This window comes from Suncus etruscus, chromosome 6 (genome assembly GCF_024139225.1).
Source record: "Suncus etruscus isolate mSunEtr1 chromosome 6, mSunEtr1.pri.cur, whole genome shotgun sequence".
NCBI lineage: Eukaryota > Metazoa > Chordata > Mammalia > Eulipotyphla > Soricidae > Suncus > Suncus etruscus.
In genome coordinates this window covers 95,775,772-95,890,034 of record NC_064853.1, presented here as the reverse complement: position 1 = coordinate 95,890,034, position 114,263 = coordinate 95,775,772, and the positions used below count along the sequence as shown (strand labels likewise).

General features: G+C 41.6%; 2 protein-coding genes and 2 non-coding genes across 4 annotated transcripts; 1 reads left to right on the top strand and 3 right to left on the bottom strand.

Moving 5' to 3' along the window:
- Positions 1 to 2,328: 2,328 nt before the first annotated feature.
- On the bottom strand, positions 2,329 to 54,920 carry SENP2 (SUMO specific peptidase 2). The gene is made up of 17 exons (XM_049775864.1): positions 54,652 to 54,920; positions 51,414 to 51,469; positions 45,531 to 45,673; positions 45,079 to 45,145; positions 43,813 to 43,903; positions 40,691 to 40,859; positions 37,235 to 37,338; positions 34,130 to 34,224; positions 32,275 to 32,326; positions 26,111 to 26,174; positions 25,074 to 25,250; positions 22,320 to 22,451; positions 16,752 to 16,955; positions 15,911 to 15,990; positions 8,760 to 8,844; positions 7,471 to 7,566; positions 2,329 to 3,593 (listed from the first exon to the last, which is right to left on the bottom strand). Exons 1-17 carry the CDS (start codon positions 54,750 to 54,752, stop codon positions 3,531 to 3,533), a joined length of 1,779 nt encoding a protein of 592 aa, XP_049631821.1. The 5' UTR covers positions 54,753 to 54,920; the 3' UTR covers positions 2,329 to 3,530.
- LOC126012994 (U6 spliceosomal RNA) lies at positions 10,291 to 10,397 on the bottom strand. Its single transcript, XR_007497333.1, has one exon. It is a non-coding gene; the product is annotated as a U6 spliceosomal RNA (small nuclear RNA).
- Positions 54,921 to 81,857: 26,937 nt separating the features above from the next.
- Positions 81,858 to 112,737, top strand: LIPH (lipase H). Its single transcript, XM_049775605.1, has 10 exons — positions 81,858 to 81,939; positions 86,624 to 86,991; positions 87,811 to 87,919; positions 94,567 to 94,668; positions 98,877 to 98,966; positions 99,990 to 100,157; positions 100,987 to 101,082; positions 104,303 to 104,414; positions 110,638 to 110,811; positions 112,602 to 112,737. Exons 1-10 carry the CDS (start codon positions 81,858 to 81,860, stop codon positions 112,735 to 112,737), a joined length of 1,437 nt encoding a protein of 478 aa, XP_049631562.1.
- On the bottom strand, positions 90,227 to 90,333 carry LOC126012955 (U6 spliceosomal RNA). Its single transcript, XR_007497296.1, has one exon. It is a non-coding gene; the product is annotated as a U6 spliceosomal RNA (small nuclear RNA).
- Positions 112,738 to 114,263: the final 1,526 nt, after the last annotated feature.

Below are 114,263 nucleotides of genomic sequence, written 5' to 3'. Positions count from 1 at the left end.
CCAGATATAGTATTGTGGAGGCCTTGCAAGTGGTGAGTGCAGGTTTGATCTTCAGCAACCCATATGGTTCCCTGAGCATCACCAAAAGTAATTTCTGAATGCAGAGAGCCAGGAGTAATCCCTGAGCACAGCTCACATACGCACGCGCACACACACACACACACACACACACACACACACACACACACACACACACCCTGAGCACAACTGACACACACTTACACACACATGCACACCCCTACATGACACACCTGAGCACAGCTGACACACACACATACACACACACACCCCTACATGACCTCCCATTCCATATGAAAAAACACATGATCAAAATTAGCCACATTTTAGTAACTATTAAAAGGCATTGATGACTGTAGATTTATTTTTGGGTCACACCCGGTGGCGCTCAGGGGTTACTCCTGGTTCTGTGCTCAGAAATCGCTCCTGGCAGGCTCAGGGTGACCACCATCCATCTGAATCAGCTGTGTGCAAGGCAAACACCCTACCGCTGAGCTATCTCTCCAGCCTCCAAGATTTCTTTACATTTTTAAGTGGGTTGACTTACTAATTAAAAAAAAAACAAAACAGGGGCTGGGAAGATGGTGCTATAGGTAAATTGTCTGCCTTGTTAAGTGCTAGCGTAGGACGGACATCGGTTTGATCCCCTGGCGTCCCATATGTTCCCCCCAAGCCAGGGGCGATTTCTGAGCGCATAGCCAGGAGTAACCCCTGAGCATCAAATGGGTGTGGCCCAAAAACCAAAAACAAACAAACAAAAAAAAACCACTAAAAAACAAACAACACTGAAATAAAGTTGTCAGTATATTTAAGGGTACATGATATTTTTGTGTAATTCTTGTGTCAATAATCACAGAATATGTGTGTACCTGCCACCATATAAAACACATTTTATGATGAATTGCAATAATAAATGTGAAAGTCACCGAGTTAGAGATGAATTTATTGGTAAATAAATTAAACACTCAATTCAATATATCCTTCCCTGTATATATTAGGCAAAAATAGAAAAATCATCAAAGCAGTACAGCCAGTTTGATCTCTAATTGACAAACAAATTAAGTACCAATGGCTTCTTTGAAATATTGGGTGCTTAGAAATTTTCTCCAAGAAATTCTTAGAAAAAGATATGGTTCCCAACTCGTTCCCCAAAGCCAATTGAAAGACTAGCTAATACATAACTTTAAGTATTGAAGACGAAGGTTTCATCTCTTATTTTTCCTCCACTTACATTGTGGTCCCAGAACCAGCACCTTAGTGCTGCAAACCCATGACTATCACTAGGCACTCCCCAGTCTCTGAGGAAGCGAAGATCAGAAGTTCCATCTACTTAGGTTAACCGAGGTAGAACACTGATTGGGCTCTGCAGAACAGTTTCTGTAGGCCCCAAGTCTGTTTCTCTCCCACCCAAATTCTGGCTCAAAGGTGCAAAGATACTTTTATATCTATGTTAAAAAAGATCTTTACCAATCTCAGGAGAGATTGTCCAGCAAAAAAGTTCTCTTCCTTTTCAACATGCTACATATAATTTTTAAAACATCTCACATTGGTTTTAATATATTAAGAATTTGCCCCTGATATAAACCAATAGCTGTATTAATGTCCTAACAGTTTTTATTTTCATAAAACTTTAAATATAAAAATTCTGAACAAGTGTCTCCACTCCATGGGAGACACACAGAGCTGGGGTGCAGGGGCCACACTATCTTCACACCCCCATCAGCAAAGAGGAGGCCGCACATCACCCTCTCCAGAACGCTTTTACTGGGACTGATTTCATCCCAACCGGGAAGATTGTTATGAGTTACTCAAAAGAGCAGAGACTCAAGGGAAGCTCAGAGTAAACCTGCTCAGCAGTCCTCAAAAGACTCAGGGGCAATACATACATAGCATCATTCGTTCGGGTGAAGAACTGTCATTCCTCACAGGACTTACCCACGTGGAACACATGTTCATGTACCCCGTTTTCAAATGGAAACCTGTGAGTGCCAAGTGGGCAACAGGCAGCTTCTCATCAGCACTGAAGCGTGAGCACTGGGCAGGCCCTTCAAGCAGGCACAGCTTGAATTTCAAAGCACATCTCAGCTGGTACCTGTCCCAGGACTTAGACACATCTCAGGAAAACTGGCTACACAGTGTCCCCTCATCACCTGCAGCCTGGCCTCCCCACCCTGGGCAGGCGCAAAGCCAACTCAGAGCTAACAATGCCGAGGGCTGTGCCTTTCTCCTTTGGCTCTTTCATTTATCAAGACAAATTTAAGGGAAAGAAGGAAAAGTGTTCGAAATCATTTCAGCATATACTTGTTCAGGTTCTGAGACACAACCTTTTATTACATTGGAAAAACAACACGAGGCACTAGATCTTGCAAAATAGGTGCTGACCAACTTTATAAACTTTTCAAAATTAAAAATGCATAACCATATCTGTAAGGTTTTCAATGAACAACCAAAAACAAAGTTAAATACAAACTTTCATATGCAAAATAGATTATTGTACAACTGGCAACTCAGAGCCAAGTATTAAATTTTCTTCCATAACTTGCTGTGGGGCAGCATGGGGGAAGGAGGGTAAAAGTCTAATGAATAAAAAACTTAATTTCAGCTTTATATATATATATATATTATTTAAAAAAAAAACTCTGAGAAAAAAATAGCTTTAAACTGAATAGTATCTTTTGAAATAAAACAGCTCAGACCAAGGGTCACAATTTTGAGTTTATACTCAAATCAGATCTGGATGTCAATGAAGATTCAGATTTTACAGTTACTTTAGATCCAGTTGCAAGAGTAGCCACATCACCAGGAAGTCTCTCTTTGATGACCGTGATACTCTTCCGAAGCTGCTCGGCTGGCCAGAACTTGTTGGTCATGATTATGCTTTGGCTGGACCTGGTGCCAATCCGGCTGTGTGAGACTCTTCTAAAAGGCAAGCCTCCGAAAACCAGAAAATGAGCTTCAAGTTGGTGGTTGCTGCTCCAGCATGAGAGGAGGTAAAGGAATATACTTCTTCCCCAGACACATTTCCCCTCCTGATCTTCGGCAGACTCTGGCAGTTTGATGAACATTCTTTTTTAGAAATAAATAGTTCAAACAAGATATTTAGAGTTAACAGTGAAAGAAAGAGCAGCAGAAAATAGCCACTGCCCATGATGTTTTGCAAATGGGTGAGCAGATAAATATACGTGAACAAACACACAAAAAAGAAATCACAGAATTAATCCTGCATTTCCCACATTCACAGAAAAAAATCTAAAAAAAAAAGTATTAATTAGCGTTTGTTCTTGTGTGGGCAGAACAGTCCAAGGCTCCGAGCAGACATAGCCTGAAGAACAGGGTTGTAAGCAGCCCTCGTGCACGTGTGAGGTGCAGTGAGAGGCCATCATGCACTTGACAGCTCAGTACCTGGGAGAACAGAGGTGAAGCGGGGACTTCTTTACCCACAATGCATGAGGTATATGGAAACATCTGTCCATGAAAGAACCACCAGCAGTTCGAGGGACCAGAGGATATTCTCACAGCAACTGTTGGTGAAGGATTTCCCACACCATCTTCTTCCGGAAGAGAGGCATCTGGTGCTGCAAGGAACCCAGACAACACAAACGTCACACAGGAAACGTGCATGCACTGTTACCCCCACAAGGTGTCACTGTAAGGACAGTAACTACCCTCTCTTTGGTGTGAGCCTTGACCTTCTAACATCATCATATACACTTAGAATCCTCTCAAAAAGAGGTCCAAGTTTTATCACTACAGGGATCAGAAGCAGGATGCAGGATTATATGATGTTAGAGTCCAACAAGTTCATTATGGAAACATGCATCCAAAATGGAAATATTTAAGTAGCGGCATAAAGGAATTTTCAACTTTGTTTATTTTCAAAGCACATTAAAACAAACATTTTGCTTATTAAAATGAAAGCAAAGGGGGCCGGGCGGTGGCGCTAAAGGTAAGGTGCCTGCCTTGCCTGCGCTAGCCTTGGACGGACCGCGGTTCAATCCCCCGGTGTCCCATATGGTCCCCCAAGCCAGGAGCGACTTCTGAGCATATAGCCAGGAGTAACCCCTGAGCGTTACCGGGTGTGGCCCAAAAAAAACCAAAAAAAAAAAAAAAAAACGAAAGCAAGCTCTAAATGGAAAAATTCACAAATCTCATTTCTACCAAATGTACATTGATCAGGTGAAAACTTCTCTTCAAATCTCATGTCATTCAAAGAACAAATAACTCCTTATTTAGAAGTATCAAAGAATGAGATATTTTGCTTAATATGTTACATTACTTGGACTGATACTACATAGGCCAATTCTCAAAACATCAACAAATTCTCATAGCAGCAACAAATCCCAAATTACTCATAATTCAACTAGTCATTCTACAGATAGAATCAGTAAATTCCTTGGGGTCTCCTGGTGTCTCATAAATAGTTGGATAAACCACTCTACTAGTGATTTTCCTATATGCAGAGAGAATAATTCTTAACACATAATTTGCAAACTATTTTAAATAGTTCAAAATGTAGGTTAAAAAAAACCCAACAAACCACTCTTCCACACACACATTCATTCATTTTGTTTTTTTTCAGCCACACTTAAGTGTTCAGGCCTTACCCCTGGCTCTGCATTTAGGCTTCACTCCTACAGAGGCTCAGGGCACCACTTGTGATGCCACGGATTGAACCCAGGTTAGTAGCACAATGCAAGCGCCCTATCCACTGTATTGTCGCTGTGGCCCCTGTACATTCAAGCTTAATGAAACTACTAAACTGTAATCAATAAATGCTTTTAGGCTAAAAAGCTACTGAGCATGGGATACCTAGCTACTTCTGTTTGCTCAAAAGTGTAGAATGGAGTCATTAGACCTATATTCAGTTAAAAACAGTTTGGTAGAACCAGAATTATAGTACAGTCTTGCATGCAATCAAGCCAGGTTGGCTCCCTGGCACCTCATTTGATCCCTGGAGTCTGTCAGGAATAATCCTTGAATACAGAGCCAGGAGTAACCCATGAGTATCCATGAGTGTGCACCCTCTCCAACCCACCCCCAAAACACTACAAAAACAAAACAAAACAAAACAAAAAAAAACCAGCTTGGTAGAAAACTTCTATCCAAATGATACTTTAAGAAATAAATGTCTTGGGGCTAGAGCAATGGTACAGCAGGTATACTGTTTGCCTTATACTCAGCCAACCCACATGGTTCAATCCCCAGCATTCCAAATGGTTCCCAGGCACTGCCAGAATAGTACCGTAATTCCTGAGTTCAGAGCCAATACTAGCTCCCAAGTATTACTGGGTGTGGTCCAAAAATCAAAATAAAAAAAATGTCTTGGTGAATATTATGCTGAGTGAAATGAGCAAGAGAAAAAGACATAGAATGAATGCACTCATTTGCAAAATAAAAAAGAAGTATGAGAATACTACCAAAAATAATAGAAATGTGCAGGGGGAGGGGGAGTGCAGTTAGAACAGAGAAGGGACCACTATGGTAAATGATTACTCAGGACAGGAACTGCGTGACGAAAAGAGGCAAAGTAATACACATGGTGCACTTTCAGTAATAGTACTATAAACCAAAGCCTAAAGGAAAAAAGGGGAGAGGGAAGAAGGCAGAGAGGGGAGGGAGAGGAAAAGTATCTGCTATAGAGGGAAGTTGGGGTGGGAGGAAATTGGGGAAACTGGTGGCAGGAAATGAGCACTGGTGAAAGGATGGGTGTTGAAACACTGTATGAAACTCAACCATTAAAAACTCTTGGGGGCCGGCAAGGTGGCACTAGAGTAAGGTGTCTGCCTTGCAAGCGCTAGCCAAGGAAGAACCGCAGTTCGATCCCCCAGTGTCCCATATGGTCCCCCCAAGCCAGGGGCTCAGTAACCCCTGAGCATCAAACGGATGTGGGGGAAAAAAAAACCAAAAAACCAAAAACAAAACTTTCTTTTGGTTTTTGGGTCACACCCAGTGACACTCAGGGGGTTCTCCTGGCTATGCACTCAGAAATCGCTCCTGGCTTGAGGGACCATTTGGGACACTGAGGGATCGAATGGCGGTCCTTCCTAGGTTAACATGTGCAAGGCAAATGCTCTACCACTTGTGCCACGGCTCTGGCCCGCAAAATTTTTAACTCAATCTCATGGTGATTCAATTAAAAAAAATTTCTAAAAAAGGGCCCAGAGGGCCCGGAGATATAGCACAGCAGTGTTTGCCTTGCAAGCAGCCAATCCAGGACCAAAGGTGGTTGGTTCGAATCCCGGTGTCCCATATGGTCCCCCGTGCCTGCCAGGAGCTATTTCTGAGCAGACAGCCAGGAGTAACCCCTGAGCCCGGGTGTGGCCCAAAAAAACAAACAAACAAACAAAAAAAGGGACCGGAGTGGTAGCAAAGTGGTAGGGCATTTGCCTTACACGTAGCTGACCCAGGATAGACGTGGGTTTGATCCCAGGTATCTCATATGGTCCCGGAGTGAGGAGAGATTTCTAAGTGCACAGCCAGGAGTAACCCCTGAGCACTGTTGAGTGTGGACCCCCCAAAAAACAACAACAACAAAAATTTCTAAAATGAAAAAGATGTCTTTGGGGGGGGGCCACACCCAGCAATACTCAGGAGTTACTCCCAGCTCTACACTCAAGAATGATTCCTGGTGGTGCTTGAGGGACCGTATGGGGTGCCAAGGAAGGAACCTGGGGTGGCTACAGATAAGGCAAATACTCACTATAGCCCCAGGAAAAGTTGTCTTGTACTCAATTGTAAAAAGGTTGAGAATTCACTATTACAAATGAAAATTCTCACGAGCTCACAATATACCTGAATTTCCATTCAAATGCAGTAAGGAAAAACAAAACTAAACAAGCAGAAGAGAAAAACAGCATTGCTAGTGACAGAACATCATAGGTCTGTGGCTTATAGTCTCATAAGACCTGGATTCTCCCCTCTTACATCCTCCTTTTCTGATAAAAAGTTCAGTGAACCAAGAACTAAGGAGCCAGTACAGGGGATTGTAAAATAAAAACGTGGGTCTCATCTTACAGGGGTAAAAGATGCTTGGCTTGCATGCAGCAGACCCAGCTTGATCCCCCGAGAACTGCCAGGATTGATCCCTGAACAGAGGTTGAAGTAAGCCATGAGCACAGTCAGTGGTCCCAAAACAAAATAAATCAAAATCCGGTGAACCAGGGAACACTAGCAATCAGAGATATGAAAATCATCTCACTGTTAACCAAATACAAACACAAGCATTTCAAGCAGATGCAATGATGAAAGTTGAAGTCAGCGAGAAAAAAGCTATGACCAAGATTTAGCAGTAACAAAATGACAAACTGCAACTGTTAAAGTGCTGGGAATCCATGTGACACTGGGAATTAGACCCACATGTCAGGCCTGCATTCCAGATCTCTGAACCATCTCCCTGGCCCTTAAAGTTTCTCTTGTTCAGTTACAACTGAGAAGGCGAGGTTTTCCACTCACCTGAGTGAATGTGATCGGTTTGTCCCTAGAGACATAATCTGCATATTTACAAGTAAACATTCCACAGTCACTTCCATTCAACTGTTGGGGAATCTCCTAAAATAATAAACATATAATTAAATGAGGCGAGGGATATAATTTCATTAATACAAACCATGAATAAGGTTAAAAATTAAATCTGGCTTTACACAGACATATCCAGAAACACAAGCAGTTTTTATGTGGTATATTATCCTAATCATGGCATAAAGAAAAAAAAAAGAAAGAAAAAGAAAAGGTTCTTTCTCTCATCCAAATACACCAAATGGAAAGGCTGAAAAGGAAAAGCAGTCTCAAAATGCTCTGCCTCAGCAGAAGTGAATACCTGGCCTAAGGCCATTTTAACCTCATTCCAATTAGTCAGATTTCTGAGTAAGAAAAGGAGTCACATCCAGTGGTACGTATGGGTTACTCCTGGCTCTGTGCTCAGAAATCACTCCTGGCAGCCTCATTGGATTATATTGGATGCCAGGATTGGAACGTGGGTTGACCACAGGTAAGGCAAAGTCTGACTCACTGTGCTATCGCTCCAGCCCCTTTCCTATTCTTCATGTCCTAGTTCCCTCTTCTTCCTATTAGAAAAAAAATTTCCTATTTCTACTTGCTATATGGGATACTACATAGGTTTGATTCACTGGATAAAGTCAACTCAAGATTCATCCAGATGAATGTTGTTTTCTTAACCTTAGGCTAAGAAATTACAATTAAATGTATAGGAAACATTTATACATTTAAAAAGAACTAAATGGCTAAAGCAGAAATCTATCCATTGATCTAAGTCTCTCACCCAAAATGGATTGGGGTCTTTATTTTTCTAATCTTTGTGTGTTTTGAGGGGCCATACCCAGCGGTATGCAGGGTTTACTCCTGGTTCTACATTTAGGACTTATTCCTGGTGGTGCTTGGGACCATACGGGATATTGAGGGATCAAACCTGGGTTGGCCTCATGCAAGGCAAGGATCCTACCATACCTCTGGCCTATTTTTCTAATCTTATGAGAGACATGCTACCATAGTCACATTGACAATTTAACAAGAAGATAAAGGCTATGCTGGTTAAATAGATTTCTAATGATTTAAAAGTAAAAAGTAAAAAAACAAACAAACAAAAAAAAACATTCCTAAGATGGGCACTCAGGAGAATGGCTGCTCACAACTCATCGAGTGAAAGATGGAAGGTAAGTAGAGTGCCAGCAAAACTAGCTACCAGAAAGCCCACAATGATTCAGATCTCCATGCTAAGCACTCACATGTGGTTTCATACTATAGTGCGTCCACTCCAGAAGATTCAGATCAGTATTTCTTTTGGTCTTACTTTCATCCCGTAAATACTGACTATAAAAACAAAGAAGGAATATACTGATGATTCATATAAAAACAGACATTTGATGATAAACTTTGTAATGTGCTGGTTTGGTTTTTAGGGTTTTTATTGTGGTTTGTATTTTATTTGGGGACACATCTAGAGATGCTCAGGGGTTGATTACTTTTGGCTCTAAACTAGGAATCCTTGCAGTGGTGTTCAGAGAACCATACAGGATGCTGTGCTGGCTGCCTCCAAGGCAAATGCCCCACATGCTCTCCTATTGCTCCTACCCATTTATAGGGCCTTTTAAAATTGCTATTTCTTGGGCCAGAGCAATCATACGTTTTCAATCAAGCATTTTCCTTGCACAGCTGACCTGGGTTCAAATCATAGTTCCCCAAGCCTGCCAGTAATAATTTCTGAGCATAGAGCCAGAAGTAACCCCTGAGCACCAGTAGGTGTGACCCCAAAACCAAAAATAAATGAAATTATTATTTCTGAGATACCATATAAAAAAGTTGCTGCACCATAAAGTGTCCATAACCTCTACCAATTGTCCCTATGTTACCTCTGGTCTGATCTTCATTTCTCTCCCTACTTCCTCTTACTGCTTAGAACAAGCAATATCAAACTTGGTAATATTTGAACAAGTATTCCACTCACAAATCTATCCCCAACCTTGCTTTAAAAAAAAAAAAAACTATGACTTGAATTGGACAAACTAGTTTGCCTGGAGCCTAGAGTCAGTCCTGTGCCAGGAAACTTCAGGGGTAGGGTCTCCATGTATTTAGACCATAATTTGTCTTTCCATGTCCCTTATGTTTTGGTGGGCCTATGCAAACAAATGCCACTTTAATATCGTTTTTTACTATGTTCTCTTGACTCCAATCCTTAAGAAAAACAACCCATTAAAACTTTTGAGGTTAACTTAAACTAGTAAGCATGTGCATGGAACTAGATAAATGTACTTTGCCCTCAATGTTTAAAGAGTTACATAAGTCTAATATCTTTAGATTATATGGTGTGCTGCTAAGAAACAATATGTACTACAACTGGGGATTTGAGGGACAAAGTAATTGTATTGTACATGGGTTCAGTTTTGTTTTTCTTAATGTTCTTTGGCTGAAAGTTCAAGGCTGGGATATCATCGATGGAACTACTGAGAATCCTGTTTATGGGTGATTGGGCTTCCACTGTAACTTTACCCTGTCCTCTTTCTTTGCATCTTTGTTGTCATAATTAAAATAATAAAAAAAATAATAAAAAAAAAAATGGGGGCCGGGCAGTGGCGCTAAAGGTAAGGTGCCTGCCTTGCCAGCGCTAGCCTTGGACGGACCGCGGTTCGATCCCCCGGTGTCCCATATGGTCCCCCAAGCCAGGAGCAACTTCTGAGCGCATAGCCAGGAGTAACCCCTGAGCGTTACCGGGTGTGGCCCAAAAACCAAAAAAAAAAAAAAAAAGAACTGATTTTTTTTTCTTATATGGAATGCTTCACAAATTTGCGTGTCATCCTTGCGCAGGGGCCATGCTAATCTTCTCTGTATCGTTCCAATTTTAGTATATGTGCTGCTGAATTGAGCACAAGTGAACTGATTTTGACTTCTACATTTAATATTTCTTTAAGCAGGATGCAAAACTTTCTGGCACTGCCAAACAAACAAACAAAGCAAAACTCCATTAGTAACTATTCCAGAATGACTTCTAATTTGAGTGTTTTCTCTATGCCTTTTTTTTTTCTTCTTGTTTTTGGACCACACTTGTGATGTTCAACAATTTTTCCTGCGCCCATAGAGATAGCACAGCGGCATTTGCCTTGCAAGCAGCCGATTCAGGACCAAAGGTGGTTGATTCAAATCCCGGTGCCCCATATGGTCCCCCGTGCCTGCCAGGAGCTATTTCTGAGCAGACAGTCAGGAGTAACTCCTGAGCACTACCGGGTGTGGCCCAAAAACAAAAACAAAAACAAAAACAAAAAAAAAGAAGAAGAATTTTTCCTAGCTCTACACTCAGGAATTCATCCTGGCAGGGTTTGAGGGACCATAAGGAATGATGGGAATTGAACCCAGGTCAAGCTCATGCAGGCAAACATAGACTATCACTTCAGCCTCTTCTCTAGACTACTCCTTGAATACAACATTTAAAATCATATACTTTATTCTATTTTTAAAAATATGTTATACTTGCTTTTTCTCAAAACTATATTAATAAACGCAACAGGCCTGGATACTAAAACAACAAACAATAAAGCACACACACAAAAAAACCTTATTGTCATAAAAATTCCAAACAGGCGAACTGTTCTTTTTGTTTTTGGGGCAGACCAGTTACACTCCAGGTTAATTCCTGGCTCTATGCTTAGGGATCACTCCTGGCAGGTTTAGGGAGTCATGAGATGCCAGATATCGAACCCAGTTAAGAACACGGGAAAAACTAAAAGGAAAATAGTCTGGTCTAGAGGAACAGCACAGGGTCACAGAGTGCTGCCCCCTGCCAGTGTGTGGTCCAAAGTTCACATTCTTGGTGCTTCATACATGCTGCATGTGACCCTATTATCTGTGATTCCTAGTGCCACAAGAGCTTTTTGTTTCTGCCACAGATTAGGTGTGTGTACACACCACAAAAAGGCCTGTAACCCTGGCTAGTACTGGAGCAGCAAAATCATGAGCACGCCACACCATACCACAGCCAGAAAAGTTCGGCTTCTGGTGTGTGTGTGGTGGGGAGTGGGTGGGATGGGAAGTAGGGAGATACAGAGGCCACTGTTAGCATAGCAGTGACTATGGCCCAACTCAAGCAAGCAAGCCCCAGCAAGCACATGTCTGGGGCACAAGGAAAGGAGAGCCAGTCTTGGTGAGAACCAGGTCCAGAGTGCAAACATCATGACCTGGGTACCACCCAATAAGCACCAGAACAGTGTGCGAGCCCTGTTCTTCAACAACAGCAATACCTCAAAGAAGGGGAGAACAAGTAGACAGGCAATTAAAAAAAATTAATAAAATAAAAAAAATTTTTTAAAGGAAATAGCTACATTATAAACAATTTGGTATATCTGGAGTAAATTTTTTTATTTATTTTTTTATTTTTGGGTCACATCCGGCAGCGCTCAGGGGTTACTCCTGGCTCTACACTCAGAAATTGCTCCTGGCAGGCTCAGGGGACCATATGGGATGCTGGAATTTGAACCACCGACCTTCTGCATGCAAGGCAAATGCCTTACCTCCACGCTATCTCTCCGGCTTCTGGAGTAAATTTTTTTTGTTGTTGTTTTGTTTTGGGGCCACACCCTACAGCACTCAAGGGTTACTCCTGGCTCTATGCTCAGAAATCTGCTCCTGGCAGGCTTGGAGGACCATGTGGGATGCCAAGATTCGAACCACCATCCTTCTGCATGCAAGGTAAACACACTACCTCCATGCTATCTCCCTGGTCCCATGGAGTAAATGTTTTTTTAGTTTCTCTTACTCGAAATAAACATTCATAAATTTGAAAGCATCTTTTTTTTGGATGGGGGGGGGGCACACCTAGTGACGCTTAGGGATTACTCCTGGTTATGTACTCAGAAATCGCTCCTGGCTTGGGGGACGACATGGGACACCTGGGGATGGAACTGCAGTAGTCATCTTAAGTCAGCTGCATGCAAGGCAAACACTCTACTGCTGTGCCACCGCTTATCTTAAAGACACCATTGCCTATTTTGTTGTTCATTTGTTTTGTGTGGGACCTCTCCAGGAATACTGGGGCCCACCAGGAATATGCCTGGTGATAAGTCATAATGGGGATCAAAGCAAGAGGCCTATGGATGGTTAAGTGTAATTTTATTCATTTCAGCTATTTCCTAAGACAATATTGAAAAAGAGAGAATTTAGGGGCCGGGAAGGTGGCGCTAGAGGTAAGGTGTCTGCCTTGCAAGCGCTAGCGTAGGACGGACCGCAGTTCGATCCCCCGGCGTCCCATATGGTCACCCCAAGCCAGGGGCAATTTCTGAGCACATAGCCAGGAGTAACCCCTGAGCATCAAACGGGTGAGGCCCAAAAACCAAAAACCAAAAAAAAAAAAAGAAAAAGAGAGAATTTGAACTAATGTTAATAAATTCTCCATGTCCGAGTTCCTACAAGGTATTTTTACTAAAATTATCCAAGTAATGCTCCAAGTAATCCAAGTAACACTAAAAATGGAATCCTGGGGCCAGAGCAACAGATCAGTCAGGTAGGGTATTTACCTTGCACACATCTGATCCAGATCCAATTACTAGCACTCCATATGGTCTCCAGAACCATAGAGGTGTGACCCCTGGGCACAGAGCCAAGAACAAGCCCCAAGTATCACCAAATGTGGCCCAAAATACAAATAGTCATTATTCTTATCCCTCTCTTTTCCTTGTTTTCCTTTTAGACATAATTTGCAATACTGTTAACTGAGAGGCATCATGTATATCACTTTTTTAAATTATTTTAATGCATATCACTTTATCTCCTTTCACCACCCAGTTCTTTTCCAGAGTGATCATTTCAAACAAGCATTGTCACTGTGATTCCTTCTCTGTCCTAACAGTACTCCCCTGCTATTTGTAGTAAGCTTCCTACCATGGACCAGTTCTCTTGGCCCTCCTATCTCTATTGTGTTGGGATATTAATGTCATGTTATCTTTTTATTTATATCCCACAAATGAGAGCTATCATTTTGTCTATCTCTCTCTCCCTCTGACTCATTCTGATCAGCATAATATTCTCCATATCCGTACATGTATAAGTAAATTTCATGACTGCATTTTCCCAACAGCTGTGTAGTATTCCATTATATAGAAGTGCCATAAAAACTGATGCTATTCAAAATTTTTCTTAAAAAAACTATTAGCAGGGCCGGGCGGTGGCGCTAAAGGTAAGGTGCCTGCCTTGTCTGCGCTAGCCTTGGACGGACCGCGGTTCAATTCCCCGGTGTCCCATATGGTCCCCTAAGCCAGGAGCAACTTCTGAGCGCATAGCCAGGAGTAACCCCTGAGCGTTACTGGGTGTGACCCAAAAACAAAAACAAAAACAAACAAACAAAAAAAACTATTAGTATCTTCAACCCCCTAATCACTTCAATGCTATGCCTTTAATCCTAATGTATGTAAAATCATGGAGTTGCTACCTCAAAGACCTAAGATGATCCTTCCTATGAAGTGAGATTCATTCTTCAGTTACCCTGAGAAGGCAGAGGACATTGTACTACACATTGTATAATGGAAACCTAAAAAGATGCTGTGTATGATGGCTTGTAACGCTGCTGTAAAAGCATCAAGAAGTATTAGTGCATTATATGTTGCAGTTAAGTAAGTCCAACATTCTGAATTGCAAATTTGCATTCTGGACCGCAAATTAACTAGTCTCAATAACTGGTCTGTAAGAAAAACTAATACTGTCTTTAAAAGTTCACTAAAATATGGGGTCAGAGCGATAACGCGGTGGTAGGGTGTTTGTCTTGCACATGGCTGACTCAGGAGGGACCTCGGTTCGATCCCCGGTGTCTTATATGGTCCCCCAAGCTAGGAGCGATTTCTGAGTGCATAGGCAGGAGTAACCCCTGAGCATCACTGGGTGTGACCTAAAAAGCAAATAAGTAAATAAATAAAGTTCATTAAAATTTTAATTATCTTTGGGGTCAGAGCAATGATACAGTGTGTAAGGCACTTGCCTTGCACAAGGATATTGTAATTATTGAAACTCAATGATTTGGTCAGAAGTAATAGGGTTGTATGCAGAGATTTAAGAAACTGAAGATCAAACTCAGGTGAAAACCACTGGTCTAATAAAACTTTTCAAATATCACTTTATACATGCATGTACTTGTACTCTATCACTGAGCAGGATTTCTGGCAATCAAAAATAAAGTGATTTTTGGTAGGGTGCGTAGAAGACAGCTTTGAGGACGGGCATGTGTCTTGCATGTGCATAGCCTTGGGTTCAATCTCTAGCATCTCATGGGTTCAATCCCCAGCACTGACAAATATCGCTCTGGAGGCCCCAAGCTTTGTGGAGCCTGAGCAGAACTGAACCTGGCTGGCCAAGTGCCACCAGAAGTGGCCTCTAGATTTCCTGACTCCTACCCTACATTAGCAGGTTTCCCTAAAATTGCTTTTTAAAACAATGATTTTAGTGGCCAGAGTGGTAGGAGAGTGGGCAGGAAGTTTGCCTTGCAGGAACCCAGGTTTGAGTCCCAGAATCCTATACAGTAATTAATCCCCCAGCACCACAGGATATGACACAAAAACAAAAACAAAAACAAAACAATTATTTATAACATCAGACAAGTAAGTGTAATAAATAACAGCTGTGTAATAAATAAACAGTAACCTATCCCACCATATTCAAGGTAACGATGATCTACAATGGTTTGCCATTACTAGTAATACCCTGTCATGAGCCCGAACAACTTAGGACTTCCCCCAATTTTTGTATATTGTCTTTACTTCTTTTTAATTTTTTGGTAACTACTGGAACATTTTTTTGGGGGGGTCACACCCGGCAGCACTCAGGGGTTACTCCTGGCTCCACTCTCTGAAATCGCTTCTGGCAGGCTCGGGGGACCATATGGGATGCCGGGATTCGAACCAATGACCTTCTGCTTGAAAGGCAAACGCCTTACCTCCATGCTATCTCTCTGGCCCCACTACTGAAACATCTTAACATTATAAGATATCAGAGTAAAATATAAGAATTAAGAGAGATAATAACTTCCCAATTCTTGAGAGCATTCAGAATATTAGTCCTAAAGAAAACAAATTCAAAACAGAGGACTTCTTATTTTACACTATAATAGATGACAGTTGGGTTTTTTTTGTTTTATTGGGTCACACCGGCAGCGCTCAGGGTTTAATTCTGGTTCTATGCTTAGAAATTGCTCCTGGCAGGCTCGGGGGACTATATGGGATGCCAGGATTCAAACCACTATCCTTTTGATGCAAGGCAAATGCCCTACCTCCATGCTATCTCTCTGGCCCCAACAGTTGTTTTATAATTCTACTAAAAACCTTCTTAGTCGCAGTCATATAGGATACCACAGTCATATAGGCTTTTATTGTTATAGATTATAAAAATGTTTTCAGCCTTTACTTACAGGAGAATCTCACAGATCCTGTGGCCCTTTTGTCCCATTGAATCCAGATATTTAAGACACTTTTTTCTTAGGTCTATCACCTATAATGGAAAAATGTAACATCCAGAAACAACCATAACAGGTATGAGAATTTTATTTCTAAAGATAATCTTTAAAAAGTATAAAGGTTTCTAAGATACATGTTTAACAAAATATGCATTTCAGTTTCATTTCTAGAAAACTTTATAACATTCTGTTATAAAAAAAAAATGCCTAGAAATTTATTTACCAAAACATTAATGGCTATGGGATTTTTTTGCTTTTATTCCATATACATCTATTTATTTTGTTGGTTTCTTTGCTTGTTTAGGGCCATATCCGGCATTACTCAGAGCTTATTCTTGGTTCTATGCTCAGGGATAACTCCTGATGAGCTCAGGGGACCATAAGGGGTGCCAGGGATCAAACGCAGGTCAGTCGCATGCAAAGGAAGCACCCTACATACTGTACTATCTCTCTGATTCAATATATGTCCTACTCCTCTATGATAAACTTGCACCATTATATAGACATAAATAAATTAATAACTTGTAAACTGAAACTTTCTGTGAAAAATCTTCTAGCTTTCTGAGTAGTTAAAATGAAGAACCAAGAAGTTACTCTGCAGAGTATACCTTTCACATATACCAGTAGACTTTAAACAGAAACAGTAACCCTTCACTAAATAATATGTTCAAACCAGCACATACCACCGGTGGCTCACACGTGGATATGGTTTAATTAACACAAATTGCAGCACCAGCATGTACTTTAACTATGAAAACGGTCATACAAACTTCAACAAGTAAATCTCGCAACTCACCACTAGGCTCCAATGTACCTTTCGATGAATAGGCACTAAGATAAGTTCCTGTTCAAAGAGATTGACCCCTTTGGTCCATCTTTTTACTGCTTGGTAACCACCAGACTTTAATTTAGGGTAGAAAAAAGTACTGAAAGCATGAAGTGCTGGATAGTCTTGTTTTTTGTTTCTTTCCACTAGAAGATTCATATAAAAATTGATGACCTGGAATACCAACAAAACAAAACATTACAGTATGAAAGTACTTAATTGAAATCAAATTTCAACCTGGCTGAATTAGATGTAATATGCTTATTTAGGAAAGTGAAGGTACTAAATAGGGAACAAAAGTTCCTGAGCCTGAAGATACAGTAGAGCAAGGTAAGGTAAGCTCTGCACACAGCTGATTCAGGTTCTATCTATGGACCCAGCCCAGTCAGGAGTGATCCCTAAGCAGAGTCAGGAGTAAGCACTGAGCATAGCTGAGTGTAGCCCCAAAACAACAAAAAATAAAAGCCAAAAAGGAATAGTGTTTAGTAAATAAAAAAAATATAGGAGCCGGAGAGAGAGCATGGAGGTAGAGCGTTTGCCTTGCAAGCAGAAGGAAGGTGGTTCGAATCCCGGCATCCCATGTGGTTCCATGAGCCTGCCAGGAGCAATTTCTGAGCAAAGAGCCAGGAGTGACCCGAGAGCTGATGGGTGTGACCCAAAAACCAAAAAAAAAAAAAAAATACCAGTGTAGGACTGGAGAAATAATTCAAGGTTAGGTGTTGCAAGTCAGCCCCTGAAGAGGTTGACTAATGGAGGGATGGAGGATGAGGCCTTTCTCCTCCAGCTTGGACCACACACCTGTTACCCTGTTCAGTGAGCAGTTCTGAGGTGAAAGCAGCAGGAAGAAAGCCAACAGGCAGTCAGACTTCCGAAGAAAACAGCTTTTTATTCCGTGAAGAGGCCGAAGCCAAAAGGCCTAAGACTAGGCCCCAGGAAACAAGCCCCTCACCTTCCACAGACCCTTGCTTTTATCCCCCAGAATCAGGTACCACCCAATGGTGGGAGCAGAATCAGTACCACCCTAGGGTGGGAGCAGAATGCTAGGGTAGGGCACAATCACCGATCAGGGTAGGGTCAGTAACATAATAATCCCATTAAAATGTTTACATACACAACAGTTAGGCACATGCATGAATCCCAGGCACCATTTTCAGCCATCCACCCATCACTGCCTTCCACCCACCCAGCACTGCCACGAGTCAATCTTGAGCCCTAAGTCAGCCGACTGGCTCCAATACCAACTCCTCCTAAATAACCAGTGCAAATTGGTGAGATTAGCAAGGAACACAATTGTATTTGAGGCCTGAGTAAGAAAATCAAGGGAGGGGCCAGGGCGATAACGCAGTGGTAGGGCGTTTGCCTTTCATGTGGCTGACCAAGGACGGACCTGGGTTCAATCCTCGGCGTCCCATATGGTCCCCAAAAGCCAGAGTGATTTCTGAGTGCATAGCCAGGAGTAAACCCTGGGCATCACCAGGTAGATGTGGCCAAAATAAAAGAAAGGAAAACCAAGAGAAAAGAACTCAAGGAAAGTCTACATACATGGGTCTCAAGCTCAATTTACCTGGGGGCCGCAGGAGGCAAAATCGGGGTGATCCTTGAGTGCATAGTCAGTAGTAAGCCTTGAACATTGGGGGGTGTGACCCAAACAACTAAAACAAAACAATATGTAAAAATACAAAATGAGAAGATGGAGCCATAGTACAGTGGGTAGGATGTTTGCCTGTACATGGCTGACCTGGGTATGATGCCCAGCATCCCATATGGTGCCTGAGCCTGCCAGGAATAGTCTCTGAATGCAGAAACAGGATTAATCCCTGAGAACTGCTGAGTGTTTTTGGCCCAAAAACCAGGGACTGGAGAGATAGCACAGCAGTAGGGCATTTGCCTTGCACACAGCTGGTTCAGGACAGACAGTGCTTCAAATCCCGGCATCCCATATGGTCCTGCGAGCCTGCCAGGATGATTTCTGAGTGCAGAGCCAGGAGGAACCCCTGAACACTGCCGGTGTAACCAAAACAAAACAAAACAAAACAATAAAAAAGAATATAAAATGACAAGTTAACTAGCTATCATGCTCATGAAATTTAAAAAAAGATGTGTATACATATACACATATGTATATATGTATACGTGTACCTATTATAAATATGTATATTTATAACTTTATTATATATTACACCCATTTGACGCTCAGGGGTTACTCCTGGCTATGCGCTCAGAAATCGCCCCTGGCTTGGGGGACCATATGGGACACCGGGGGATCGAACCGCGGTCCGTCCTACGCTAGCGCTTGCAAGGCAGACACCTTACCTCTAGCGCCACCTTCCCAGCCCCCAAAGGCCTTCTTAACCAGGCCTAGTGGGGGTGCAGGACTTGGGTAACCCCAGCACCCCTCTACTGCCTTGCTCCAGATCTCCAGGGCTTCCCCGGGCCACATGCCTGGGCAAGCCGGTGAGTTGGGCCCCTTGGTGGAGCTTGAAGGTACCCTAGGCTTTCCCCCATTATCCATTCAGCTCCTTAGGGAGGGTCCGGGTGGGGCTCTGAACTTCGGGCCTCCCAGTTTCTTGAAGTTACTGGTAATCTCTGTCCAGTCTATATTTTCAAAATCGCGTGGGGGCTATCGCCCCCATGTGCACTAGAAACATTAATAGTACTCACTATCATTGAATTATGTTTTTATGTATGCAGAATGTCCATTTTGTACTCTGCCCTTTTGCATACCCCTTCATAAGATCATATTTCTCTTTAACTTCCTTAACTCCTATCATCATTACTCCTCATTTACCCTTTCTAACTTAAGTACTGTAGAGTCCTAAGTCACAGACCAAAGTGGTGCCCTGGAGTTAACACCCACCCAACTATTTTAAAAGGCATAAAAAGGACACATATCTTTTCAACATTATATGGGTGTTTTCTTTGACGGCTATAAACTTTTGCTGAATATTTTCTTATACAGTGACGGTCCCCCCCACAATGTTTTTTATCTTCTCTTTGTGAACTGCTCAATATGGAATTTGGTGTGAAAGAATCCCTCAGTTTAATGCTTATGTTTGAACCTAGTCATGGGTATTGTTGGAAATGTTCTTACGCCCCCATATATCTGATAGCACCACGTGGCTTTATTTCTTGTTTGCTTAAGCACACTAAAATGGGAAAATACTATACATACCAATAAGTTCTTATCTAATAGAGATGGGAACACACAAATCTTGTAGTGCAATGAGACCTTACACCCTGAACATTGACATAAAGACCTGGCACAGGCCTCAGAAGAATGGGCATTCTACATTCACCCCTGATCTACAGAAGACATTTACAAAACATCCAAGGTTGTATATAACATCACCTGGAGGCATTCCTCTACCAGGGAAGACCCTACAGCTGCTCTGACATCTATCTACTCAAAAGAGACTTCCCTTAACACTGAGAAGACTTAACAAGAACAATGACCTGCTTACTCGACAGGGCTGCTGTATTGCCCCTTAAATGTGAGGTTTGTCTATAACATCACCTAGAAGCAATCCTCTACCATGGAAGACCCTACCACTGCTCAGACATTGTCCTGCTCAAAAGAGACTTCCCTTAACACTGAGAAGACTTAACAACAACAATCTGCTTACAGGACAGGGCTTCCTGCATTGCCCTTTCATGGTGAGGTGAAACGAGAAGACTCTCCACATCATGACTTCAATGTAGGATATGCAGATTCCAGAATCTTTAATACAGAAACATGATACCAACAACAGAGACTGTGTGAAAAGTGTGTTGGCACTACGGACAATGTCTTGGATCGGACGATAACTTGCCTGAAACCGAGAGCTGATCTTATGCCAGGAAACTTCAGGGGTAGGATCTCTTTGTATTTAGGCCAAGGTTATTCCTTTCCATGCCTCTCATATTTTGGTGGGCCTATGCAAACAACAATTGCCACTCTAACACCGTCTTTACTGTGCTCCTTTGACTCTAATCCTTAAAACACACCCACTTAAAATTTGAGGTTAACTTAAGCTAATATGCATGTCATGGAAATATAAAAAATACTATGCCTCTAATGTTTAAGGAGTTACGTAAGTTTTATGGCTTTAGATTGCCTTGTGTGCTGTTAAGAAATATTATAATGTGCTACAATCTGGGGACTTGAGGGACAAAGTAATTGCACATGGATTCTGTTTTATTTATCTTAACGTTCTTTGGCTGAAAGTTCAAAGTTAAGATATCAGCAAGGGGACTTCTGAGAATTATGTTATGGGTGATTGTCCTTCCACTGTAACTTTACCTTGTCCTCTTTCTTTGCAACTTTTGTTCTCATAACTCAAAATAAAAAAAATTAAAAAAAAAAAAAAGGCAGTAAGCAATCAGAAATAACTACTTTTTTTTTTTTTTTTTTTTGTGGTTTTTGGGTCACACCCAGCAGTGCTCAGGGGATACTCCTGGCTCCGTGCTAAGAAATTGCTCCTGGCAGGCACGGGGGACCATATGGGACGCCAGGATTAGAACTGATGACCTTCTGCATGAAAGGCAAACATCTTACCTCCATGCTATCTCTCCGGCCCCAATAACTACTTTTTTTAACTGAAACCCACCTACAATCATGTATGTAATCATGTGCTTAAATAAAGAAAAAATAAAGGTGTTTTTAAAGGTGTTGTCTAAAATCACTCCTCCCAAAACAAAATGAAAAACCCACAAACCGGGGCTGGAGAGATAGCATGGAGGTAAGGTGTTTGCCTTGCATACAGAAGGATGGTGGTTCAAATCTCAGCATCCCATATGGTCCCCTGAGCTGCTAGGAGCGATCTCTGAGAGCAGAGCAGTGCTTCTCAATTATTTTCTGTCATGCCCCCCTAGGAAGAAGAAAACATTTTTCGCGCCCCCCACACGACTGTAAATAATACCATTATTAAAAACAAAAACTTTAACCTGCAAAACAAAAATACATAAAATAATTTAAGCTGATTTTTTTTTTCTTGGTTTTTGGGTCACACCCAGCAGCGCTCAGGGGTTACTCCTGGCTCTATGCTCAGAAATGCACAGGGGACCCTAAGGATGCCGGGATTTGAACCACCGTCTTTCTGTATGAAAGGCAAACGCCTTACCTCCATGATAACTCTTTGGCACCTGAGCTGATTTTTTTAATCAGAGGTGATGTCTGGATTAAGGCTACAATGAACACGTTTTAAAGCGGGGTTTGAAGCAGGACATAGAAACTCTCAGCTCCAGAGACATACAGAGACATAAACACGGGGCTTAACTTGTTATGACAGTGTTTGCCGAGGTCAAATGCGCCCCTCCTTTATGGAGCATTGTGCCCCACCTGGGGGCCCCACTATTTGAGAAGCACTGGCGTAGAGCCAGGAGTAACGCCTGAGCGCTGCCGGGTGTGATCCAACCACCCCCCCAAAAAAGAAAAACCCACAAACCTAAAAGCTGCTTTACCAAACCCTTGTAACTGGTAGAAATCACAAATCACTTTGGTTATATATTATAAATGATTAAGCATAATGATAGTGAAAGGGAGAAAAAAAGCCAACTTACTTCATCATTGAGCCAGTGATAGTTCTTCAAGGTCTGGATATCTCCTCTAGTGATTCGCAGTTTGAAAGCACTACTTAGAATCTCATCCTTAGGACCATGACCTAGTGCAATACTGATTTCCTTTTCCATGTCCTAGATCAAAGTTCAAAGGATGTTAAATACAAAGCCATACAGAGCGATAATAAGATATTTGCCTCACATGCACCCACCTAGATTCAATCCATGGCACCTCATATGGTCATTTGAGCCCACTATGAGTGACTCCTGAATGCACAGCCAGGGGGTAAGCACTGAGCATCACTGGGTATGTTCCCCCATAAAAAAGATTTTGAGCATGTTAACTCAGAGAACTTAGGTTACATACTCAAAGTCATAATTATTTGAAACCAAGAATAACTACCCCTTTTGCAACTCCTAAAAAATATTTTCCTTCATCCCATATTTACCTTCTAAACTTTTATTTAAAAATATCAAAAGGAGGGAGGCAGAGAAATAGTATAGGGGCCATAACAATAGTATAGCAGTAGGGCATTTGCCTTGCACAGCTAACCCAGGATGGATCTGAGTTCAATCCCCAGAGTCCCATATGGTCCCCTGAGCCAAGAGTGATTTCTGAGCCCATAGCCAGGAGTACCCCTGAGCGTAACCGGGTGTGGCTCAAAAACCAAAAACCAAAAACCAAAAAAAAAGAAAGAAAGAAATAGTATAGAACTTGGTTGACCATGCATGTGGTTGATACAAGTTCAATTCCCACATTCCATACAGTTCCCCAACCCCACCAGGAGTGGAGGGCCAGAAATAACCTGAGTACAACCAGGTGTAGCCCCCCCCCCCAAAATAAAATCGAGGGAGAAACTAGAGAGATGGTACAAACCCTTGACTTGCATACAGTCTACCTGGGTTCAAACCCCAGCATCTCATATGGTTCATCAAAGCATTGCCAGCAGTGACTCCTGAGCACAGAGTCAACAGTATCTCTTGACCATCACTAAGTATGATTCCGGCCCTCACACAAAAAAAAAAATCCCCAAAAAGCAAAGGACCAGAGCGACAGCACAGAAGGTAGAGCTTTGCCTTGCATATAGCCAACCCAGGTTCAATCCCCAAATGGTTCTCCATGCACCGCCAGCAATGACCTCTGAGTGGGGAGCCAGGTGTGGTCCAAACGGTTTTTGAATTAAGAAATAAATAAAAGGGCCAGAGAGATAGGATAGTACGTAAAGCATTGCCTGAGACCAAATCAGATTTGATCCCCAGCACCAATTGGAGTCCTGAGCACAAAACCAGAAGCAAACCCTGGGTATGGATCAAAAGTTTAAAAAAAAGGTAATAAAATCATAAAATCAGAATACATGGGCCCAGAGAGATAGCACAGTGGCATTTGCCTTGCAAGCAGCCGATCCAGGACCAAAGGTGGTTGGTTCAAATCCTGGTGTGCCATATGGTCCCCCGTGCCTGCCAGGAGCTATTTCTGAGCAGACAGCCAGGAGTAACCCCTGAGCAATGCCGGGTGTGGCCCAAAAACAAAAAACAAAAAAAAAAAAATCAGAATACATAAGTGACCATACTATTTGACATAAGAGGGGAAAAGCAGACACTAAAAATAAGTTATCAGTTAGCAATTGATCCCCTTATTGAAGAAATTCAAACATAATGCCAAAGGAATTTATAGACTGACTAAAAAATCAGAAAGAAATTTTTTCATTCAAGTATTTTAAAGACAGCCCTCTGTTCAAATGCAAAAAACTTTTACTGTTTTGAGAAGCTCTCTCTACATCCCCATACCTAATATGAAACAAATACTACAGATATCTATGGATAAAAAAATAACAAAGGAGAAGGTGTCAAGATGTGGACTCACTTTAAAATGAGAATTTGAAAATTTACATTTATTTCCTGTTTTCTCTAAGATTTTTACTATTCCCTTTAAAGAATTGTTTTCTATTCTCTCAGAGAAAAGTAAAACCTTAAACTTTTTTGTTGTTGTTGTTGTTTTTCGTTTTTGGGTCAGAGCTGGCAGCGCCCAGGGGTTACTCCTGGCTCTATGCTCAGAAATCGCTCCTGGCAGGCTCAGGGGACCATATGGGAAGCCGGGATTCGAACCACCGACCTTCTGCATGCAAAGCAAACACCTTACCTCCATGCTATTTCTCTGGCCCCCTAAACATTTTTAAGGACAATCAGCAGGTTATTTTAGCAAGTGACAATCACTTAAAAATCAAGTCCATTTATAATATTACATTCATATGTATAACTCTAAATATTTGAAATCAGAAATAGAATCCATAAAGAATTCATTCTATTCCAACAAATGTGATGATTCTGTCAGATCACCTTTGCTGAACGTTGATCTGAGACTTTAGGTCACTTTCACTGATCAAGGTCGTCAGTACCTGAATAATGCCTGAACCTGATTTGTTTTGTTTTGTTTTGGGGTTTTGTTTTGTTTTGTTTTGTTTTGGGGTCAGATCCAGCAGCACTCAGGGGTTACTCCTGGCTCTAGGCTCAGAAATTGCACCTGGCAGGCACGGGGAACCATATGGGATGCAGGGATTCGAATCACTGTCCTTCTGCATGCAAGGCAAACTCCCTACCTCCATGCTATCTCTCTTCGGCCCCCTGAGCCTGATTTCTTTCATTCATTCATCTCTAGTCTTCAGAAACTCCTCCAAACAAAGCATTCAGTCAAACCTTGAATAACTGAGGTTATTTAAAAAGCCTGCCTCTTATTTTAATCAACACAAGAAATAATACCTCTGTAAGTTCAAGAAGATCATCCGTCCTTTTATCCCTTTCTTTGCCTGAGCAAAGTTTTTCTTTTGTCTCAAGTATTGATAATTTTCTCCTAAGTAAGCCATTGCTTCCACCACCCAGACGAAGTCGGGCTGACACTTCTTCAGATAAATCAGGTTCTAGCTGGTGTCCCCTCCTCTAATCAAAAAAGATTCTATAGTCAATTAATATGTTTCACACTTATACATGTATATATACATATATATATATATATATATAAAACACATGAAATATATAACAATGCTATTATCCTGAAAGAAAAGAGAGTAAGTAAAAATGTTGAAGTAGGGTGGCTGGAGAGACAGCACAGTGGTAGGGTGTTAAGACCTGCATGCAGCTGACTGAGGACAGATGGTGGTTTGAATCCCAGCATCCCATATGGTCCCCCAAGCCTGCCAGGAGCGATTTCTAAGCACAGAGCCAGGAATAACCCCTGAGAGCTGCTGGGTGTGACCCAAAAACAAAAAACAAAAACAAAATGATTAGATTTAGCATATCTGTATCTGCAAAAAAGAAGGAAAATGTTCAAGACTCAAAGGATACCTTCATTACAAGCCATGAAACAAAATACTCTAGTTTTCTCTAGACAGCAATTATTAAATTATTAAAAATAATAAAATTAAAAATAAAAGAAAATAATAAAAGTTTTCACAAACTTTCTTTTATGGAACAAGGTGCTTGCCTTTCATGCCTCCAACTTTGCTAAAATCCTACCAGCACCCAGGTACTACAAGGGTTCATTTCTGAGCATAGAATATGGTGCCCCAAGGATTACTGGATTTAGCCCCCAAAACTAACCTCACCCTCCAAAAATAAATGTATAAAAATCCAACAACTCAAAGAAGAAGCTAAAGTTGTGTTATCTTCAGTTGTGTGATTTTTTTCCAAAGGAAAATAGTAAAAATCAGAAAACTCAGAATATTTATCATCATTTTATTTTTCATGAGCACCCAATTTTAGTGTTAGAAGAGTTAAAAAGATTCAACATTTCTACTTACACTCTCATTTTCTAGTCTGATTCCAATAGTCTTCTCTGCATCTGAAATTTTTCCCTTTGAATACCTAAGAAGTAAAAACAAATTACAGACTGGTTAATTTTAACCTGACAAGTTAAAGAAGTTTTAGGTATGAAATTTAATATCTATATACAAGAAAATTAACTTGGCATGAAAACTCTAGCTTTTGAAACTGTGGATTGTGACCTCATTTGGAGTCATAAAACTGAACATTTAAAAATCTAATAATGGTACAAGTTTTTGAATATGACATCCCACAGCTGCCACAACAAAAAAGTTCAGCTTCACAACTATCTTGAGTTGTGTTTAGCAGAGATATAAGCTAAACCAATGAACTGCAAGGGAATACCCACCAATCTCCAAGCTGAAAATTCCAAGACATGATGGGTCGAGTCCCTGCCCTGACAACTGATCCACACTCCACAGTTGTTACCATGCCAGAGACCTAACTTTACTGCTTCCCAACTATCTCTGCAGACACCATGGCAAAAAACTCCCAGCTATACCAGTCTTAGGAATAAAAACTCTGGGGTCATCTCAGAGTTGGAAGGGCAGTCTTGCCCCTCCCATCCCGCAGTGCCAGAAACTACACCCACATCCCACAGTGCTGTCATGTTAAAGGCCCCACTTCATGAATAATCTTGGAAAAAAATGAAAATAAAGCTGATGAAACTTATGGATACACAAATCTCCAGGCTTAAAAACTGGGGTACCTTTAGGATTGGGTAATCCCTGCCATTTTATAACCCTAGAAATTGCAGCCATGCTCTACTGCTTCCTATAAATGGCTCTTCACTGCTTCCTAACTAATCTCCACAGATAAAAAGCCTACTTAAGGGGCCGGAGAGATAGCATGGAGGTAAGGCGTTTGCCTTTCATGCAGGAGGTCATCAGTTCGAATCCCGGCGCCCCATATGGTCCTCTGTGCCTGCCAGGAGCAATTTCTGAGCGTGGAGCCAGAAATAACCCCTGAACACTGCCGGGTGTGACCCAAAAACAACAACAACAACAAAAAAAGCCTACTTAACTCCCAAGTACACAGAGCCTGGAGCTCCTAGAACCCAGTAGTTTAGAAAGTAGCAAAGAAGCCAACTAAACTCAATAAGGAAAAATAGTAACACAGAACAAGCAATGAACAGCTCAGTAAATCCTCAGACATTTAATGACTGCATTGTGAGATATAACAATTTTCTTTTTATTATTTCTTTTTTATATTTTTTAAATTGTCTTTATTTAAATACCATGATTACAAATATGATTATAGTTGTATGATTAGTCATGAAAAGAACACCCCCCTTCACCAGTGCAGCATTCCCACCACCAATTTCCCAGATCTCCCTACTCCCCACCCCACCCACACCTGTACTCAAGACAGGCTTTCTACTTCCCTCATTCATTCACATTGTTATGATAGTTTTCAGTGTAGTTATTTCTCTAACTGCACTCATCACTTTAAATGGTGAGCTTCATGTCATGAGCTGCACCTACCAGCCCTCATCTCTCTTGTCTCTGAGATACTGTTAAAAATGTCTTTCATTTTTCTTAAAACCCATAGATGAGTGAAACCATTCTGCGTTTTCTCTCTCCCTCTGACTTACTTCACTCAACATAATAGATTCCATGTACATCCATGTATAGGAAAATTTCATGACTTCATCTCTCCTGACGGCTGCATAGTATTCTATTGTGTATATGTACCACAGTTTCTTTAGCCACTCATCTGTTGAAGGGCATCTTGGTTTCCAAAGTCTAGCTATTGTAAATAGTGCTGCAATGAATATAGGTGTGAGGAAGGGATTTTTGTATTGAATTTTTGTGTTTCTTGGGTATATTCCTAGGAGTGGTATAGCTGGATCGTATGGGAGCTCAATTTCCAGTTTGTGGAGGAATCTCCATATGGCTTTCCATAAAGGTTGGACTAGACGGCATTCCCACCAGCAGTGAAAGAGTTCCTTTCTCTCCACATCCTCCCAGCACTGCTTGTTTTCCTTCTTTATTATGTGTGCCAATCTCAGTGACGTGAGGTGGTACCTCATAGTAGTTTTGATTTGCATCTCCCTGACGATTACTGATGTTGAGCATCTTTTCATGTGCCTTTTGGCCATTTGCATTTCTTCTTTTACAAAGTGTCTGTTCATTTCTTCTCCCCATTTTTTGACGGGGTTAGATGTTTTTTTCTTGTATAGTTCTGTCAGTAACTTGTATACTTTGGATATTAGTCCTTTATCTGATGAGTACTGGATGAATAATTTCTTCCACTCAGTGGGTGACTTTTGTATTCTGGGCACTATCTCCTTTGAGATGCAGAAGCTTCTCAGCTTAATATAGTCCCATCTGTTTATCTCTTCTTCCACTTGTCTGGAAAGTGCTGTTTCCTCCTTAAAGATGCCTTTAGTCTCAATGTCCTGGAGTGTTTTACCTACATGTTGTTCTATATACCTTATAGTTTCAGGTCTGATATCAAGGTCTTTAATCCATTTGGATTTTACCTTCATACAAGGTGTTAGCTGGGGGTCTGAGTTCGCTTTTTTGCAAGTGGCTAACCAGTTGTGCCAAAACCACTTGCTGAACAGGCTTTCTTTTTTTTTTTTTTTTTTTTTTTTTGGTTTTTGGGTCACACCCGGCAGTGCTCAGGGGTTACTCCTGGCTGTCTGCTCAGAAATAGCTCCTGGCAGGCACAGGGGACCACATGGGACACTGGGATTCAAACCAACCACCTTTGGTCCTGGATCGGCTGCTTGCAAGGCAAACACCGCTGTGCTATCTCTCCGGGCCCTGAATAGGCTTTCTTTGCTCCATTTAGGATTTCTTGCTCCTTTATCAAAAACTAGGTGGTTAGGGGCCGGAGAGATAGCATGGAGGTAAGGCGTTTGCCTCTCATGCAGGAGGTCATCGGTTCGAATCCCGGCGTCCCATATATGGTCCTCCCGTGCCTGCCAGGAGCAATTTCTGAGCCTGGAGCCAGGAATAACCCCTGAGCACTGCCGGGTGTGACCCAAAAACCACACAAAAAAAAAAAAAAAAAAAACTAGGTGGTTATATGTCTGAGGAACATTCTCTGAGTACTCACGCCTATTCCATTGATCTGAGGGTCTGTCTTTATTCCAATACCATGCTGTTTTTATAACTATTGCTTTGTAATAAGCTTAAAATTGGGGAAAGTAATGCCTCCCATATTCCTTTTCCCAAGGAGTGCTTTAGCTATTCAAGGGTGTTTATTGTTCCAAATGAATTTCAGAAGTGTTTGATCCACTTCTTTGAAGAATGTCATGGGTATCTTTAGAGAAATCGCGTTAAATCTGTACAATGCTTTTGGAAGTATTGCCATTTTAATGATGTTGATCCTGCCAATCCATGAGCAGGGTATGTGTTTCCATTTCCGCGTGTCCTCTCTTATTTCTTGGAGCAGTGTTTTATAGTTTTCTTTGTATAGATCCTTCACATCTTTAGTCAGGTTGACTCCAAGATATTTGAGTTTGTGGAGATATAACAATTTTCACAAACTTTCTTTTATAAAATAATTTTGATAAATCTATTATGTTGTTGTAATAAGCAATATAAAATTATTTCGTGACTGCTATGAGAGCAGGCTTGGGGGGGCGTGTTCTAGAGACAATGGTGAAGAGAAAATGACAATAGTGTTGGAATACTGAATGCCCAAAACGGCTGTATTATGAATAACTCTGTAAATCATGGTGTTCAAAGAAAGTTTTAAAGTTTCTGAACACACAAGGCCAAACACATACATAAAATCAAATGCATAATCAAGCTGAGGTGTTTCTGGCAGTATGCTCCTATGCTGCATTCTCAAGTTAAAGGGTATCACATTTAAGAAGTCATAGTTTAAGCCCTATTCTAAACCAGAGATCATCAACATTTTGATAGTATCAGAGAGTAAATATGTTCAGCACAGACCAGAGAGATAGTTTAGTAGGTAAAGCACTTGACTTGCACACAGCTGACCTGGATTCAATTCTCAGCACTACACACATACAAGCTCCTGAGTATAGAACCAAGAGAAATCCCTGAGCATTGCCAGGTATGGCACACCTCTTCCTAAATAAATAAGAATACAAAAAGTTAGGCTCCACTTATTTTGGGTTCTTTTTTTTTTTTGGAGGGAGGGCACACACACCCAGCTCAGGGTGCTCAGGGGTTATTTCACTCCGCTATTAGTACCCTTATGGATTGGGTTTTTTCCCCCCAAACTTAAATTTTTTTTTTTAGTTTAAAAGTAGTCGGGCAGGGGCCGGAGAGATAGCATGGAGGTAGGACGTTTGACTTGCATGCAGACGGATGGTGGTTCAAATCCCAGCATCCTATATTTTCCCCCCGAGCCAGGAGTGATTTTTGAATACATAGCCAGGAGTAACCCCTGAGTGTCACTGATGTGACCGAAAAGCAAAAATAAAAACAAACAGAAAAGTAGTAGGACAATATGAGAATGAAAAAGTATGGTTGTGGGCCCAGAGAGCACAGCGGCGTTTGCCTTGCAAGCAGCCGATCCAGGACCAAAGGTGGTTGGTTCGAATCCTGGTGTCCCATATGGTCCTGTCCCTCCCCCCCACCCCCACCCCATGCCTGCCAGGAGCTATTTCTGAGCAGACAGCCAGGAGTAACCCCTGAGCACCGCCAGGTGTGACCCAAAAACCAAAAAAAAAAAAAAAAGAAAGAAAAAGTATGGTTGTGAACCAATGAAGCTTTGCTTACAAAAAGAGGCTCATGGGCTATATTTTACCAAACTCTACTATAAAGAAGCTTTCATCCAAAATCTTAAGGACATAAACTGATATTCTAGAGATGCTGATCACTAGAGATGCCTCTCCCATCTGCACACCTATCAAAGCAGCACCAGCATCTATCTCTCAAGCCTTTTGGCCATCAGAGAAAGGGTTTTCACCCCAGCTAGGTTAGGCATTTAACATGCAAGAGCTCTCTACGTAACTTTCAATGCTGATTAGCTATCATAGTAAAAAGAAAATACATAATTCTTTGGACATATTCATAAATGTATCTTATAAAGTTAAAATAAACAAATCAAGAGAAAAACCTAAGATCTAAAGGAAGATACTGATAGCAAGACAATAGTAATAGGAGACTTTAACACTCTCTTTCACTGCTGAATAAAGCAACTAGGAAAAATAACTCACAAGGAAACACTGGCCTTAAAGGAAAAAAATGGAAGATATGGGCCTAGCAGACTTGCATAGGGTTCTTCATTCTAAAAAGATATGGACACATTCTTCTCCAGTGCACATGGGACATTCTTCAAGATACATCACATGCTGGGTCACAAAACATATCTCCATAAAATCAAGAAGACAGAAATTGTATCAACTGGGGTCAGAGTGATAGTAGAGCAGGTAAGGGCATTTATTTACCTTGCATATAGCCAACATCAATCCTCAGCATCCCATATGGTCCCCCAGCCACACAGGAGTGATTCCTGAGCACAGAGCCAGGAGTAACCCCTCAATATTGCTGGCTGTGCCCCCCACAACAAAAACAAAAAGAATGAAAAAAAAAAGAAAAAAAAACTGCTTTAACTATTCTTTCAGACTATGATGCTCTGAAAATAGAAGTAATCACAACCGAAATAAGGGGGACTCAAACACTTGGAAATTAAAAAACATTAAAGTACTTTCTGTATTAAAATAAAGATTGTTAAAATACAAAATCCCGGGGCCAGAGAGATAGCATGGAGGTAGTGCATTTGCCTTGCATACAGAAGGATAGTGGTTTGAATCCGGGCAAACCATATGGTCCCGAGCCTGCCAGAAGCTATTTCTGAGCATAGAGCCAGGAGTAACTCCTGAGCGCAGCCTGGTGTGACCCAAAAACCAAAACCAAAACAAAACAAAACAAAAACAAAATCCCTGGTGGGGTGAGAAAATAAAATAAAGATACATAGTATATACATACAAGCAAAAGCAACAGATCTAGAGAGTTGATCTACAGAACTGATCTTATCTGTAGAGAAGAGAGGTGGGAAATTCGTGGGGACAAGGTGGAAGGAAGTGAGTATCTGGTGGTGGGTATGGTTTTGGAAATGATGTATGTATAAGATCATCATTTAACAGTTTTGTAAATCACTGTACTTCAATAAAAATAGTAAAGAAAAATGTAGAATTAACAGAACTAAATACCTCTTCTCACTTCTCACTGAATAGACAGGTCCCCTTGTTTCAATAACTCTATCTGTGGAAATGATAATGAAATAGTTTTATTAATCAATCACATAACTAGAATTTCAACTTACAGTTGTCAAGATATTCATTTATAGATTTGCTAAATAAATTCCAAAAATACAATGGGGCCGGCGCAGTGGCGCTAGAGGTAAGGTGTCTGCCTTGCCAGCGCTAGCCAAGGACGGACCGTGGTTCGATCCCCCACGGTCCAATCCCCCAGCGTCCCCATATGGTCCCCCAAGCCAGGAGCAACCTCTGAACACATAGCCAGGAGCAACCCCTGAGCGTCACAGGATGTGGCCCAAAAACCAAAAAAAAAAAAAAAAAAAGATACCTTCGATATAAATCAAGCTGCTCAAAAATGTGAAATGGGATATAACGCAGGTGCATGAAGCCCTAGTTCAGTCCATGACACCACACAAATTAACGTTAAATAGAATGGATAGGTCTATTCCACTGTAACATCACTCACATTCCACATGGAGTGTGCAATTTCCCTTCTTTTACTTCCTGAGGCTCTCTCCTTTCTCTAAAAAAGCCCATGTTCTCTCTAACTCATTACATTTTCTTCTCTCCTATTTCAATAGAATATCTTTACTTCAATTTAGATAATTAATAAATAAGACCAGAGAGATAGTAGAGCACATAAAGCACTTGCCTTACATGAACCCAACCTGGGATCAAACCCAATACCCACATGGTCTCCTGAGTCCCATCAAGAGTAATTCCTGGGCCCGGAGAGATAGCACAGTGGCGTTTGCCTTGCAAGCAGCCAATCCAGGACCAAAGGTGGTTGGTTCGAATCCCGGTGTCCCATATGGTCCCCCGTGCCTGCCAGGAGCTATTTCTGAGCAGACAACCAGGAGTAATCCCTGAGCACCACCGTGTGTGACCCAAAAAAAAACAAAAACAAAACAAAACAAAACAAAAAAAGAGAGTAATTCCTAAACACAAAGCCAAAAGTCAACCCTGAACATAGCCAGACAAAATAAGTAAAATCTATTGTAAAATTGTTTCTTATTATTTGATAAAATACTACTTTATATGATTTAGTAGTAGCTAATATAGAAAGAAAAAAATTAATATATTGGGCCTGGAGAGATAGCACAGAGGTGGAGCGTTTGCCTTACATGTAGAAGGAGAGTAGTTTGAATCCCAGCATCCCATATGGTCCCTGTGCCTGCCAGGAGCAATTTTTGAGCATAGAGCCAGGAGTAACCCCTGAGCACTGCCAGGTGTGGCCCAAAAACCAAAAAAGAAAAAAAAAATTAATATAAAGAAATTTATTTGAGACTTTAAAATATTGGCTTAAAATATTATTTTTGGGGGCCAGGAAGGTGGCGCTAGAGGTAAGGTGGCTACCTTGCAAGCGCTAGCGCAGGACAGACCATGGTTCGATCCCCCGGCATCCCATATGGTCCCCCCAAGCCAGGGGCGATTTCTGAGCACATAGCCAGGAGTAACCCCTGAGCGTCAAACAGGTGTGGCCCAAAAAACAAAAAAAAAAAAAAAATTTTTGGTTTAAAAAAATTAGCATTAACAGTAGGGAGCTTGCCTTGCATGCAGCCAAACAGGGTTCAATACCTAATACCCCATATTGTCTCCCAAACACTGTCAGGAGTGATCCCTGAGCACAGAGCCAACACATAAAAGGACATTTTATGAATATGCATCCGAAAACAGCAACTTCACTAAACCAGTCAATCCCCTTGGGTAAAAAATAGTCATATCACTCCTTACAAGAGTCATTTTTCAATTTCATATGCAAATTAATTATCATCATATTAAGATAGAACTAAATCTGGAAACTCACATTGTTTTGGAACAAACTGTGTTGTTTTGAATCCATGACTTGGCTCGTCCCCCAAGCCTTTGGTCTTTAAAGTGTCCATCTGACTTCTTGGAGAACTTAAGAGATAGAAAAAGTAAAAATTATGATACAAAAAATATCTTCTATTTATGTAAATATCCATTGCATTTGTGCGGTTACTCTGGACTGGAGATGTAATGCAGCTGGAAGGGTGCTTGCCTTGCACTCAGCTGATCAGGATTTAATCCCCAGCATCCCATAGAGTCCCCAAGCCTTCCAGGGTGATTTCTGAGTATACACGCAGGAGTAAGCCCTGAGTACAGGTGGGAATGGCCCCTCCCCCAAAAATACTTTTTCAGTGTAATAAAACTCAAATTAAAAGATGAAAATGTGGGCCCAGAGAGATAGTACAACGGCGTTTGCCTTGCAAGCAGCCAATCCAGGACATAAGGTGGTTGGTTCGAATCCCGGTGTCCCATATGGTCCCCCGTGCCTGCCAGGAGCTATTTCTGAGCAGACAGCCAGGAGTAACCCCTGAGCACCGCTGGGTGTGGCCCAAAACCCGCCCCCCCCCCCAAAAAAAAAAGATAAAAATGTTAAACTACAAACTGAAATGGATGCAGTGGCTTTCAGTACACCACTGTCTTGCATGTATTACATGCTGAGTTCAATCCCTGGCACATGCTCACATACACAGAATAAAAGGCTTAAGATTTACAACTTCCAATAATGGCTAGTCAAAAAAAAAAAATTGGGGGGTTAGAAGAGAGCTCATAGGTTGGAGCAGATTCCTAGCAGGCACAGTGCCCCCAAGTTTGATCCTTGGTACTATATGGCCTCACTATATCACCAGGCAGGCACAAACAAAGTAAATGAGCAAAAAATGAACACTGTAACAACTAAAATATGAGAATTTACTTCATAAAAGTTCCAGACAAATACAATTTTCAACAAGCTAGAGAACATTTGAGTTTTTTGGGTTTTATTGGTTTTTTTTTTTTTTTTTTTTTTTTTTTGGTTTTTCGGGCCACACCAATTTGATGCTCAGGGGTTACTCCTGGCTAAGTGCTCAGAAATTGCCTCTGGCTGGGAGGACCATATGGGATGCCAGGGGATCGAACCGTGGGTCTTCCTTGGCTAGCGCTTGCAAGGCAGACACCTTACCTCCAGCGCCACCTCACCGGCCCCAACATTTGAGTTTTTAACTTTAACTTATTGTTGCAATATATACAGGTTCCCCTTTGAGTATTCTCAACCACTTTAGTCCTGAGCTCTGAAGTTTTTGTCAGTTTTTATATTTTTTCTTTTTTTTTTTTTTTTGTCAGTTTTTCACTGGCAAGAATAAGATCAGGCATTAGCTCACCACATTCCCACTACCCCGTCTATTTGCTCACAGAATTAAGAGTAAGAAGAGAACTTCTTATGATCTGTAGTGACTTTGATCTTGTCTCTAACATGTACCTACTAAGATGCCACAGGGAGAAATGTACAATACAGGAGAAAGTGTGGTAGAAGAGAAGGGAGAAAGAGGAAGGGAGGCAAAGATGAAGAGGAGGAAAGGAGATTAGAGACAGAGCAAACTAGCAGATGAAAAATGTGTGCTCAGGAGGTTGGAAAATACCTCTGCTTCCAAAACCTAACCACAACTGTGTTTTCACTTCCCTGTATCAGATTTTCAAGTAAGAATTCACATAAACAAAACAATCTAGAGGTACCAGAAAATTCCACTTTGTAAAACTAATGTTCTCAGAGATGTAAACCAAGCTATGAAAGATCATGGGTACACTAGCCCAAGAAGCAGAAAGCTGGCTATCTCGGGAGGAGAGAGTAGGCCTACCCCTTACCCTGTTGAAGCCATAACTGCTGCCTCCATCACCCAGAATCACCGTTTTCCCAATGACCATGAATGGCCCTGCCTCATCATCCCTCTATGATTCTCTTTCGGTACACCAATCAGACTAAATTTCAGGTACGTCAGTTTGGGGGCAGTTTTTTTGGACTGAGTGTGGGTACCTTCCCCACTGTATCTTTCTTCTTGAAAGAGTCCTGGCAGTTGTGTGCACATCCTAAAAGTTGCAGCATCAGTAACAGTGCTTTGAATTTCTGGACAACTTCATTGTTTGATGCTGTCATTCCTAAAAGAACATCCCAATTTAACAGAATATACAGCTAATAGCAAGAGCTTACTAATCCTCTGCTGCTCTATTAATGACTTCATTGGAGATTCAATAATTTTCACAAATGTGCTTGCTATTGTATTTTTTCTTTCCTTTTTTAATATTTTTTTCAAGGGGCCGGAGAGATGGTGCTAGAGGTAAGGTGTCTGCCTTGCAAGCGCTAGCCAAGGAAAGACCACGGTTCGATCCCCCAGCATCCCATATGGTCCCCCCAAGCCAGGGGCAATTTCTGAGCGCTAGCCAGGAGTAACCCCTGAGCATCAAACGGGTGTGGCCACAAACAAACAATATGGTCTCCTCAAACACCTTTTTTAACTTTTTTTCAATAACTGCTTTCACTTATCTGGAAACAAATGTATTATGGTCAACTATGTCAACTATGTGGTGCATTTTCTTTAAATAAAGTAAAAAAATTCCAATCCGGGCCCGGAGAGATAGCACGGCAGCATATGCCTTGCAAGTAGCCAATCCAGGACCAAAGGTGGTTGGTTCGAATCCCGGTGTCCCATATGGTTCCCCCATGCCTGCCAGGAGCTATTTCTGAGCAGACAGCCAGGAGTAACCCTTGAGCACCGCCGGGTGCGGCCCAAAAACCAAAAAAAAAAAAAAAAAAAAAAAAAAAAATTCTAATCCCTAAATTGACCTGTTAGGATGAATAATTTCATTTGTTCTCTTAATATAAAAATAATCTTTTATACTTCAATACTTGATATTTTTCACATGTAAAACTGACATTGAAACCATAATAAACATTAAAAAAATGTGGTCATCAGAACAAAAAAACACTGCTCTCTATACAGTTCATTTTCTTGATGTTAATCTTTTTCAATAAAGTCCTTTTCACCAACTTCTCCAAAAATAAGGAAAAGGCTCTCTAAAATATTATTTATCATCCCACTGTCTTACTATTTCTCTTACTACTCATTTTTACCTATGATGAGTTGAAGTTACAGGAGGAGCAGAGCTTCCATGGCTGACTCCTTTTAGTCGCTCCAGTAACTTTTGGTACTTCTCTCTCTCCTCTTTTTGAAAACCCTAAATAAAAGAAAGCACTGTAAGCCTAAATTAAACCATAACCTAGGATTAACACTTAGATGTGGTTTACTTGCCAGCAGAAATTTTTAAGAATTTCTTTGAAGGGGCTGGAGAGAGAGCATGGAGTTAAGGCGTTTGCCTTGCATGCAGAAGGACAGTGGTTTGAATCCTGGCATCCCATATGGTCCCCCAAGCCTGCCAGAAGCGATTTCTAAGTGTAGAGCCAAGAGTAACCCCTGAGGTGTGACCAGGTGCTGTCAGGTGTGACCCAAAAATAAAAAAAAAATTAAAAAGAATTTCTTTGGAAGAAAAATGTAAAAGTTGGCCTCTTGAAAAATTACATCAACAATCTAAAGCTATGCAGGGCTAGTCTCTTTACACATGTCATTCCACTCACCCCAGGTTATCTTCTAGGCTTTGACAGCATCTGAGTTTTTGACAAGGAAACTCATATATCCCAAAGCTCAGCAGAAATAATCCACTTTATTTACTTATATTAAAATTGTATTATAAAGGGGCCGGAGAGATAGCATGGAGGTAAGGCATTTGCCTTTCATACAGAAGTCATCAGTTCTAATCCCAGCATCCCATATGGTCTCCTGAGCCTGCCAGGAGCGATTTCTGAACGTGAAGCCAGGAGTAACCCCTGAGCACTGCCGGGTGTGACCCAAAAACAAAAAAAAAAAAAAAATTTGTATTATAAAGAAATAAGAATTTTACTGAAGCAGATTAATATTTATATTGGTAATTTATCATTACATTAAACTATAATATTGTAAGTTAACACTATGTTAAAATTCAATACTTTCGGGGCCGGCGTGGTGGCAATAGAGGTAAGGTGCCTGCCTTGCCTGCACTAGCCTAGGACGGACCTAAGTTCGATCCCCCGGCGTTCCATATGGTTCCCCAAGCCAGGCGTGATTTCTGAGCTCATAGCCAGAAGTAACCCCTGAGTGTCACTGGGTGTGGCCCAAAAACAAACAAACAAAAAAATTCAATACTTTCAGCTTCTAAAAAGCTTCTAAATTCAATACTTTCAGCTGGTTTCACCAGCGTCTTCCAAATGATGTTCTATGACCAAATGTAATAAACGCTTTTTCTGCTTGTTTCTTGCAATATCTCATGCTGCCGACCTTGCCTTGCCTTCTTAGACAGTAAATTCCTGTGATTTCTTCAGTATACTCGTTCCACTGCAAAGTACTTCGTCTTCTGCCTGTACTTAAATACCAAAGGTTCTGCCCCTTATCTTGTTGCAGCCTACATTTCTTCCCTGGAAATTACATTTCTTGATTTAAACAATCCTAAAATACAAAAGATTTGGGAACCCTGACTTTTCATAACTTCCATCACTTAGTGCCAAGAGAGTCTACTGGACAGGTTTTCTGATATGTTTCACAGGCACTTTCAACCAAGTTCAAAACAGAAGCCAAAGTTCAAAATGGAAGCCAACATTTTCCCTAAATACACACAGATCTTGGTTAGTGCCATGTATTAGCCAAGGCTAAAACCTGGGACACAGGTTTTTCCTTTCAACTTTATATCATAATTACCTAATAAATATGGACTTACTGTGCTTTCTAGTACTTCGAAAATAGATGCAGAACCCACATCACTTGCTCTGACCAATCTCTGTTCTTACATCTAAGAAGTGTTGGAGCCTTTTTTTCAGGGGGGGTGTTTAGGGGCATACCTGATGGAGCTCAGGGTTTACTCCTGGAAGGCTCAGGGGCTCAGGGGATGATATAGGATACCGGGGATTGAACCTGGGTCAGCCATGTGCAAGGTGTGCTGTCACTCTGGTCCCAAGAAGTGTTGAAGTGTCCTTTAACACTTTTCTTTCCAAGTCTGAAAGCCATTCCTCTCCCACCCTATTTTAGTTTGCTGACTACAAATCATCACACATAAGTGCCCATAAAACATGAGCCATATTCTATTCAATTTGATACTGTTGACAGCTAGCACAGAACCTCAGATGCAAATAAATATTTCTAACCAAAGGAGCTCAGAAAGCCCTCAGACAAATTACAACCACTAGTCCTAGGGAATGCCAGATATAGAATAAGTTAACATCTCTTGGAATATGTGACAATATTTAAAATGAAGTGAAGGTGAGCTGGAGCAATAGCACAGTGGTAGGGCATGGGCATTTGTCTTGCATGCAGCCAACCCCAGACGGACCTCAGTTCGATTCCCGGTATCCCATAAGGTCCTCCTTAACTGCCAGGAGTGATTTCTGAGCGCAGAGCCAGGAGTAACCCTAGTGCTGCCGGGTGTGACCCAAAAATAAAATAAACAAACTGAAGGACTGGAGAGATAGTACAGTGGGAAGAGCATCTGTCTTGCACAGTCGACCCAGGCTAAATCTCAGCACTTCTTATTCTTATGGTCTCTGAAACTGTCTCTCCCTGCTAAGAGTCATCCCAGAGCCTAGAGCTAAGAGTAAGCCCTGAGCACTGCTGAGTGTGGCACCTCCCCCAAATTCAAAAAGGAAGTGAAGACTATTGATAAAGCCATATGCCAAGTACCCTGAAAAGTGAAGGAAAAATCAGACATACACACCTTCATTTCCTTTTACTTCTCTTTCACTTACTCATAGATATTGCAGCTAGTGAAAGGTAACAAGTTAAACAAATACAGGCATTGAAAAAAATTCTGTTTTGTCCCTTATAGTGAAAATACATTTGAAAGCTGAATTATATGTACAGACTACCTCTAAAATACAAAACAAGAATACATTATTTACTTGCTAAAAATCAGAATGGTGGGGACCAAGTACAGAAGATTAGAAGATTTATAGGCACTATCTGCCCTTTTGTATCATTTTGTTTTGGGCCCACTCAATGGTGCGTACGGCTATTTTCTGGCTCTATGCTTAGGAATCACTTCTCATTGGATTGGGAGGACCATAGGGGGTATTGGGGATCAAAGTTGGATACGGAGCTTGCCTTGCTTGTGCCTGACCCAGGTATATGCAAGGCAAGTGTCCTACTCACTGTATTATCTCTCCAGCCCCTTTTGTATTTTGAATTGTGTATTATAGTTAAGATATTAGTAATTCAAACATTCCCTAATGGTGAAAAATAGGAAAGTGGTTAATGTGCATGCAAGGCATACAATTCTCAGCACCACATGTCCCACGAGTATTACCAGATGCAGCACCTGGAGGGCCCCAAATGCTGCTAGAGTGACATAGCCAACACTGTAGGGCACAAGCAGCCTGTCATCCTCAGGCCCTTGCACTGAACTGCCAGCTGGCTGGCCAATCCCTGGCAGATTCCCTAGATATCCTGAGTACTGAGTGAAAAACTTTCCTCCAAAAAATCTGTAAAAAGATCCCTCTCAAAGGGCTTACCTCTTCCACAGTACAGTGGGGACGGCGCTGACCCTTGCCACTGTCTTCAGAGACAATCTCTGTTACCACCTGCTCCTGAGATCTCCCCATAAAGGAACTCTCTGGATTGCCTTTGCTATGGCGACGACCACCAGGTCTTCTACTGTAACCTTCTGAATTCAAAGTAAAACTGAGAGAGAAGAAAGAGAAAAAACAAATCATCAGCCAATGTTTCAATCCTTGAATGTTTTTTTTTTGTTTTGTTTTTGTTTTGGGGTCACACACGGCAGAGCTCAGGGGTTACTCCTGGCTCTATGCTCAGAAATCACTCCTGGCAGGCTCAGGGGACCATATGGGATACCAGGATTCGAACCACCGACCTTCTGCATGCAAGGCAAACGCCCTACCTCCATGCTATCTCTCCGGCCCCCAATACTGGAATGTAAGCCTCCAGGTTATCCTGTGTGTAAAGTACCCTAGGTTAAGCTGGCTGCTGGCCAATAAGACACCTAACAACTATTCAAGTTAGAACTATCTCCAGGTGGCATCCTAGGTATCTGCTCTGAAATGTCTGTTTTCCAACACCAGGGCTGCCACATGAAAGCTTCTGCCTTCTTCATGTTCAATTTTCCAAACTCAATTCTAATTGAGCTTCCCCATTACACCTGCCTTCTCTGGTTTCAGACTTCTCCTTCTGTCACTGGGTACCATGAGAATGAATTCTTGGCATGACTATTAGTTTAAAGTCTACATGCCACACTAAATCCTGAATTCCACAAAGATAAAACGTGCTTTTACCAATATGATCCTCATAGGCTGTGGGCCACAAAGGAACTCAGTTAAGAAATGTGAGTCCTAAATAAATAAATGTTAAGCATTGGAGGGATGAGATTCCTGTCTTGTACCTGCTTCCCATTACAGACTCTGCCACTATCCAAGAATAAAGCAAACTGGCATTAGACTTCTCTTTGTGTGATTCTAGAAAGCAATTTATATAACATTTTTACCAAAAATGTATGTAACTTAAAAACAAATCATGAGTAAACATCAAAACTGAGGTATTCTATAAGAGAAATGCCTTATATTCTAAGATAATATAGGCCATTGAAATCAACGGAAGGCTGGAGAGTGATTCTAGAATATTCCTTTTTTTTGTTTTTTGTTTTTTTGTTTTTTGTTTTGTTTTTGTTTTTGGGTCACACCAGCAGTGTTCAGGGGTTACTCCTGGCGCTACACTCAGAAATCGCTCCTGGTAGGCTCAGGGGACCATATGGGATGCCGGGATTCGAATCACCGACCTTCTGCATGCAAGGCAAACACCTTACCTCCATGCTATCTCTCTGACCCCTATTCTAGAATTCTATTCTTGAATATAGGGGTCCAGAGAGATAGCACAGCAGTGTTTGCCTTGCAAGCAGCCGATCCAGGACCAAAGGTGGTTGGTTCAAATCCTGGTGTCCCATACGGTCCCCCGTGCCTGCCAGGAGCTATTTCTGAGCAGTCAGCCAGGAGTAACCCCTGAGCACAGCCGGGTGTGGCCCAAAAACCAAAACAAAACAAAACAAAACAAAAAAAACTTGAATATAGGGGCCAGAGAGATAGTACAGCAGTAGGGCCTTTGCCTTGCATGCGTTCGACCCAGGACCTGGGTTCGATTCCTGGCATCCCGAACCTGCCAGGAGTGATTTCTGAGCACATAACCAGGAGTAACCTGAGTGCCATCAGGTGTGGCCCCCAAAAAAACCACAAAAAAGAACTTTAATATAATATCTGATTCTATATAACATATATATAACATAATATTTTGCACTGAACGAGGAAGAAAACTTCAAGAAACTTAAATAAGATTTTATGTACAAGTATTCTACCAAGTTAAATTTTCTGATTAAGGTAATCTATAATTATGTAGCTGAACCATTCTTAAGAAATAAACAAGGGAGATAGCTCAAGTGCTAGAGCAAATGCCTACCCTGTACAAAGCCCCATTTTTGTTTTTTGTTTTTTTTTTTTGTTTTTCGGATCACACCCGGCAGCGCTCAGAAATTGCTCCTGGCAAGCTTGGGGGACCATATGGGATGCCGAAATTCGAACCACCATCCTTCTGTGTCTAAGGCAAACGCCCCATCATTGTGCTATCTCTCCGGCCCCCAAAGCCCCATTTTTAATCCCCAGTCATGCATGGCTCTGTGCATGCCTAGATTTGGAGTTCAAGTGCAGGCAGTGTGGCCCCAAAACTAAACTAAGATGAAATAAAAATAGAATAAAAATGATCGCTGAGCAGAGCTGGAATTAGTCATAATACTGCCAGGTGTGACCCCCAAAATCAACCAACAAGCAAGTGGAGGGGCTGAAGATGTGTCAATGCCAGAGTGCAAGTCTTTCACATGCCAGTCCTAGGTTAATCCCAGCTGGGTATGGCCCCCCAAGCATGACTAAATGTAGATCCTTTACTAAAAGAAACCAAACAAAAACAAACCAAAAGAATGTTTAAATAGGAGTCAAAGAGATAGTATAGGAGGAGGTAAAGCACTTGCCTCACCCACTGCCAAACTCCTTGGCACCTTGTATAGTCCCCAAGCACCACCAGAAATAATCCCTAAACACAGAGTTAAGAGTAAGCCCTGAGAACAGTTTTTACGGTATGCCTCAAGACTCTGAAGAATATGGTTGCTATAGAAAAAGAAAAAGGGGGAGGGAGGAATGGGCAGAGATGGTCATTCTGATCAACGGTCAGTCTGATGGCACTGGCAGTCAGGTGATGAGTACAGTGATTCTGATATATCCGTACATATGAAACTGTGTTCCCAAAATATAATACTATTGTTAGCAGGTGATATAGTACAGAGGATAGAGAGCATGCCTTGTAAACAGCAGACCTAGCTTCAATCCCCAGCATCCCATAGGATGCACCAAGCCATCAAGAATGATTCCTGAGTGCAGATCCAGAAATAACTCCTGAGTATCGTCTGATGTGGTCCCAGAACAAAACCAAAAGTCCAAACCAAAAAATATATATACTATTGTAAAGCAAAGGTAAATAAATTAATTGTAATTACATAACAAAATTGTGAGACAACCTAGCAACAATGATTCCTAATAAAGTGTAAGTTTCCATTTACAGAAAGGCAGAATTGAACACTTACCCAACTGAAGGTAGAACTCTTCGAGGCTGATCTCGGGTTACTGTCACTCTGATCTTTGGATAGTCACTGATTCCATTAGGAGATTTATTACCTATTTTTAAAATACATTTGTATTTATAAAACAAACAAAAAAATCCAAAAGCATCGGTGAATAGTTGCATTAGATAAAATTTGTGAGCAGTCTAAATTAAGTATCTTATTTCTTTCAAATTCTATTTATAAGAAGTGATCCAGTACATCCTTTGTACAATTTAAAAGAAAAGCAACAGCACTTAGTTGGTTTTATGCCAAAAAAGCAATACTGATTCCCACTAAAGGTTTTCGAGTTTCACATGTGGAGACCAACAAGAAGCAGGAACTCAATGATCACAAACTGATTTAATTAGATTTCTTTTTTTTTTTTTTTTTTTTTTTTTTTTTTTTTTGTGGTTTTTGGGTCACACCCGGCAGTGCTCAGGGGATATTCCTGGCTCCATGCTCAGAAATTGCTCCTGGCAGGCACGGGGGACCATATGGGACGCCGGGATTCGAACTGATGACCTTCTGCATGAAAGGCAAACGCCTTACCTCCATGCTATCTCTCCGGCCCCTAATTAGATTTCTTATTTCCGAGAAAATTCAAGTTTTGGGGGCGTCTGAGTGATAGTACAATGGGTAGGGTGCTTGTCTTGATACAGCTAACCTGGGTTATTCCAGCATCTAGGGTATCGCAAGTCCACCAGAAATAAAGAGTAACCCCTGAGCATCGCCCAGTGTGGCCGCAAAACCAAAAAAAGAAAAACACAGATTTGGGGAGAACTGAATGTGGGGTAGCAGTGTGCAAGACAAACAGCCTACTGCTGTGCTATCGCTCTAGCTCCTCAGGAGATAGTTTTTTTTTTTTTTTTTTTTTTTTTTTTGGTTTTTGGGCCACACCCGGTGACGCTCAGGGGTTACTCCTGGCTATGCGCTCAGAAGTCGCTCCTGGCTTGGGGGACCATATGGGACGCCGGGGGATCGAACCGCGGTCCGTCTCCTAGGCTAGCGCAGGTAAGGCAGGCACCTTACCTCCAGCGCCACCGCCCGGCCCCAGGAGATAGTTTTAATGACTGAATCATGATCTAATTTTATAAAGACAATCAGAAAACAACAGTAATTTCAAAGGCAATGCTACAGATAAGCTAACTGCTTTTTAAAATAGGAAGAATTAAGAATGTTTTAATTCTTAGTCTCTAGACTTAAAAGGGAAAGAAGCAAGAGGAAGCAGAAATATTTTGACCACCTCACCCAATTTCAACATGTTGTTCCCAGGTCCAGAACCTGTCAGTTCACAAGATGAAGAGTTTGAAAAAACCTTAAAAATAAACAGAATCACCTCTGTAGCATCTAAATTTTAGAATTTAAATACATCTTTAATACTTACAAAAAATCACTATTGGTGATTAGTTCACTTGAAGAGATATTATCATTAAGACCAATGGTTTAATTGTGAAGAACTACAAGATGATGTTTAAAATAACAATTCCAGTTTATTCCCACATATATTAAAAAGTGTAGAATCACAATTAGCTCTTTATAAATATATTTAAAACATAATTTTGTAAACTTTAATAAAGACATGAACATTCCTGGGAAGAAATCATGCTATACATTAATTCTTCAAAAAAGAGAATATAGGACTTCTGAGATTTCACTTTTGTGATTAAGTATAAATCACAGTAGCTGCAGTGATGACCTACGCCACTGACCTCTCCTGAAGGGGCCACATTCCTTGTTCCATTACAAGTAGAAGTCACCATAGGCTTTGTGGTCAGCTGAAGTGGGATTCCAAATAAGCTGGCAGCATTGTAAAGACTGCTTTTCACTTGTTGAATAAGGCAATCTAGAAAGTATAACACAGACTATATATAAACTATATATGTACATACAGAGTAAGAAACTTCCAGCATAGAGAAGGTTCATTCTTATTAGAAGTCCCATTTTCAATCATTGTGATAAAAAGCTATCTGTAAAAACAATTTTCTCCTACATAAACAATTAGAATTCCAGGCTTGCAGTTTTTGGTTTTTAGTAAAATATCTGGAATGATATAAAAACATGAAGCCACGACTTAAACAAATCACATATCTGGTTCACAAAAAATATGTTCCTAGCATATCAAGCTGTAAGCAATGGGTTTTCCAGAACACAAAATCGAGGGGGGGGGGGGGGAAACAAGAGGAAAGAGAGGTATGAAGACCCAGAAGAATGTAACCATTGAGCAGAATCCTAGCTGAAGCAAGCTCATTTTATTCATCATTTTATTCACTTCTTTGTCCCTAATTCCAAACAGGTTAACAATAAAACAACTATATACTAAGTGTCCATTAATATCTTGGTCAGGGTAGAAATTGGTTAGTATAAGAAATGTAGCACTGGGCCCGGAGAGATAGTACAGCGGCGTTTGCCTTGCAAACAGCCGATCCAGGACCAAAGGTGGTTGGTTCGAATCCCGGTGTCCCATATGGTCCCCGGTGCCTGCCAGGAGCTATTTCTGAGCAGACAGCCAGGAGTAACCCCTGAGCACCCCGGGCCCACTTAACTGTGATAAAAACAAGATTAACCCTTCACTGAGAAAATGCTTTGGGAGATCTCACTCACCCAGCCTGGCATCAAAATAGAGACAAAGTAAAAAGAGGTGAGGGAACTAATTTCAATATTTTCCTCACTTCCTCCTTTAATCACACTACTTCTTTTTTACTTCTTCCACTGCTGATTCGTTTTCTACTCTTTCCTAGTTCCTAATTAGATTATTTCAAAAAACTAACTTATAAGTAAGAGAATCACTAAGTCACATTCTACTATAAAGTAAAACAGGACAAAAATGAAAATAATGGCTTTTAAGCAACAACCATTCCACGTATGTTTTCCAGAAGAACAAGGGAACTTGAATAAAAAGAAAGTGACAACTAAGTGAAGCAAAATCCACATTAAAGCCATTTGTTTTGTTTTTGTTTGTTTTGTTTTGTTTTTGATTTTGGGGTCACATCTGGTAGCGCACAGGGGTTACTCCTGACTCCTGACTCTCTGCTCAGAAATCGCTCCTGGCAGGGTCAGGAGACCATATGGGATGCTGGGATTCGAACCACCATCCTTCTCCGTCTAAGGCAAAAGCCTTACTGCTGTGCTATCTCTCCAGCCCCTCACATTAGAGCCATTTGTAAGCAGAGAAGAGTAAAAATACCAAAGTTGGAAAGTGTTTTGTTACTTGTTTCACTAATTATAGAGAATTCCAAATTATCCCTCTAACAATGTTGAATACTATCACTTACAACCTTCTGTGTTTCTTAAATGGGAGAAAAAGAGTTGTATAAAATGGTGCTTAATGCAGATTGTCATTTCACCAACCCCAGATAAGAGCATGACATAATTTAATGGTAGTTAAATAAGTTTAGTAATTGATGCTATAATAAAGTATACTTATTTTCTTAAAAATCTTTTAAGTATCTGAATATACCTCAAGATTTCAATTAAAAGGAGCCAGAGGGGGCCGGAGAGATAGCACAGCGGTAAGACGTTTGCCTTAGAAGCAGAAGGATGGTGGTTCAAATCCCGGCATCCCATATGGTCCCCCCAAGCCTGCCAGGAGCAATTTCTGAGCATAGAGCCAGGAGTAACCCCTGAGCGCTGCTAGGTGTGATCCAAAAACCAAAAAAAAAAAAAAAAAAAAAAAGAGGTAAAAGGAGCCAGAGTGATAGCACAGCAAATAGATAGGGCATTTGCCTTGCACATGACCAAACCGGATTCGATCCCCAGCGTCCCATATGGTCCCCCGAGCCTACCAGGAGTGATTTCTAAGTGCAGAGCCAGGAATAACCCCTGAGCACTGCCACCAGGTATGGCCCAGAAACAAAACAAAAATAGCATCAAAAGATCTCACCGACTTAAAAAAGAACAACCCTCCTTCCCATTTGCCTCATTTGTAAAGTGGGGATATCACCTAAAACATCACCCAAAATTAGACTATAGAGAGATCTTTTAATGATCATGAACGAGTCTATGATTTTAGGTCTTCTGTTTCTTCTTTCACCCTTCTCTTTCCCCAGTCAAAAGCAACAGAGATATAAATATATATAGTGGCCAGAAGCTACATGTAATTAAGTAAGTCTAAATATAAGTAAAATAAAATGTCATTCCTTAATCACACTGACCGTTTTAAGTCCTCAACAGCCATCATCACAAAGTGCTACTAGAAAGCACCACCAAAGTCATTTAGATACATGGCAAATAAGGATTAGTTTTGTAACCTACTGCTGTCCCCTTTGTTTACATGCTTTTCATACTTTCTATTCAGAAAAGTTATAATATACTTTTTTTTGGGGGGAAGGGGGAGATAACACCCAGCAATGCTCAGGGGTTATTCCTGGCTCCACGCTCAGAAATCGCTCCTGGCAGGCACGGGGGACTATATGGGATGCCGGGATTTGAACCAATGACCTTCTGCATGAAAGGCAAATGCCTTACCTCCATGCTATCTCTCTGGCCCCATTATAATATACTTTTCATAGAAATATTAACTTAACACAGCAGTGTGTAATAGACTCTAATACAGATAACCGTATTTAAGGAATCTTCTGTAATACCACCAAAGGTTAGTATGTGAACTATATAGTCATTTATGTAATTTTTCTATATAAAATCACTTTTCCTAAATAAGTATACTTAAAAGTACTTTTCTAAGTAAAAATGTAACTTTCCTTATAAATACAGTATGTGCTAGCTAGAATTGTTTCAAAAAGAGATGTTAACATATTAAACATGCATTAAAGCCATATTAGAATTAAAATCAAGACTTTCTACTTGAAGTAACTAATACATTTAAAATAATTAAAAATGGCTACAGGGGCCAGAGAGATAGCATAGCGGTAGGGCACTTGCATTGCAAGCGGCCAACCCAGGACCCATGTTGGTTCGAATCCCAACATCCCATATGGTCCCTGTGCCTACCAGGAGTGATTTCTGAGCACAGAGCCAGGAATAACCCCTGAGTGCCACTGGGGGTGACCCAAAAACCAAAAACCAAAAAAATAAAAATAAAAATAAAATTTAAAAAAAGGCTATGAATGGAGCTCAGCTGAAAAGCACATACTCTGCATATATGAAGCACCGAGTTCAATTTCTAGACCCTAATTAAAAAGCAAAACTGAAAAATAAGTTTTGAGTATGTAAGAATTCAAATGTTACTTAAATGTTCTGAATACTTTAACTCTCCTAAAATCATTTCCTGAATTGGCACCTATCCTATGCTTTGGGAAATACTATCCAAATCAGAGGTCTCAAACTCGTGGCCTGCAGGCCATTTGCAGCCCTCCATACAACATTTTGTGGCCTGCCCTAGAGGAATCTTTTGTTTGGTTTTGTTTTAGTTGTTTGGGTCACAGCCCCCAATGTTCAAGGCTTACTACTGACTTTGCACTCAAGAATCTCCCCGACTTTGCCTCCTGCAGCCCCCAGGTAAATTGAGTTTGAGACCCCTAATCCAAATGCATTCAGTACAAATTCATGGACTTCAAAATCCTGTATAATTTGATCTATTTCTCACCAACTTGATACCTGATTTCTACTCGCTGCTTTCTAAATTATACAACTTTCCCATCCTATTTCTTGAAATGTTTTTCCTTCCTATTGCTCTGTTGATAGATCCATGCTTCAAGATTATCTACTTCATCAAATATTTAAGACTCAACCTGATAAAAGTTGGCAGTATTTTCTTACTGTTCCGTATGTCTCTTGTATTATATCTTCACTGACACATTAGTATGTAAGTACTTGTTCCAGATGCACTTTCATATATAGCCATCATCCTTGTATAACTCATAAAGTCCTTAAAAGAGATCTTGGCTTGCTCTTCAAGTTCAGCTTCTCCCTTGTGCCCGTATCTCACTTGCTTGTCTCTATGTTTCTTTGTTTATTTCCACTATGAAGAAGCCTGTGTTCCTCTTGAACATACAACTGTCCTCTTTCCCTCCTTTCACATCTTTCTAAATAAGTTTCAATAAAAACTGTCCTCAGGGGTCATAACACAGGAGCAATAACACAGCAGGTAGGGTGTTTGCCTTGCACATAGCTGACCCAGATTCAATTCCCAGAATCTCATATGGTCCCCAGAGTCTGCCAGGAGTAATTTCTTCTCTCTCTCTCTCTCTCTCTCTCTCTCTCTCTCTCTCTCTCTCTCTCTCTCTCTCTCTCTCTCTCTCTCTCTCTCTCTCTCTCTCTCTCTCTCTCTTATTTTTTATTTTTTTTTTTTTTGGTTTTTGGGTCACACCCGGCGGTGCTCAGGGGTTACTCCTGGCTGTCTGCTCAGAAATAGCTCCTGGCAGGCACGGGGGACCATATGGGACACCTGAATTCGAACCAACCACCTTTGGTCCTGGATTGGCTGCTTGCAAGGCAAACGCCACTGTGCTATCTCTCCAGGCCCAGGAGTAATTTCTGAGCAAAGAGACAGGAGTATTTCTAAGCGCCACTGTGTATGATTCAAAAATTAAAACAAGCAAACAAACAAACAAACAAAAACAACTGTCTTGGGAGCAAGAGATAGCACAGCAGGTAGGGCATTTATTTGCCTTACATGCAGCCAACCTAGGTCAGTTTCCTGGCATCCCTTATGGTTCTGAGCCTGCCAAGAGTGATTCTGAGCATAGAGCCAGGAGTAACCCTAAAAGCCATCAGGTGGGGCCCAAGAATAAATAAAAATGTCTTTACCAAAACAATAAAATAACATCCTGTCTTACTCATTATTTTTAATTTCCTATAGAACCTAACACAATAGCTTAACAGTAAGACATATTCAATAAAGTAAATCATTAAATTTCATTGAAATCTTGACACAAGTAGAACTATTCTCAATAATCACTTCTGGAAGTAAACCCAAATTCACGTTCATCTCAAGAATGAGGAATAAATTATTAGTGATTCTTCTCTCTTTAATCTTACTTTATTCTCCTCTAATAACCGATGTCTCCCTTAATATATAGGAAAATAAAAATTTGGGACAAAACTTTAGATTGATTTACTCCAATATCCAGAACTACATGACTCAGTCTGAAGTCGCTTTTAACAATGCTTTCTTTTTTCTTCTTCTTCTTCTTCTTTTTTTTTTTTTTAACCTCTACAGTGCTTTCTGACTCAAAAATAAAGCGCAGGACCATAGCAATATTACAGTGGGTAAAGGTTTGTCTTGCCATGTGGCCAACCCAAATTCGATCCTGGCCCAGGAATCTCATATGGTCCCCTGAGGCTGCCAGGAGTAATTCCTGAATGCAGAGCCAGGAGTAACCTGAGTGCTACCAGGTGTGACCCCAAAAGAAAAAAAAAAACAAACAAAAAAGTAAAAAGCACTTTTGGTTTACAGGAATATTGAGAATGTCAAATGTATATTTAAAATGCAGGCATACTTGTCTAGAATGAGACTTCATAGTAACAGGTTACCTCTAAAATTTAGATAAATTAAGAAGAAAAGGGATAGGAAATAACTTATTTTTTATTGCATATACTTTTTTTTGCATATACTTTTTATATTTTGAATGTTTCATAATATATTTTTCTAATAAATACTAATTTTTAAAATTAATATTCAATACCTAATCTTGGTCTTTTAGCAGGTATTTCATCAGTGTCCACTGTAGAAAACAGAGTGCTGAAGAGAGAAAAAATATTTTTTACATAAACATACCATTTCTATAAACAAACCTTACTATTCAAATAATACAAATACCCTCATCAGAAAATGAGATCAATTGTTTATTTCATTAAACGCATTATTTTATTTCAAATGTTTTAAGAGATTGCTACTCTATACCTTGAACATTTGAGGTCTTAACACTCGAGTTTCAACTATTTTAGAAAAATAGATCCAAAACCCCCTATCATATAATAATCTATAATTTGGCTAAAGTGCAAACTTAAATCTGGAAGAAATCACCTACCTGAAAAATGAACATAGTAAACATCAGCATTCTTATGCATTAAAAAAGCACTAGCGGGCCTGGAGAGATAGCACAGAGCCCATCCAGGACCTAAGGTGGTTGGTTCGAATCTCGATGTCCCATATGGTCCCCCGTGCCAGCCAGGAGCTATTTCTGAGCAGACAGCCAGGAGTAACCCCTGAGCAATGCCCAGTATGGCCCAAAAAACAAAAAAAAAAAACAAAAACAAAAAAACAAAAACAAAACCCAAAAAACAAAAAAAAAGCACTAGCACCTCTTTTTTCTTTCCAAAAATAATTATAAGACACATACATAACTTCACTGTAAAATATCCCTACCCCTTGCAAGAAAACAATTTCTGACCAGGCAAAAGTAGTTCATCTTGAGAAGCTTCCAAAAATGGTTCACTGGGGGCTGGAGCACTAGTACTTAGGATAAGGCACTTGTCTTGCACAAGGCTGACCTGGGTTCAATCCTCAGAATCCCTAATGGTCCCCAGGGCATCACCAGGGGTATTTCCTGAGTGTAGAGACAGAGGTAATCCCCTGAACATCACTGGGTGTGGTTCAAAAATCAAACAACAAAATGATTTTTATTCAAAAAATATGTTATATTTAACTTTATTTTTATTTATTTATTGTTTGGTTTCTGGGCCACACCCAGTGATACCAGGGATTACTTATGGCTATACACTCAGTAATCGCTCCTGGCTTGGGGGACCATATGGGACACTAGGGGATAGAACTGCAGTCCATCCTAGGGTAACACGTGAAAGGCAGACGGCTTACTGCTTGCACCACCGCTCCAGCCCCTTAACTGTATTTTTAATCACAGAAACTATTTTATAGTGTTGATAAAGAATTGAGCGAATTTAGAGGGAAAAATTTAACGTTTATCTCAAGAATATTGAAGATGCACAATGTCCCATTAATCTTATTTCTAAGGATGGGTACAAAATGATCGATTATTTAAAAAAAAAAAAAAACAATTTAAAAAAACAGCTGGGCGAATATAATTCAGCTCTTTGAACATTTCCAAAAACCCACTTTGTACCACTTTGACTGAAAAATGACTACCAATAAGAGCTGTTCTTTTGTTTTGTGTTTTGATTTCAGGCCATTTTCAACAGTGTTTGTGCTCAGAGGTAGGTAACTCCAAGCTGTGCTGGGGTGAATGGGGCATAGGCGGTGCCAGTACTCGAACTGAGGGGGGCAATATGCCAGGCAAGCAACTTGACCCCTATTATTATCTCTCCAGTCCTCAAGAAGTGTTTTTGGATTTAAATGTGTAGTAAAGAACAGTTTTGAGCCGGAGAGGCAGGTAGCGGCAGGGCCTTTGCCTTGCACGCAGCAGATCCAGGATGGTCAGTAGTTCCATGAATCTCGGCATCCCATATGGTCCCCCGAGCCTGCCAGGAGCGATTTCTGAGCGCAGTCGGGTGTGACCCAAAAATCCCCCCCTACAAAAAAAATTTAAAAAAAAAAACAGAGTTTTGATCTCCAAATTTCGAGCCTCTAACCCCAATTATCAGGGACTCAGAAAAGGGGGAGGGGAAGAGACCGAGGAACTCAAAATTCCCTTACTCAGTATGTATGTACCATTGAACTCTTTGGGTAGGATAAACAAATACTACCCCTCCTCCCAAAATCTGTTAAAGCATCACGGTGGGAGTGGAAGGGGGGGTTTGGTATGCCAAGTGAAGTGGGGCAGACCAAAGGCAAGATGCTACTTACATACAGCAAGAACCACTTTCAAACCTCCCCTTGCAACTTGAACAACGAAGTGCTCACCACTGACGGGACCTCTTTCAAAGGAGGCCGCGTCAGTATTTCTCCTCCTGATCCCCTCCCTCTTTCCACCCCACCCCATCCCTCCAAAAAAAAAAAAAAAATACAGCCACCACACACCCCCTTTCTCAGCTGACAGCTGTCACCTCAGGGCTGACAGAGACAGACAAACACACACAGAGAGACAGAGAGAGACGAAGAGAGACACTGCTATCAAGATAGGGCAGAGAGAGATACTTGCTGTCAATAAAGGGAGAGAGAGGGGCCGGAGAGATAGCACAACGGTAAGCTGTTTGCCTTGCATGCAGAAGGATGGTGGTTCGAATCCCGGTATCCCATATGGTCTCCCAAGCCTGCCAGGGGTGATTTGTGAGCAAGGAGCCAGGAGTGACCCCTGAGGGCTGCCAGGTGTGACCCAAAAACAAAAGAAAGGGAGAGAGAGAGAGAGAGACAAAGACACTGGCTGTCAAGAAAAGGAGAGAGGAGAGACAGAGACATTGGCTGTCAAGAAAAGGCAGAGACAGAGACAGAGAGAGAGACTGGCTGTCAAGAAAGGGCCGAGAGACAAACAGAGAGACAGAGAGACAGTGACACTGGCTGTCAAGAAACAGAGAGAGGAGAGACAGAGACATTGGCTGTCAAGAAAAGGCCGAGACAGAGACAGAGAGAGAGACACTGGCTGTCAAGAAAGGGCCGAGAGACAGAGAGACAGTGACATGGCTGTCAAGAAAGGGCCGAGAGAGAGAGAGAGAGAGAGAGAGAGAGAGACAGAGACAGAGACAGAGACAGAGACAGAGAGACATTGACACTTGCTGTCAAAAACGGGCCCCGCTGCGACCCGACCCGACCCGCGGGCGACACAGGGGAGCGAGCCGCGGCCGTCCGACGGACGAGCCCGCCTCCGGCCCGGCGGCTGCCAGCCCAGCCCGGACGATGCGCATCGCCAGCGGGGCCGCGACGCAGCGAGGCATCCCAGGCGCGCCTCTTGCCCTCCGCGCCCAGCGAGGCGCCACGACGTCAGCGGCGCCCGCGACCCTGCCGCACCCCCGCCCGGGGTGGGGTGGGGTCTCCCCCGCCGAGCAGCCCCGGCCCCGCCCCGCTCTCACCTGTCGGAGCGCCGCCTCTTCAGGGAGGCCCGCGCGGGGGGCACCGGCCGCTCACAGACCCCGAAAATGGTGCCGAGAATCCTAGCCAGCCATTTGTACATACCAGGCCCAGGCAGCAGCGGCGGCCGACACACCCCGAGAAGCCAAGCCCAGAGCAGTGGCCGCCGCTGCCGCCGCCGCCGCCTCTGCCCGAGCTTCAGTCGCCGACTAGTGACGCGACGCCGAAGCCGACCGAGACGACGGCCCCCGGGCCACCGAAGGACCCCCGCCGGCCCCGCCTCTGACGCCACTTCCGCCCTCCTGACCGGAAGACAGCGCGGCCTCCCTCTGCGCACGCGCAACCGCCCACACCCACCACCACCACCACCTCCGCGCCCCACCCGCCTCCTTCCGAACCTGGCTTCCAGGTTGCCCCCGGCGGGCCCCGTCCAATCGCCGCTGACGAAGTGGGCGGGGTTTCCTCGAGCCCAACCAATCCGGAAGCCGCCCGCGGGACAAGGCCCACAGGCCGCGAGGAAGAGTTCACCGCCCCAGTGACGGCGTTCTCGGGGCTGTGAAGAAGAGGAGGTGCACACACAGTAATTGTTGGGCCGAGCTTACTGATCACCCTTATTATTAATAACAATTCTTATTATATTAATCATACAAATATTGATATTCGATTAATTTCATATTAATATTATGACTATATATTATAATATAATCATAGCAATATATGATATATATTAGTAATATTATATATAATTGATATATCTATAGTATATAGTATATTATATAATATAATGCATTATATTGTATTATATATTATCATATACTTTATTATATATGATAATAAATAATAATTAGGCATTGCTAGTCGCCCTTATTTAATCAATTAGGCATTGCTGGTCGTCCTTATTTAATTAGGCACGTCGTGCCCCTGGTACTTGACATGTATTGTCATCATCTGCATTTCTTCTCGAAACCGCAGGAAATAGGGAGCCTAGAGAGTCTCGATTCCCCCCCTTCTCCCCTTTTTCTTAGTTTTGGAGTCACACTTCCCGGGCGTTCAGGGATCACTCCTTCAGGCTCCGGGGACCATATGTGCCAGAATGAACTGGGTTTGCACAGACAAGGCAAACGCCCCACCCTCTATTATTCTTCTGGCCTTCCTTCTGCTTCCCGTTTTTCATAAATCAGGAAACTAAGGCAAAGAGCAGTTAACATTTGCCTACGACCACAAAGATCGCTAATGATAAGGCTGGAATTAAGACTGGGCCGAGTACCAACCCTTAAGGTCATTCTAATACAGGATACACTATTACAAATTAAAATACAAAGTAGCTGACTGCAGTGAGATAGTTGGTACGAAGGACAGTAGAAGTCAAAGAAGGAACAACCACCTACCCTGGAAGGGTAAGGAAAGGAAGGACTCCGGAAAGACTTCTCAGATCATTAAGGATCAAAGTTCACTTATGGCTTCTTAATACCTCTATGTCTCCTCCTCAATGCTGGCCAGCACTGACCCAGGGCTGCTGATACCCTCTCCCTTTGTTGCCTGGAGCTCATCAACATTTCTGAACATTATCAACAAATAGTCCCATCCTTCTTCACACTCACTCCCTCAAACAGTCCTTGGAACCCTCAAAGGCTTTTTTGGCCCAGAAACCCTTTCCTGAAGGATTCCAATGAAGGCTAGACATCCAAACTTACTTGAACAGGCCTTTACTTTGCTCCATAAACAATATTCTAGAATTCTGCTGCAAGCATCCTTTCCCATGGACCAAAACCATGCGTTTTTACTTGTGATTACCACAGCCTATGGTGATGGGTGCCAAGACTTAAATCCTAAGTGTAGGCTTCAGATGCTCCAGATCTCAAAATACAACTAATAAAGAACTGTTTGTTATAAAGGACTGGAATTCTAATGAAATTACAAAACCAAAGGAAGATTTAAAAGTGGTAGTAAAAGTGTTTTCAGGAAGATGGTAGAGCAAGAAAAGCATTTGCCTTGCTTGTGGCTGACCCAGTTTCAATCCCTGGCATCCATATAGTTTCCTGAGCCATCCCTGGGTGTGGCCCTCAAAACTATATAAAATTAAAATGACACATACTCTATTATCCAATGTCTCTGAAAGGGTCACTCCTTGCTCTCCACTCTTCTCAATATTTAACAAGCACCCACAAAAGAGCATCTACATCAAACACAACCCATTTTTGGCTGATCTTCCAGTTACCTTCAAAGAAGATGACCTGAGAACCGAGATGTTTGATGAGCTAGAGGTGTTTATTTTGCATGCAAGAGACCTGAATTTAATCCAGCACTATATGGTCCTTGAAACTCCCTAGGAACAATACTGGAGTACCACCACCACCCTCTCCCCTGCCACAATTATCCTGACACATATTGCCATAAATGAGAAAAAAGAAGCCTGTCTGGATGGGAAAATAGCTCAAGTAGTAGACAGTCAAAGGCACTTGCCTAGCATATGTAAGGTTCTAAATTCTATCCCTGGCGTTGCATGACCCCCTACACCTCTTTGTGAAAGGCTGTGGACACCCAAACACATCTAGCACTGAACTATTCACACTCCCAAGCCAAGAATTACAGAGGCTGGCCCTATTAATAACCCACTGCAGTAGTACCTAAGCACAGCTGAGTGCTCTCAAAATGGGAAAGAGTGAGGGTGACGGGTAGTGGGGTAAGGGGAGAGATATCACTGGCATTATTATGCAGAGCAGTTCAGCTCTGCATACAAGAGTCTTGGGTTTTTGGTTTTGTTTTTTTGCTAAACAAGAAACCCACTTAAATATCAAGAAGTTATACTCCAAACAAAATCAGACTTTAAGAGCTGGAGTGATAGCACAGCTGTAGGGTGTTTGCCTTGCATGCAAACTGATCCGGGATGGGCCTGGGTTCGATCCCCAGCATCTCATAAGTTCCCCCAAGCCTGCCAGGAGCGACTTCTGAGAGCAGAGTCAGGAGTAACCCCTGATTGCCACTGGGTGTGCCCCACTACAAAAACAAAAACAAACAGACAAATGAAAACAAACCCAAAAACCTAGTTATCTGCTGGAGAAATAGCACAGGGCTCAGGCACTTGCCTAGCACACAGCTGACCTTGGTTCAATTCCTGGCACCACACAGGGTCCCTCAATTAGCACCAAGAATGAGCCCAGAGCCACAGCAAGCCCTAAACAGTACCAAGAATAAAAATCCAATAATAAAAGAGAAGGGGAGAAGAAATTCAAAAGAATTCATATCTCACTCTGAATTCCTGTGCTGCATCAGCAAGCAGCAATTCATGAGTATGGCATTCCCCAGCACCTCTATATGCTTATACCTCTAGTCACCTTAGCAGTGGTTCTCAAATAGTGTGGCGCCCCCCCCCCACCTGTGTTTATGTCTCTGGATGTCTCTGGAGCTGAGAGTTGCTGTGATCTGCTTCAAACCTCTCTTCGAAAAGCTACGTATTGCAAAACGTGCTCATTGTAGTCATTAATCCAGACATCATTTCTGATTAAAAAATCAGCTCAAATCATTTTATATAATTTTGTTTTGCAGGTTAAAGTTTTTTTTAAATAAAGACACTATTTACAGTCACACGGGGGGCGTAAAAAATGTTTTCTTCTTCTGTTGGGGGGCATGACAGAAAATAATTGAGAAGCACTGCCTTAGAATCTCAGACTTGTTGCACCTTAGACAATACCTCTGGAATGGAAAAAAGTACTTGACTTATTTACTTCCTACTGGAACTTGTCTGCCAGTTGGAACCTTAACTGTCCTGGTGCCTTCACTGTCCTTCTAATGAGGAAACCAGATTCCTATCCACCACCACCACCACGAACAACAACAACAACAACAACAACAACAACAACCCCATACTCTCCTCTCCTGCCTCCATCCTGAACAGCCGAACAGTGGGAGAAATGAAAGGCTGCAGAAACAGAATGTTGCTCTATGATGTGACAGGAAGGCCTCAAAATAATCCTTTACCTTGTGATTGCAGAATGGGCTCCCAGTGGCCTCAAAATGGTGCTGGTCTTGCTTTGCACTTAACATGCTTAGGAATTTCTTCTTCTGCACTATCCCTTCCCTGCTGCCAGCACCAGCAAATGTCTCTTTCCGGATCCCCACACACCCAGACCCAACCAGATAATTTGCAAAACTGAGCTTTTCTTTGTTCTCAGACCAGACCAAAAGAATTCTTGCTCAAAAGCCCCACCTCCCACTCCCCACCCCAGGTGTGAATAAATCCTGTTTCTAAAGCTTTGTGAGTGAGAGTTAGGTTTTCATAGTCCAGCTAGGTCAAAAACTGCAATATTTTAACCAATATAGAATGGGCCCCTGTGGTCTACTGGCCAGGGATTAATGCTGCTGCTGTGGGGTCTAGGACTCAACAAAGGTGTGAAGGAGAATCCTAAAAACATAAGAAATAACAAAGACACTGAGAATTCTACAACTTGCACCTTTGCACCAAACTCATTATTGTACTATTCATGAGGTATCCCAAGGGAAAGACCTGATTTTCCAAATAGATACTCCCAACACACAAAAAAAAAAAAAAAGAAAGAAAGAAAAGAAAAGAAAAAGCAAAACAAGGGCCAGAGAGATAGCATGTAGGTAAGGCATTTGCCTTTCATGCAGAAGGTCATCAGTTAGAATCCGGCTTCCCATATAGTCCCCTGGGGCCTGCCAGGAGGCAATTTCTGAGCATGGAGTCAGGAGTTTCCCCTGAGCACTGCCGGGTGTGACCCAAAAACCACACACACACACACACACACACACACACACACACACACACACAACACACACACACACACAAAAAAAAAACACCAAAAAAAAAAAATAGTTACTTCCCTTCTGTCTTCAGGTATTAGTCTTCTTTAAATTCCTTCCCTTCTTCAAAAAGCCTTTTTTCCCCTCTGCAAAGCAATATAAACCCAGCCGTCGATTTTTTTTTTTTTAGTCTTACAAATGTTCTTTGTGCCTGCATTCTAGAAGTCTTTTCTCAGTTTTCGTCTTTGATAAAAGTAGAAGTTTGGACCAAATGGAGGAGGTAGAAGCCCTCAAGCCTCTAAGTTCACTGAGTTTTCCAGAAAAGCCTTCTTTTCCTTCTTGTAAATGTGTGCCAAGCCTCTGGAATTCTACTCAAAAGGCACCTTTATATGAAGCTTTTATAGTAGTACAACACTTGTGAGTTTTATTTATTTATTTATTTATTTCTTCCTTCTCAGTTCACCCAGAAAATGTGCTCCATCTTGGTGGTAGTAGTAGTGTCTTTAATATGCTTTTCTCTTTGGGAAAGGGAGTCATTACAATTTTTTCTTAATTTATTACTTTTTTTTCTTGTTTGGGACACATCCAGCAATTCTCAGGGATTACTTATGACCCTGCACACAGGAAATAACTCCAGGAAGTGCTCAGAGGACCAGACAGGATGCCGAGCATTCAAACGGAGTAGGGAGCATGTGAGGCAAGACCCGACCCATTGTACTATTTCTGCAGCTCCTTTATGATAACTTTTTAATGGAAGCTTAAGGGACTAGATAGTGCAATGGATAAGGCACTTGCTTTGCATGCTGACCTAGGTTCAATTACCAGCAAGGTTCAATCACCAAGCACCGTCAGGAGTGACTCCTGAGCACGAGTCAGGAGTAACCCCTGAGCTTCACCAGGTGAGGCCCTAAAACAAAACAAAACAATAAATGGGAGCTCAAGAAATATTCAACACGAAGGAATGGAAAAATGAAAGAAATAGATGATTTAGGGAAGTAGATGAATAGATGATTTACAGATGATGCACCTATAGAATATTAAATGGGGAAAAATAATTTATCTTTACAAATAGGTTGAGAGGGAGAGATATGAGAAAGTCACTGATATAAATAAGAAGACAAAGGGGGTATTGTAGTGAGTTATATTCCAACTTTGAACCTTAGACCAGGCTAGGTGGGGCATATCTTATCTTAAATATTAAAGTCACTTATCTTGACTGTTGAAGTTAATAAGAATTATAAAACCAACTCTTCTCATTTATATCAAACTTACATTCCTATGTTTCCTGTGAAGCTTGCCTACCCCTTTCTACTTTGCTTTCTGTACCAAGTGATTTCCCGATTGTTTTAAGGCTAAAATTTGTTTTCACAATCCTAGATTGGAAATTTAGGAATTTATAATATTTTTGAGTTAGGATTATTTATTAGAGTATTGAGAAATGTGACTTCCAGTTACTTGTGATTGACATGAAAAATAAAGAAGTTGCCTTCTTCAAAATACTATTGAAGAGTTAGAGAGATAATACACTTGCCTTACATGTGACCAACCTGTGTTTGATCATGGCATCCCATATGGTTCCTTGAGCGCACCAGGAATAATTCCTGAGTACAGAGCTAGAAGTAATCCTAAATACCACTAGATGTGACCAAATAAATAAACCATATATACACTTTTAAAATAAAAACAAATACTGATGAATATAAGCTAACATTCCAAGGGTTATGAGTTGATATCTCTTTTGGAATTTTGTAGAACTTTTTCTGTTTGGGGGCAACATTCAGCAGAGCTCAGTGGTTACTCCTGGCTCTGCACTCAGAAGTTACTTATGGCAGGCTCGAGGGACCATATGGGATACCACAGATCAAACCCGGTAGGCCACATGCAAGGCAAGCACCCTACCCACTGTGCTATTATTGCCCAAATAAATATAGGTATGTAGAAAAATTCAAAATAATACAGAGAAGTCCTGTGTACCTTTACTGAGTTTTCCCCAGTTACAGTATCTTTAATAACATGAATGTACTTATACAAATTGATATTAGGAGCTTAAGGAGATAGTACAACATGTAAGGTGCTGGTTGAACATAGCCAACCTGGGTTCAATTTTCTGGCATCCCCTATGGTTCCCCAAGCACTACCAGTAGTGATTCCTAAGCACAGAGTCAGGAGTAACTCCTGAATATTACCATGCATGGGCCAAAAACTAAAAAATAAGTGAGGGAGTATTAGTACAATACACAGACCTTAATTAGAGTTCACCAGTTTTACATATAATATATGTCTAAGTCTATGTAATTTTATCACATATCTAGTAAGTTCCTATTACCCTGACCACAGTCAAGAAAACAAGCCCACTGACCAGAGAAACCCTGTGGTACCACTTGGCAGTCAGATCCATTCTCTGGTCCTTCCTTTCTCTCCTCTCCCCATTCCTTTGAACTGCTTTATGTTTCTTTGTGTTTGGCATTTCTCAATATCCCTAAGAAGAAGGGGTGGATTTCACACTAATTCTTATGCTGTTTTTAATGTTGTGAGTATTCACACAACTAGGAAAGTAAAGGACCTTTGGTGTCCACTAGTAGGAGAATCACTAATAGTAAGAAAGAGAACTCCCAACAGAAATGTTCTTATTACTACTATGAGCTAGTTTTCTTGTAACCAGCCCTGGAAAAGTCTAGGCAATGGGTTAGTCCAGAGTTTACTAGCCTAGGAGTAAATTAGCCAATGAGCTAATTTACAATTGCTCTGCCTAGATAAACACTGGCATAGTATTAAAACCGATTGGAGTTCAACAAATATTTATCAGGCAAATACACTGAGCAGAAATACTCAGAAAGCAAATCATTGCATAACAGACTCCTTAGAGAATATGAAACAATAACCACATTTGTTCCAGAGGGCAGTTGTTTTCAAATTAGTAAAGCATAGAGCAAATGGAAAAATGCTAACAGGTCTATTTGATTTTCTATTTGGTTTTCCTATTGAGGCATTCTTAATCTCTAAGCAGGAGATAGAAGACAAAGGCAGAGCTTGACTAGAATCATTCACTAAAGAGCTTGACTAGAATCATTCATTTGAAGTGTCACAGCTTATAAAGTACCCTCCATTCCTAGTATCCCACAGACAACTCTGTCCCATCCCCTACTCTCAGCATTGTTCACCTCAGTGGCTGTGAAGAGAAAAGCTGAAAATGTGTAAAAGATTAGGTAATAAATGTTATTGTGGTTTTACTATCTTTGCTTGACATTTGAGAAAACAAAGACGTAGAGAACTAAAATGTTTTGACCACACAAATAGTGACTGCAATACAAGATATGGGAATTCAGGTTGGTGGCCCAGTGCTCAGAGATGTTAACATTCTACCTAAGAATGTGACAGACATTTATGCTGACTCCACCCCACCCCCCAAAAAAAACTCTCCAGATGTTTCTGATATACAGCTTCCTTGAGAAGCATCTCTAGAATCTAATTCCAATAAGAAATTCTCTCCTATTCAAATAGAATGCAGACCTAAGGAACTGATACACTTTATGAAGGATGTTGCTTTTGATGGCAGACAACAATAATTGATTTGTGGCACTTACCTGATACAATAGATGAGAATGAATGTACTCTAAATTGTTTGGGCCTTTGGAGTGATAATACAGTAGTAGGTAAGGCTCTTGCCTTGCATGAAGTCAATCAATCCAAGTATGAGCCCTTGTATCCCATATGATTCTGTGAACAGACCTTCCAGGAGTGACCACTGAATGCAGAGCCAGGAGTAAGTCTGCTGAGTGTGACCCCAAAAACAAGAACAAACAAAAAATGTGCATTTATTAATCTATTTTAAAACACATCAGACCTCCCCACAAAAATTTTGCAAATACTTTAATTCCCTTGAGCACAGACACAGCTACTCCCAGCCCTAAGGAACATGGATTATGACATAATGTCTAGTATTTTCACATTTATTTTTCTTTTATGGGGTCCAAGAGAGATAGTACAACAGGCAAGGAACTTGCCTTGAATGCAGCTAACTCAACTTCAAGCCCTAGTAGGGCTTATAGTCCCCTGATCCATGAGTACAAAGCCAGTAGTAAATCCTAAACTTAGCTGGGTGTGATCCAGAATTAAACAAACAAAAACCAAAAATAAAAAGGATAGGGGTATGAGAGTTCTGTTCTGCATAGGAACAATTAAAAAATTTAAATATAAAAATATAAAGCCACCAAGTTTCTTTTCATCTGAAGAATTCTTTTGACTGTAGAGATAGAAGCTTGGACTTAATGAAACCTTTTTTTGTTCTTTAAATAAACAGTAGTAACTCCTGGGTCTGTGCTCAGAAATTACTCCTAGCAAGGGCCAGAAGATAGTATATGGATAGAGTGATTGCCTTGCATGCAGCCGACCCAGGTTTCATCCTTGGCATGCTATATGATCCCCTCAGACTTCCAGGAGTGATTTCTGAATGCAGAGCCAGGAGTAACCCCTGGATGTGGCTAAAAAGAAAGAAAAAAAGAAAACAAATTACTACTGGCAGGCTCAGGGACCGTACAGGATGCCTGGAATTGAACCCTGGTCGGCCACAGGCAAGGCAAAGACTTATAAAAAAAAAAAAAAACCTTAAAAAAAATTTAAGAGCCCCTATGAGGCAAGACTGTGTACAGTAACATAAAAAGTTGTTCTGTGTACACAGGCTAACAAATTACTAACTGGATGGGTTTCATTCACAAAAGCTAGAGAGAGAAAATATCTCGAATCATGCCTGATTTCAACACACCAAGCCAAAGGGTGAATAACCCGCCCACAAAGAATGAAACTATTTTGAACTCGTCATTCTGCAAATATAAGTTATGATATGAAGGTAAGCATAAAATGGTGTGAGGTAGAACATACTTAACCTTTTATTGAAAAGAGGAGGAGTCAGATATCCTCAAGGGGTTGGGACCTGCCTGCAGTCCCTCAGGAACTTCCTGTTGTCACCACACCTCGGGGTGAGTGATCTGAGCTGTTCTGGAGTTCAGGCACAGACACAGCCCGGTTTCTCCAGGGGAAGGTCTGCCTGTGAGTGAGTGTCACACACTCCTTCCAGCTTCCACATGCTGAGATTCTGCTTTCTCGTCATTTTGGTGAGCTTGGTGAGATCAGGTAGGTCACCTGGTGAATGCTTGAATTTATTTTTAAAGCATTGTTATTACTGTCATTCTGCATTTTCTCACTGTTGTTCCTTCTATTGGCTTCTTAAAAGTTGTGTTTGTTCATCGTAAAGGAAAGAAGATATGGATTAAACTAATTTGGGGAGGAGGACGTTTTGTTGTTTTTTTTTTTAGTAAGCTCTCATTTATTTGAATGGATTTGTTCTCCTGAAATGCAAAAATTAAATATACTGAAAAAGCTAGAAGTTCTTACCTTCTGTTATTGTTTTATTTTTTTTCTGTTATTGTTTTTATTATGTATGCCTTTTACCTCTGTGAAATAAGAGCTTTAATTTTCTGGAAATTGGCTTTTTCATTTTATTGTAACATCAAATATAATGAAGTTGGGTTTTTATAGCTTTGATTAAAATATTTTTCTTACAGGTAAAACATAGTTTTGTACACATGAGTCCTCGTAGAATAATGCCTTATAATTTAACCATTTAAAATTATTAGTCATAATAAAAAATTAAGTGACATAAGTACATTAAGTACATAGCAAGGTAACAAGTAAAATGAGATGCTTTTAAAATAAATATAATATTTTTTTTTTTTTTTGGTTTTTGGGCCACACCCGGCGGTGCTCAGAGGTTTCTCCTGGCTGTCTGCTCAGAAATAGCTCCTGGCGGGCACGGGGGACCATATGGGACACCGGGATTTGAACCAACCACCTTTGGTCCTGGATCGGCTGCTTGCAAGGCAAACGCCGCTGTGCTATCTCTCCGGGCCAAATATAATATTTTTATGTGGAATTCAACCACTTGAGTTTCCTGGAAAAAAATATACTTAAGCACTGTTCAGTCTTTTTAGGAATCCACTTGTTTTTCACATAGCTTGTTGGTGCATTTTTTTTAAAAAGAGAAATAGATTATATATTAGTATCATAAAAACGTAAAGCCAGGGTCATTGAGATAGCTAAAGAGCTGGGAACATGGTCCGCATGCAAAAGGCCTGAGCTGGTTTTCTGCACAGCAAGGCTCCCAAGATACTCCCTGGAGCAATCCCTGAGCACTGCTTGGTGCGGTCCAAAAATAAAAAGAAAAGTAAAACCATTGCCTGGAATTTTTTTTTTTTTTTTTTTTTTGGTTTTTGGTTTTTGGGCCACACCCGGCGGTGCTCAGGGGTTACTCCTGGCTGTCTGCTCAGAAATAGCTCCTGGCAGGCACGGGGGACCATATGGGACACCGGGATTCGAACCAACCACCTTAGGTCCTGGATCGGCTGCTTGCAAGGCAAACACCGCAGTGCTATTTCTCCGGGCCCCATTGCCTGGAATTTATGCTAAAAACATTACTTCTCTCTTCTCTTCTCTTCTCTTCTCTTCTCTTCTCTTCTCTTCTCTTCTCTTCTCTTCTCTTCTCTTCTCTTCTCTTCTCTTCTCTTCTCTTCTCTTCTCTTCTCTTCTCTTCTCTTCTCTTCTCTTCTCTTCTCTTCTCTTCTCTTCTCTTCTCTTCTCTTCTCTTCTCTTCTCTTCTCTTCTCTGCCTTTTTCTCTTCTTTCTTTTCTTTCTTTCATTCTTTCTTTCTCTCGTCTGTCTGTCTTTCTTTCTTTTGTCCCAGGGGTGCCTAAATCCGGACCTAAAACAGAAAACAAAATTTTAAAATAATTACTTTTAAAAGTAATTAAAACTTACCAAGGATGATTCTGTTATTTATAAAACCTTGAATCTAGACACAGTAGGAATGAATAATGTACAGTATCAGCTTTTTTTTTTTTTTTTTTTTTGGCCCACACCCGGCGGTGCTCAGGGGTTACTCCTGGCTGTCTGCTCAGAAATAGCTCCTGGCAGGCACGGGGGACCATATGGGACACCAGGATTCGAACCAACCACCTTTGGTCCTGGATCGGCTGCTTGCAAGGCAAAAGCCGCTGTGCTATCTCTCTGGGCCCAGTATCAGCTTTTTTTAAAGTAGCATTTAAAATTATTCTAAAGCTAGGTAGAAATGTGTATTTACCTGTAAATAAAGCAGAAGTGAATTCAAATTTGTAGAGAAAAGTAAGATTAGAATATGTTAAAATGGGGCTGGAGTAATACATAGGGAATAGGGCTTTTGCCTTGTATGGGGCTGACCCTGTTCCTTATAGTCCCCTAATGCTGCCAGGAGTGATTTTTTTTGGGGGGGAGTGGTCACACCCGGCAGTGCTCAGGAGTTACTCCTGGCTCTACGCTCAGAAATCGCTCATGGCAGGCTCGGGGGAGCATATGGGATGCCAGTATTTGAACCACCGTCCTTGCCCTTCTTCATGCAAGGCAAACGCCTTACCTCCATGCTATCTCTCCGGCCCCAGGAGTGATTTCTGAGCACAGAACTGAGAGTAATCCTTGAGCACCTCTGGGTGTGACCCCCCAAAAAAAAACAAAAGGAAAAAATATATAAATTACATGAGTAAATAAAATTTAGAAGAAAAATTAAAATAATTGGGGCCCGGAAAGATAGCACAGCGGCGTTTGCCTTGCAAGCAGCTGATCCAGGAACAAAGGTGGTTGGTTCGAATCCCAGTGTCCCATAGGGTCCCCGTGCCTTCCAGGAGCTATTTCTGAGCAGACAGCCAGGAGTAACCCCTGAGCACTGCCGGGTGTGGCCCAAAAACAAAAACGAAAACAAAAACAAAGAAAAATTAAAATAATTGCTAAGATTTTAGGCAGATGAGTTAGTTTTTAATTTGTGGGATTTTTTTTCTTTTTTTCTTTCTTTTTTCTTTTCTTTGATTATTTCTGGGCTACACCCAGTGGTGCTCAGGGATTACTCCTTGCAGGCTCAGAGAACCATATAGGATTCTGGGGATCAAATTCCATTAGCACATGCAAAATAATTCACTCACTGAACTATAGCTCCTGCTCCTATATTTTTTTCTTTGTTGGTTTCTTTTTTTTAACTTCACCTGGAGGTGCTGGGACCACTCCTGGCTCATTGGAAGTCACATGCTGCTAACCTAGGACCCCCAGGGCAAGTACTCAGCCCCTTGAGCTATTTCACTCTCCTTTAATTTGTATCCCCCCCCATTTGTATTTTGAAGTTGATTTAACAATGAGCTATAATTTATTATAATGATATTTTAATTATGAAATGAGTATTTTAACATTTATTTTATTTTATCTTTTTTGATTTTGGATCACACCCAGCAGCGCTCAGGAGTTACTCCTGGGTATGTACTCAGAAATTACTCCTTACAGACTCAGGAGACCATAAAGGATGCCAGAGAATAAACCTGGGTCAGCCACATGCAAGGCAAACCTGCCCTACCTGCTGTGCTATCACTCTGGCCCTAAAGTCTTATTTTATAAATTAAAAATACAATAAAAAAGAGATAAGGGGGCCCGGAGAGAGAGCACAGTGGCGTTTGCCTTGCAAGCAGCCGATCCAGGACCAAAGGTGGTTGGTTCGAATCCCGGTATCCATATGGTCCCCCGTGCCTGCCAGGAACTATTTCTGAGCAGACAGCCAGGAGTAACCCCTGAGCACACTGCCAGGTGTGGCCCAAAAACCAAAAAAAAAAAAAAAAAAAAAAAGAGATAAGGTTGAACACATGTCTAGCATGGAGACCCTGTGTTCTATCCTTATTTCCTAGTACCACATCCTCATCACCCCCATCCTACCCCCTCATCTTCCCATGCCTAGCACCCTGTATATATATATCTCTTGGTTCTGGAACTCAGCCTCAGGGCCACAGGAGTAGGCCAAGCATTGTTGGGAGTGGCCTCATATGAAAAATGGAAATAAAAATGAAATTTATAATTAGTTAAGGGGAGTAGGAATAAACTCTAGCATAAGCAGAGTGATTGTACAGCAGGCCAGGTGCTTGCTTTGCATGCAGCTGACCTGAGTTCAATCCCTGGTACCTTATATGATCTCCTGAACCTGCCTGCAGGAGTGCCAGGAGTCACTCCTGAGCCTCAATGGATGTGGCACAAAAAACAAACCACCCTAGCAAATTACCCTAACACCAAAAAGAAAGTCTATGGGACATTCTTCTAGTCTCCCATTACATATCTCTATATTTTTTTGTACCTTGCTTTCTACTTTTGTTTGTTCTTGGACACACCCATCAATGCTCAGGTCTTTTTCCTGGCTTTGCACAAAGGAATGACTCCTGGTGGTGCTCAAGGGACTTAAGGGATGCCTGGGACCAAAACCTAGTTGACCATGTACTAGGCAAGCACTCTGCACTGTACTATCTCTCTGTCCTGCCCCTTATTTAAAAAATACTACCTCTTATGCTATTGTTCTGGCCCCTATGATATTTTTTTTTTTTTTTTTTTTTGGTTTTTGGGCCACACCCTGTGATGCTCAGGGGTTACTCCTGGCTATGCGCTCAGAAGTTGCTCCTGGCTTCTTGGGGGACCATATGGGACGCCGGGGGATCGAACCGTGGTCCGTCCTAGGCTAGCGCAGGCACCTTACCTCCAGCGCCACCGCCCGGCCCCTATGATAGACTTTTTAACCTAGAAGAAAAAAGCATAATTGTAGTTGTAAAATCAATCCAGATTTCTCTGTCTCTGAACTTGGAACTTTCGTGGGGGAGGGTGTCAGATAGTATGCATTTGATAATGGAAATTATTCATCACAAATACATTGACTTCTGTTTTCACACACACACACACACACACACACACACACACACACACACACACACCCTTTTGGTTCACAGTCTAAAAATTAGCCAATATTTGATAATGTTTAGAAATCCAAAGAGCACAAGTTATTCACTTTTGAAGATCTTTATTTCTAGCCTTTGTAAAGACATAGGAATGTCTACCAGGGGACAAAACAATGGGTAGCAAACTTGAAAATGCACTGGAGTGCCCTAGGATGTTTGTTAAAAAAAAAAAAAAAAAAAAAAAGGACTTCTACCCCAGAGAGAGAGTGTGTGTGTGTGGGGGTCAAAGGTGAGATCCTGGAATCTCTAGTAGAATCTTAACATTTATTCAGCTTCAGGTGGTTCAAGGAGCATGTGTTGCTAAGTATTGTCTTTTTTTTTTTTTTTTTTTTTTTTTGGTTTTTGGGCCACACCCGGTAACGCTCAGGGGTTACTCCTGGCTATGCGCTCAGAAGTTGCTCCTGGCTTGGGGGACCATATGGGACACCGGGGGATCAAACCTCGGTCCGTCCAAGGCTAGCGCAGGCAAGGCAGGCACCTTACCTTTAGCGCCACCGCCCGGCCCGTAAGTATTGTCTTAAATGAAGGTAGTTGTCAAATTGTGTGTGTGTGTGTGTGTGTGTATGTGTCCCAGAGATAGAACCTAGGGTTTCAAACATGTGGAGCATGTGCTCTATCACATGGCCCCTCTTGTAAATAGCTATTTTATAATTATCCCTTTCCCCTTTACTGTTGTTTGTTGTTGACACTATTGTGATGAGTGGGGTTGACTACATCCCTGGCAGTGGTGCTTGCAGGAAGTCACACATCAGTCACACACACTTGTTCCTTGTGCTCACTGAGGTTTGCACCTCTGAAGTTGCAGCACACATGTTCCCCAAGGCTTGAACTTTTAGTTGAGACACAAAAGTTCTAGTTGTGATGCTTATCACAGGTATCTGTAGTGGTATTTATAGCAATCACATTGCCTAGCTGTGACACCCAATATCTTCTAAGTTGTGCTCATTGGAGGTTGTACCTCTTTTTGTGCTGCTTACACTTAGCTGTGGCACTGCCTTAAATCATTAGGTGCCAGAAACTGCAGTCAGCAGAGCTGCCTGGCACATATGGGACACTGGGGATTTGAACTTGTGACCTTATGCTATCAAGACATTTGCTTTAAGCCTCATTGCTTTTTCTTCAGGTTGTCATAAATAAATGTTTACTTAATTTACTTAATTGATTAATTAATTAATCGTGAGCTTTGCACCCAGCTTGCACCCGGCAGTGCTCAAGGATCACTCCTAGTGGGTTCAGGGGGATCACATGGGATGCTGACGATCACATGCAAGACAAACACCCAGTCCACTGTACTAATTTTTAGTTCTGCTAGCAGCTGGGAATGTGACTTGGTGATCAAACACGGGCCTTGAATATGTGGAGTCCTGGGTTTGATCCCTATAATTAAAGAGGAAATAAAGGGAAGGGAAGAGAGTTAGTTTTTTTCCCCTCGGCCCCAGAGTTAATATTTTGACCTTTGGCAATTTGTAACAATGGGTAGAAAGTAATTCCCATGAGAACTGTTTATTTGGATTTTGAAAAGGCACTCCAGGTGGGGTGTGTGTGTGTGCTGCTATAAGGTAAGAGGGAGTGGGTGTGAGTATGCATATTTATTCACATGATTCAGAATAAGAATGAGGAAATCTGGCAGATCAGCTCATTTGTTTTTTCTGTCATATTCTAAAGAAATGCAGTTGGTGGGTAAAAGCAGAGATGGCTTGCCAACCTCAAGGGCCTTGTGCCCAGGTGTTGTTTGCCTGTTCTGTTCACAGGGTGAAAGAGAAATAAAGTTATCACCTTGAGCACATTATAGTCCTAGTAAAAGATAGTTTTGTTAGGCTGAAATCAGTGTGTTACTTGGCATAAAAAAAAAGTAATCACTGAGGAGTCAGAGCGATAGCACAGGTATGACTTTTATCTTACAGGCGGCTGACCTGGATTCCATCCCTGGAACTACATATGGCACCTGGAGCCCGCCAGGAGTGATCTCCAAGTGCAAGGCCAGGAGTAAACCCTGAGCACTGCTGGCTCCAAACCAAAGTATTCACTTAGACACTTGAAGTTTCAAAAATGGAATGGCATTTCAGAGTAGGAACATGTCCCCTCATCCTTAAACTTCTCTTAAAAATAATCATTTTTGGGCCCGGAGAGATAGCACAGCGGCGTTTGCCTTGCAAGCAGCCGATCCAGGAGGACCAAAGGTGGTTAGTTCAAATCCCGGTGCCGGGCCGGAGAGATAGCATGGAGGTAAGGCGTTTGCCTCTCATGCAAAAGGTCATCGGTTCGAATCCCGGTGTCCCATATGGTCCCCCGTGCTCGCCAGGAGCGACTTCTGAGCATGGAGCCAGGAGTAACTCCTGAGCACTGCCGGGTGAGACCCCAAAAAAAAACAAAAAACAAAAAAAACAAATCCCGGTGTCCCATATGGTCCCCCGTGCCTGCCAGGAACTATTTCTGAGCAGTCAGGAGTAACCCCTGAGCACCGCCGGGTGTGGCCCAAAAACAAAAACAAAACAAAAACAAAAACAAACAAAAATAATCATTTTCTAATTTCTCCAATGCAAAACTTTTTTTTGTTTGTTTGTTTTTTGGGCCACACCCGTTTGATGCTCAGGGGTTACTCCTGGCTAAGCACTCAGAAATTGCCCCTGGCTTGGGGGAACCATATGGGACGCCAGGAGATCTAACCGCTGTCCTTCCTTGGGTAGCGTTTTCGAGGCAGACACCTTACCTCTAGCGCCACCTCTCCAGCCCCCAATGCAAAACTTTTAAGCTGAGGAAATGTTTATATCTGGGACTTCTGGAAATTCCTTCCAAACAGTGTTTGTAGATAAATCTAAAAGTGTGGTCAAGTGCAGGTAATTAGCCAGTTCAGTGTCACAAGTGAGGGCAGCTCCCAGACTCTCTTTTTTTTTAATTTTTATTTTGATCATAATGGCTTACATATCTTTCACAGTAGTATTTTAGGTACATATCAACATTGAATCAGGGAATACCCATCACCAAATTTGTCCTCCCCATCCCAGTTCCCCTTCTGCAACCCATATACCCCACCATCACCCCCCGGACTACTAGAGTAGATGGTCCCCTCTTTGTCCAGCTCACTATTAGTGATTATATATCTGTTTGGTCCTGGTACCCTCCCCTGTTTCCCCCTCTATTTAAGAAGTGGAGCTAGATAAATCGAGTTATGTGGTTTTGTTTGAAGGAAAGAAAAGCAATAAATACAAAATAAGAAGAAAAAAAAGAAGTCAAATATGCTGAAAATAGGCGGAGTCCTTCCAGAGGATTTCAACCTCAGTTTGAGAGAGGATGTGAAAAAGGCAATTGAAACACCACCACAATATAGAAAGAAATATCAAATTAAATATTCAGTGAGCACCACAGCAATAAAGACAAGCACCACACAACAGTCTCAGTTCTGAAATCAACTCATGCCAGAGTGCAAAAAGAAAGAGAAAGATAAAATAAAATAAAATAATATTGGAGACATTAATTTCAATCTCTACATTAATATAAAGACGTCAAAAATATATCAATCGATAAATAAATATGTGGAAAAATGATTGTTTTGTGCTTTTTTTTTCTTTTCCCCCCTTCATAGGCACAGTAACTATTGGATTTAGATATATATTGGATATAGAGGAGATTCCCTTGGCCTAGGAGATACAGGGTTTCTCCCCCCCCCCCCCCCCAAGTATACTGTAATGGGATTAACTATAGACGCCTTGCATGATCATTTACTCTCCTCTCGGTGTTTTCGTGGTGTATGAAAGACTTCTGCTTCGTCATGGATGGTAAAATCAGACCTTTGTATCTAGAGATCTTGGTGACTGTGCAACTCAAGGAATGGAGCTTATGATGAAGTCTTTCTTTGTGGTTCTAGCAGTTCTGCTTCTTCAGTGTTGTTTTAATCCATCTTCTGTAGTTGGTAGTCTTGGTCATTATGTTGCTCCTAGGATGGATCCTGGGATAAAGTCTTTCGTTATGTTTCCGGAAGACCCGTTCAGTTGCGGTTGTCTCAGTCAGACTTCTGGAATTGGAGCTCTTGTTTGTTGAACAGATCGTAGACCAAAAGCTAGGCTAGAGCTTTTCGTTGCTGTTGATGTTGTTGTTGTTGTTGTTGGTCCCTGGATGTGTACTGTCCCGTCCTGGTTGTAACATTCAGTCATCTGTATATAGCAATCTTGGCTTTTGCACAGATCAAAGGGTGACATGTTTTCTGATTTTGTCTTATCGTTGGCTGATGAGGAAGGACAACTTGCTCTTAGATCAAGTTGTTCCCATTTCCTCGTTGTCAGGTTATCAATTTAGCACTGGCACATGTTGGCGTCAGAGCAGCAATATGAATGCCCTGGAGGGGATTGGGCTCCTGGAGCTGTTGTGGAGAACTCTGTCGTTTCTATGTCTGGGGTCCAGGAGTCAAGGCTGGATGGTCAGTGTCTAATTCTCTGGAGTCTAAGTTGTTTCCACATGACAGTCTCTCTTTCTTGAGACCAGCTGCCCATCCCTTTTCAGAACATGCCGCGTGACCCCTTTCCTGTCCCCTAACATAGGGCTCTATTCTGGGAAGGCCTTGGAGTCTAGGTGCCTTACCATGAACTTAAGTGCTAAAGAAGATGCTAACACATGTTGGCATCATGTTTGGGTTTGGGGGAAATGATAGCTTGTGCACGCCTGAGTCTTGAAGTGGAAACAAAGAGGTGTGAGTCAGGGTTGGGCTTGCTGAACTTCCTGACTGAAAGCTGCCAGGCCAGGGCAGCTTTGCTGGAATTCCTGGACTGTCACTTGGTTAGTGGCTTCAACTTCACTGACCCAAAGAAATGGCTCCTTTATGGCATTTCTTTTTTCCTTCCTTCCTTCCTTCCTTCCTTCCTTCCTTCCTTCCTTCCTTCCTTCCTTCCTTCCTTCCTTCCTTCCTTCCTTCCTTCCTTCCTTCCTTCCTTCCTTCCTTCCTTCCTTCCTTCCTTCCTTCCTTCCTTCCTCTCTCTCTCTCTCTCTCTCTCTCTCTTTCTTTCTTTCTTTCTTTCTTTCTTTCTTTCTTTCTTTCTTTCTTTCTTTCTTTCTTTCTTTCTTTCTTTCTTTCTTTCTTTCTTTCTTTCTTTCTTTCTTTCTTTCTTTCTTTCTTTCTTTCTTTCTTTCTTTCTTTCTTCCTTCCTTCCTTCCTTCCTTTCTTCTTTTCTTTTCATTGAATCACTGTGAGAGACAGTGCTAAAAGTTGTTGAGGGATGAGCTTTATAGAAAATTTCAACACCCATCCTTTCACCAGTGTCCATTAACAACTACCTATGTCCCCAATTTCCCTCCCATTCCTCCACATCTCTGCCTCCCCAGCCTGCTAAATGGTTGATATTTTTCTTTTCTCTCCCCCTCTTTTTGTGGAGGGACCTTGGTTTTCAGTAACATGCATAGCACTTTACCACCTTTCAGCACCTGGTTTTGGCCATAGTGGGTTCTTTCATTTTTAATCAGCTGACTTAGCCTCATGGAGAAGTTTAAGGTGAACTACTTTTGCTTAGTGATGTCCACAGAATCTCAGAACCTTCCCTCCACTTGCCCACACAGTTTCTTCATATATGATGCTTCTCTTCCACCACCAAATTATCTTCCTTTTGTTGTTATTTTTGTTGTGACTAGGAGTCTGTCCATGATTGGTTATGATATTTACCCAGGATCACACTTTAGTTGTAGTGCTCAAACTCACTTGAGATTTCACGATGGATCCCAGATAGTAGAACCATAGTCAGGGCTGCATGTGGGAGACACCAGGGATCAAACTCTCAACATCACATTTGCAAGATAGTACTTTGCCACTGAGCTAGCCCTATGACCCCATTGGTGGTTATTTCTATCAATTACTCCCTTTTATTTATTTATTTTTTGGTCACACCAAGCAGTATTCTAGGCTTATTCCTGGTTCTACACTCAGGGATCATTCTTGGCAGTGCTTAGGTGACCATATGAGGTTCCAGGGATCAAACTCAGTTGGCTGCATACAAAACAAGTGCCTATCTACTGTACTATTGCTTCAACTCTTCTATAATTCTATCTTCTGGTTGTTTTTTTTTTGTTTTGTTTTGTTTTTATTTTTGGGTCACACTTGGCAGCGCTCAGGGGTTACTCCTGGCTCTATGCTCTGAAATAGCTCCTGACAGGCTCAGGGGACCATATGGGATGCCAGAATTTGAACCACCGTCCTTCTGGGTGCAAGGCAAACACCCTACCTCCTTGCTATCTCTCCAGCCCCTCTATCTTCTGTGTTTACCAACACTTCTTTGGATATGAATATCTCCTCTTTTTGAAGAAATGCCACTTCCCCCACATCAAAAATGTGGAAAGTGTAAATAAGTTTCTCACTAAGCGGGCAGAAGCTAAAAATCTAGAACTGTATCAACAGAGTCAGTTCCCAGCCATTGTCTGTCAGCAAAGGATTCTCTTGTCTAATAATCATCTTTATCTCAGGAAACCACTGTCCAACTGGTACTCATGAAATAAGTTATTCTAGGGAAAGAGATAGAATTTCTTTCTGTCTCCACTCCTCATCTCCCGTAAAGTAAGGAAAGTCAGTGGTTCAAAGTGAGATGTACTGCCTATCAAGAGGGCAGTTTATTCAATATGGAGATTCCTCAAAAAACTGAAAATTGAGCTCCCAGATGATCCAGCTATACCACTCCTAGGAATACACCCTAGGAACACAAAAAAAAAAAATTCAAAAATGCCCTCTGCATGCCTATGTTCATTGCTCCTCTATTTACAATAGCCAGAATCTGGAAACAACCCAGATGCCCTTCAACAGATGAATGGCTAAAGAAACTGTGGTACATATACACAAAGGAAAACTATGCAGCTGTCAGGAAAAATTAAGTTATAAAATTTTCTTATACATGGCTGGATATGGAAACTATTGTGCTGAATAAAATGAGTCCAAGGGAGAGAGATAGAGACAGAATAGTCTCACTCAGCTGTGGGGTTTAAGAAAAATAAAATAATATAGTATAATACCCAGAGACAATAGAAAAGGGGGCTGGAAGGACCAGCCCATGATATAAAGCTTACCACAAAGATTGGTGAGTGCAGTTAGAGAATAACTACACCAACAGTTATTATGACAATGGTAAGTGAGTAATAGAAATAGAATGCCTATCTCAAAGACAGGAGGTGGGGAGACATGGGGTCAGTGATGGTGGGAAGGTTGCACTGGTAAAGGGGGTGAAACCCAACTACAAACATGTTTGTGATCATGGTGTTTACTAATAGAGATATTAATAAATATTAATAAACAAACAAAAATAAATAAAATAATAAATCAAATATATAGATTACCTGAAAAGTCCAATTCTCTCTGACTGAGATGAAGCCAAATAAGGGAAGTATTGAGTCCTTAAGCCTGATGGGAAAAGAAGGTGGGGTTATTTTACACAGAATAACTACAAATCCTCCCTTCTAATAGGCTGTTCACAGTGGAAGATTCACATTCACAGTTCAAGAATGTGACTCACTCTTTATGTATGAGGTCTTTGGTTTGATGTCCAGAATTCCCCCTTCAAAGTATTGTAAGTACAAGATGAGAGACTAGCGCCAATCTTTAGTCATCTCCAAACAACTTCCTTCTATGGAAATGCTAAATTTGTGATAACAACTTGTTTAGCTATATTTCATATACCATGTACTACATATACCCACTTAAAGTTTATAATTTAGTGGCTTTTGGTATATTCATCAATAATATGTGCCTATATTGTGGGAAGGGCCAACTCTTTCCCAATTAATTTTGGAGCATTCTCAAGACCTCAAAAACTAAAAGCAAAAAAACAACCTTAAAAACCCAAAACTCAGGGCCAGAGAGATAGCATGGAAGTAGCGTATTTGCCTTGCATGCACAAGAATGGTGGCTCTAATCCTGGCAACCCATATGGTCTCCCAAGCCTGCCCGGGGTGATTTCTGAGCATGGAGCCAGGAGTCACCCCTGAGTGCTGCCGAGTGTGACCCCCCCAAAAAAAATAATTCCCAAAACTCAGTACTCGGCTAGCCCATCCCTATCTCTCCACCTCCCCTTATTCTTCAGCCTTAAGTAGCCATTTTTTACTTTTTATCTTTTTAGATTGTCCTATTTTGGCAATTTTATATGAATGCTGACATTTATAGCTGGTTACCAGCTTATGACACTAAAGTGTTTTCAAGATACATATATGGTGTGTGTGTGTGTGTGTGTGTGTGTGTGTGTGTGTGTGTGTGTGTGTATCTGTCTGTCTGTCTGTCTAGGAATCAAACCCAGGGCCTCCTACATTTAAAGTATGTGCTCTTCCTCTGAGTTTTGTCCCCAGCAAGATTCATCTAATTGTGTTTTTCATATTCTCTTCCTCCTCTCCCTTTCCTTTGTTGCTGTTGTTGATGTTGTGATGACTGGGAGTTGCATACATGCCTGGATGTAGTGCCTGTCCATTTTATTTTATTTTAATTTATTTTGTGTTTGTTTTTTTTGGCCACACCTGGTGACACTCACGGGTTATTCCTGGCTATGGACTCAGAAATCACTCCTGGCTTGGGGGATCCTATGGGACGCCAGGGGATCGACAAGGCAGACGCCTTACTCCCTGTGCCACCACTCCAGCCCCTATTTTATTTTACTTTATTTTATTTTATTGATCACATCTGGATGTGCTCAAGGCATAACTCTTGGCTCTGAACTCAGGGGAACGTATAGCATCAATTACATGCAAGATGTCTAACTGCATTGTCATTTTAGCCGCCAGGGCTTGCTTATTTTAGCTGTGATGCTCAACTCAGGTTGCGGAGCTTGCACATGTGGTATTCTCTGAAGTTCACTTTCTTTTAGTTCTGGTACTCTCAAAGAAAGATTTTACTTAAGAAGGGGTATATATTTACTCTGTGAGGGAAAAGATGAATTTCTCAGAGAGAGAAAGAACATTGATAAACTTACAAATGATATCCACAAGCTACATTTTTCTAGATCCTAAGGAAGGGGTGCAAAAGAATTAGTATTTCAGTTAGAAAAGGGGTGAACAATGAGATGAAATAACCTGCATTTTTGGGCTGGAGCCATAATACTTTGTGTAAGGCCTTGGATTTGGTTTTATCTTGTGTTTACCTAATGTTGGATTCTGGAACAGAATATGGTCCCTGAACACTACCAGGAGTGATCCCTGAACATAGTGCCAGGATTAAGCCAAGAGTGGTACAAAAAAAAAAAATAACAAATCTACATTTCTGAGTAATGGTAAAATTTTTCCTTTAGGCTCATCAGGACTTAAATGATTATTTCATTCCAAGATGAACTTAATGAATTAGACCAACTTTAGACATGTTAAGAAAAGTGTATTTTTTTCTTTTTGGTTTTTGGTTCACATACAGTAATTATCAAGGCTTACTCTTGGCTCTGAACTCAGGCATTACTCCCAATGGTACTTGGAGGGTCATATGGGATGCTTGCTGGGGATCAAACCTGGGTTGACCACATTCAAGGCATGCACTATACTCTTTCTTCATCTCACCCCTATTATCATTTTGAAGAGTTCAATTCTACATTTGAGAACTAACGGATATTTAATTAGCACCCCAAAGTACCTCATATATAAATAATAAAATACATACCTAATTAACACTACAGGAATAATGTATAATTATTTCCTAAGTTTTAATAAAAATCAAAAGAAATGCTAGTTTATTGAAACATTAATTTTTTAGATTTTTCTTTGGTTAATGACTACCCTGGACATGTGCTTCTTGAATAAATAACTGATCATTCAAATCAATTACCTAGAAAATGTTAAAAAAATTTTTTTTTGGTTTTTAGACCACACCTTGTGATACTCAGGGGTTACTCCTGGCTATACGCTCAGAAATCACTCCTGGCTTGGGGACCATATGGGACACCGGGATTCGAACCATTTTCGTCCAGGATCTTTTGTATGTAAGGCAAACTCCCTATGGCTGTGCTATTGCTCTGGCCCCGAAAATATTTAATTTTTATGACCTAAATAATTGTCCTAAAGAAGTTAATGTCTCAGTGCTGGAGCAATAACACAACAGGTAGCACAACTTGCTTTGCACTTGGCTGATCTGGGTTTGATCCCCAGCATTCCATATGGTCCTCTGAGCCTGCCAGTGGTGATTTCTGGTTATTTTATGTGCAAGACCAACACATTACCTGCTTTGGCCTCTGTAGAAGGGAATTTTGGGTTTTTTTGGGTCACACCCGGTGGTGCTCAGGGGTTACTCCTGGCTGTCTGCTCAGAAATAGCTCCTGGCAGGCACGGGGGACCATATGGGACACCAGGATTCGAACCAACCACCTTTGGTCCTGGATCAGCTGCTTGCAAGGCAAACACCGCTGTGCTATCTCTCCAGGCCCGTAGAAGGGAATTTTGATAAGTACATTTGAGTAATGTTTTTTTTCTGGCCTCAATATGTTTCATATAGCTCCAGGAAGTACCGTCTGACATATTGACATCATTATGAATTTTTTTTTTTTTATGGAGGAAACGGAAACCCAGATTAGGTCACCAATTAACAGGGATCTCATGGGCAATGAAGGTAGTGGACTTCAAACTCATGTCTGACTCTAAAAAGAAACTGTGATCTTTCCAGATATTTTGTTTGTTTGAGATATTTGATCCAAGTTAACAAACATTTTCTTTAAAGAACCAAAGTATTTCATGTTTTCATCTCTGTGGGTCATTTGGTAACTTGCAAAACTACTCAGCAGAAGTACTGTTATAACTACTCCTGACAGCAGGAGAACAGACATTAATAACCGGAAATGGGTCTGGCTGGATTGCCACAGTTAATCAAGCATTATATTAAAATAAAGCATCTCAGGCCCAGATGCATTTTCTTGGAAAATGTTAGTACTAGATTTCCTTCAGACTGCTACTTTTCATTTTATGGGGAGGCAATAAGTGATAATCAGCCTGTCTCTCCTTATTGGGTGAATGGCATCAGGCATCCCGTTGTAATTTTCCACTGGCATTTCAAAGTAATTGACTTTCAAAATAATGTGAAAGGAAAGTCAAAGTTTCTCCTGTTTCAAATAAACTGGAAGAGAAGAGGTTAGATTTTAGAAACCAGTTTAACATGTTCTATGGTTATCTAGTTAGACTGTGTTCACACTGGAAGAAAACTTGACTTGGTAACAAAACCAAACAAAAATAAGCCCAAAGGGGTCTGCTTTCTGAAGACATCACACAATTATTTATTTTATTTTTTATAATTTTTATTTGGGGCCAGGGTTTGAACATTTCTTGGCTCTGTTACTGAGAGATCACTCCTGGCAGGGCTCATAGAACCAAATGTGGTGCCAATCATCAAACCTGAATTAATGATTTTAGAAATATCAGGCTGTGGGCTGGAACCAGCATAAGAGAGAAAGCTTCAAAGGTCTGGAGCATGTATTTTGCATGCTAGAGTCCTAGGCTTGATCCCTTGAACCACATAGTTTCATGAGTAGCACCTGCGAATACTTAGGAGTAGCCTTGAGTAACTTTGGGTGAGGACCCCCTTAAAAAAAGAATACTAGCATAAAATTGAACATAAAGAACTGTGTTCACGGGGATAAACAAATTTGTTTGTTTGGAGCCACATGAGGCAGTACTCAGGGGTTACTCTTGCCTCTGTGCACAGAATTTACTCCTGGCAGACTTGGAACCATATGGATGCCTGGGACTGAACTTGGGTCAGCTACTTACAAGGCAAACACCCTACCTACTGTGCTATCCTTAAGGACCAAGAGTAAACAAATTTGCTATTTACAAATATTGAGCTCTCAGATTATCTGAGAATAGCTTCCTACATGGAGAGGTCCTCTGATATGAGAGACAGTGACATGGGCAGAGATTAAGTCACAGCATAGTCCCTGCCCTCCAGAAGCTTAAAATAATTAGTAACATGGTCAAATAAAATACATTTTATATTGATCAATGGAGGGAGTACAATCCCAGTGCTTCTGGGGAACTCTTCTCAAGAACTGTTTTGGAAGAAGGACAGGCAGTGCTGGCAATCGAACCAGAGTCAACAACATGCAAGGCAAGTAAGTGCTTTGGCCCTAGTGCTAGAGAAGGCTCAGCAAGTCAAGGAAGTGATTTGAGCCTTTGTATAAAATGGACAGATAAAGTGGACAGTTTCTACTCAAGTGTGCCTTGTGCTCAAAACTTCGTAAGTCTTCATTTAAACTGTCCAAGGTTTCCACTATGTGACTTTTGACACATTGAACATAACGTTGCTTTTCAGGTGGAAAATGAACTGGCAGAGCAGTTCAAAGTCCTCTTTTAGAAAGGGCTCTGACTAGTTCTTGGGTCTGACTCAGATGTAATTCATATTTGTGGCATTCTTTCCTGGGACAGGTAAGTGGCAAGGGAAAGATGACATAATTTCCCCAGGCCACATGGTGAATCAGTTCCACAGCCAAGAGTGAAACGCATTTTTACTCAAGACTGACGCTGAAAGACTTGGCCCTCCTCTATTGATTAATAAAGTGACTCATTAAGCCGTAAATTAATTCACTTTGGGACTTGCTCTACGGGCACCAGAGAGAATTCAGCCCACGTTCCCCAGATGCATGCTATCTCCAGGAAGAGTAACGTGAGAGGTGCCAACAGATGGAGAAAATAGGTCGATGAATAAGCTAATTGGGCTTCTGGGCAGAGAAAGGGTGACCATAGCCAGCAAGACTGCTGTACTGGACACAATACTGAGAAGTTAGTCAAGAGTAGAACTTTAGTGTTCTCATCATACACACAGAAAGAATGAGGGGATGGATGAATATGTTAAACCATACTGCAGGGGCCGGAGAGATAGCATGAAGGTAAGGCGTTTGCCTTTCATGCAGAAGGTCATTGGTTCGAATCCCGGTGTCCCATATGGTCCCCCGTGCCTGCCAGGAGCAATTTCAGAGCATGGAGCCAGGAATAATCCCTGAGCACTGCCGGATGTGACCCAAAAACCACACACACACACACACACACACACACACACACACACACACACACAAAACCATACTGCAGTTTCACAATATACAACGTATGAAATCATCTCAATATACACCTTAAGCTGACACAATGTTGTTTGTCAAATATATTTTGATAAGGGTGGAGAAAAGAAAGACCAGGTTAACAGAAAGTAAACATCATTGCCCATACTTCTTGACAGAGTAGAGAAAAAGGAGGACTATATAAATTGGAGCCTGTGCTTTTTCTTGAATTTACTTTTTTTTTTTTTTTTTTTTTTGTGGTCACACAAGCAGCACTCAGGGGTTACTCCTGGTTCTATGCTCAGAATTTACTCCTGGCAGGCTCTGGGGATCTATGGGATGCTGGGGATCAAACCTGGGTTGGCCTTGTGCGAAGCAAACATCCTACCCTCTGTGCTATTGCTCAGGCCTCAAATTTACTTAAGTTTTTAATTTATAAGTTTTTAATATATATGTAGACACACACACACACATATTTATTTATTTAAATTTATATTTATATTTTTTTTTTTTTTTTTTTTTTTTTTGCTGGAGAGTGAGCCTAAAGCCTGATGTGCTCTATCCTATTCCTAGGTTTGAATATAGATCAGGGGCTATATTCCTTGACCCTGAGCTATAGTCTTAGCCCCTAATCCTTATTTAGAAATAGTTTTATACTTACAGAAAGGCTCCCAGGGACAGAAGAGATATGAAGTTGGTATAATGGTTTTTCTTGCATGCACCCAACTTGGGTTCAATACCTGGCATTCCATATGGCCTCCTGAACACCATCAGGATTAATTCCTGAGTGCAAAGTCAGGAGTAACCCCTGAGCATTGCTGGGTGTGACCCAAAATAAAAAATAAAAAAATAAGCTCCCAGAACAAAATAAATTCACAAAACACAAATAATCTTTCATCTATTATTAACATCCCACTGCATGTATTTATTACTTGCTTTTACCCACCTCTAATTTGTTCTGAACCATTTTATATAACTAGCAATTTATTTATAAATACTTCCACTGTGTATTTTTGTATTTTCTTATAATTAGGATTTTTCTCAGATAACTATGGCTTAGTTAACAACTTTAATTAATCTAATGTTAATACAATATTATTGTACAGTATTTTTAATTAAACTTTTTTTTTTTTTTGGGCCACACCCGGTGGTGCTCAGGGGTTACTCCTGACTGGCTGCTCAGAAATAGCTCCTGGCAGGCACGGGGGACCATAGGGACACCAGGATTCGAACCAACCACTTTTGGTCCTGGATTGCTGCTTGCAAGGCAAACGCCGCTGTGCTATCTCTCCGGGCCCTTTAATTAAACTTTTAAGTTAAAATAAAAATAATTTGGGGTGTCACAGCAGGTAGTGCTTGGGGCTTAATTCTGGCTCTGTTCTCAGGGGTCACTCATTGCTGGGCTAGGGGGAATCATATGGGGTGCTGAGAATTAAATCTTGGTCAGTAACATGCAAGACAAGTGTCCTATCCACTGTACTATCTCTCTGACCCCTCTAATATCCAACTTTTGCTAATTGACCCAATAATTAATTTTTCCCATTACAGAGCTCAGTCTAAAATTGTGCAAGATCTGCCTCTACTTATGCTGTCTTTTTATTGCCTGTAATTTTTTTTTTTTTTTTTTGGTTTTTGGGCCACACCCGGTGACGCTCAGGGGTTACTCCTGGCTATGCGCTCAGAAGTCGCTCCTGGCTTGGGGGACCATATGGGACGCCGGGGGATCGAACCACGGTCCGTCCTAGGCTAGCGCAGGCAAGGCAGGCACCTTACCTCCAGCGCCACCGCCCAGCCCCTTATTGCCTGTAATTTAGAGCATTTCCATTTCCTCTGTTATTGGACCATATATGTATTTTTAGGGGACTATATATGTATTTCAGCGGTACTTTTTGATACACAGAGGGAATTCCTGGCTCTGTGTTCAGAAGTGATTCCTGGTGGTTCGTGGGGGACCATATGAGGTGCCAGTATTTAAAACTAGGGTTTGAAGCCATCTTAGCTTTTCTGCTATGTCCCCAGTTCCTATGGGTCATATTTAAAAAATACACACTTCATGTTAAAAGATGTTTCAGGTTCAGAGCTGGAGAGATAGTAGAACAGGTAAGACAAGGCCAACTCCTGGCATCCATATGGTCACTAAACATAGGAGTAATTCCTGAAGGCAGAGTCAGGAGTAACTCCCAAACATCATGGGATGTGCCCCTCTCACCCATAAAAAGATGTTTTGGGTTCATTTTATGCTATTACACTTCTCATTTTCAACCTTCCTTCTATAATCATCCTTAGAGTTGATTCAGCAAAATATACTTAATAGTGATGCTTAGAGAGCAAAGGAAAGGAGGGTTCAGGAAATGCTGCCTGATCAACAGATTTAGATGCTATTGAGAACTGGGGGGGGGGGGGAGCCCATAACCTTCCCTATGACTGGACCTAATGGGGTGCTTGGGACACAAAGAGACACTTGGAAAATACAGACTCTGCCACTGGGTCTTCTGGGGGAAGATTTGTGAGAGTCTAGGACACTGTTCATAGATTATTGTGGTCTAACATGATAAACATGATGTTCATCCATACACTCAACACCCCTGAGATATTTTTCACTATACAGTCAGTGAAGTGCATAAAGAAATTTGGAGAATTCTGGGATGACTGTCCTTAGGGCTTGGAGAGTCAAGAAGTGCTTGTTGTGGTGACTTTGGCTTACACCTTTTAGAAAGATTCAGGAATATGTTTTTCCAGGTAAAGAATGGAGTCACAGCTTAAAAATTTCTGAATCCAGTATGGGTTTACAATTTCATTCTACTAGATTTAGTCCATAGCCAGGTGATATAGAGTGCTGAGATAGAACCAGAGAAGGGCAGTTCTTTTCTTCCCCACTTCCTCCCTGGCCCCATACTCCCCTCCCTTCCTCCCTTTTTTCCTTTCTCCCTTCCTTCTTTTCTTTCCTCCTTTCCTTCCTCCCTCCCTTTTTTCCTCCCTCCTTCCCTTGATGCTTCCTTCCTTCTCTCCTTCCCTTCCTCCTTCATTCCTTCCTTCCCTCTCTCCCTTCCTCCCTCCCTCCTTTTTCTATCTCTCTTGCTTCTTTCCTCCCTTCCTCCCTTATCCCCACTGTTTTATCGTCCCTCACTCACTTTTTTCTCTTTCTTCCCTCCTTCATACCATCTGTCCCTTTATTTTTAACTTCTTTCCCTGTCTCTCTTCCTTGCTTCCTTCCTCTCCACTGCCTCCCTTTCTCCCTTCTTTCCATTCTTCCTTCCTTTCCTTTTTCCTTTTGTTTCTTTCTTCCTTCCTTCCCCTTATGTCTTTCCTTTCTTCCCCTTTCTTCCTTCCTTCCTTTCTCTCTTGCTCTTTTTCTTTCTCTCCTTATTTCTTCCTTCTTTCTTTTTCTTTCTTCCTTCCTTCTTTCTCTTTCTTTCTTTTTCCTTTTTCCTTCCCTTCCTTCCTTCCTTCCCTTCCTTCCTTCCTTCCCTTCCCTCCTTCCTTCCCTTCCTTCCCTTCCTCCCTTCCTTTCCTCCTTCCTTCCTTCCTTCCTTCCTTCCTTCCTTCCTTCCTTCCTTCCTTCCTTCCTTCCTTCCTTCCTTCCTTCCTTCCTTCCTTCCTTCCTTCCTTCCTTCCTTCTTTCTTTCTTTCTTTCTTTCTTTCTTTCTTTCTTTCTTTCTTTCTTTCTTTCTTTCTTTCTTCTTTCTTTCTTTCTTTCTTTCTTTCTTTCTTCCTTCCTTCCTTCCTTCCTTCCTTCCTTCCTTCCTTCCTTTCCTTCCTTCCTTCCTTCCTTCCTTCCTTCCTTCCTTCCTTCCTTCCTTCCTTCCTTCCTTCCTTCCTTCCTTCCTTCCTTCCTTCCTTCCTTCCTTCCTTCCTTTCTTCTGGTTTTTGGGCCACATCCGGCGATGCTCAGGGGTTACTCCTAGCTGTCTGCTCAGAAATAGCTCCTGACAGGCACGGGGGACCATATGGGACATCGGGATTCGAACCAATGACCTTCTGCATGAAAGGTAAACGCCTTACCTCCATGCTATCTCTCTGGCCCCTCTTTCTTTCTTTCTTCTGTTTTACACACATATTTGTGGTCGGTCTCCTTAGTTGTATTGTTCACACATATGCTCACCAAGTGTGGCACTCCTGGCCAGTGTGCTCACACATCTCTAGTTCTGGTGCTTGCTGAAGGTCATACTTATTCTTTGCAGACTTGAAACACACACCTCATGACTGGGAAGACTGGGCACCATAGCTCAAGCACACTATATTGGCCAGAACCCCACTGAGCACCTGTGGGTGATACCAGGGATCAAACTCTGGGTTTCAAGCTTGCAGGGTAGAAGTTTTTGCCACTAAACCATTCCCTTAGCTCTGAGGTCAACACTGTGATGCCCAGTTAGAGAAAGAGCATTAATGATGCCATCTCATTTTCTTTCCAGACACAGATGAAGAATGTGCATCATTCACCAAACTGAGCATTCATAGTGCTGTAGTTGGGACCGAACTCGATGTAAGGTTGTTGCTCTACACAAGCGTAAACAGTAACTGTGCACAAATCATCAACTCCACATTTCTGGGGAAATTGAACGTCACCAAGAGAACCACCTTCATCATCCATGGATACCGGCCCACAGGGTCCCCTCCAGTGTGGATTGAGGATTTAGTTCAGGCTTTGCTTTTGGTTGAAGACCTGAATGTGATTGTAGTGGACTGGAATCGAGGAGCTACCACAGTCGTATACAATCATGCCTCGGCTAAAACCAGGAAAGTAGCAGAGATTCTGAAGATCTTTATCGACCGGATGTTGGTAAGAGAATTCACTTCAAGAATTCGGGGCCAAATTTAAATCAGGAGACTTAAAGTAAAAGATAATATTCAGTGCACAGGGGTCTGTTCTGCAGCACCTGGCAATTCTGAGTAAGTCCCTAGAAGATGGAGCAAAGGGCTGAAGATCTGATTTCTGGCCAAGGCAGGGATCCAGGACATGACATCAGGGTTTGATGTTTGACAGATTGGTCTGACTCTGGCTCTTCTTTCTACCTAAATGCTTGCCTTTGGGCACACCATCAATCCTGGACTTATCTCTGCAATCATAATAATGGCATTTTCTGGTCTGGAGTAATTAGTACAGTTGGATAGGGCATTTGCTTTGCATACAGACAACCTAGTCTCCAACCTTGGCATCACATATAGTCCCCAAGAACTGCCAAAAGTGGTTCCTGAGTGGAGAGTCAATAATTGGCCCTAAGCATCACTGGATGTGTCCCCCTGTCCCCCCCAAAAGTGGTGTCACTGGTGGATAGGGTGCTTGTCTTACTGTGGCCAAACTAGGTTCAATTTCCAATACTACATATGGTCCCCTGAGCCCTGTCAGTAGTGATCCCTGAGTGCAGAGCCAGGAGTAAGTCCTGAGCACTCCTGAGTGTGACACACAGATAAAATAATAATAATAATAATAATAATAATAATAATAATAATAATATTTTTTGGTAGGATTCTTATGTTACTTTCATGAAATCATGGGTAGATGTTTAGAAATATTTCTTTGATGTTGACAATTCACAAGTGTCTACAAATGTAGGTGATACTCTCACCATTTATGATGATGGTTGTCTTGTCATTCCAGGAAGAAGGCGCTTCCCTTGATGACATCTACATGATTGGAGTAAGCCTTGGAGCCCACATAGCTGGGTTTGTTGGAAAGATGTACAGTGGACAGCTGGGCAGAATCACAGGTGAAGCTTTTTGTGTATGGGTTTAGAACAGGCTGGTCTATGGGAGAACCTCATGCAGCAATCTCAGACCTTAGGTTTAAAAGCAGTTCTTCCACTTTCCTAACTAATTCTTACAAGACCACAGCAATATTGACCTCAGGTCATTTACATTTATAGTTGATAAAATGGATGTCTGCACAGATTAGTGGGAACCTAATTTCCTTCTAGCTAGAAAAACAGCTCTCTTGGGGATCTAACCTGTGCAGTCAATGCAGGCAGCTTCTTCCTTGCATCCAACCCAGGAGAGCTGGGACGACCTGCCCCAGGTGTTTGGGTCCCCAAGTTTCGTCACTGTCTCAAAGCAGGAAAATGAGATGGGAGCTTTGACCGCTGGGACTTGCTCTCTGAAATATCATCTTTCAGGTCAAACTCAAAGGAAAACACTCAGAAATGCAGCAGGTGACACTCCACGTGGAGATTATTGGACCATGTTCTCTTGCCTGGTACTCAGTAACTTTCCAAAACTGTTCCTTTGGCAGAATCCTCCCTCACTCTGAAAGAGCTCTTTTAAATCTAGAAACTCTAGGTGGTGAAGGGAAGGAGTTAAATGATATGACTGAGTACATGTGGGAGGAAACTTTTCAGGTCACAAGCCTAGTTATTTTTTGGCCTTGTTTTGTTTATTTTGAGGCCATACCTTGCAGTGCTCACTTGCTATTTCTGACTTTGTGCTATTGGTGGTGGTGGGTTCCCTCTGGATTTCTCAGATCATGTAGTGCCAGAGTTGGAGCTGGGTATCCTATATGTAAAGCATCTCTCTGGCTCTCTGAGCTGTTTTCTGGCCCTAGGCCCACACTCTGAGCCATGTTACTTAACTTGACAAGTAGGGCTGGAAATCTTTGCTCTACTCTCTTCTTTCTATCTCTCATCTCTATCTCTGTTTCTCTCTCTCTCTCTCTCTCTCTCTCTCTCTCTCTCTCTCTCTCTCTCTCTCTCTCTCTCTCTCACACACACACACACACACACACAATAGTAACTATGGCTGTTGTTTCCTCTAGCCCTGATACCTGAGGCCACATTCTTCTTGGCTGTTTTTCTTTCTCAATTTCACCCCAAATGCCAAATGACTTCATCTTCTTGTTTATCTAGAAAGTTTTACATTTTTAAGAATTAGTATGATGATGGGACTGGTACAGCAGGCAAGACACTTGCCTTGCAGGAAGTTAATTCAGCATCTATCCCCAACATCCCATATGGTCCCTTGAGTATCACTTGAGTACCACTAGGACTGAGTGAATGCAGAACTAGGAATAATTCCTGAGCATCACTAAGTGTGTCCTCCCCCCCAAAAAAAGAAACAAAACAAAAATCAATATGATGGTTTAGAAAAAAAATGACCCAACTTTAAAATGTTCTTTTTCCCATATGCATTTATAATCCAGAGGGTTCCTTGTTCTGTCCTTTAACTATTGGAAGTTCCTCACCTGGTGTGGGGGTCTTTTGCCAGGAGAGTATTTAGAGCATACATGTTCTCTAATAAAAAAAGAAAAAATAAATAAAAGGAGAAAGGGCTATTTGGAGGCTGAAGAAGAGAGGGAAGAGAGGGAAAACTTGAAAGAGAAGAAAGAACAAAATCCTAATCTGGGGCCCGGAGAAATAGCACAGCTGTGTTTGCCTTGCAAGCAGCCGATCCAGGACTAAAGGTGGTTGGTTCGAATCCCGGTGTCCCATATGGTTCCCCATGCCTGCCAAGGGCTATTTCTGAGCAGACAGCCAGGAGTAACCCCTGAGCACCGCCGGGTGTGGCCCAAAAACCAAAAAAAAAAAAAAAAAAAGAAAACCCTAATCTGTAGTGTTTGCTGATTTTCATGACTAGTTTCAGGCTCCTGACCTGACCTCAATCTCGAGTGTCCTGAGCACAGACAGCTTCAGAGGTAAAGCAGTTTTTCTCCTCACATCTGAGTGGGAAAAGAATGATTGTGGAAAAAACATAGTGTGGGATTTGGTCCTTTCTTCTCCCTTTTCTTTTTACCTCACATCTAGATCCATCTTCCGGTCATCCTTCCTGTTAAATTCCCTAGTAGATCAGTAGATCACAGAGGTGGAGATACAGATACATGGATTTAAAGATTTTAGGAATTTACATCATATGGTAGTTAAACTTATCCTAAAGCTAATTGTGTATAGGGGCTGGAAATTCAACAACAGAGAACATACTTGGAATGAATGAGGTTCTGGCTTGGATCCCGGGCACCACAAACAAACAAAGCAAATTAAAAATTCTTTTTTTTTTTAACAATTGTCACTAGATTTTTTTTTATTTAACCAAAAAATATGGAATGCTTCATGAATTTGCGTGTCATCCTTGCGCAAGGGCCATGCTAATCTTCTTTGTATCATTCCAATTTTAGTATATGTGCTGCCGAAGTGAGCACACAAATTAAAAATCCTTAACAATCACTGTGGAGGGCCCGGAGATATAGCACAGCGGTGTTTGCCTTGCAAGCAGCTGAGCCAGGACCTAAGGTGGTTGGTTTGAATCCCAGTGTCCCATATGGTCCCCCGTGCCTGCCAGGAGCTATTTCTGAGCAGACAGCCAGGAGTAACCCCTGAGCACCGCCGGGTGGGTGTGACCCCCCAAAAAAAAAAAAAGAATCACTGTGGAGGGGCTGGAGTGGTGGTGCAAGCACAAAGTGACTGCCTTGCCCGTGCTAATGTAAGACTGACAGCGGTTTGATCCCCGGTATCCCATATGGTCCCCCAAGCCAGGATCGATTTCTGAGCACCTGGTTAAGAGTAACCCCTGAGCATCACCTGGTGTGGCCCCACCCCCCTCAAAAAAAAGAATCACTGTGGTGATGTTGGTTATAATTCAGTTTAACAAATCAAAATTTCTGGGTCTGAGGACTCATACTTTTTTTTTTGATGATCAAACCCCATCAGGTGGTCTACCTGCTATATTATTGTTCCATACCCCTTGCCCCCTAATATTTTTAAGATCTCATAATTCTTGGGCTGGAAAGATAATATAGGAGATAAGTATTCTACTTTGCCTGTGGCTGACCTTTATTCAGTTCTGAATACCACTTATAGTTCTCCAAGCACTGTTAGGAGCCACCCCAAAGCATATTGCAAAAAATAGTCACTAAGCACTGCCAAGTGTGACCCATATCCTCCAAATCTCAAAATTCTTAGATATTTCAATGATAATATATGAAAATGCTGGGTAGATTAACTGGATTAATATATATTAATTTTTCTTGTTTCTTGAAGTGGCTGCTAGAAAATTTAAAACAAAGCATTTAAAACATATTTCTGATAATATTACCCGAAGGAATTCATGATAATTTTAGATATGGAAGCAAGTGACCCCTGAAACTACATGCAAAATATTGGTTGTATTTTCTGGGGGAAAGTGCAGATTTTTTTTTTTTTTTTTGGTTTTTGGGCCACACCCGGTGGTGCTCAGGGGTTCCTCCTGGCTGTCTGCTCAGAAATAGCTCCTGGCAGGCACGGGGGACCATATGGGATACCGGGATTCGAACCAACCACCTTTGGTCCTGGATTGGCTGCTTGCAAGGCAAACACCACTGTGCTATCTCTCCGGGCCCGAAAGTGCAGAATTTTTTTTATCAATTTCTTGACCTGGATGTTGTAATAAATACCAAGACCACTGGCTAGACAGATGCAGTGTTGCTCTTAAAGCAACAAGAAAGAGGTCCATTTTCCCTTTCTGCTTCTATCCTGCAATAATCTCAAAATGTTTTAGAATCAGATTTTAGAGTTATTTTTGTATCTTTTTTTTTTTTTTTTTTTTTTTTTGGGCCATACCCAGCGGTGCTCAGGGGTTACTCCTGGCTGTCTGCTCAGAAATAGCTCCTGGCAGGCACGGGGGACCATCCATATGGGACACCGGGATTCGAACCAACCACCTTTGGTCCTGGATCGGCTGCTTGCAAGGCAAACGCCGCTGTGCTATCTCTCCGGGCCCACTAGAGTTATTTTTTTTTTTTTTTTTTTTTTTTTTTTGTGGTTTTTGGGTCACACCCGGCAGTGCTCAGGGGTTATTCCTGGCTCCAGGCTCAGAAATTGCTCCTGGCAGGCACGGGGGACCATATGGGGCGCCGGGATTCGAACCGATGACCTCCTGCATGAAAGGCAAATGCCTTACCTCCATGCTATCTCTCCGGCCCCTAGAGTTATTTTTATATATCGTTGAAGTTATAATTTATTCTGTCTCTATTTTGCTATTAGTGAAAAGGTTCAGAGAAATAAGTAACCAGTTCAAGATCACATAGTGAGCTGGTATTTGGTTTAGAGTGCCATGTCATAACTGTCCGACTCCAGTGGTCTCTGTCACATTGACTTTTAATGGAAGTTTAGTGATGATTTTTGTTTGAGCCAGACCCAGTGTTGCATAGGATTTACAACTGGAGATTGGAACTGGGTTGGCTGCATGCAAGACAATTGCCTTACCTGATGTACTATCTCTCCAATCCTTTAATGGTAATTTTTGACAGATAGTCTAAGCTGGTCATTTGATATGGCTTCTCCTTAAGGAGATCCTGTGTTCCTGCTTACTGTGACAGTTTCCATTCCTGACTCATCACAGTGCTCTCAGCACTCTCACAATTGCCACAATTAAATGTTACTTAGTAAATTGATTTATCCACAAAGGACTTGAGGCTCCTTTATTTCTTATACAGGGCAGGACATAGGTGTTTTCTTCCATGAGAGGAGGAGCAAGCCTGCCAGAGTTTTTGATTTTCTCCTGCTGTACTGAGCCTGTCCCATGAACTCAAGTGACTGGGTGTTGCTTGTCTCATCCTCCCACATCAGTTTCAGCTCAGCTGGGAGCAGCTGGAAGAGGCAGAAAAGTTGGCAGAAGGAAATGAGAATGAGATAAGGAAAGGAGTATATTAAAAAAAAAAAAAAACTGGGCCACTGTGGTAATATAGCAGGTAGGGCGCATGTTTTGCATGTTTGATTCCTGGAACCCTAGATGTTCCCCTGAGTCTGCCAGGAGTGCAGGGCCAGGAGCACTTGAGCACCACCAAGTGTGGTGTGTCTCCCCCCCACCAACCATCTCCAAGAAAATGGCCTGGTTAAGCAAAAGCATGCTGGGACAGGGCACATGTGTTTGAGCTATGAAGGCTCAAATCAGGAAAGTTGAGTCAAAGATGCCATTTCTTAAATTTCATCTATAATTCCAGAAAATGTGAAATATCATTGAAAGGGACTTTCATGATACACACAGCTTTATTCCAAGAGATTTCTAGTGCATGTGGTACCTCTGATATTAGTGGGGGTGGTGTTTCTTTTTTATAGTTTTTGGCGTCATGAATGCACCATTTTGAACACCGCTCTCTTTTGTTTCCAACTGTTTCATAATAGTGGTGAGGTACACCCCAGGTACTGCTGACCAAGGGCAAGAACCAGGTTTAGATATTTGTGGGGTAAGCAATTATGCAGGAAGACAGCCACTTCAGTTTCCTCTTTGACACCTGATTTGTTATCTAGCTTAGCTGTGAGTTTCATGCTTCCCACCCTTGCTAAAAGCAGTGCAATGAAACCAAGCCCTCAACACCGAGAGGTGATACATTGCATTGTGGGATTGAGGCTCTGATTAAGATACTTGATTTTCTGGTTTCATTTTTATTTTGTTTATTTGAAATTTGTTTTTATAATTTATTTGGACTTTTAGGCCAGATCTGGTAATGTTCAAGGTTTATTCTTGGCTCTACGTTCAGGGATCACTTCTGGTGAGGATTAAGGGACCTATGAGATGCCAGAGATGCAATCTAGATCAGCCCCATGCAGGACAAGAGTTTTGCCTATTGTATTATCATTCTGGTCTTTATTTGGTAATGGTGCTCAGTGACTACTAATAGCTTTGTGCTAGGGATCATTCCTGGCAGTGCTCAGGGGACCATATGCAATTCCAGGGATCAGAGCCAACTGTGTGCAAGGCAAGTGCCTCAACTCCCCTTGTACTAGATCTCTGGTCCAGAACTGGATTTCCCAGTTAAATGAGGATCTTTCGCTGCATAGGCTTTGTGATCCAATCCCAGGAGATAGTGTATATGAATAGGAATGGAAACTGTTGAGGAGTTTCAAGCATTAGTATTCTTAGTAGAAGGGAAGATTGGATGAGGTTAAGGGAACATTGAAAATGGTTGATCAGAGGGGTCCTTGAGGATTGCATAGGAACTTTAGAGTGGGGAGACCTGTACACATAGATGTGAAAACAAACACCCAAAATTCCATAATAATAAAAGCCAATGACACCTTGAGCAAAAGATGCTTGCGTTCTGTAAACAGTGCTGCAATTAACATAGGAATAAATAAGGAAAATAATAAAATGAAATGGGTAAAGGTAAGACCAGCATCTGCTTTTTATTTGCACCCCAGGTGCTTTTTTCTTGAGGAACCAGTTTATTCCCAGACTGTTGGACTATGCACAAGTTTTCACTCGGATGAGCTGCGCCTGCCTTCTGAGATGCACTCCTGCATTGCCCCGTCACAAGTGTGGGAAAGGAGCCTGGCACGCAGGATGGGAATGCCGGAGGGTTCCCCCAGCCTGTGAACCTTCGCTCTGGGAGGGAGCCACAGGCAGGCTGTGTGACTCATGGCGTGGGCCTGCCAAACCGACTCTGTTTTCCTTCCAGGTCTCGACCCTGCGGGGCCTTTATTCAACGGGAAGCCTCCGAAGGACAGATTAGAACCCGGGGATGCTCAGTTTGTTGATGTCATCCATTCCGACACTGATGGTAACATTCCTGTCCTGTGTGTCACTGCCCACTACCCCTATAGGCTCCCAAAGAACCTCCTCCTGTGGAGATGGGAGGGTTACTTGTTAGCGGTGGGAATGCATACTTGTCGAAGTGTGACCCTGTGAAACATACAGATCTGTTAGCCAGTGATACCTGCTTCAGAAAAACAGCAGTACAAAAGGCTGGCAGGATGCTTTACCTGCTGGAAAACATGATTCAGTCCCTGGTGTCACATGGTCCTCCATACTATTTGGGGAAATTCTCTGAATACGGCATCTCTTATCTTTACTTCATTGTTGTTGTTTTTTAAATTTTTTATTTAAACACCATGATTACAAGGTTATTCATACTACAGTGTTTTTATTTGTTCAGATAAAGTTGTTCATGACTGAGTTACAGTCATACAATGTACAATAATCTTCACCAGTGTGCATTTCCCATCACCAATGTTACGTTTTTTTGTTTGTGTTTGGTGCTGGCACTGGATATAGCCCTGCTTACCTATGAAGCATGCCTTCTACTGCTGAACCTGCTCTCAACCCTTCTGATTTGGGGGAGAAGGCACCTTCAGCAATTCTTAGGAGCCAGGGGTCTCTCCTGGTGATACTCTACATAGAAGTATGTGTCTGTTCTAAGACCAAAATCAGTGCTAGAGAGCACTGGGGGTATTCTTGGTAGTGCTCTGGGAACCAAATAGTTTTAGGGTCAAACTTAGGACCTTGTGCCATGCTATTTCCTCAACTATATTTTGTTTTGCTTTGTCTTGTTTTGGTCACACATGATGGTGCTCAGGGCTCTGCACTCAGGGATCACACTTGGTACCAGGGATGGAAACTGGGTTGGCTGAATTTCTTAGTTTCTGGGTCATATCCATTGTTACTCAGGGCTTACTCCTGGCTCTACACTCAGGAATTACACTTAATGATGTTCAGGGTACCATAAAGAATATTGGGGATCAATTGGGGTTGACTGCAAGCAAGGAAAGAGCACTCTATGCACTATATTATTTTTCTAGCCAAACTACTCTATATTATCTTTCCTGTATGTCTTTTCCAAAGCTTGCTTTGTTTGAGGACACACCAGGACTCAGGGTAGTTATTCCTGACTCTGTGCTTAGGAATCACTCCTGGAAGGCTTGGGATACCATATGGGATGCTGGAGATCAACTCTGGATAGGTTGCATTCAAGGCAAAAGCCTTACATGTTGTGCTATTTCTCCAGACCCCCTCCTAAATTTTTTTGGGGGGAGACCGTATCTGATGGTACCCAAGAGTTTCTCCTGACTCTGCACTCAGGAATCACTCCTAGCGGGCTTGGGAGACCATATGGCAGGGGTCTCAAAGTGGCCCACAGGCCGTACATTTTGTGGCCCGTGGCCGGCCTTCAAATATTGCAGTATTTGCGATTATTTGCTTACCAAATAATCGCAATAAAAATCGCATTAGTAAGAAAAAATCGCATTAAACATTCACATACCCCGAGCAGTTCCTTTCAGGGTATGCAAATGTTTAATGCGATTTTTTTGCGATTTTTTTTCTTATTAATGCGATTGTTTTTTCTTTATTTTTTCTTTTTGTTTTGTTTGTTTGTTTGTTTTTTCAGGCCACACCCGTTTGATGCTCAGGGGTTACTCCTGGTTAAGCGCTCAGAAATTGTCCCTGGCTTGGGGGGACCATATGGGACGCCAGGGGATCAAACCACAGTCCTTCCTTGGCTAGCGCTTGCAAGGCAGACACCTTACCTCTAGTGCCACCTCGCCAGCCCCACGCTAATGCGATTTTTTATTGCGAATATTTGGTAAGCAAATAATCGCGAATACTTTGCGCCTAGCGCAGACGTCATTTCCACTGCTCCTGCCCGCTGTCCCTTGCTTTATCCAAGGCCTAAGGGAGAGAAGGAAGAGAAGTTTATTACAGAATTAGATTTTGTCATACCTTTATCATGACCTCATCAAAGCCTGTAGTGAAGAAAAAGATTGATGACGAGCACAGACAATTTCAGGAAAAGTGGGAGATGCAGTATTTCTTTGTTGAGCACAGGGGCATCCCCACATGTCTTATTTGCTCAGAGAAAGTTGCAGTGCACAAGGAATACAACTTGAAATGCCATTATTGAACTAAACATGCTGAGGAATGTGCAAAATATCAAGGAAATGAGAGAACCAAGCAGGTTGCCAGTCTTACAGCATGTCTAATGAGGCAACAAGATTTCTTCAAGAAAGCAACCAAAGAGAATGTTGCATCAGTCAAAGCTAGTTACATGGTTAGTGAAATGATTGCTAAGGCAGGGAAACCATTCACAGAAGGAGAGTTTGTTTAAAAAAAAATGCATACAGGCTGCAAGGATTATCTGTCTGGAAAAGAAAGGTCAGTTTAGCAAAATCAGCCTTTCTGCCAACACTGTGGCAGAGCGCATTTCTGACATGTCAAGTGACATTTATCATCAACTGTGTGAGAAAGCCAAATGTTTTGATGCATACTAAGTTGCTCTTGACGAGGGCACAGATATAACAGACACTGTGCAGCTCACAATTTATGTCCGTGGTGTTGATTGTAATTTTGAATTGACAGAGGAGCTGCTCACAATAATTTCAATGCATGGCCAGACCACTGTTAATGAGATATTTCGGCATCTGTGTGATGCCATTGAGAATGCAGGTTTGCCATGGAAGAGGTTTGTTGGAATAATAACCGATGGAGCGCCATCAATGATAGGGAAGAAAAATGGACTGGTGGCACTTTTCAAAGAAAACTTGAAGAGGAGGGTGTAGAGAAGGCCATTGCTCTTCACTGCATTATCTATCAGCAGGCCCTTTGCAGTAAATGCCTGCCGTGTGACAATGTGATGTCTGTTGTTGTGAAATGCATCAACCAAATCAGATCCAGGGGCTTAAAGCACAGGAGGTTCTGTGCTTTTTTTTTTAGAGGAAATGGAGTCAGAATATGGAGATGTGCTCTATTTCACCGAGGTTCGTTGGCTCAGCAGGGGAAATGTCCTGAAAAGATTTTTTGAGTTGAGAGAAGAAGTGAAAGCCTTCATGGAGACAGATGGGAATGCTGTTTCTGAGTTGAGTGATCACAAATGGCTCATGGACTTAGCTTTTCTTGTTGACATCACATATAAGCTGAATGTACTAAACAAGATGTTACAAGGCCCAGGGCAGATTATCAGTGCTGCCTATGACAACGTGAGAGCATTCTCCACAAAAATTGTGTTATGGAAATCCCAGCTCTCTCAGACAAACCTTTGCCATTTCCCAGCATGCAAGGAACTTGTGAATGCAGGCATACCATTCAGTGGTGAGAAATATGTTGATGCTATTTTTAAGCTAGAGAAGGAATTTGATCACAGATTTGCAGACTTCAAAAAGCACAGAGCCACTTTCCAAATTTTTGTGGACCCCTTTTCCTTTGATATGCAAGATGCCCCTCCTGTGCTTCAAATGGAGCTCATTGACCTGTAATGCAACTCTGATCTCAAAGCCAGGTTCAGGGAGATTAGTGGAAAAGCAGGCATGCATGGGCAATTTTTGAGAGAATTGCCCCCCAGCTTCCCTGAGCTTTTCTAAATGTTCAAGCACACCATGTGCCTTTTTGGGAGCACATATTTGTGTGAGAAGTTATTCTTCACATTGAACTTCAGTAAGTCAAAGTACAGGTCTAGACTTAATGATGATCATCTTCAAGCCATACTGAGGGTCTCAACTGCTTCCTCTCTAAAGCCAAATGTGGTTCAGATTTGTGAGAAGAAGCGCTGTCAAGTCTCTGGCAGCAAGGAGTAGGCAAAAGATGCCATGTTCAGAAGAACTGTTCATGATCTTCACTCAATGTTCTATTCATATTCAGAAGAAATAATTAAAACTGTTAATAATGACGTTTGAGGACTTTTTTTTGTGAAATCCCTTATGCGGTCCTGCCTCACCCTGACTTTGCCTCCTGCGGCTCCCAGGTAAATTGAGTTTGAGACCCCTGCCATATGGGATGCTAGATTCTTTGCCAGAGTGCAAAGAAAGTACCCTAAACACTATACTATCTCCAGCCCTCTAATATTTTTTAGTGAATTTACTTTGATCAAAATATTTGAATAGGTATAGCAATGATAGTAACCACTAGGACAACAGAATTCTTGCGTAAATTCTGCAGTCAAATGAACTGTGAATGAGAAAGGCTCAATGTCTTATAAACGCATAATTTATTGCCTTTTAGTCCTGGGCTACAAAGATCCTTTAGGAAACATTGACTTCTACCCAAACGGAGGAACAGATCAACCTGGTTGTCCCCAAACAATATTTGGTGGTAAGTGTAGATTCTTTATATTTTGTAAAATAGTGGTTAATTAAAAATTCATTTTTAAAATTCTTCTTTTATTCTATGTGGAGTAATTGTGTGTGTGTGTGTGTGTGTGTGTGTGTGTGCTAAAGACATCAAGTGTTTAATTTGGGAGTCACACCCAATGGTGTTCATTGGTTACTTTCTCTGTGCTTAGGGATCACTTCTGGTAATGTGTGGGGACCATATATAGTGCTAGAGATCAAACCAAAGTCAACTACATGTAATGCAGGAATTATAAGTAGTGAGGGTTTGTTGTTGGTGGTGGTGGTGGTTGTTTTTGAGGTTTTGGGAGCCACTTCTGGCTCTGTGCTCAAAGATTACTCCTGATTATTACTCTGAGAATTGAATCTGGGTCTACCATATGAAGAAAAGCATGTGAATCTCTATACTATCTCTTCATTCCTGTGGAGTAGGTTGTTTTTTTGTTTTTGTTTTTTGTTTTTAGCCATACCCAGAAGTGATCAGACGTTATTCCTAGCTCTTTGTTCAGAAATTTTTCCTGGCAAGCTTGGGGACTATATGAGATTCAGGAAATCTAACCCAGGTCGGCCACCTGGAAGGCAAATGCCCTCCCTGCTATGCTATTGCTCTGACCCCTATAGAGTAGTTTTAGATTTAAAAAATTTTTTGAGGTGATAGTAGTGGTATAAATATAGGTTAAAATGTAGATTATTTACTTAGGATATATATATATATATATATATATATATATATATATATATATATATATATATATATATAGGCCTGTTATACTGGCAGGCCAGGGACCAAAGGGTGATGATATAGGATGCACTCTGGATTCCTTGGTGGAAGGAGGTTGACACTGGTGGGGGAATGGTCCTGATTCACTGTATATATAAATTCAACTATGAAGGACTTTGTAGATCACACTGGTTTCAATAAAATAAATTAAAAGAATACAACTGCTTTATATGAAAACTGCCTTATTCTTTAACTATCTTTTTTTTTTTTTTTTTTACAACCAAGGCATGCAGTATTTTAAGTGTGACCACCAGAGGTCTGTGTATCTGTACCTTGCATCCTTGAGAGAGAACTGCAATGTCACTGCCTATCCCTGTGACTCCTACCGGGATTACAAGAATGGCAAATGCATTACATGTGGCCTCTCTGACAAGCAGCCCTGTCCGCTGCTGGGTAAGCTTGACCTTTGCCCCTGATGAACAAAGAGAATCTCAACATTACTGGTAGAATCCCAGCACTATATATCTCTCTAAATGGGTCTTAACTAGAAATGATAGAAGGATGGTGGTGAGCATTTTAGTGGTAATGAGGGGCAGGATTGCACATCAAAAGCATAAACATGCTGACAATTGCAACCATGTTACTTCAACGATGATAATTTAAAAAGTCAGAATAAAGAAATAAAAATGAGCCTGAATTGTGGGTATTTTCCCAAAATGAATTCAGTCAACTTGCTCTGTGAATTTTGTGTTTTGTTTTTGGGCTTTTGGGGGGCAATGCCAAAAAAAAGGTTCTCAGGGGACCATATGAGATTCTGGGAATTGCTGGAATTTGCCACATGCAAGGCAAGCAACGCTACCTGCTGTGTTATCTCTCCAGTCTTCTGAGAGAAACTATTTTAGACATATACCTAGTTCTATTTTAATCTAGGAAATTATGTTTTTACAAAGGAATATAAATACTACTTAAAGATATGCTTAGTGTGTGTTTTCCCCACACCAAACTCCTTTACTAAAAACCAGGATTGGATGATAGAATAACAGTCAAAGTGGGCTGGAGGGAGCTATGCCTTTGAGTCTTTTTATAAATCCATCTCTGGGAACAGGTGGTGAGCAGGATATGTTGGGTATAGGAAGGCATTGCCTGGTGACCCAGCAGGGCCTAGCCATGGTGCAAGAGAGATGCTCTGAGCAGCCAAACCTGTTGCTCTGGTTTCCTTTCCAATTGCTTTTGTCTTTATCCGATACATGCTAACCTTCTACTTTTCCAACTTGTTTTCTAGGTTATTATGCTGACACCTGGAAAGACTATTTAAGGGAGAAAGATCCTCCAATGACAAAAGCGTTCTTTGACACTGATGAGAAGAAGCCCTTCTGTGGTGAGAAGTGAATGTTTTTAAATATAATTTAAAAAATTTAGTCACCACGAATTTTTTTAATTTATTAATTTATTTGTTTAGATTTTGAGGCCACACCAGTGGTGCTCAGGGTTTACTCTTGGCTCTGTGCTCAGAAATCGCTTCTGGCAGGCTCAGGGGACCATATGGAATGCCGGGAATCAAAACTGTGTCTGTCCTGGGTCAGCTGCGTGCTCTGGCCCCCACCACAGAGTTTTTTATGATTGAATTTCAGAAATGCACTGTTCCAATACCAATCCCTTCCCAGTGTCCACTTATTTCTCCAATGTGCCCAGTTGCCTTCCCATCACCTTCCCATCATCATATAGTCTGTCTATATGACATGCATTTAAAAAAATTTAAGGAGACTGGAATGATAGTTCAGTGGGTAGGGCATTTGCTTTGCATGCAGCCCATGCAGGTTCAATCCCTGATATCCCATATGGCCCCCTGAACATCACCAGGAGTGATTTCTGAGCACAGAGCCAGGAATAACCATTTGTACTGCCAGGTATGGCCCAAATAAAACAAATTAGGAACTGTGGTTATAGTATTATTACTGGTAGGATTTCATGCCTAACACTTCATCACCTTTCACTCTCCCCTTCTCTTCACAAATGACAACTCCTTCACCATTATCCTAATGTTCTCTTCCTGTCCTTGAACCATCTTTTATTCATGTATTTATTGTCTGTTTAAGACCTCATCCAGAAGTGAGCAGAGGCTAATCCTGGCTCTGTTTTGGGGGTTGCTCCCTGCAGCACTAAGAGGACCATGTAGTTCTAGAGGTTTAGCCCTAGCTCTAGTTGTCAAAGCCTTTAATTATTTGAATGACTGAATTTCAGTTTCTGAGTGAATGAAAACCCTAATGAAGCATGGAGTTTGGAGTCGGAAGAATACTAGGCTGAATTCTGACTGCCAAATAGAAATTGTGAGGCCTTGACTTAGATACGTAATCTCTTTGGATCTCAATGTCCTGCAAGGCATCATATGGCTAGAATGATGCCTATATTTTAGGTCATTTGGATCAAAATATCAACAGGTAATTATCTTGCTAATTTCTTTGAATGGGCATTGTAATCTCTAAGATATACTAATGCTTACTTCTCAAGACATTAGGGGAAACATCAGGTATTAGTCACTTGGTGGGTCAGTTCCAGCTCCAAAGCCATCATGATGACCTTCTACTGGCACTGAATTCAGGGTTATTAATATAGATGGGAGAAAAGTGGGGGGGGCAGATAGATGCCCTGAGAATCAGTGATAATTTTTTTGGCCACATATCTCTTGCAAGGTTCATGTTTTTTTGAGAGCAATTCTTGTAAAATGGGTTGAAGATTCTTGGGTCTGTCTTTTTTTTTTTTAAGTCTTTTTGTTTTGTTTTTTGGGTCACACCTGGGGGCTCTTAGGGATTACTCCTAGCTCTGTGCTCAGAGATTGCTTCTGGCAGTGTCAGGAAACCATATGGGATGCTGGGATCCAACCCAGTTTTCTCCTGGGTCTGAGCATGCAAGGCAAATGCCCTACTGCTGTGCTATCTCTTTGGCCCCTTTTAAGTCTTTATGTGGCAGCCCAGGATCTAGCGTCCACCTGGTCTTCCTGGGAGCAAGATCTTGAACATAATGTGCTGTGAAATGGCAACACCAGAGCTGAGCTTATTTTTTTATAAGGCTGTCATCTCTTTGTGTCTCTCTTCCCTTCTCTGAAAGCCTGATGAGTGATGACAAGTGATGACAAATATAACTATCCCCACTCCACTCTCAAAACATCCTTAAACATGGGAAACAAAGAGTAGAGAGAGTAAGAATAAATCTTTAGACACATCATATTTTCTCACTCATTTAATAGGAACTTATTGGATGTCTATGAGCTGTTCCTGCTGGAATCACAAAGAGGAATTAACGTCTCTTCTCAATTATTGTTGTATATTTTTCTTTTTTGGCCACACTCAGTGATGCTCAGGGGTTACTCCTGGCTATGCGCTCAGAAATCGCTCCTGGCTTGTGGGATCATATGGGACTCTGGGGATCGAACCGCGGTCCATCCTAGTCTAGCATACCAAGGCAGAAGCCTTACGTACGCCCTGTGTCACTGCTCCGGCCCCTTATTGTTGTATATTTTTTATCTTATTTTGTAGTGCTGATAATTGAACCCAGGGCCTAAGCAGACAAAAATATACTTGACCATGAAATTTTGTCTCTAGTTTCTAGTATGGTACTTGTTATTTTTATCTCCTTCTTTTCTTTTTTTTTTCTTTTCTTTCTTTCTTTTTTTTTTTTTTTTTTTTTTTTTTGGTTTTTGGGCCACACCCAGCGGTGCTCAGGGGTTACTCCTGGCTGTCTGCTCAGAAATAGCTCCTGGCAGGCACAGGGGACCATATGGGACACCGGGATTCAAACCAACCACCGTTGATCCTGGATCGGCTGTTTGCAAGGCAATCGCCACTGTGCTATCTCTCCAGGCCCATCTCCTTATTTTTAATTTTAAAAAATACTACAAAACATTATGTAGGAAGTAGTAAAAGTTGTATCCATGCAATTGCCACCACAATTTCATTATTTTTTGTATCTTTTATAAATACAGTAAAATAGATGTAGACCAATAGTAGGAGGATACCAGAGCAAGAGGCAGAGACTCCAAACACCTAATTTAGTCTACTGAAAGCCTCAAGGAGGAAGAGAGGTTTAAAACCAAAGGATGAGTTGACCAAGAGGGCAAAGGAAAAGTCTAAATTTAAGGAAGACCAAGAAGCAAGAGTCAGTTTGGCAGTGCAGGAAGTTTGAGATGTGATAGTTGGGGGCGACGAAGAAGGCTGGATAGATATGATCATAGTCCAGATTAAGGATGATTCAGCAATCCCCAGAGGATCTCTACATAGTCACCTTGTTGGATTATTTTAACAGGGAGAAGGATTAAAATGAATCACTTTACTTGACAGTAGGATCTCACAGTCTCTGACAGACCATGAGATCATTGAATTAATGGATGTGCCTAAATATGGCAAGCAAATTCCACTCCAGCTTTAGAAAAGAGATTAGAAAGAAATGCTAGAAAATTCTGTCTTAAATCTCAGTGAAGAAATTAGAGAGGAAGCAAAAAATAAATTCATTATTTGATAGGCTTGGTTTTTAGAGAGTTGACCATTAAAAGAGACAGTTGGAAATATTTTGCTCTTACTATATGCTTTTCCCCTGTTTTGCAGTATATCATTATTTTGTGGATATTTTAACTTGGAACAAGAACACAAGAAGAGGATACATAACGATCAAACTGACAGACCAAGCTGGGAACATCACAGAATCCAAAATCAAGCAGTAAGTTGGGATAGATGGTTTTTTATTACCCTTTTTGCTCAGAGAAATTATGCCTCAAATACACTTACTTTCCTATTTGTAGGTATGTTCTTGTTCAAACATATGAGGATATATATATATATATATATATATACTTAGTTGCTTGTTGTAGGTCTTACTCTTTCAGGTTCTTTGCAAATGGAATTACTATAAATGTTTCCTTTCCTTCCTCCCTTCCTTCCTTCTCTTTATTCCTTCCTTCTTCATTCCTTATCTTCTTTCCTTTATCTCTCCCTTTTTCTCCCTCCTTTTCCTCCTTCTTTTCCTTATTTACATTGATTAAACTATTACAGAAGTCTTTTTTTGCTTGTTTATTTTTTTTTTGAGGGGCCATAATTGGCTGTGCTCAAGGCTTCTTCATGACTTTGTGCCAAGGGATCATTCCTGTTTAGTGCTTGAGGAATCATATGGAGTAACAGGAATTGAATCCAGGTTGGCTGCATGTAAAGCAAGTGCCCTAACAGCTGTACTATTGCTCTGGTTCCAGAAATCATCTATGATTGTGGTAGAGGATTTAAGCAGAAATAACTAGGTAGGGGCCGGAGAGATAGCATGAAGGGTAAGGCGTTTGCCTTTCATGCAGAAGGCATGAAATTCAAATTCAAATCCCGGCATCCCATATGGTCCCCCAAGCCTGCCAGGAGCGATTTCTGAGCATAGAGCCAGGAGTAACCCCTGAGTGATGCCAGGTGTGACCCAAAAACCAAAAAACCAAAAAAAAAAAAAAAAGAAGAAGAAAAGAAAGAACTAGGTAATATAAAAGAAATTCCTCCAAGCACTTCTACCCCCATACATATTTTTACTTTTTTGTTGTGTTTTGTTTTTGGGTCACACCCAGCAGCGCTCAGGGGTTACTCCTGGCTCTACACTTAGAAATCGCTCCTGGCAGGCTCAGGTGATCATATGGGATGCTGGGATTTGAACCACCATCCTTCTGCATGCAAGGCAAATGCCCTACCTCCATGCTATCTCTCCAATCTCATGTTTTTACTTTTTATGATTTATAGCATGCACATAATCATATATAAGTATGAAGCTCAAAAAATGTAACTTGCATTAGAAAATTGAAACGACTTAAAAAATTTAACAATGGGAAAATGATCAATTAAACATTCCCATATAAGGCGAAAGAGATAGTACAGTGGGTAGGGCCCTTGCCTTTCACATGGCGATCCTGGTCTCGATAACTGGCACTGCACTGTGCCCCAAACTCCATCAGTGTGCAGACAGAACCAGGAGTAAGTCCTTAGCACTACCCAGCACTCGAATAAAATAATAGATATTTCCATATGCTAGAATATTATAAATACATTAAAGGTACCTATAAATACATTAAATAAAATACTTGTGTTTTGTGAAAAATTTAGAATACTAAGTTGTATGAAGCAAAATATTAGTTTAATAATATAAAATTTGAAAAACATTAAAATATGTTAGATTGCCCCTTATATAACAAGAATATGAGTGTTTTTTTTCAGCTTGTTTATTGTGTATATATAGCACATAGCTTGTATATGTGTATAGCTTTCAAAGTATTTGGTCTTTTTCATTTATTTTTTTTTATAATTAGGATTAAAAACAAATAGTTTACTTTAAGCAAAACAAGATGAGGTTTCTTTGACTTAATTGCTCAGGAGAGAACTTATTGTCTACAAGATACTTGGTTTAGATCTTGGCCTACCAGTGGGACACTGTAAGTAGAATTTCTTCTAAAAATGGCAATTACATTAGGGGGCATTGTGTGCATCAATGAAGAAAGGGTGGGTGGATACTTTGGAAGTTTGTTTGTTTGTTTGTTTGTTTAATTTTTGAGTCACAACCGGCGGTGTTCAGGAGTTTCTCCTGACTCTGTGCTCAGAAGTCGCTCCTAGCAGGCTTGGGAACCATATGGGATGCCAGGATTCAAACCGGGGTCCAGCCTACGTTGGCCACGGCAAGGCAAACGCCTTACAGCTGTGCTATTGCGCTGGCCCTGGAAGTTTTATTTATTTATTTATTTATTTATTTATTTATTTATTTATTTTAATGCATCTGGATCGTAATAACAGCAGCATTTGTTTCTGGAACTAATCATGTCACACACACTTCAGCTCAAACCAATCTGCTAAAACACACATTTTGGGTCTGAGGGATTGGCCAAAGTGTCAGTGTGCATGCTCTGCACTTGGGAGACTTGGTTCAATCCCTGACACCACAGGGATGCACTGTGATCCCCAGGCACTGTGATATGACTCCTGAGCACTGAGCCAGGAGTACTCCATCCTCACCCCCCCCCCAAAAAAAAAACAAACCTGAAATGCAAACAACCCCCTTCCTCCAAACCCTTTCCCTCCCCACGTTTGGCTAAACACATACTCTAAAATCTGAGAAAGTCAGGTTTTCATCTCTTTTTTTTGGCGGGAGGGAGAGCCACACCCGACGAGCTCAGGGCTTACTCCTGGCTCTGTGATCAGAAATCGTTCCTGGCAGGTACGGGGGACCATATAGGATGCCTAGGAACAAACCCGGGTCTGTCCCAGGTTGGCCGCGTGCCACTGTGCGATCGCTTTGGCCCCCTCATTTATTTTTAACATAGTGAGAAAACTGCCCTCAAAGAGGTGATGTGGCTGGCCAGCTCACGCAGTCTCTGAATCAGTGAAATGCAAGGCAAGTCTGCCCAGCTCCTCTGTAATGCTTCCCGATGCTGGACGGCACTGTCTGCTCCACCCATTGAATTGTGTAAGTGACGGGGATGTCTTCAAAGGTGGCCTTTGATCTGGCCCGGAGAGCTCCCCTCAGCAGCAGCGGCCGCTAGCCTACAGACACCGCTAGGGGGCATTGGAAGGCTGCAGGCCAAGGTAGCCTTTGGTTTCTAGTGCGCTTCGGGTGAAAGCTGAACAGAGACCTCGTCTGGACCTTCTGAGAATGGCTGGAGGGACTGCAGAGATGCTGCCTGTTTCTGTCAGCCAAGCAAGTTAGCAATGCTTCGGTGTTTGTGTTAAGAATTGCTTACATAGTTTTTTGTTTGGGGCCACACCTGGTGACGCTCAGGCCTATTCCTGGCTCTGCATCCAGGGATCACTCCTGGGGACTATATAGTGTGCCCTGGATCAAATTTGGGTTGGCTGCGTTCAAGGCAAAGGCCCTACCGACTGTACTATCTCTCCAGCCCCAAGAATAGTCCCCAAGAATATTTGTGACATAGGTCTGTTACATGTTTTCATTAACGTAGTAGATCTCTCCCAACTACAACTCTCTAATTTTGGAAGTTTGGATCTTGGTTATGATCCAGACCTTGGGACCAGAGCTTTAGTGCAGCAGGTAGGGCATTTGCCTTAAAACAGCTAACCAGGGTTCAATCGCCAGCATCCCATATGGTTCCCCAAGCCTGACATAAAAGATTTCTGAGTGCAGAGCAGGAGTAACTCCTAAGTGCCACAGGGTGTGGCCCCACAACAAACAAAAAAGAGACCTTAACACTTTTATTTTAGTTGTATTTTGTCATTTTCACTTTATTCATGTTTGTGAAAAGGTCTTCATTAATCAGAGATTGTGAAGGAAGTAGGTATTCTCTAGGTGGTGAGACTGTGAACACTTTTTTTCTTTTGTGCAAAGTCGACATTTTAGTATATAGTATGTTTTCAATTTAAGATAAAGGGAATGCTATCAGAACTTTTGATAAGAGACTTGATTTAGTGTTACCGGGTTATGGGTACAAATGAAGTTACATATAATTATTACTTACCCAGTGCATTTCTCTGAATTCATATTTTACATGTATTTTGAACACTTGAAAAAACAGGTTTTATGCGTAGCATACAATTATTTCTTGAAGTTTACAATTTAATGACCTTTTGTATATTCTCTTGTCCTCTTCTTTCCTTTTATCTCATTCCTTGTCCCCCCTCCCAACCTTCCCCCCTTCTTTCTCCTCTCCCTTACTCTCCTCTTCTTTCCTCTCATCTCTTCTCTCCTTTCCTTTCCCTTCTTTTCTGTGCTTTGAAGTACTTTTATTTTTATAACTGTCATGTGGATAATGGCAATGTTCAAGAGAAAATAAGTTTCCCCAGGGCCAGAGGCATAGTACAGCCTAGACAGGCACTTGCCTTACATGTGGCCAGCCATAGTTAGATCCTTGCCACCCCACATAGTCTCTGGTGCACTGCCAGGAAAGATACTGAGCACAAAGCCAGGAATAAGGCCTGAGCACAAATGGGTGTGACCCCCAAACCATCAATCAATAAAAATCATTAGTTGTCCTAAAATATTCTAGGCAATTGCAAAACAACCAAGTACAAACACAAAGAGAGGACAGATTTCCCAACCAGCATACCCTAGCATGTAGATTCAAGCTACTAGAATGTTTTGGGCAGGATCATGATTAGCAGATTCTGTTGAAGAGGGACAAGAAGGACTAGTCACATAAAGCCTGCAGCTCAGCATGAATTTATTAGCTTTGAATGTTACACTCTTGAATGTCAACTCTTGAAGTTGGCCAACACATTATTGGAAAAGTCGTGAATGGTCCTTGAGTTTCTACCATTTGGCTCAGACTCAATTCTATTAGCCATATGCTTCCTAATACTACTCTGTACTGCCAGAGCTGTGTGGTCTTCTTCTCCTTCTTCTTTACTTTCATTTTATCAGTCTGGACCCAGAAGTTGGCCAGGACTATCTCGTGAGGCATACCCTCCTTATGGGGGGTGCCAGAACAGGATTGACTCAAGGAAGTCACACTGTTTTGTATCAGTTTCCTGGTGGATGAGCTGACAGACAATATGCTAGTCATTGGGACTTGGCCTACCTATACAATGGAGTTTGTCTGATAGTCCAGGTGGATCTTGTACTTGGTAATAGTTTTCCCATAGAATGCCATGATGTCAGTTGTCCGTCAATAGACAGTAAAGTGTTGCATGGACCAGACACAGGGCAGCAAGACCAGCATCTCACATTCTAAGCAGTTACTAGGCAATGGAATGCTCTACTCTAGGGACATCCAGTGGAAGTGATTTCCCATTGAGTGAACCCCTGAGAACAGTTACTCATAGTCATGAAATTCCACAGATAAGGCCATTTAGAGTAGCAACCTTATGGTCAATCCCTGAGCTAGAACACATTTTCAGGAGTCAACTCTAGACTCCTGCAATTAAATCATGTTGGTGGACAGGGAAAGGGTGAGTTTGAAAATAGCAGAAAGGTTCTGGAGAAACTATTGCTTGGTTATCTCAATGTTTGTGATAGTCTCCTGGGGATGGAATTCTGGGAGGTGATGATGAACAGGAAGGTCTCAGGGTTCAGTATGGTCAGAAATTTAGGCAATGTAGGAGCATAATGGAAATAAAGTTGATCCTGGGGCTTTCTGCAGAACAGAAGTGAGAGCTTCAGGTACTATAAGCTGGTAAGTTAATACCTCTGTACTGTTGTTGGTGACACCCATGATGACCTTGCCTATGAAACCCGTCCAGTTAGCATTTCAAACATGACAGCAGAAAGGTTTCATCATCTCCAGGATCCTGCACACATCTAGCATCATGTTCTTGTCATCCTCCAGAATGACACTGTGTGGTAGGTTCTGCACAGCCTTGCATGACTTTGTATGGTCTCAGAGATCTTGATCTCTGAGAGGCCAACCCTGGTCTCTCTAGGACTGCCTGGAGTGAGCACACATTAGGAGTAAGTCCTGAGCACCAGCATGTGTGACACAAACACATACACACTTGAAAATCAGGAAAGATGACATAAGCTTATGTGAAACTTCCAAGTTGATAATTAATTTGCCTAAAAAGCAAATCAGGTTAGCAATCAGTCCATTTATTTATGTGTTTGTATGTTTATTTATTTACTTATGTACTTACTTTGGTTATGATGGTGAAAATTGGCTGGCCCAAATCATGAATATGGCCCTGGAATAACCAGGGCTCATTGCTGATCAGTAATTTGTAGGCCGCAAAGCTATTAATACTTTCACTTGTAATCTATATCTATTTTATAAAGTTTTATATCTTTTTTTTGTATATACCTGGTGGTGCTCAGGGTTATTCCTGGATTTGCACTTAGGAGTTTCTCCTGATGGGCTCAGGGGACTATAGGAGATGCTGAGGATTGATTTCTATGTCAGCCACATGCAAGGAAAATACCCTTCCCACTGTACTATCTCTCTGACCTAAATCTGCATATTTTTTTAAATATTGTTCTTTCCATCTAGTGAACCTGCTACCTTTCAGCAATACCACCAAGTGAGCCTGCTTGCAAGATTCAATCAAGACCTGGAGAAAGTGGCAAACATCTCCTTGGTGTTCTCCACAGGGTCAATCATAGGCCCGAAGTACAAACTCCGGATTATTCGAGTGAGGTTACAATCACTAGTCCATCCTGAAAGGTGAGGAGGAGTTAGGGCTTGAAAAAGCCCACTTCTAAAGATACTTTGGATTGTTTTCAGTCTGCTGGGTCTGATGTCTGAGTTTGTTCATTTTATTGGGGGCCACACCTGGTTGTGCTCAAGATGTTTATTTCTGGTAGGGCTCAGGTTACTATATGTGGTGTCAGGTATTAAAACTGGTCCAGCTGCATGAAAAAAAAAATTTCTCTGCCTATTGTACTATCTCTCCTGCCATGGGTCTGATGTCTGAATAGGTCTTCGCCAGTCAGGAGGAAGAAAGTCAGGGGTTTTTCCAAAATAGAATTGATAAAAATAAATTGTCTAGTAATCTTTAAAAATTATACTGATGTTCACTTAGACATAAATGGTCCAGAAACCGAAAGAGAAAATACTGTTAATATATCTGGAGTATATAATTCCTCCCTCACCACCCACATGGCTGGAAAGTTAATTTGTTGTCTAGAAGGGAGCTTCATATAATTTGGCAATAAATCAGAGTAGGGCCTAGAGTTTTTAAAGGTAGAAAAATAATGAAATATTTTATTCCATTGGTATAATGTCAAAGTACTTACTTATCACTGTTAAATGTAGTACTGAGCTGAGAATGTCTTTTTTCAGGAAATTAAGCAGTGACAACTTAGCCTCTTTGATTTAGAAAAACTAGATGTGTGTGTAAAGAGAGAGGGTATAGAGAAGGAGGGAAAAGGGGAGGAAAGAGAAAGAGAGAGGCAGCAAGGAAAATGATTTTCGTAATGTGCAGAGCTGTGATCTGTATGTTTCATGACAGATGTCACTTGTGACAATGACATAGTTCCAGCATCTGCTCTAAAGACAGAGGAAATGATGTGAATAGTTAGAACTTCATGTTTATGGATTCCAATTTTTCCCTGGAGGTTTAGGTAAAACACTTAAGGAAAAAATGTCTTATGGGGCCGGAGTGATACAGTGTAGTGGGTAGGGTTCAATCTCTGGCATCCCATTTCTTAGTGTAGAGCCAGGAGTAACCCTGAACATCACCAGATGTGCCCCCAGAACAACAAAAAAGAGTGTCCTCTAAGATGCTCATCATAACACTTTGGGGGGCTTTCTTTTGGGAGGGGCTCTGGACTTGGGGATTGAAGTTGGGTTGGGAGCATGCAAAGCAAGCACCCTACCTGCTGTACTATTTCTCCAGTCCTGATCATGTATGCATTTTAAAACTGTGGGAAATTTCCCCCTGGTTATCAGAGGATACAGATTTTGTGGTACAAAATCTGCAACATAGAGAAAAGGTTAGGAAACAAACCACATGATCACACATTAAATCATTATTCAGAGGCCAGGACCACTTATATTTTGTGATTTCTTTCTAATTACTTTAGGACTCTTTTTTTTTTTTTTTTTTTTTTTTTTTGGTTTTTGGGCCACACCCGGCTATGCTCAGGGGTTCCTCCTGGCTGTCTGCTTAGAAATAGCTCCTGGCAGGCACGGGGGACCATATGGGACACCGGGATTTGAACCAACCACCTTTGGTCCTGGATCAGCTGCTTGCAAGGCAAACACTGCTGTGCTATCTCTCCGGGCCCACTTTAGGACTCTTTTAAATCCAGTTGAAAATGTGTAGTAAATAAACATTGGCCTTCTGCTTTCTCACTGATGAGAATGTTTTCTTGATTCACCATAACATTTCCCTGCATCATTAGAAATTATCGGCTAACTCATTTTATACACAAAGGATTTCAATACAGCATACTAGAAACATGGTATTTTCATAATTTTATTAATGATGATCTTTCTCCTTATTCTTACAGGCCCAAATTGTGTCGATACGATTTGGTATTGATGGAAAATGTGGAAACATTTTTCCGCCCTATTTCTTGCCCGTTTGTTGCAGCTGTAACTGCTGTCAGGAAAGTGGACACAGAAAGCCATAATGATGGACTTTAACCAAACTTCATTGCACTCTTCCCTCAAGGCCCAAGAAGGATGGAATGGTTCACCAGGGCTTTCTTCAGAAATGCCCGCTGGATGTCACATTGCAAAACATGTGGCCTTGGATAAAGCAGCTCTGGGGAGGGAGCTCTGAAGTAGAACAAGTCAGAAATAACCAGGCTCCCCACAGCCCAGCAGCCTGTTTGCTGCTCCTGGCGCTTCCTTCGTTCCAACCTCATTCTCCTGCTAGTGGCTTCTGCCTAGCATAGGAGATCGCTGAGGATCAAGGGAGAAGACTGGTTAGCGAAAGCCCTTTGTTTTAGGGGAGTGCTCTCGAACGATGCTCAAGAACACCTAGGGCTTCAGAGGTGCTCACAAGGCCAAACTGTTCAATGTAAGGACCTGAGGATGTGGTACTGCTTGTGACCTGTAGTGTCAGGTACACCTAGGCCACACAGGCAGTGTTGGGGAAGGGGGCATGCAGGGCTGCACCCAAGAGAGAATTGAAATCTGTTCCCTAACTACTGTACTATCTCTCTGGCCCCTGGAGACCTCTGTTTGAACTTAACTCCACATCCTCAGCCCAGTTTCTCAAGGTCCTCACAGGAAAAAGATCACAGAGACTTACCTACCTACCTCACTGTACAATGGTGTGGGATAGAGGTCAAGCCTGTGAAGAGGATTTTGTAATCCGATGGGTGCCACATCAGTGAGTGATTAGAGAAATGTGAATTTATTTATTTTCTTACTTTTATTTTATTTGGAGGGGTCACATCTGGCAGCGCTCAGGGCTTACTCCTGGTTCTGTGCTCAGGCATAGGGGACCATATGGGATGCTGGGATTCAAACTACCATCTCTCCTGAATCTGCTGCTTGCAAGACAAATGCCCAACCACTGTGCTATCTCTCCAGCTCCTTGTTTTTTATTTATTTTGATAATACTTTTCTAATGTACAATTTGGGTGCTATTCCTAAACAGCCCCACCCTAGGGTCCTTTGTTCTGGGAGGGCAAGAGGACTGCAGCCCCGACTTCTTGCTGCCCCTCTGAAGAGCTGTCTGCAGGCAGAGCTGGGCATAATGGTACAGACAGGGGGGCAACTGCTGGACAAGACTGTGAGTGGGGAAGCCAGCAGGATTGAAAACAGGGGGCATGCCTCATTTGGATGAAGCGAATCCCTCTTCCAGGGATTATTTTAACTATCCTTTAATAAATCATTTTAACTAATTTGTAATCATTTTAACTATCTTTTAAGAAATACTGTTTTTCCTTCATCCTCATGTAACTCACTATTATTGATAAACACAGAAAATGTGTAGATTGAAATGAAAACAATCTTTAATATCACCTATTATCCGTGATGACTGTGTTTTGTTTTTTTTTTGGTTTTTTTTTGGTTTATTTTTCCCTATATTTTCTGTTGCTGGAATTGTGAAGCTCACTATAAGCACTTGACACTTAATGCGCCCAGTAGGGGGCGCACTTTTTGGTTTCACACACACCCAGTTGTGGTGCTTCTGAGTTTTTGAGGCCATGCTAGGT

Bases quoted from the DNA above. Each gene is read 5' to 3' on its own strand.
- SENP2 (XM_049775864.1), bottom strand. From the start codon at position 54,752: ATGTACAAATGGCTGGCTAGGATTCTCGGCACCATTTTCGGGGTCTGT. The intron at 8,845-15,910 runs GTAAGTAAAGGC...TTGTTTTTATAG, and splicing joins AGGATCTGTGAGATTCTCCT to TCAGTATTTACGGGATGAAA. The intron at 3,594-7,470 runs GTGAGTGGAAAA...GGTTCCTTGCAG, and splicing joins AACCGATCACATTCACTCAG to CACCAGATGCCTCTCTTCCG.
- LIPH (XM_049775605.1), top strand. From the start codon at position 81,858: ATGAATAAGCTAATTGGGCTTCTGGGCAGAGAAAGGGTGACCATAGCC. The intron at 98,967-99,989 runs GTAAGTGTAGAT...TTTACAACCAAG, and splicing joins TCCCCAAACAATATTTGGTG to GCATGCAGTATTTTAAGTGT. The intron at 100,158-100,986 runs GTAAGCTTGACC...CTTGTTTTCTAG, and splicing joins GCAGCCCTGTCCGCTGCTGG to GTTATTATGCTGACACCTGG.